This window comes from Sphaerodactylus townsendi, linkage group LG06, assembly GCF_021028975.2.
Source record: "Sphaerodactylus townsendi isolate TG3544 linkage group LG06, MPM_Stown_v2.3, whole genome shotgun sequence".
Lineage (NCBI taxonomy): Eukaryota > Metazoa > Chordata > Lepidosauria > Squamata > Sphaerodactylidae > Sphaerodactylus > Sphaerodactylus townsendi.
In genome coordinates, this window is record NC_059430.1 from 110,354,748 (window position 1) to 110,464,549 (window position 109,802).

The following is a 109,802-nucleotide window of genomic DNA, read 5'->3' on the forward strand; positions in this document are numbered from 1 at the left end:
ACGTATAGGAAGGCTTTAAAGCTGCAGGGGATGTGGAATGGTATAGCCCAATCTCATCAGATTTTAGAAGCTAAACTGGGAGAGCACTTGGAAATGAGACCTTCAAAGAAGACTCTGCAGAGGAATGCAAGGGCAAACCACCTTTGCTTAATCACTTGCCTTGAAAACCCACTAGGGGTCACTATCAGTTATGACTTGACAGCTAAGCTTCAGACACTGGACTTCTCCCCAGTGCACTGCAGCAACTTTCTCCTCTCCACTCCCAGCTCATATTGAACATCTATCCTGATGAAGCATTCTGTGCAACTCAAAAACTTGCTCAACACTTTGAGACAATTCCTACAAAAAGCTCCCTGTATCTAGCAAGATAGTTTCAGGTGAATAGTAGCATCGGTCTGCAGTGGAAGAGCAAGATTTGAACCCAGGCGCAACTTAAAAACCAATGTGATTTTTAAGTGTAAGCTTTTGAGAGTCAAAGCTCTGTCCATCAGATACGGGGGTTGGAATGGAAATTCCTGAGCTCTTGGAAATGTCTGGAGATTTGGAGGGCAGTGTCTGTGGAGGGCCAGGTTTAGGAAGAGAAGAAAACTCAGCATGGGGTCTGCCCTCTGAAGCTGCCATTATCTCCAGAGCAACTGATCTCTGTAGTCTGAAAATCAGTTGTAATTCCAGGAGAACTCCAGACCCCATCTGGAGGTTTGAGAACACTAGTTTTGGGGCTGAGACATTTGCCCCACTGCCAGAAACAAGATTCTGATTCAGGGTGACTCTGAGTCTGATCCAGTATTGCTTTTGTAAAACTTGTTCTGAGCCAGCATGGTGTCGTGGTTAAGACTGGCGGACTGTAATCTGTTGTGGGGAGAGGAAGTTTGTAAGCAGCTTTGAGACTGTTTACAGTAGAGAAACACGGGATATAAAAACCTTCTAACCAGTATGAAGTAGTAAAGAGCAGGGGAGAATTGGGTTTGATTCCCCGCTCCTCCACATGAATGATGGACTCTTATCTGGTGAACCAGTTTGTTTCCCTCCTCCTCCAGATAAAGCCTGCAGATAAAGCCTGGGTGACTTTGGGCCAGTCACAGTTCTCTCAGAATTCTCTCAGTCCCACTTACCTCACAAGGTGTCTGTTGTGGGGAGAGGAAGGGAAGGAGTTTGTAAGCCCCTTTGAGTCTCCATACAGGAAAGGGGGGTATAAATCCAAATCCTCCTCTTCTTCTATGGGAGGTTGTTTCAGAGCCCTTCCACAGAGAAAGATGAGTGAATTTTATCGAAAGGCCGGATATTTACATGCTGATTTCTAGCATGCATGTTTATCAAAATACAAATTGGGGAAGAGGGAGGGTGCAAGGAAAACTTCCCTGGAACCTTGCTTGAGGCGATCATGTTTCTGCAGCATGAAAAGAAATTAAAATGAGAGCAAATTCCCAAGTCTTTGCTGTTCCCCGTGCCAGTTACATAATGCTCTCATCTAAATTTTATAAGGGAAATATAAAATCGCCTGCACATTTTTTTGAAAAAGTGACTCAGTATAATGTTGACCTTTGGTACATTTTGATCCAGAGCCAGGATCCCTCACTTATTGGAAGTATAAATTACCCCTTATCCAACCGGGGTTCGCTGGATATTTATAGCCCGTTATTATTTAAAAAGGACTCTTAACAAAAACAACAAAACGCTCTCTGATATGAAAAGCAAAATAGCTGACTACTTGGGGCCAATTGGCAAGCCCATCTTTCACACCCACCTTTTACTGCTGCAATTTGCTGAACTGCTGTGATGTCATGGAACATTGACAAATATTCTGAAAGCGATAGTGAATTGACTCATCCTCGGAATAGAAATGTGTTAGTCTTTTAAAAGTGTCTCAAGATTCCTGCTTTTTTTTTTTTAACCCATTAGGGTGTGAGGGTTTGGGGCACTTTTGAACATGCAGGATAATCCACTTTCAATGCATTTTAACAATTATTTGAAAGTTGACTTTGCTATTTCGCACAGTAAAATGCAGCTGCAAAGTGCATTGAAAGTGGATTGAACATGCATTATACTGCATGTGTGAAAGTGCCCTTGGAAGATGTCAGGTTGAATCCCCAATTCAGGCTGCACAGACTGCTGTGTGTTAAATATGAAACTGGGCACTAAGAAATAATTTTGTTTGACCCACCCCAGATTGTCTTTTGCATCTGAAGTGATGTAGGAGCGCCACGCAAGAACCCATGAAAACACTGCAGCTGTTGATCCAGGAGAGTGTTTTTTACATAAGCAATAGGGTTGCAGTTTATTGCACCCTTGGCTGTTATGTATGATCTGGTTTTTACTAAATCGATTTGTTACCCAGTTGCTCCATTGTTTATGGTATACCTTATACTGTTCGTTCTAATTCTGAGTCTCGGAGAGAAAGGACAGCATATCCTTAGACATAATGACCTAAGGATGAAATGCGTGGGGACGACTCACTGCCGCAAGCCCCTTTGAACTGCGTTCCATCAGGGCTCGGTGTTTGTCCCCCGCTGGCCTTCCTCCTCAAAGAAGAAGCAGGGCCCGGTGGAGCAGTAGCATCAAAGCACCCTCCCACCTGGGCTGGCAGTGGTCCCCCCCAGTCCGCACCCCTCAAAGAACAAGCAGAGCCCTCCAGGAAACAGGGAGGGGGCAGAGAGGTCCCAATCCTCCATGCGGGGCTCAACTAGTTGAGGTCAGAATGGAGGATCGTTACCCCTTCCGTGCTTCTCTCAGCCCCCCTTCCAGCTTCCCAAGCTGCACAGGAACTGGGAAGCACAAAAGGGGCAACGTCCCAGGAGATTCCCCCCATCCAATTTTCTAGAGTCCATTGCTTTTCCCTCACAATGGGCTTTACTGCTAGTAAATATATAAAAACAGTCATGAGAATGTTTTGCTTGTCTTCCATCTAGGATCACCTGCCCTGCCTCTTCTGTCCCTGCATAAGAGGTTTTTGACCTCGGCTGCCCTTGCCCCAGTTGGCAAAACGGCAGAGACAATTATCTCGATGATCATGCAATCCATCATTAGCCCAGCCACAGCGCCGAAAGATTAGATAGGACGGGGCCTATCAGAACAAAGAACATGACAAAGAGCTTCGCAGGTCAGTCATCACTATGCAGTCAGTCATCGCAAACTAAACGAGGCACAGATTTAAAAATGTTTGCACAAGCTCATAAGCGATAGCCTCATGAGAGCTATCAAGGATGTGATGTCTAGACAGCTGAAAAAAAACCTCTTCCATTTTGGATGGAAGCCAAGCTTCTTGGAGATCTACCAGATAAATGTCTATGGATGCTGATAGCTTTTTGTTCAGGAGATACGTGCGTTATCTCCAAGTGTCCCTATGTACCAGGGATTCCCCTTGCATTGTAGAACTCATCCTGGGTCAGTCACACAATTGTGTCTTGTCCTGAGTTTTGTCTTTAAGGACTGGCTTGTGAAAATTTTGCTAGAATTACCATCCTTCACTCCAAAATCTACAGGAGTTAGAGATTGGGGAAGAGGTTGATGCCTCTTGTGTTTGGTACCTCCATACTTAAGATTAAGGGGAAGGTACACACACAATAATGATAAGAGAACATTTGTACCCACCAGGCTGAAGACTAAAAAGTCACAAGGTATTTTATAACATCACGGCAATGTTTAAGAATTATTTCAAAACAATTTTGTACAATACAGGCACACAGGAGAGAGGCATAAGAAAAAAACAATCTTGCAGAGCGTGATTATAGTTAGAGCATTGAGAAAAAATCCCTGTTTTTTGCTTAACAGCCCCGAAGTTTTCACGAGGCCAGTAATTATCTAGATTCTGGCTAGCTGTTGCTGTTATTGTGTTAAAATTTGCTGTGTGCCTGTATTGTACAAAATTGCTTTGAAATAATTCTTAAACATTGCCATGATGTTATAAAACACCTTGTGACTTTTTAGTCCTCAGCCTGGTGGGTACAAATTTTCTCTTATCATTATCCTTGTGTTTGGTATGCATATGTGGGAATATCACAGCCAGAGTGGTGTAGTGGTTAAGAGCAGGTGGATTCTAATCTGAAGGACCCCCACTCCTCCGCTTATCTGGTGGACCAGATGTGTTTCCGCAGTCCTAAATTCTTGCTGGGTGACCTTGGGCTAGTCACAGTTCTTGGGAACTCTCTCAGCCCCACCTACCTCACAAGGTTTCTATTGTGGGGAGAGGAAGGGAAAGGAGTTTGTAAGCCACCTTGAGTCTCCTCACAGGAGAGAAAGGTGGGGTATAAATCTAAACTCTTCTATGTAAGAGAGCCTCCCTGCCTTTTCTCATGCTTGGAGGGGCAGAATTTGAAAGGCTGGCCACAGATTATGAGAGCCTGATTCGGCATTACCATTGCTTAGAACTAAAGATGAAATGGGTTCCTGGGCTTTTGTTTTTTAAACAGGACCAAGACTTACTGTTGCAGAGGAAGTAAATCCTGCAATCGGCACTCAGAGCAGAACTTTTAGCAGCATGTAACGGGGCAGGGGGAGACCACACAAGAACAGGGATGTTATTAGAATGTCCCTGATAACATCTGTGAAATGTTGGAGAGTATATTTGTGGTGTGCACTCTGATTTGTAATAGCCTCCTTGATTCTAGGCCTTTGCAGACCAGTAATTTCCCATTAGGTAAGAGAAGCCTGCGGTTTTAAGGAAACAGTCTGCTTGAAATCTGGAACGGAGAAGACTTGACTAGAGTTATCAGGACATTTAACAAATGGAAAACACTTAAATGAAGGAAAAGAATAGAACCAGGAAAGAGAGAGGGCTACACAGGGCCAGAATCAGAAATCTAGTACTTTGAAGACCATTCTAGATTTTTTTTCAGATGTTACGATGGCATGTACTTGGGGCCTGCCAGATTTTCAATTGTATTTTAATAGCGCTGTCTTCCTGAATGGTGGCAGGTTGCTCATGTGAGCCTTTGAAACAAACTTCCAGGGTTGGTCATGTTTTGTTTCAGTTCCCGAGGCATGTTGGGAAGTCACAGTCAGTATATATTGCATAGTAGTGCTTACCTGTGACAATGGTTATCCAGTGGCCATGTGTGCTGCTGTCCCACATGGGAACTGAGCATGCACAATCCGCACATGGCACTGTACAGAGACTGCAGTGATTAACATATTTTCCTTAGCAAGAAGTTTGGCTAGGTAGGTAATACTGGAGCAACAAGCTATAGCAGAACACAGGCAACTTCTAGATAGGAGGAGAAGACCCAGAGGAATTTACAGATTCATCTCAAAACAAGCACATCAACACATTTTATTTATATTTTCCGAGTGAAGCATGGGTGACAAATAGCAAACATTTCTAGGTCTTTAAAAAAAAAGGTAGGAAAATAGCAAAATCATCTCAAATGCTGTAAACCGAAGTCCCACAAAGACTTTCTCTGCTTTGCACAAGCCTCGAGTTCATGAAGTAATAAGGACATTTCAAAAATAAACCTGCTCATCACACGATGGACAGAATGTCAGAAAAATGTAAAGCTTTCTCCGGCACAAATCCCTTTTCAGGGCATGGAAGCGGCGAGCAGGAAATCTCACAGCCAAACTAGCTTATCCCTGGGTCAAATATTTTTTTGCTTTGCTTATAAAGAGTATCACTGTCAATGAAATGCTTCTATTAGATTGCAAGGATGATAGCTTCTGATGGCATGATTTTTTTTAAACCCCTAAGATCTTCCACTGAAAGGAAAAGAGTACAGAGGAGGGAAGGGTCTCTCTCAACTGAACAAGGTTAGGAATGCAAAGCAATGCACTTAACAGCAGAATTATTCAGAATGAAGATCACCTCTTTGCTTTGTCGGTTTGTGACAAACGGTCCTTAGACAGCATCACTTATGAAGTGACAGGTCCTCTCGCGTGCATGCATATGGCTTAATAAAAACGGCTGTTCTTTTCGACAGATATTCAGTCTGATGGACACAAATCTCTTGGAATCCAAAACTATCAGCTTTTGTTTTAAAGTGATAAAACACATATGTTGGAGATTTTTTTTTTTAAAAAAAGCATTTTTTCCTTAGTGCCAAGTCATTTTAGCACTCGAGAGGACGTCCATCACGGTCAAAATGGCAGGAAACAAAATGGTGACTAATATGCTTAGATTTGGGGTGGGGTATGATGGCAGTCATCCTAAAACAGTTCATCTCCATCTCTGAAATGTGGCTATAATCTAATGGGGAGTAAGCTTCTCTTTAAGGCCTGGTTCATGCTTACAGGAGGAAGAGGCAGCAGAGTCAAGAAGTGGCAGAACGAACTGCACCAGACTGCAAAGGTGGGTGGGATTCTAGCGAGGAATGTTTCTTTGCCCAAAACCCTCCATGCCAATAGAAAAAAGCACCACAGGGAAAGAAAATACGACTCCAGGGTGATTTTCTGTCTGCAGCAAGTTAATACAGGGGAACATTCCAACATACAGCCCTCCATCTCTGCTTCAGCATTTTACCACTTCATTCTGCTCTCTGTGCAAACCAGGATGAAGTGTCTTGATGTGGGTTTTTAGTTACCCTTCTGAACGGTGCTAAAATGTGGTGAAAGGAAAGGTTTCAAGCCTCGGTGTTGTAGCAAAGGTGTAAATTAATTCAGTTCTGTCTGAATTAGAGAAGGAATAAGAACTACGTTAGTGACCTGTGAAATTCATATCACATATGCACATATATATCAAAAAGAAGTCCTTATGGCATGTCCATTAGTTGGGACTAGAGACTTATTTGGAAAAAAGATGGGAATTAAGAGAACCATATGCACACACTGATATTTAAGTGCTGATTTTAAAATAAATTGAAAAAGCCTCAATGGCACAGGGCGGGGCTGTGGAGAAACCTGCCACGTGGAAGCGCCATATCTGCCATGTGCTCTGCTGCATCAGTTCCCATGGGGAAAACACACAGGGCTGTCCCCATCTAGAACCCACCTTGTCTCCTCGGCTACTTGCCTGAGTTTCCAGATGTGGCAGTTGTTCTTTGAGTTGATGAAGTTTTATACCAAGATTCCGGCTGCTGTTTTCATCAATCTTCAGTTTTTAAAAAACCTTCCCCTTTTAAAGACAGGGTTTTTTAATTTAAGCTTATGGTCATCGCTAGATGAGACACGGGATTGGAGCTCTTTCCTATGATGAAAGGCTAAAGACTGGGACTTTTCAGTTTGGAAAAAAGACAACGGAGGACGGACATGATAGAGATCTATAAAATCATGTGTGGGGCAGAGAGAGTAGATAGAAGGAATGTTTTTCCCTCTCCAAAAACACTAGAATTTGTGAGCGCCCGCTGAAGTTGATGGACAAGTGATTAAAATGTGGAATTCACTGCCAAAGCATGTAGCGATGGGCAGCACCAACATGCAAAGCTTTAAAAAAGGACTAGGTAAATCCATGCAGGATAAGCCCATCAGTGGCTACTAGTTAGGATGACTAACAGGAACCTCCGTGATCAGAGGCAGTAAACATTTAAATGCAATTTGAGGAAGCGACAGCAGAGGGAGCCCTTGGCTTTTGTTGCCCCTCCAGAATGACTAGTTGGCCACTGTACGTGATGGAACGCTGGACAAGATGGACCTCTGGTCTGATCCAGCAAGACTGTTCTGTGAAGCATGATGAGATCTTTCCGACATCTCTTCAGGCTGTGTGAGACTCCAGTTTGGAAACTGACTCCACTGTCACAGCCCCTGGAAGTAAAAAGGAGGGGCAAAAGATGGATGCCCAGCATTTTGCCTTTAAATGGCTGTAGAGAGTGGTGGTGCCAGTGATGATTAGCAAAACTGTATGGGGATGGAAAGGTTAAAAGCTCCTCTCACCTCCCTATATGGCTGCAATTCACACCAGAGACGTGTCAGGCCATGGCCTCCATGAAAGGAAGACAAATTGTGGCAGTGGACTTGGCCTACAGTTGCCTTTTGGTAGGTGAGCCTGTCCTACATAAGTAAGCCATGTAGGGCCCATGTGGTAAACAAAGAAGGATAACTTCCCCATTATCTATGTGTGAATGTGCATGCTGTCATGTCACAGCCAACTAATGGCGACTCCATGGTATTCAAGGCAAGAAACATTTGTAGGTGGTCGGTTATTGCTTGCCTCCTGTGGGCTGAGAGAGTTCTGAGAGAACCGTGACTGAACCAAGGTTGCCCATCAAGCTTCATGTGGAGGAATCTCTGGTTCTCCAATTAGAGTCTGCCACTCTTGACCAAGCTGGCTCTTTCCCCTTTATCTACAGCTTCAAATATCTGTGCCCAGCTTGATATGCAGCTGAGCCAAGGATTCCGAGCTGCCGCCTTCTTGCATCACAGCGACTTTACACAGGACTGCTTCAGCATGGCAAACACGGGAGAATATTCATTTTTCCTAGTCATACCATATGTGCACTTGTGTATAACTCGGCTGTGGAAGCTGTCCTGGGAATGTACGAAACTCAAACAAACCTCCGTTCACAATAGCTCTTTGGAAGCCACCTGCTTTGTACAGAGGAATCCTGCTAGTGTATGAACATGCTACTAGTGGTTGCCCTTTGCAAATATGCAGAGTTTTTTGTTAAACCAACTTTAATTCCAAGGGAATGTGACAACCATGTCCCCTTGTCTACCAGAAGCACATGAAGAGAAAAGTATGCTGAATATGCCCTTGGGCAATTATCCTCTCTTACCTCATGAGAAATGGATGTTTAAAAATACGTATCTGACCCACATAACTAGATGCTGTCTACATAAGCATCCCATTGTCAGTGGCCGCTGTCTATTACTGAGATTCTCTCGGCTGGCCTCAAATCAGGAATGGCACTTCTGTGTGGAAGACTTAAACTCCTTAACTTCTTACACAAAAATAGAAGGCTACAAGATGCATCGGTTCTGCAGACCTAGTTAATACTATTCAGATTCAGCAGCCTGGATTGCACACCGATTTAAGAGTTTTGTGTCATCTTGACTTATGGGGACTTTTATAGCGATTGGGGGCGGGAAGGCAAGGGATGTGAAAGGGATCTAGCCACAAGCCACCCTTCACCAGTGAACGTCACACAATTGCCTATAAGATTTAGACATTAAAACAGGCAATTATTTAAAAGATGCTGCCACCACTCACCGAAACAAAAAGAAATTGTGTGCTGTGCGTTAACCCACACTTCTCCTGCCAGCGATGGAGGAAACAGAGGATGGAGCAGCTGCTAGAAAAATCCTTTCACTCTCTCAATTTTATCTATTAGATTCTTATCCCTAACATCTGTCCTTCTGGGAGCTTAGGAGAAGTCATGGTCCTCCTCTCCTCCATTTTTATCCTCACAAAAATCCTGAAAAAAGGTAAGATTGAGTGTGCAACTGTCCCACAGTCTCCCAGTAAACTTTGTGGCTAACTCACATCTGCCCAGTCCTAGTCCAGTGCTTTAAAGTAGACTGGCTTTACGCAATCAACCCTTCAAATGAATCAGAGAGTTTAGTTTGATTCGTAGGGCTGGAGAAGATATTACTAGCTCAAGAAACCAGCAGGAATATGTTTGAGAGGTCACCTTGATTTGCATGCAGCTATTACATAGTCGAGTTCAGAAGTTTCTCTGCATCTGAAGCAGCAAATAAATGCCTGCATCTGCTTTCTAAGTAACACTATGGTTTTCTTTGGAGATACACAACTGCTTGCCTCTGGTCTAGGGTAGGCTCCTAAGTACAAGTCAGCACAACAATTACAATCTTTGCCATTAGCTGTTGCAGGAAGACACCTATGTATCAAACTGACTTATTTTTGTTTCCCTTCTCTACAAGCTCTTTGTCAGATGACTGCTTCGATTTCTTTTGGCAGAAGCCTTGTCCTGGACCCCCCTCTCCTATCCAGTCAAAAAATCTTGTTTGTTTCAGCAAACAATAGAACACCACCACCCCCATTCTTGCAAGAAAGACTGCAATCCAGGATTCATGAATAGTAAAACAGGCAAATAAAGACTGAGAAGACTATAGGCCCATTCAGGACCCAAACCTTCCATTCTCTTTCGGCAAAAGGCACGGAGCCTTCTGTGTATCTACCCCACAGAATAATGGAGCTGTGGGGCATCCTTAGTTTAATAGACTTGAGTTAGCCTGCATGCAAGCCTTACTAAAAAGAACAGAAAAGAAGCAGGGCAGCCTAGTTGAACAGACTGCAAGTTTAGCAGAGGAGAGATGCAGACTGCATATAATATTATATGAAGATGCATATAAAACCTGTAAAGCTTTTAAAGCCATTAGATCTTTTCCCAGGTAAGATTTTTTGTCAGCAAAGGAGAGGGGCACAAGAGGGAGGGGGCAGGGAGAGAATGTGTGCTGAATGCATCAACCACAGGGGCATTTTTAAAACACCCCGCCCCCACTTTTCTTAGGGCTCCCCATTAAATTTCATACAGTTAATTCAAAAGAACCCTGAACTCAAATGATGTGCCTGCCTTCTGAGCCCTCTCATGTGACCTTTATTAACTATGCACTTAAACAACGCAACACAATATGATAAACTGCACAATCACCATACATGGAGGTGGACTTCGTGGATCCCCATTCCTCCCCCAGCACACACTGCTGGATGTTTAAAAAATAATTAAATGCTGGTATTTGGATAGCTTAAAAAGAAGGATTTCAAACCAGCCTGGAAAGAACAGAGATGCCTAAATTGCCCAGGATTAGGAACCAAACAACACTGCTTGCGAAGACTATCCCTGTTCCTCGTTCTGCTAAAAAAAATCCTCACTCTCAATGCTCTGTGCAGACAGAAGACATCAAAGACTCTGGAGACAGATTGCACTCCCTTTTTAGGCACTGTCAACGGGAAAGTCAGTTTGCTTGATCGAGATTGGCTCCCCATCAGTAGCAACACTTGGGATTCCTCTTATAACTGGAGGCGTCTTCAAGATCTTCACAAAAGATCAATATAACCATATCCAAAATTCAATTAGAAAAAAAATTAATAATCTCTTCCTAGAAGGGAAGCCACTGCATTCATTCCAAGTGGCAGAAGGGATTCCTCTTCTTCTTCGGGATCCTTTCAGCAGATTCCACCCAAGTCAGTCTGAAACAGAATTAAGGTCACGCTGCCTTTCCCAGGTCCCAGCCTATTCAGATCTGGTTGTGAGGGCCACAGCCTGCAAGAACTTCTGACCTTGTGCCCCAGTCTGTCAAGCTTCTTCTGCCGTCTTGAACATCAGGATGGCATTGTATATTTTCAGTGCGGGCCCCAGCTTGATGCTCAGGATCTTAACAATGTCTGACTGGTTGAGGAGAAGGAAGGCTTCACCGTCAATTTGCTGGAGAGTGAGAAAAAGGAAATGAAGTCATTGGGATGGACGATAAACAGCTTGTGTGACCTTGTGAACAGAAGGGCAGAAGTGCTCAAGGCTGAGAACCGGCACCACCACCAGCTATATCTCCCACCACACCATTTCTCTTCCAATGGTGACCATATGGGACTGCTCTGTGCCAAGTGAGCTCGCTGGTCTATCTAAGCTCAGTACTGTTTACCAACTGCAGGTGGCTCTCCAAGGCTTCAGGCTAATATGGGTCTTTTTTTAACACCTGCTGCCTGAGAACTGCCAAGCCTGGGACTGAACCAGTGACATTTTTGCATGCAACGGTGGTGGCTCTACCATGATACCACGACCCTTGCTTAATACACAGCAGTTGTTTTGTGAGTGGCCTTCTTCTGTAAAAGAATGAATAATAAATGGCTGTGATTAGTGGATCGGAATGTTTTGAAATGAAATACAATCTTGTGCCTTTTACTGTTACTGTTTACTGTTCACTGTTACGATCAGAAGTTTTGATGGAATGGTGGGGTGTGTGTGTGAATAGACTATTGCAAATTACAGTGTTAAAAGATAACTCTAAAGGCACAATCCAGAGTTGTGGGGGGGGAAAGCTTTGGGGAGTAGCGTGGTCTTGTGCTGACACATATGCCCACTCCGCTGGTGTAAAGGGCACCCCCGCTGGTGCAGGGAGAAAATGTGCTGGCTTACAGCTGGGGTGGGGGACAGGCTGGGGCGTTTGCAGGAGTGGAGCCAACTATAGTTGTCTTCCACCTGAGCTTTCGCCCTGCAAGTGCAGCAGCTGGGGTCACAGATTTATACCACCTGAAAGTCCATTTAGCCTGATGGAGAGTTTCAGGTGGCCAGAGAGGTTTTTTGTTTTTCTCTGCCTCTCTGCGTTGCCTGAAAACCTCTGAAGGAGGCAGGGCCACAGCATGGCAGTGGCACTGTCCCCGGCTGCCTGGGCTTTGGATCGGGCTGCCTGGTACTCATGTATGGGGAGAAATTAATATTGTTGTATCTGTACTATTTTCCCCTACTGAAATTTAAAATTTGATATTATTATTTAATCAGGAGTTTTTAGGAATATCTTTGAGGTTTGGATTATTGGTCTTGACCTGCTCCTCCTTTCTGCGATTTCTTATTATGCATAGTTTTAACCTCTCTTCTCCTTTTTTTATGGTTATAGTCATGCCATATTGCAGTGGTGGCAAACCTATGGCACTCCAGATGTTCATGAACTACAATTACCATCAGCCCCTGCCAGCATGGCCAGTTGGCCATTCTGGCAGGGGCTGATGGTAATTGTAGTCCATGAACATCTGGAGTGCCATAGGTTCGCCACCATGGCCATATTGGATGTTTTGAGTGATTTATAGAACTTGAATAAAAACATTTTTTTTAAAAAAAGCTCTGGTTTGAGTTCAGTAAGAAAGGAACAGAACTCCAAGCAGTCCAGGTTTTTAAGTGGGCAGAGAACCCCCGAAAAGAGACACCCGCATGCCCCACCCACCCTTTTCACAGCCTTGGCGCTGAAACAACAAGAAGGGGGAGGTGTTGAGGTGGCTGGGAAAGGGACAGTAGTTTTCCCAGCCAGAGTAAGAAGTGCATGTGTGCTGGCAACTTCTTCCTCCTTTGCAAGAAAGAGGAGAGTAGATGCCACTGACAAATCACTTTAAAGAGTATTAACGAAATGAATTCTGTAGCACGTGGATTTGGAGAGCTCCTTTTAATGGCTTGGAGAGTGGCTGGTCATTCCCAAGTGACATTTTTGCCCGCCCTTGCTTTATGGGGCAGGAATACTGAGAAAGTCACAGGTCTTAATTGAAGGGGACTAATGAGGATGACAGACGATGTGCGAACTTATAAAATATGATGATAAAAATAATCGGTTATTAGAACTCATGTCCAGGGTACTCCAAAATACAGCACAGTCCATTGCTATTGAACTATTTAAGGTCAAGTGCTTAATGCCCTAAAATGACAGCTTGTGCAAATGCATTTAATAGGCATTAAAAAAGTTGAACAAATTAATGAATAGCTAGCATTTCAAAGGTGAACTCTATGTATTAGCTAAGTAGGGCGCCCATTTAAGTAGGTGGTACAACTATGCGTAAAAGGCTTTGACCTCAAAGTCAGAAGCTCTATATTCCTTGAAGGGTCCATGGTGTTCTTTAGTAAGTCACAACCTTCCTATTCCTCATTCTCTGAAACTGCAGACTGTTTCACACATGCAGGAGAAAGAGGCAGCAAAATCCTGAGGTGGTAGAATGGACAGTACCACTTCAGACTGAACAGGCTGGAAAGTGTTCTGCATTAAAAAAACCCAAACTTTCACATAAACAGAAAATGAGCTCAATGGTGAAAAAAGGGCCTCCTCCTAATTCTGGTTTTCTCTTTGCAAGGATCCCCCTCCCCGGCAAAAAAACATAGCAAGGCATTCCAAAACAATCCTCCACTGCAGGTCCAGATGATACAGCTCAATCTACCAAATTAGCCTTTTACTATCCCATTCTAACTGCATGCATGAGCCAGGTCTAAGGAAAGGTCACAGGGGAGAGCCTGCAAAGGGAATGATGCTAGCAAAATGTGTGGGATGATGAAATACTTCATATGCTCCAAAACAAAAAGGGAGCAAGGAAACTGCTGACCAAACACTGCACATGGTCCATGTAATTTATTAGGACCAGTCAAAATAATACAAATCAGTGTGCAAGTTTTCAAGGTTTCCAAAACCCGCACAGTTTTGCAACGTTTTGGTGGGTCTTAATTAAAGGGATCATAAGAACATAAGAACAAGCCAGCTGGATCAGACCAGAGTCCATCTAGTCCAGCTCTCTGCTACTCGCAGTGGCCCACCAGGTGCCTTTGGGAGCTCACATGCAGGATGTGAAAGCAACAGCCTTCTGTGGCTGTTGCTCCCCATCACCTGGTCTGTTAAGGCATTTGCAATCTCAGTACACTGTGGTTTGGTTTTGGATTTTGAACCAGAATTACTGCAAATAACTTCCAGATACTATCGGGTCACTAAGAGATGACAGTGCAGAAACCATTTGGATTCTCACATGCAGCCTTTTGCACCTTTCTAGCCAATGAACTACCAAGCCATTTAGTTGCACAGACCTTGGCTGAATGTGGTCCTAAGATGCCAGCCTCATTTCTGGGCTATGGCTCACCCGTAGCTTTGTTCAATCTACTTGGCTTTTTAAAAACAAAAAACAAAAAACCCTGTACTTTGCACAAATGTATTCTCTTTTCAACTATGGCCATTTAGTAAATAAGCTGAAAATGAAAATTAAAGCACAACCACCCACTCTCTCCTCACTAGCTATCATTACTTACCTAAATACAGTACATTTGGGCAGCTCAATTGCTGCTAATGGACTGTTATAGCAGAGTTCAGCAATTCTGTCACCCAGTGCCTTTTCCCAGCCAGAATCTAGCAAAGAGGATCTTAACATTGGCTTAATTTCAGCCTAGTCTAGCTTGGATGAGAAAAGTATCCACCTCATGCCAAGTGGGGAATCTAGTGCCCAGCAGCCTTTATATGAAATCTTTGAGGGATAAATGCAAGAACCACTGTGAGAAATCACACAAAGGCCTTAAGATACAATGGCAGTGAAATTTACTTAAGAGCCAGTGTGGTGTGGTTAGAGTGTTGGACTAGGGTTGGGGGATCTAGGTTCGAATTTCCACTCTGCCATGGAGGTTTGCTGGGTGAACTTAGGTCAGTCATACACATTCAGCCTAGCAGAATGAAGAAGAGGAGAAGTAATCTTTTAGTGCTGCCTCAAATATCAGAACTGGAGTATAGGAGAGACATTTCCTAAGATAATTTGGTGTTGTTCTTCTTCCTTTCTAACAGAAGCCTAGAAATGTGAAAATTAGATTTTTAGCATCTCATGAAGGAGCCAGTGGGTCAGAAGTGCAACTAATATCTGCCACGCAGAATTAAAGTTATTACTATAGGTTTATAGGAACTGAAGCTGCCAAAGAGAATTAAATTGCAGTTGGCCACTGGTGTTAACTGGCAGTGTAAGAGCAGCCTTTTGCTCTTGTAGGCCGATGATGTGTGTTACCTACCTACAGTAATAATGGCTGTTAGTATGAAGCGTTTGGCCAGCCTGGTTGAGTACATCTACCATTCCATCTGGCCTCCCTTGGGCACGAGGGTGGGGGAGGGGAGAGTAGTCTGATGCCATTGAATTTTTTTATGGTTCTGGTTCTATTGTGAATACGGTTTTTATTATGGTTTAAAATATGTTTTAAAATTGTTGTTCACCGCCCTGAGCCCTTAGGGGGAGGGCGGTATACAAAACTAACAACAACAACAACAACAACAACAACAACAACAACAACAACAACAACAACAACAACAACAACAACAACAACAACAACAACAACAACAGTGGAAACACCAGGGTAGCATCCTGATTCGCACTAAGAAATGCTGCAAGGCGCAAGAAATGGTCTCCCCCAAGAGACTGCTGCATTAGCAAGATTTAAAAAGTTGTGAAGTGGTCTTATGCGTAACAGTGGTTTTAGCTGTTGATAAAACACTAGAAGGAACCAGGAAAAGATGGGCAAGCAAGATGAAACCACAAATCCCAAGACAAATGGGGGTTCACTCTCTAAAAGTTCACTGGGATCAGAGGGGAGCTCCAGCCATCTTAGATCATGCTTTGTCTGAAAAAGAAACTGCTGACCAGATGGCCTTGGCTACCAATTGAAGGCATGGCGATTTGGTTACCTTACGTAGGCTTTAAAGCTTTTAATTATTCTAATGGTAAGTAAATTGATCCAGTTGAATCAAACAGTGGCTCATATGGTTCTGTTTTGGCACCCGATATATTGATAAATGTAGCTAAAGTAATAAATGTCACTGATTTGGCTGAATAAGCTGTGGATGCTTTGATTTGTTTTTTTTTGTTTTTTTTACAGAAAAGAGTGGAAGTGTACAAAAATATTTGAGAGATGTCCAAATGGTGGATTCTGGCATGTTACACATGGGTACAGGAAGGAACTGCCCTGGGAGAGGTAAGTGAACTACTGATAGCAGTGAAGACGAATTCCAGTATCAGGAAGGTGAGCAGAGAAAGTCTTCTGTAAGGGAAAGTGATTTTTCCAATGAAAGTGAGACATTGTAAGTGAATAATATCTCAGCCTTATAGGATTGCGGGTGAGGTTAAAAAGGAAAGTAAATGATGTAAGGTGCACTGGGTTCCCACGGGGGAGAAAGGTGGAGTGTATAATGGAGTAAATAAATAATACAACTGAAGGTGGGAGGGAGAAGAGATAACAGAAAGACTGGTTGCTGAGCAGGAAGGAGAGAAAGAGAAGGAAAAGAAGGAAAGCGAAGATATGACAGTGGTTGGCAACAGGAGAGAAAGAGGAAATAGTATGGGGAAGGGAATACGGGGGATAAAGTGACCACTCAAGTCTTTGTAGCTTCTCTACTTGTCCTATATAACTCCTTCTCTATCCCAAGTTCTACAAAAGCGAATTGTATTACACAGAAGAACAAAAACAACAAGCATTCATAATCTGTATAATAAATGCTGCATTTTTGCTTTTCTGGGAAGAGAATTTGCTTTATCTGGTGCATAGATTTTACATACAGTTCTAGAGGACATCCTGTCTGCCTTTCAGAAATCACGGTATGCTTTGATGTACTATTTAAATTATACAGACACGACTTGCTTACCTCTTGTCGGAATAATGTAGCCTGGTCCTTGCAACCTGGTAAACGCTGGACAAAGCAAGCCACCTAAACAAGTGTTACAAACAAAAGGCAGAGAGATTAAACAACCAAGAACCTGTCAACAAAAGTACTCTTTAAAAGTTAAACCTTTTCTCCTGCTACACGAATAAATTTTTATTCATTTGAACAAAACATGGTAACCATTAAATTATTATTAGTTCTTGAATCCAAATCATTATTTTTTTCCTTTTTGCTGTTAAGTCACAGCTGACATATGGTAACCTGTAGGGCAGTGGTGGCGAACCTATGGCACGTGTGCCAGAGGTGGCACTCAGAGCTCTCCCCCCAATCTAGGCTGGCCTGGGCCGCTGGGCTCGATTATTAGCATTAAACCTAAGACTAAGTTTTGGGGAAGCAGTATAGGTAACTCTGTTAAGCGCTGTTAAAAGCGCTGATTTTCATGCGAAGAACTAAAGCGCGATCCTTTACCTGGGAGTAAGCTCAGTTGCTGGCAATGGGGCTTGCTTCTGAGTAAACCCTCCTAGGGTCGTGATTCACCAGTTGGAAGAATTCCATGGTTGCTTCAAAGAAAAGCCACCGACTACCACCAAGCTTACTCCTGAGTAACACACGCCTCAGAGCCAACCGTTTTTTCTAAACTAAAACCTCAGTATTCAGGTTAAATTGCTGTGTTGGTACTTTGCGATAAATAAGTGGGTTTTGGGTTGCAATTTGGGCACTCGGTCACAAAAAGGTTCGCCATCACTGCTGTAGGGTTTCATGACCTGGGTTTTCCCTGGTGGTCTCCCATCCAAATACTAGCCAGGGTCAACCCTGTCTAGCTTATGAGGTCAGGATCAAATCATGATATACACTTCTGAACATGAAGGCAAAGCAATACATGAAGGCAAAACAATAATTGGCAACTAACAAATTGTAATAAAGTTATATCGCTTCTCGGCCTTTTGGCTAAGATCACGTGTACCGTGTAATTAAGTTATCACAATTTGTTCATCAGGTTCTCTGAATTCCCAGGTTTCATTTTAAAAAGCAAATCTCTAGTCCTTCTGGTTGCAGACATACAACCTTCCTCTTATATCTCCACAATGAAATGGGCTGCAGGCTGCACCGTAAAAATAAATGTTGGGAATTTAAAGAACCTGACAGAGAGGTTCTTATAACATTATATTGTCTGTCAATTGTGGACTGAAAAGACAAAAGCCCCCTACAGGGAGAGTGAGTCAGAATAACTCTAGGGAAACACATCACTTGGAAGCCCCACTGCTGCTGTCTGGTATTGGCAGCTGCAGCAACAACAGATAAACTACACCATCCCCAGTATGAAAACTATCAGGAAGAAGTTAATGTTCTGCTATCTAAGGTCATAATAAGAAACAGGTTGGGGAAAAGCACAAATTCCTCTGCAACTCTTCGCTTTAATGTCTCCAGAAAGAGAAGGTACGATCTGATCAAGCAACTCAGTAATCTGGTACTCCCTAAAGGGAACAATTCTGGTTTACAAACATTCTCTTGACTTTGTATAGATGTGACATTCTTGTTGTCAGTATCAAAGCACAAATCATTACAAGCGACACTGCCAGAAACAATTTCCTCCTTTTAAAACTCTTGGTTATCTAACGTCTTGCTCCAAGCTTTGTAAGAAATACATTCTGCCCATTCTCAATGCAGCCAATTTAAATTCCTCTCTCAGCGTTTCTTGGACAACAGCTACCAGATTTATTTTCTTTATCCTTTACATTACTGTTATACAAGAGTCAAAATCTCCCAAGAAGTGGTTCTCATCCTGAGTCCTGCAATTCACATCAATCCATTCTTATTAATAATATGGGGACTGATTAAAGATATCAAAAATGGCCCAAATTCTCCTTGTACGATTGACCCTGGTAACACGGGGACATGGAGATATGGAATGGGGAAGAAACGGAAAAGTTCCTGTGTGGCTAAGAGCAGTGGCAAGACAGATTAAAACACACAGAGCTAAAAGTAACTTTTGAAAAGCTTATCATAAATTCCTAATTTAAATACCGAACGTTCCATTAAAAATCTAGGTCTAGACTGGAGGGCGAGTAACAATAATTCGGGCATTTAAAATATATATATCCCACATCAGTGCAGATGCTGTCGGTAACATGGGGGAGGGGCGGGGAGGGGGAATCTCTAAATCCATCCAGAAAAGTGCTGAAATACTATTCATTAGTCATCACAATGAGTTTTCCTAATGGCACAAATCAAAGTAGGATTTGGGAAGCTTTGACATTTTGCAGCAATCCTTGATAAGAGCTTTGGACAGGCTTCCCACCCTTGTGTTAATATTTCCCAGAGGATTAGCGATTGGGAGTTAAGACTGTCATACGTTAATACATTTTGTGATACAAACTCAGCGCCTTTTCAAGTCACATTTGGGAAGCATGCTAAGAAGCTTCTGAGAAATGAAAAGAAAAATCAGAACTCAAATGTCAATTCTCACTAGGGGGAAAAGATTATTGGGAGCCAGCCTCAGCTAGAGGTCTTGAGTGGCTAACAGATCATTTTACGTTCTTCCCAGCAAATGGTGATGTTGCTAAAGCAAGCTGTGAAAATTAAAGACAGCCTCCTTGATTTTGCTGGAGTACCACTCAAATATTGTTAGAGCTCCTCTTTTCTAAACTCCAGCTCTAGGCATTTATGAGCACTTCATTGCGCCAACTCAAGTTCCACAAGCAACTGAGTTCCGCCCATGTTACATCCTCCTCTAAAGCAGATGGTGAAACTTTATATTTTCCAATTCTGCTTCTTCCTCGGGACATTTGCAAGTGGCCACAAGGTGAGAGTTTCTACAGAGGCACCCATTTTACTGACTGTACTGCAAAGAACACTTTCCTGGGAGTCAGCCCTAACTGATAAAATGGGATTTACTGCTGAATGTACTCAATTAGGCTTGCTTCCGCAGACAATGCCATTATGGTCTTAGTAATGAATTTCCTTGGCTCTCCATGTTGCATGATCTCTTCTCTGCTCATAAAGCACTTCAGGAGAATCTGTGCATCAGGTTAGGATATGGATAATTCATCACACCTTTTACTTAGTTCAGCCATTTGTTTTATTTTGTATTTCATTTGAGGGACTCGTGTTATCTCATTTTAATTACAGCTATTTTATTGTTGGGAGAGAAAATAGCAAGGAGTAGCCTGGTCTCATCAGATCTCAGAAGCTAAGTGAGGATCAGTATTAGGAAAGGCCAAGGAACGATCTGCAGAGGAAGGCACTGATAAAACCACCTCTGCTTCTCGCTAGCCTTGAAAACCCTTTGCTGAGGTTACCACCAGTCATTTGCAACTTGACAGCACATATGGACTATTTTATTGTTATCTGAACTTTGATTTTTGATATCAATTGATTAACTGAGGCCGTTTCCGCACGGGCGTTTAATGGCGGCCTGGGGACGGCAAAAATGCCGTCCCCAGGCCGCCATTCGCACAGGGTGCAGCTGCGCCGCCCGAAGCTGGCGTTTCCACAGTGCGCTTGGAAGCGCACTTGTTGTGGAAACGCCAGCTGGAAGCCGCTGCCATGCGAACGACTGGCTGACTCAGGCTTCCCCACTCCCACTCCTGCAATTACCTTGTCCCCAGCCCTCCGGTAGCGTCGCGAGGCCTGAGCCTGCCAGTGACGCTGGAGCAGTTCGCGCGCCAGGGCAGTGATGTCTCCAGGCCTCGGCCCGATGTCACCGGAGGGCTGAGCTGTACCGAGATTGGCGAGGCGTGGCCTTAGCTCTTTTCTGGGACCGCTCATGTGAACGGGTCCCCAGCGATGCGTCGAGGTCAGCGAAGCAGCTGCCCGACCCAGTCGCTTCCGCCTCCATGCGAAAACGACCTTAGTGTTAGCAGCCTTGAAAGATATGGGAATGGAAAGGGGAGTGAAAAATATATTTTTAGAAAAGCTGTATTGTATTCAGTTTCTTCCCCATCATCTAAATATCCTAGATAATTTAGGTAGTCAGGGCAGCAGCACAGGAAAACTAGGATGAATTCCTTGCTCTGCCATGCTGCAGAAAACTGAATGAATGCAGCTCATCTGACCTTCCACCATCTGAATAAAAGGGAAATGAGCTGAACTCTAACAGACAAAGGACTATGACAAATTCTTGTACCGAACTCAATGGGACTCTCATCTGAGTAAACACATGTAGCTCAGACTGTATGCCTGAGACTTCCTCAGAAATTATATAATGCAGATTTTTCCAAGTAAAAGGTGCTACTAGCCTTTGGGAAAAGTAGATGTGCCATGTACTTAAAGGAACCACTTTTGGACCTAGTATAATTGGTTAGAAAGTTCTATGCAAGAAGGGTTTTCCTAAGATGCTCAAGAACAGTTCATGGGAGAGAGAAAAGAATGCATGCTCATGGATTTGTAGAGCAATCCTAAACAGAGTTAAATCTTTTTAAGCCCACTTTCTTCAACAGACCAAGAAGATGTTTACAGCTGCAGTGTTAGTTTATTTTGGCCTGCAAAATAATGAAGTCCTAAAAAATAAAAAAAAAATTAATTGGATGAAAGAAGTATTGTGGTTAGGGAGATCACCATGAGCAACCTTCAGTCCTGTTATTCAAAGAACGTGTCGCCAATTCTACACTGCCAAATTCTTGCCACATGCTCAAGAAAGAACAAATTTTGCAAATCTGTATTTCCGTATCAACATACGCAACTGTGGTGCCATATTTCTTTCACATAGTAACATGCTACCTCTCCAGAGACATTGGCCCATTATGCATGGAACTCTTCCCTGGGGGTCATCACCGCACAGTGGGCTTATAGTGGGATCTCCTCACATTTCTCTGTTTACACACAAGGAGGCAGGCCACTGCCTGCAGTGCAGCTGAATGCTGAACTCTCCAGGTCTCTGCTTTTGCTGGTTCTCTTAACTCCACTCATCAACTCACACTTAAAGGGACAGATCTCATCACACCCAATAGTCTTAGGATTGCTGGCTTTGTTAATGCCCTTTAAATCACAGTTATATCGACAGTGTTGTTCTTAGAGTTACAGCGATATTGTGGCCCCTTTCCAAAAATAAACCCCTCTCCCCATGAAAGAGGCAAAGTAACTTCCTGGACCACATGCTGCTGAAGAAGGGGACCATGTCCTGGAGCTGATATTCTCTCCCCCTCCCCTTCCCTCCACACATGCACAGACACATACTTTCTGCCTCTGCTGCTGCCACAGGAAGACAGAGAGACTTGTCATTTTAATATTCTGGTGGCTGTGATTTAGAGGGAGTTTATAGGGAAAGGGACTCTTTCTTGCTGAGGTTCATCGTCTACACATGCTGTCACCGCCACTATTTGTTCCTTGGAAAGGTGGCAACAAGATTATATGGTTTGGTAGTATTGAGCCCAGCTAGTCACACAACAAATACTCTAAGGATCATTCCGCACATGCAGAATAATGCACTTTCAAACTGCTTGTAGTGCTCTTTGAAGCTGTGCGGAATAGCAAAATCCACTTGCAAACAGTTGTGAAAGTGGTTTGAAAACATATTATTTTGCGTGTGCGGAAGGGGCCTAAGAGTCACCACATTTGCTATCCAGATAACAACAGCTTGGGAGAGAATGTGAAGATTCCTGAGTCCGAATTGCTCAGTGATCTCCTTACTTTAGTGTAATGTTTTATAGTGCCATCCTAACCAGAGTTGCACTCTTCTAAGCCCACTGACTTCAATGGACTAAGAAAGCGGAACTCTATTTAGGATGATATTATTAATGTCTTATATTCTATTGGTAACTGGGGGGGTTCAAGTCTTTATAGGTTGACTAATATAAACTAAACTATGGTTTTTAAAAACATAAGCAACAATGTTATTGACAGGTGCTTGGAGGCAGTAACGGGCTGGATGAGGGCCGATAAATTGAGGCTGAATCCACGCAAGATGAAGGCGCTCTGTATCAGTAACCCCTAACCTTATATTGCCCTGGAAGGGACAGGAGTGAAATCTAGGGTGCTCCCAAGACACTTGAAGCTCAGGTGGAGGCAGTGGCCAGGAGTACCTACTTCCAGCTCTGGCACGTTTGCCAGCTATGGCCGCTTCTGGACAGAGACAATCTGGCTACAGTAATCCACATGCTGGCAACTTCCAGATTGGACTACAGTAATGTGCTTTATGTGGGGCTACCCTTGAAGATGGTCCAGAAGCTGCAGCTAGTGCAGAACATGGCAGCAAGACCACTAACGGGTACTGCTGGCCGGGCACACATAATGCCGGACTTAGAAGACCTGCACTGGCTGCCAATTTGCAACCGAGCCCAATTCAAGGTGTTATCTTTGATTTATAAAGCCCTAAACAGCTTGGGTCTCAAATATCTAAAGGAATGCTTTCTCCCATATTGACATGTCCATGCCATAAGGTGAAGCAGATGAAGACCTTCTGGTGGTACCACCACCTTCCATGGTAAAATAAGTGCAGACCTGAAATAGGACTTTGTCAGTGATGTTCCTGAGATTGTGGAACAATCTCTTGAGGCACACTTAGTATATGCACTTAGTAAATTGGTAAAGACACATTTATTTTCCCTGGCCTTTGGCTGAAGAGATAATCCCTTCTGGTAATACCATGAATTTTTAAACAGGTTTTAAAAAAATTTAATAGGGTTTATGATTTGTAAACAGTTTGTATTGTACAGGTTGTAATTGGTTTTAGGTTGTATTGGATTGTATGACTTTTAGGAGTCATGTTGTAGCTTGCCCTGACACCTTCAGGTATAAGGCGGAACACACACACACACACACACACACACACACACACACACACACACACACACACACACACACACACACACACACACACACACACACACTATATAAGTTAGTAAGTAAGTAAGTAAGTAAGTAAGTAAGTAAGTAGGTAAGTAAGTAAGTAAGTACGTAAGTTCCTTTATCCCTCCCCTGCACCTTTTCTACGGTAAGATTTGCTAATGACAGAAATACAAAAGTTAAATCCTATCTACAGTTGGACAGGGCAGGAACAGTTGGAAAGATCCCTACTTTCTGGAATACTTGTTTTAAAAACACACACAATCCTTCTGAAATAATCACTAATGCTATTAAAACAAACCCCTCTTGATGTTTCAAAGCAAAGCAGTACACACTAACATTTTAAACGTTCATCATCTGACTACTGAACTTTTCAAAGTTTACAAGCGCAAAAAATAATTTTGATAATACAGAAAATCACGAAGGCAAAAACAAATGAAGTTTTAAAAACTGGGTCAAGTAAAAGTCAGAACCAACGAACTTTTATTCAACCATTATGTACGTTTTGCTGGTCTATCCTGGTCTATGACTGCAATAAAGATTGATTGATTACTCATCCACATGCCGTGGCAATTAAAAGATTCCCACTCTGCTTTTTTTAAAATCTGGCAATGCATTGTTTGCTGCCCTCTCAGACAATTCACAGATATGTGCTGTGTCACTTAACCCCTACTGGAGGGGCAGCGTCTGATGCACACCAAAGCCCCACATGGTCTTCTACAGTTAAAAAAAGAGAAAGGAAATCACAGCCCTGACAGAATGAGTGTGCCTGCCAGCATGTCACATTGTGGGGATGATATGTGACACAGCCATGCAAGCATGCGCAGGATGATCGTAAAGGAAAAGTGAGTCAGCAGTAGCCGAGAGACTGGGGGAGGGAGAGAGAGAGAGATAACAGGCAGCCAGGAAAAGGCTATGGTCAGCAAAGATCCAAAATGGGGTAAAAGCCAATTTTAACAAATGTCAGGGCTGGAAACAGAAGAATCAAAACATGCATGTCTAGTCTGGGTCCTGGGCTAAACTTTCGGCTGGACCACGACAATCAAGAGCCAGCTGATGCTGTAAATCAGAGAGGTTAAATTAAAAATAAATCATTGCCACTGTATTCAAAATACCTTCTAATGAGACAGAAGGGGGAAGGGGAGCAGCAAGTTCCACTTACCTCTTCCACGCTCCATTTGGCCACGTTCTTGGCAGTGAGGCCCGAGACCTCCGGCAGCAGTTTGCAGTGCTGCTCCCAGCAGAGATGGAGGCGGTGGATCGGATTTGTGGAAAGGGACGGCATGAAGACAGACTGGTGGAGGGCCTGCTGCAGAGCAAACGCGGGATCTGAGGGGGAAGGAAGCGAGATGAGTCAGCCCCTTGCTCAGTGGAAATTGGAAAAATGCAGGTACTTTATTCCCCAGCCGGCTGTGCTCAGAGCATCCCTCCCTCCTTCCCCCACCGCAAAAAAAGGAAAGGGGGGGGGGGGAGAGAAATCCCTGTGCTGTTAGCCGCTCTTAGGGAAGAGAGGTCCTGATGCTAACATGGGAGGGGTTGCCAGCATTCTCTTGCCAGGGTGGAGCAGATTGGGTAACCGCATCTTCGTTTGGGAATTAATGGCACCATTCCAGCTTACAGGCTGTTCCCAGTCTGCTAAGAGTACTCTATACGCCAGATAATGACAGTCACCAGCCACGTCCTGGGGGGAAAGACTTCAAGGTCAGGGATGCTGGCTGTTCCTTCCAGACATGAATATCATTCTCCATTTGTCAAACAACTGAGGCATTGGGGGGGGACCTTCCTTTCCTTCCTGTCTCGTGTACCCCCTCCCCTACGTACCACGTATGAGATCATTTGATTATTGCTGTGTCACGGTGCAGTAGGGATCTCCTGCCGATTGCATGATGCAGTGAGCAGCGGAGCCGCTGATGAACGTGTCGGTTAACGACACTGACTAATTATGTTTGCTGTTCCCCCTCCTCCACCTGGACACGGCTCACAGAATAGAAGGCCATCCAAACAACTGGGTCCTCCCTTCCCAGGTTAGATCATGGGCAAGGTTAATGGTGACACCTAGTGGTTACAAGGGACAATTAGAACTTATTGCTTACACGAGAACACTGAATGGTCAGGAAAAGCGCTGAATCTAGTACTGTTTCCACTTCCTTGAAAAGGTTTAAAGCAGGGGTCTTCAATCAATAGCTGTGGAGCCAAATATGGCTCAGTACAGAACCAAATATTGTTCCTTTAAAGACGAAAATTAAATCTTTAAGGGAAGGTTAAGGTGGAATCAGAGGAGTAGAAGGGATGTCCTGCTGGCAGCCAGAAGAGCCCAGTTTAGCTTGGGCTCATCAGAGCTTGGGACCAAAGCAGAGAAGGCTACAATCAGTGCTTGGATGGAAGACAGGAGTTGGCATGCAGAGGAAGGCAATGGCAAAACACCTCTGCTTGCTTCTTGCCTGGAATCCCCTGTGGTCACCATAGTTTTTTACAACTCAGTGGTACATTCTTCTTCTAGGTGGAATACCAGAATAACTAATATATGAAAGGAATAGCAAGCAGAGACTTTTATGGGGCTTCTTAGTGATGCTTTACGGAAAAGGAGATGATAGAGGTGAACAGCTGTCAGAAATCCAAGTGCAAACTGTGCACAGATTTATCCCAGTGTACTACAACTGCGCAGGGTGCTTCTGTATATATATTACTTCTTGAGAAACCACGTGAATGCCACCTTCTGGTAAAAGACTCACAACAATCAGTGTTTGGAATGCAGAAACTTTAAGTACACTGATTATCAGTAATATTAAGTTTATATATTTTCAATTATGCAAATGGGGTCTTTTCTATCAGCTCTTTGTTGATTGCTTACTCTGAATGCTGACATAGTTTGGCTCTTCAATTGCAAAAGGTTTCTGACCCCTGCTTTAAAGAATACTAAAGAGTTCATCCAACAGCCATTGAAAAAAAACTAAGGAATGACCTCCTTCTAAGATTTGCTGAACCACTGCAGAAATGTTTCAGATAGGACCCACCAGCGAAGCAACAACACAAGATGTTGGCTCAATAACAGCCCAGTTCCTGGAGGTGACCGGGGATATCACTGCTGCTGCGCTGCACCTCCACCTCCAGAGGTCTTCCAGGCATAGCAGATATGCAGGATAAACCAGAGAATCCCTGGCCGCCTAAAAGTCTCCATTGGGGAAAATGGATGGAAGTCCATCTTCCCTGCAGCCAGCATTCCTGGGGCCCAAGTGGTTGGCTCTGCCTCTGGGAACATTCTCAGTTGCATTGGCCTCCATGCTAGTGTGATGCAACTCTGGAAGCAGGGGCTAGAACAGGGGTAGGGAACCTGCGGCTCTCCAGATGTTCAGGAACTACAATTCCCATCAGCCCCTACCAGCATGGCCAATTGGCCATGCTGACAGAGGCTGATGGGAATTGAAGTTCCTGAACATCTGGAGAGCCGCAGGTTCCCTACCCCTGGGCTAGAAGCTGGTCGGGCACCATGGAGCTCAGCGGCATCTGCCTGCCTCCCTATTTACCCTCCGAGCTTACGTAAGTGCCCTTTATGCTGGCTAGGAGGGTAAATGAATCAGCACAGGGTCCAGGGTCCATTCAGGTGTCCCCCCTCCCCCCCCATCTGGACTGAGCTGCCTGGAACATTAATCTGGCCTTGATGGATTAATCAATTTGGGGAAATAATTTTAAAAAATGGATTTGAAATTAAATTCTTCTTGAAGGCCCAAGGACAATGCAACTGGGAGCTGCTGTATCAGAGAGCTGGTATGTCTACTAAGAAAGCTTCATTCAAATCCAGATTGTCTTCAGAAACGCCTTTATTTTATTTTTATTTATTTTCAAATTTTCATCCTGCCCTACCCCAACAAGGCTCAGGGCAGGTCACAACAGATTAATACAACTGAAGTGAAGTTCACAGTTGAACATACCATGTTTAATACTAGATGCTGTGGGCTTGTGCCACTAGCATAAGCAAAAGTGTAAAATCACAGCTGGGGGGTCTATGTACTTGAGGAGCTTTTTGGGTATGTAAGAAATATCACTGTGTTAACTAAGGAAAATAAAATAATTCCCTAAAAAAACTGAAGAGGACTGAGCATGGGGGCATATAATGGTCAGAGTCAGTAGAATAAGGTGTTGGGGGAACTGGCATGGCCAAGTTCTTGGAAGACTCCTGGAGAGAGTGATTTGGGGAAAAGACTTCCCCAACAATTTCTAACTAGAGGGTTTTATGGTGAAGAAAGTCCTCTCTGGCTATACTGATCAATGGTGAATAGAGAGAGATACTTATGAACTGCCAAACAGCAACAGGATTTCTGCAGAAGCGTTTAAAATCACTTCAACAAAGTAAGAAAGAAATAAGCAGTGAGAAATTCAAATGTAAAGCAAGCACACAAAGTAACTGGTTTTACTCGATTGTTGAAAACCCCTTTTCAATAAAACTCAACAGAAATTACCAGAGTGCTACAAAATACGAAGTGCCAGATTCAAAGTCAATAGCACCTTAACGGCCAACAAGTTTTCCAGGGTATAAGCTTTTGAGAGTTAAAGTGCCCTTCATTAGATACATGGGCCCTTTCCAAACGGGCCAAATACGGTGCCCTGGGGACGGCAAAAACGGCGTCCCCAGGGAGCCGTTCGCACAGGGAGCCGTTCACACAGGGAGCCGTTCGCTGTGGAGCCGTCCCCAGGGAGCCGTTCGTTGTGTTTCAGCAGCGCCGACCTGGCTACCCTCCACCTCCCCCAGAGCGGTGTCAGGCCGCCTCCAAAAACCTCCCTCCTGGAGGGGTTTTTGGAAAACAGCATGTTCCCGCTGGTGCGGTGCGAACGGCACCGCAGGGAACACGCTGTTTTCCCCGCCCCCCCCCCCACTCACCTCGTCATCCTGTGTCACTCTACTGGACTGCTGAGACCCTCCCTCGCTGTCCTCCGACCCCTGGAGGTCGGAGGGCAGCGTGGGCAGGTCTTAGGAGTCCAGCAGAGCGACGCAGGACGACGAGGTGAGTGGGGGGGGGGGACGGGGAAGAGGCGGCTCCATGCGGAGCCGCCTCTCCCGCGCCGGCCTCTGCGGGGGCCGGTCGCACGCTCCTGTGCGAACGGCCCCCACCCCTCCACTGGCAGAATTCCTGCGGGTGCAGGGGCGCCCTTTCCACAGTGCGGAAAGGACCTGAGAGAGCTTTCACTTGGAAAAGCTTAAACCATGAAAATCTTGTTAGTCTTTGAGGATCTACTAGACTCAAGTCTTGCACTTCTACTGTGGACCAGCACAGCTATCCACCTGAAAAAAAAATCTGAAAGATCTGCAACAGTTGAAAAAGGGCAGTCACAAATTAACTAACCTCTTCCATCAGTTTCTTGCTTCATTAGTTGAAACTTTATATAACCATGTGAGCAACCAATTCTGAAAAATATAAAAGTTGACATTAAGACAGTAAATCATGCATGAGAGACCCAACTGCTTTTCCCCAAAAGAGGTTATCAATAACTATATATTTGAAAGAGTCCTGGACATTTATGATCCTGGAAAAATGATCTGTAGTCCACGGAAGCTTGCGCCACAATAAACCAGTAAACTCTTTAAAATCGTAATGCTGCACATTTCCCCTTTGAACTCCGCAATGAAAAAGGCAAGCAATTTATTGTTTGCTATAGATCATTGTAAGGTTGTTGCTATAGATCATTTTATTGTTGCTACAGATCATTGTAAGGTTATAGTGAGTTAGCAATTCCATATTTTTCTGTTTAAACGCTCTCTACTGGAGGTAGCAGGGGGGAGGGTGCTGATGCAAAGAAAATGTAGGGGAAATGCAGGGAAAACTGCCATGTAGATCCTGTGCTGCATTTGCAGCAGCATTGGGAACTAATACACAGAATCTTTGTTTTTTAAGCAGCCTTAGTTAGAAGCAGCCCCCTGGTTATTTTGTCTTCCTATTTGTAAATCAAAATATATTTTCAGCTTTTCTTTTCTCACTTTGTAACTGGCTTCACAAGTGAGGAATCTTATCACCATCAGCTTCCACAAGCTGAAAATTGTAGCTGACCTTTTGGATTTGATTTTGGAGAGAGTTGATGATTCGGCTTCTGTCCAGTCCATTTCTTGGCTGGTCTCGGACTGTTCTGACAGACTGTGGACACTGCTTCTCCCTGATCTCTCCCCATCTTGCATGGAAGACTTTCTAGGAAGAAAAGAAATTCCGTAAAAGCCAATTCCCAATGTTCTGTCTAGCTATGCAGTTAGGACAGGGCCATATGAACTGGAAATGACTTGGTACTCAGTGGCTCCCTCTGAATTCTGGGGGACAAAGGAAACGGGTTATTATTTGGGACACACTACATATTGATATCACCTGTTGTGGGAAAGAAGTTTAAGACTCCACCTTGATAGTGTTTCCCTGAGTACATTCCTCCACTTGCTCCCAAAGTTAACAGCTGTCACTCATTCTTATAATGAAAAGTGAATGATGTGCTTGAAAACCAGTCTACAATGCATGCAAAATCTGTTGCCTGCTGTAACACAGAAAAACGTCAGTAGGAACCCAATGAAGGGAGCAGCATCTCTTGTCATGTGCTTGATGGCTTTCCCATGCTGTAGGGAAAGATGTTTCCAGTAGGTGAACCCAACAATCCTCTAAGTAGCTTTCCTCCAACCGAAGAGTCACTTAAGCTGCAGGAAGTCTCCACAGGATGAAGGAAGACTTTGCTCAGTGGAGTGAGAGGATGGGGCAGAAGCCACCCTTGTTTTCACCACCATGTTCTTTGGCTACAAAAGAAAAGGCTGCTGGAGAAAGGTCTCCGCTCCAATCTGCCTAAGAATCTGGGCATCGCTTTTTTCTTGTCTTGCGTCTCCATGAGAACCTTGTCCAGGGCGGTGCCAAAGAGAATATCACTTTGAAAGGGGTAGGCTGCTACATCGGTCCTGGAGCATGAATCTATTTGCCAGGCAGTCAGCCAAAGATTTCTTCTCATCACTGTGGAGCAAGCTATTGTTCTTGTTAGAGAATCTAGAGTAGCATCTGCTACAAAGGAAGTAGCTTTGAGAATGCAGTCAGCATCCTCAATAAGCAACTTATTAGATGCAGAAAGAAGTTGTAATAGTTTACATGCTCATATTATTGCTGCTGTAGAAATTACTGAAGTGATGGCAGATGCTCTAATAGCTATGGCCATGGAATCATGTGCCCTCTTAAGGGTAACCTCAGATCTTTTATCTAGGGTATCCCTAAGGAACCTTTCATTGTCTTCTGACACTAGACTTCCACAATTGCAGGTTGGCTACTGGAGAGCCTACCAGAGGGGTCTGAAGCAGCTAATTTGCGAAGTCAGGCAGAGCATACAATTTCTCCATGAAGGGTGGAAAATGCTTACTGGACATAGGCTTGGCCCATTCCTTCTTTAGCTGGTTCTCAAAATGAATGGGTAAAGGGAAGCATTTTTCAGCCATTTTCTGTATAGGAAAAATTTCTTGTTGCTTGCAAGTCTGCCCCTTATGTGGGGTTGAGAAGTCAATGGGGTCCTCTCTAGGAACTGATTTCTGGAAATCTAGTGCTATTGTGGATTTAATGAGGAGGTTCAGGAGATCCTCCTGTTTTGAAAAACCTAAGGGTTTGCTCTGGCTGCTCCACTGGGGAAGTCTCTTCATCAGAGATAAACTCCCCTTCCACTCTCTCTTCCTCTTCACTGATCAAATCAGAGTCATAACCTGAAATGAGGTCTTCCCCCGTACACTTATCTCCCCAGCGCTCATGAGAGACTTTGGTGTGGGCAGTTTCCCTGCTGGGCTCCCTCTGGGGGATCAGAGAAGGAGGCAAAGGGCAGGGAGAGGAACATGCGGTGAATAATGAGGAATCCCCGCTGGGGCATAAAGCTGCCATTCCCTTCCTTAAAGTCTTCCTTACAAAATCTCTGAGGTTCTTGGAGTAACTCTACTTCAACCATTTATTCATGAGTCAGACCTTCTCCAGCTCTTCTTCAATCTCTGTATGATATAAGATGGGGCTTATTGCTGATCTGGAGGTGGACAGCTCTTCCTGGGCCAATTTCAAAATGATGCCTGTTGTTTTTTGTCCATGGCGAAATGGCGCTTGTGTCTACTCCCAGGTAGGGAGATGATTGGCACTTGTCCCTTGCTGCTTCAAGGCTGTGCCTTCCCAGTCTGTCGGTCAACTGGCAAGCCAGTTTTCTCCTTGGAGGGATTGCAGTGTTTAACAATGCTAGCTCTGAAGGGGACAAGAATCCATCCCTCATGCCTCTTTTTGCCATAGCAAGGCAGCCAAAGGTGGGCAAAAACAATTCCTTCCCTAACTGGTGCCAAAAGGCTCCACTGGGGAAGATAGGAGAGGGGAGATAAGAAGAAACGAGCAGGGATATTGACAGAAAAAGGAAACACACCAATAAATAGAAAAGGTTGAACAGAATAACAGAAAAGATAGCAAAGTTTACAGCCTAGCTCGATTGGTGCTCTCTCAATCTGAGGCAGGAAAAGAACTGAGAAGGGTGACTCCCACCAGGAAACAGGAAGTTAAAGAAAAATTATTCCTGCCTCCCTATTGAAAGGGTTGGGAATCACCCACCAGGATGATGCCCTCCTGCTCAGTGGAGAAGCGCCTCACACAAGCAGAAAATTTAGCCTGCATCCAAGCCCTTGGGTTCAGAATTCACGTGTTGTCTTATTTTGCCAAACAGAATTCTGTATGTGAGACCAAAAACAGACTATGAATTTTAGCCAGTAAATTTTGGTCACCTGGAAGGAAGAGGAAAAAAACCTGGAATACAAATTTTGGGGAAGCAGGAAAGCAAAAATGCGTTTACTTTAATACTGCAAGAGTATCTCAAAGCTGTGCACAAACTTTGAACAGCTGGTGCTGTTTTAGAACAGAAACAGAAGCAAGCAAGGGGGAACAGCACACTCCTCCCATGGCAAAACGAGCAAGCGCGAAGCTGAACAGACATGCCCCAGATAATGCCAGCCAGCCCATAACAGTTAATCTACACTTCACCTGGACGGTGGAGAATCCTCCCTTAGGTCGGAAAACGGCACAGAAGGCTCAGGCTTCTTGGGCTTCAGAATACTGATATTTGGCGAAGGTTTCTCCCCGCCTAGGCGATCTTGTATGGAACTCTCTCTGTTCCGATTGATTTCTGAGTAAGGGCAGCTAACCAACCTGCATCAAAAGAAGAAAAGAGTTACTAAGAAATGTTTCTTAGAAAATCGAACAGGTCCACCCTTGGTTACAGCAAGTAAAAATGATATAGCAAACATAACCCAAGGGACACATGTAGGCTGAAGACTCTTCAGAAGCAAGGCAAAGGTTTTGCAGCTCCAGGCTACCCAGAAATACTGTAAATAGACTGAGGTTCAGTCAGAGAGGAAAGGAGGTCAGTTGTCAGAATGACCCTGCTCTTTAGTAATGCTTCAGAGCTGAATGAGGAGAGATAAACACAAGTAAAATCAGACCCAAAATTCAATGAACAGGACAACTGAAAAACTAGTCAGAGGCAGAGAGTTGCAAAAAAAGTTTTTTTTTTAAAGTCAGTGAAGAAGCACAGCCTGGAGGGTCAAGAACACAGTGACCTAACAGAAGGCCCTGGCAAAAGCAGTTAAAGGTAAAGGCAGGCATGTGAACTGGAACATGCTCTGAATGGCATGTGAAATGGGTGCTAACCTTCCTTTGGGCTAGCACACACACTTTTGTTACCATACTGATGGTCAAAGGCATACTTTCTATTAAAATAATGAATTTTTACCACGAGGTAAGAGTCTCTGCACTGTGCATACACACAGCCACTAATTCCCAGCAACCAGAAAGATAGCAAAGAATTGCCACATGCTTACTTACGAGATTTCTACATGCTGGGGTTGGGCCTTGCTATTGAAAGTTCTTCAACAGCTTTTAAGACTCCTCTGAATTCATAAGCAACTAGACATCAGAGCATTTTAAAGACCTAGCTACATCCCATAGCTCCAAAGATGTCGAAGGAGAAGAAATGTTTGTGTTGCCATCTTGCTGTTGCCATCTTGCTGTTAGTATTGATTGGGGAAACAAAAACAAAGGGCTGTTGCCTGAGAATTACTTGCTCATTCCCCAATAAACACGGACAAACAGGCAAATAGCTCAGCCAGCAGTGACACATAACTATTCATATTGAATAATGAAGTACTTCCTCTTTTTCGATTAGCCCAGAGTTCTTCCTAGAAGGGTAGGAAAAGGTAAGGGGGCAACTTAAGCCTCTCTGGCCTTCCTGGCCGATTGAGGCAGTAGTAGGTGGGATGCCTTTGACATCCTCAATAGTCAGAGCTGGATGAGTTGCAGCCAGATTCTACTACAACTTTTCTGTGGTGTCAGGATTAAGCTTGTGAGTGAAAGCCATACACAAAACACAAGAGGGAGCTACAAGCACAGAATTTTAGAGCAAAGGCGCTCTATCATATTCACCGTTTCACAGAAGTGACATTATTCGAACAGCAGGTGCTGGGCAACTGATACACACCACCCACAGCAATTAGCTGAGAATTACTACATTAACCTTCAGTGCACATACGTGTAATGTGTTCCATATCTGGGTCCCCTGACATGACCCAGCCCCTGACAGCCAGGAGTAGGGCATCCCTGTCCTACTGCTTCCGATGAATCCGCAGTCCCTAGAAAAACAAAACTTTTTTCAGGAAGAGATTTCATTTGACGGCCTTATTTTTAATTAACCAGGCATGGGGGCGGGGGGGGGGGAGGGAGGGAGGGAAGGAAGGAGGGAGGGAGGGACAGTATCATGCATTATTTCCTTTCTCACCTAGTGGGATCTGCAAGGGGTGTCCTGTTTTTGCACACCAGCCCATAGGGTGAATGTCTGGATTGTCAGCATCAACCCAGAAATCAAAGACAGGGTCCCAGCCGTCAAAGTGTATCTAAAATAAAAGTCAAAATACCCGGGACAGAAAAGGAAGGGTTAAATTAAATTAAGTTTAAAAGAATTAAATGCCAGATTATTTTTAAAGGTTACTGAGTTGAACAGCTGAGTTACAGACGTGATTCAAGTCAAGCTGGGTGACAAATGCAGATTTGTTTACATTCCACCCTAACAGTGGAATGACCCCTGAGGACAAGCATCTTGCCAACTGTCATCAAAGGTACTTACAGAAAACGATGAAGACCCCTTGCCAGGTTCTGCTCATAAAACTTTTCAGAAAAATCCACAAAAACTATCATTTTGGACCAAGTGTTTCCCACATGAGTTCTGCCTCAGGGATAATTCATTTAACAACCTTGCGATGGAAAACTCTACACCAAAAATGCCCCCACAGCGTTGGCCTGTCGAGCACCTGACATAACTGTTTAACAATCAGGCTAAGCCTCAATCAGCATCAGAATCAAAGTTCTTCCCCACCTGATATTGTTCTAGTCAAATCAACTGTTTCTAGGTAAGTAATGCTACAGTTCTGGAGCACACTGAACATATCTAAATTTTGGCAAAAGAGTACAGAATTGCAGCTGTAGGGCAGCATGGTGAACTTATGGGGTTTCCCCGACAAAGGTTTTAGGGTATTTATACCCACTTTTTGGAACCAGTTTTAGAGGGCAGTCGTGTTTGTGGTAGTTCAGCTCAATTTGAGTCCAGTTGCGCCTAAGAAACCAACAAGATTTTTCAGGTAGAAGCTTTCAAGAGTCAAAGCTCCCTTTGACAGATAAAAATTAGAATGCAGATCTTGGAGTCCTTTTATCCAATCAGAAGGTAAAAGGGGAGTTGCAAACAGAGAACCAAATGTTGAGACCCAAAATTGCACTAAGAAACTAGTGCAACTCTCCCTTTCGTTACATGAGTTGACGACTAAAGACCCCATCCAAAGGGAAGGGGGGCTGAATCCGCCCTTGGAAGCAGCTTGTGGTTTCGCTGGCATATTTGCCCTTCCTGGGGCACTTGTCCCAGCAGAGGGGGGAAACAGTTGGTGCAGGGTCACCTTGGTCCTCCCTGGTGCTGAGATGAGGCGCCAGGATCCCTGATACTGGCGCAGCAGGTGCAGTCTGGGGACATGGCTGAGGGAGAAGCTGACTTTAGTCAGCAACCTCCAAGCCATTCATCCTGTTGCACCAGCAATTGGGTCAGCTGACTTACACCATCAAAATGTGGCATAAATCTATTCTACGCAACAGGGGCTTCCTGTCGGCGGTGTGGCCCACCACCCCTGAGTTTGGATGGGGTTGTTAGTTACGCACCAACATTATTCCAAAAGCATTAAGGGTCTAGAAGAATTCTTCTGGTTGGTCCCACAATATCCTCTATTATCTTTCTTTTGTCACTACTCCCTGGAGGAGACACAAAACTACTTAACTGCATTATATACAAGGAGCTATTACTTTGCTGTTAATTCCCTGGCAAAGGAATACAGCTGCCCCACTGTTCTAAGGGTCTTAGAACCCCTGCACATTCCTTGAGATGACTACTATTTTTTTGAAGTTGTGATTGGGATAGAGAGTGACATAATTAAATCACATGGTCCCACGACAACATATGGAGCGCTTAACAGGACATGCCAGGTCACACTACTAATCCGCAGTCATTAAATATATACAAGCTTAATTGCTTGTTTAATTATATGGTACAACTGTAGGAAACCCAAGGTGCCGTGGTAACTGTACGGAGCAAGTTTTCTGATCTGAAATAATCCAGGGGTTGTTTCACAGGTTAAGGCAGATGTAGCAAGAAAAGAAGCCTTTCACAATAAGCAGCAGGTTACAGTAAGGTTTGAGCTCCAAACAACTGAAGCCATAATTACCCTGTAAAACAAATGTGCTGATTTCAATAAAAAAAATAAATCTAGAGACTGTTCTAAAGGAATAACACCTTTATGGAAGTAAGTCCCATTTAATAAAGCCAGATTTACTTTTAGCAGAACTGCTTAGGCTTGCTCCCTGTATCACCTAAATTTGTGAAGATTTTGACTCTACTTTATCCTGTTCCAATCTCCTTAATGCCAATAGTACTTCTTATTAAGACAGCTAAAAGTTTCACCAATGCAGGCAGAAAATAAATGCAATCAGGAAATGCCCTGTTTTGCTGGTCAACAAAATAAACTCAACTGACTCTGATTTGATTACATTTAAAACACTGTGAAAGAGACAGCCCATGTGCATCCAAAGTACCATCAGAATGGAATGCTTCCAAAGCCTTAAACAAACAAATCCATTTAATGCGGTAACATTTAAAAAAGAAGTAAGATTGGAAGTCTTCTGATCTCAGCTTTATTGCTGATGTTAATTGCCCTTGTAATATTACCAGCCATATTTCTTCATTTAATAAAACCAGCTTGACCTGAACCAATATACCTGGGCTTTAATACTGTACTGACTATTAGAGTAAACTGTAGCAAATATTTCATAGGCCTGGTCTAACAAATTGGTCTGTAAGTTTCAACCAATGTGTGGTCTTGCCTTTCTTATTGGATAAAAAATATTTTCACTTTGATCGCTGTTGTTTGGGGTAACTTTTTGGACAATACAATCACTAAGCTGTTACTCCAGAGCTGCTGCTAATGCTTGGTCAGAACTTTGATGAACTCATACCAAATTACTAAAACCTGGGTCTTTAGTCTTCAGGGAAGTTTGCTTCTTCCTGAAGAGGAGTTGGTACATTTGACTATCTTCATACAATAACTCTGGATATTTCAAAGTTAACAATGACTCTGACCAGGGTGCTCTTTGATAGGGATGCTTAGAGGGGGAAAAAATGTTTTGCCTTTTTGTACATGTGTCAGCTGACTACAAAGTGCACAGTGAACTATTCACACACCCCATCTATTTTCATTTTGTAGAAAAAAACTGAGGTTTGGAATATAAAAAAGGCAAAAACAAACACCACTTGAATAAAGAATGCCTGCAGAGATTGTGTGTAGGTAGGAACCATGTCATGGTAACAGTGAGACTATACTACTGTACACAGTCTGCTAATGTCTTCCCTCAAAATCAACTCAGAGATTCCAGGTGCTGCAGAATGCTGCAGCTCTATTACTAGGGGGAGTCAGATGGAGCATGTATATTATTGCCACTCTGCGGTCATTCTATTGGCTGGCCATGAGTCAGTGGGCTCAATTCAAAGCACTGGCAGTCACATACAAAACCTTTGTGGACTTGGACCCTCATCACTGCAAGACCGTCTTTCCACCTGTGACCTGTTGTGACAACTTGAGTCATCTGAGAAGGTGCCAACTGTAAATGAGCAAGATCAACAGCTGCCCAAACATCTGCCTTCTTAGTTGTGGCCCCCACCTTGTGAAATGAGCTGCCCAAGAAAGATCAGGACTCTCCCCATTCTCCCGACTTTCCTCAAACTATGCAAAACAGAATTGTTCAGGAGGGCATTTTTATAAAGGAAATAGGGCCACCTCATAACAGACGTCCAAGAAAATGTGTTGTTTTCTACTGAATGATACCATATTCTGCTTCACCTAACATGACATATTTAAAAATCTAATTACTGCTAATTATTGTGAACCCAGAACCACCTGCCAACCACAAGCCCCACCAGGCAAAAGCCTTGCCCACTTACTAGAGGGCAGGTGCCACTCTGGGAATGGTGCTCAGAAGAGCCATATCCAGCTCCTAAGGCACCGACTATCACAGATGTAAAGTTAAGCTTACATACAAGGAAGCCGTGACAAGCATTTCATGCACATTTATTTATGTCATACAACAAAACATTCTGATGCAAAATTATAAACTCTGGGTGGGATCCAGTCAGCATTTTTGCTCAATCTTTGCCAATCTTCTCTCTCCTTATTACTGCTTCCACCGAAGGTCGATGTCTCATGAACCCAAACATACTTTTTTGCTGGGCAAAGGGGACCTCTTCCTCCCTTTTTCACCAGTGAACAAACTGGTTAGATCCAGTCTGGTTAGATCCAACTCCTTATATTGAAAGTTGCTGAGCGACACTACAATAAAATTACTGCTGAAAATACTAGGTGCCGTGGTGTCCTGACACCTGGGATTTCTCCAGACCTCTCATAAGACACGGCACAAATTCAAAAGACATCTGATTTAAATGCAGAAACCATCATATCATCTATGGTTCCCTGAACTATTATGAAAACAGCAGTCAATATTCCTTGTAACACTCTCATCAGTATATATCATGCAACGAGAGAATTTAAATACCAAAAATTATCTTTGCTCCAATCTTCTCACCAACTTCAACTTCACATCCCCCATGATCTGAAAGAACAATAAGGCCTAGGCCTACACAATGAATTCTATTAGAGCAGCTGGTGAAACATATGATGTAACCCACAGCAGAAATGTTGCCTGTTTGAAGAGTAGTATAGTCTGTTATTGTGGGATTTAAGAATCTCCGGTTGTCCTCTTTTTTCCAGTATTTTAAACATTTTCCAGTATTTTTGTAAAATTCTAAGAATAATATTTACAATTACATTCTGTTAACATTCTTACCAGTGGATCAACCAAATGTATTTAATTCACTGCCAAAATAAATTTAGTCAAAAAATAATTATATACACTATAGGTGTATTTCATGCATCTGATAAAGCAGGTGACTGCTTTCTAAGATTCATGCCAGAATAAATCCGTTTACCTGCTAAAATGCCACAGAACAGTCTGGAATTTGAATTAAATACCATTTTATGTATCCAACCTTACACTCTTAGAAGATGGAAACGAATGACATGATTCTGTTAGTTTTCTTGCACCCTGAAATAGGCACCCTCAGAGACAAAACATTGATCTATATGTGCAATTGCTGAGCTTATGTATTCTAAATACCATTTTGCTAAACAAGAATTGAAACATACTACCAAAGAACACTGTGGAAAACTCCGTTAGCCTACCTATTCTGTAAACTAAGATTTTCCAATCTCAGCAGCTGACAAATCTCCATTTTATGCAATACTTTGGCTGTGTTTATGTGCTGATTAGAGGATGGTGAGCAGAACCAGTTAACCTGATGGTGAAGTTCCCATTGCAACGCACCCTCAGGGTATGAGAGCTCAAACATGTCAAATTTATGCTAAATTCATTCAGAGAAACCGCTCAAGGGGAAGAAAAATCAATTTAACAAATGTCAATCTGCAATAAGCTATATCACAATGGCATCCAGCAATACTAAGCAGGAGGATGGCAATTCATAAGGGCAGGGGAAATGACACAAATACCAAGCCACCAATTATCATTGTATGTGCCAGCTTCCTGGATAGCTTAAACATATCTGAGGTTATTTTTGTCCCTCCAGTGGTGATGGTGATGCCCTGTGGTTTGCTGGAATCAAATGCCTACCTTGATACGATAGTCATCCTTATCAGTTATAGTTGCCACTCTAATTAGTATGGGATTTCTCTTGTCTACAGCCTCTAGTTTCATGTTAGTCTGGAAACCATGAGGTGGGCGCTGTAAAAAAAAAGTGCAATACAAATCAGAGACAAACATCATGGAAGGGAGTTTACAGCAGTGATCCCAATGGGGTGCTCATGGGTGCCATGGTGCCCACTGTTGTTGCTTTTTGACAAATCATTTCTCCCCAAAGCAAAGAACCAAGTTTGGCTTTCTTGCATTTCACTGACAGATGCTTCAGAAAACCAAGGGAGGCTTCATCTTTGGGTCTCCAGGTGCATCCATGTAGAGAGAGCTGACCCCCTCACAGAAAGCTATTTGGTTTGGAACGTGGCAATGTTTTGTGATTCACGGCCGCCATTTTGTGATTAGTCTTGCCTCTGTGGCAGTCATTTTGTGGTGGCACCCACTAACCTTGCTCAAAATTCCAAAGGTGAGCATAGGTTCAACAGGGACCCCATGACTTAAGAGTGTGATCCATATAACTCTAAATGCATATTCAAAAGGTTCATCTCCTTTTATTCAGAAGAAAAAGCGTTTGGATTTATGCTCCATCTTTCTCTTCTGTAAGAAGTCTCAAAGTGGCTTACAAGCTCCTTTCCCTTCCCCTCTCCACAACAGACACCTTGTGAGATAGGTGGGGCTGAGACAGTTCAAAAGAACTGTGATAAGCCCAAAGTCACTCAGCAAGCTTCAAGTGTAAGAGTGGGGAAACAAACCAAACAGTTCGTTGCTCACGTGGAGGTGAGGAATCAAGCCTGGTTCTCCAGATTAGAGTGCACCATTCTTAACCACTACACTATGCTGGGTTTGTCAAGACTAATTAATCAACATACCTATCACCCCATCATTCTGCAAACCCAACCCTACCTCTTCATCATTCTTTAAACAACCGAATTTTGAATAGAAGGGTTAACGTTATTATTCCATTCCAGACTCATCAATGGGTCTCAGTCATACTGGATCTATAGCAGACCAAGATCTCAGCATCATGCATATCCTGCAGTAATCTTTCTGTTCTTAACATGCTGCCTAGTTCAACACCATTTACCAGTTGCAGGTTTGAACTGAAGCCTTAAGAAAATTCTTTATCTAAATTGCAATCTCTTTATACCCTCCACCCATTTATTTATTTGGCTGCTAGTTCGTTGATAATTCTGCACTATAATAGTTAGCATACATTACTCACATGGTTGCGACCATAAAGTGCAGGCCAAAGGAAAAAAAATCACAGCCTTTTGCATTGTGGTATACTAACACAAAACCAAATGGGATTTTGACTGACCAGTTTAAATGCTCTTGCTGGGGCTGCTTGTGAACCAGTTTCCTCCAAATATTTCTCCCATGAGAAGCTTTTGAAATCTTTGTACTCTGGAAAGAAATGTGAGGCATATTCTCAAAATTCTAGAACAGCTACAAGCCTCAGTACATGGCAATTAACTAAAAACCACAATACTATTTAATGCATATACTTCAGCGTGTGTGGTGGCTTAAATCAGAAATGAAGCCACTTGCTCATTTTATTGATTCCACACAAAGTTAGTGAAAGTTTCCTGTGTGCAGGTCACATGTGTAAGTGCAGATATGGAGAAGCAACAACTCTTTCTTTGTTGCACATCAGTCTCTTGGACTCTGAAACGAGCTGGTAATCAGTGACAGAACTGAAACAATCAGATTCACTACTGCCAAGACTTCCCATGGCTATCTATCCACAAGAACTCAATGCAAACAAGAAGACCGTGGTTTAATAAAATCTGTTGCCCTCCCAGAAAATCAACTTAATTTCATGAAAACTACAACCAAACAACTTTTTTGAAAAGTGTTTTTTCAAAAGAATCTTAAAAAGAAAACCCAAAAAATCTAAGTACATGGATTTTTAGTTATGAACAAGAGCAACATAGAGGGAACAAATCATTCAGTTATTTCACAAATAGTAAAGGACTGGCCTTTGTTATTCCAAAACAGTAATAAGCACAAGGGGGTTGTAGCTGGACTCCCCACAATTACAAAATGCACAGATCATGGACATAATGGCACAAACTGAGTTTAGGACTTTATCAAATTAAATACCTGCTCTCACTCTCTGGGAGCTATCCAAGGTCCTGATGTGTTTCAGTCTAGCGCCGTGGTGGTGAACCTATGGCACTCCAGATGTTCATGGATTACAATTCCCATCAGCCCCTGCCAGCATGGGCAATTGGCCATGCTGGCAGGGGCTGATGGGAATTGCAGTTCATGAACATCTGGAGTGCCATAGGTTCACCACCACTGGTTCTAGCATTACAGGATCCTTGCTCCTTGTGTTGTAATTAGTTACCTATTGAATAATTTCCCCAGTATCGGGTCCAGCACCCTACAAGCTCACAGACTGGCTATAAGAGGCCCCCAAACACATTCCATTTATTAGCAAAACATGATGTTTAATTTTTATTATTCCAATGCACCAAAAATAGACATGGGTCTATGTTTTCCTGTTTCCCAATTTTTTCACCATCCTCTGTAGTTGTACTTCGTGCTAGATTAAGTTTCAGTAGGTTTTTACTGTTCTATAGCTGAAATATCACACTTAATTGACTCATATTCCATTATCTTTTACACCAAATAAGTGCTTCAGCCCTCAGAGTTGCATCTCATAAATACTTCTGCTGGAGTTTGATATTCATGGAACAAGTCACAGGACCCAGTCCTTGGTCAACAGGAGCAACATGTACAAGCTATCAGCATCTGAAATTTCTTCACAATTGGGAACATAGGCCCCACTTCAATTAAAGGGCAGAGCAGCAGTCAGCACAATATGCCCTGAGACAAATTTTAAAAGGAGCCTAACAATAAAGGAAATTGGTCAATAAGGGAAAACCCTCCTCACGGAAGCATCCTCAGATAACGAACACTTATAGCTCTGTGGCACATTTAAATTGTAAATCCAGTTCTGATATGTGCCAAGTTTCATGGTTAGAAACACCCCCTCCCCAAACAATCCAGAACCTCATAATATGTAGAATCACACGAGAGAACACACTTCGCAAATATTTTCAGCAGGAGATGGCAGGCTTGCAACATACCAGCTGGTGTTGTTAATGGAGTTCCAGTTTCTTGGCAGTAACCAATAGGTCGAATATATGGGCTACTAGCATCACACCTGCACAAAAAACCAGAAAACTGGCTCCAGTCACTGAGACTAAGAACGAAAACAAATATGCAAATCCTGTCTGATGTTTCTTTGCTGGACCAATATATGATACACAGCATGCTGCCTGGTTGGAATTCATAAAGCTATCTCTTTGAAAATAAAACCCACAGTTTTGGACATATTTATTCATTAAAGTAAATCACTGAGAAATGTTGTCCATGGGTTTGGGAATCAGAGGTAGCTGTATACTCCCTTACTTTTTGCCACAGGCACATTTTTATATCTCTTTCTTCTCCACTGAGGAACCAGAAGGAATACCTGAAACTTATCCAGCCTAGTATTCATCCAAGTCAGGGATTTGCACACTGAGAATCCCAGCAAAATAATTCATAACAATACATTTTTATACTTGTCAAATCAGTGGCTAGAAGGCTGAAACTTTATGTAGAACTTCCCTTCAACTTTAAGGTAGCAGTCAATTCCAGCTACTGCTCTTCAGATTTTGCTGTTTCAATAACAATTCAAGCCCCATCTCCCCTGAAGGAGGAAGGTATTTTTTTAATGATCGTGGACACTTCCCTATCTTTTCTTGGATGCAAGAAGCAGAATGTAATTTTTGTCCCCTCCACTAGATGGTGGATTCCTCCTTCAGTTCAGAGATTTCATCGGTTGTCCAGATAAATACTATATGCTATACAAGGGGGTAGGAAACCCTTGGACTTAAAAAGGGGAATTCTATATATTGAACTGGTTAAGCAGGACTATAGAAACAAAATCTCTGCATCAAACACACAGATAATGAATAAACAACGATAAAAAGAGGGATGGATTTGAGATGAAAAGCAAATAGTCCTGAATATTATGTGGGCAGATAAACACATAATAGCACACACACCTTCTTGAATTTGGAGTGGAGTAAGGAACACCCTTTCCGGACCTGGATGGCCCAGGCTAGCCTGGTCTCATCAGATCTTGGTCAGCCCTGGCTAGTACTTGAATGAGAGACCACCAAGGAATACCAAAGTTGTTACGCAGAGAAAGACAATGGCAAACCACTTCTGTTAGTCTCTAACCAATGGACCATACTCCCAGATTTCTCCAGACATCCATTATTAGAGCTCTCTAATGTGAAGGCAGAGCCCTCCAACAAATTTGGGATCTGATTCATATTACATTATGGGACATCCTGAAATTTCTCAGGGAGTTGGTTTTTTTTGCCAGTCATGATTCTAGCCCTCAAGATTGCGGAAGATTTGAAAACCAGAGTGACAGCCTGGCTCAGAACACCTTTCCTGATTCCAAAGCATACCTATTTCAACAAAAAGATCCAGGGGCAATTCTGAATTAATCCACCACTATTTCCTTCTGTATCTTCTTTGCAGAGTAAAGCTCCGCAAGGCCCCTAGAGGTGTTCAACTTGGAGGTGCGCTGGGCAAGGCTCCTCCTGCAGCCTGGCAGTTGGCGTGGCAGAAGGGGCCCAGGCCAAGCGTTTCTCCATTCCAGAGCCTCTGAGAACATGCAGGAGGTGCTGCCTTTATCCCATGCCTGTGCCGAGCCAGAGGCAGCCCAGTGGGTCACCTGCACCAATGGCTCCATCTCCGTCTCAGCAGCATGCTGCTGCCCCAGACTACTGGCCACTGGTGGCCTCCCACTCTGCTCTTGTTGCCGTAGCACTGTCTGGTGGGGGCAGGCTGAGGAAGGCTGGCCCTTTGCTGGAGAGAGCAGGGCCGGGCCCCGCTCATGTCCCTCTGGTGATCTAGACACTACTTAGGCAGCTGGGGAAGGAGCCTGCTCTGTCTCAGGGCTGAACAGACTCAACTGGGGGCAGCGGGGCAGCCAGCCCCAATCTCTGCTGACCAGGGAAAAGGGTCGGGGTGGGGTGGGTTCATCCATTCAGCTTGCCCGCATAGGTTTTCCCTCTGCCCAGCCAGCCTGGCAACATTCCTCCCAAGTCCCTCCCACCCCAGGGAATATTTGTTACAGCAGAAGCATGCTGCTTCCACCGAACTATACCAGCCACACTTTTATCTTTTTGTTGTAAAGGGTACATCCTGTGCCTTTCAGGACAGAATTTATTTCCTCCCAAGCATCATTCTGGTTGAGTGCATACTGGAAATAATTTCTTACCAATAATCATAGCTTTCATCCCAGTTGTCGAAGTGAATAAGCAGCCGATTATCCAACATGTCTGCAATGGTTGCTACGCACATCAAGGAAGGATTCTTTTTGTCTACTGCTTCTAACTTCATTCCCACTCGAAAACCAGAAGGTGTGACTGGCTGGAGAACAGAATAAATGGGGGAAACATTTGTCATTAGCCAGACAGTTGAGATTATGCTTTCAAATATGGCCTTCTACGTTAGGCAACCAAAAAATCTAGTTTTGCAAGTTATGTGATGATAAAGCCTCAAATTCTGCTGGTGTGTGTGTGTGTGTAAAGTTGCAGCTGCCTTATGGCAAAGTGATGACAACCCTGATGTTCCTGGTAGAATCCAATCCAAAAACTAACTGGGGGCAATCCTGGTTAGCTTCTGAGATCTAGCAAGATCAAGCTAGCCTGAGATATTTAGGTCAAGGCCCAAAATTCGATACATGCTGGTAAACTGGATCAACTGTAACATTTCAACAAAACCACAGATATTGCCAGTTTTCACTGTAGAAGCCGAATATAATAAAATCTCTATTATGGGAAAAGTAAACATTTTGGCATATTACTAGAAGAATCAGCTACAATATAGAATGAACAATCATGAACTGGAAGTGACTGCAGACTTTTCCGCATTTTTTGAAACTTTTCCACATGCAGACACAGTCACATAGAAGCATCACCTAACCTGGGATGACTAGAGTGGCTGCCCCTGGCAATGACCCGCGTGAGTCCAGCAGCAGAAAAAATGGGCTGCCCTGTGTGAATCAGAACCAGGAAGCAGCTTCTGTATTCATGGGCATTCTGAGTCAGAAGTTACTTTCTCCACAGGACTGCTCTGCATGGAAGAGTTACAAGCCCATCTTCTAATTAACTGAAATCAACAGGAATTGACAACCATTACCCGAGTACAGATTGGATAAGATGCTACACCAACGTACAAGCCAGGCAACTTGACAGAGTGGAACGAGAAGTGTACTAAAGCCATTTAAAACACAATTCTGAAGATACAGATAGAGAAGGCAAAAGACAAGCAATAACGCTTTGAAGTAATATGAGTTTTACCCCGTTTTCATGCCGGGGAATGAGCTGAGCTAGGTGTTCTGCTTATACACAGCTAGCTCCAAAGAAATGTGTTTTTTTAACACAAAAGACATGCCAGGGGAGCAGGTATTCACTGCCTTGTGGACCTTGATGCTTATTTTCTTGTTAACGTGGCTTCTGTGTATGCACTTAGGAAATAAACTCTGCATTCTAAGCATAGTGTGAGCAACTAAACAGATTTCCTTCTAGAATTCTTCATGCCTGGTCTCTTCTCCTCCCCACCCCGTTTTATAGTTCAGCTTGTGTTCTAAGTATCAGAAAAGGTAACAATGCTATCCTGGATGAAGCTTTCAAAAAGGGGTTTGAACAACAGCAACTTGAAAGACATCAAAAGCAAGTATTGCTACTTACTGTGCTGAGTGCCTTGAAAAGAGTTTTGGGGGCAGCCTGGGCTTTGCAGCTCTTCAAATATGAAGCCCAATTAAATTCCCCTTCCTTGTAACCTAGAGATGGATTGGTAGATAAAAGCATTGTTTGATACAGGGAGCTGCTGTACTCAGACTGGTTTTTGAGAAATATAAATTATGTGGGAAGAATTTGAACTTTGCATGATCGAAGCCCTCATGGAAGAGGCAGGGGTTAAAGTCTTCTATTCACAGATCTTGCTTTCTCTATTTTTAAAAACACCTTATTGCAGCTCTTAGTCATTAATTTGAAATGTCAGAAGTCTCTGCTAAATAGAATAATGGCAAGAGAGAGCAATGAATATGTTACGAAAAGAATGTATTATTTTAGTGTTTCCTACACAACAACCCTATGCAGAGTTACATCAGTCTAAGCCGTTCGTCTGAAATGGGCTCAGACTGGAGTAATCTACATAGGTCTGCACTGCTAGCATGAGCTTTACATCTTTAGATCTTGCTTCACATATCCTAGGACTCCCTAAACCTGTTTGGAAAATGACAGTATAAACTTGTGCATATTAAAAAATTAACACAGATTATGTTTATCAACCATTGCATCTTTTTTGTGATTATACCCAAGAAAACCACTATATAGCAGTATGTTTAGCTGCTTGACATGTTTAAGGACAGAAGAAGACACATGTTACATTTCTAACATGCTACCTCTTTCCACTTATGTGGAATGACCCAGGGGTTCTGACTTTTGTTATTTCTTCTCACTTTAAACAGTTCAAGATGGGTAGACTTAATAGGAAATGCTCTTTTGTTAAGGAGGGTTGCTTGTATCCAGGGAAGATGATAATCAGGCATAGTAAAAACAACAAAGAATGGCCCATGTACCTTTAGGAGGAAGCAGTTTGTGGCCTGTTTTTTCACACCAGCCCACAGGGTGGATATCAGGAGAATCAGCATTAACCCAGAAGTCATAGCACTCAGAATAGCCATCGAAATGCAGTCGCATTCTGTACCCTTGCACCTGTAAATGTGAGGCAACACAAGTTTATCTCCTTTTTGAGCAATTTGCCTTGAAAATCAATCAGATTTTACATGTCTGCTCATCCTAGACCAAGTCTTTTTCATCCAAAAATGAACCCTGAGCAATGGAGATTATATCAAAGAATGAATCTATCCATTCTGCAAATCCAGAATGATGTGACCTAGCAATCAATCTCCCAGTGGGTCAGGCACTGCTTGCCGTGTCAAGATTCACAATGAAAGGGTTGTTACCCCACTATGAATTCTGTTTTACACAGCCCGTTGCAGGATTAGCCACCAAAATTAGCTCCAGAAAAAGCATAGCAGAGAAGCATAGGGCGAGGAAAAAAGAAACAAATTAAAGATTGCCTAGATTGTCTGGCTTACCTGTCAATTACCTTTCACACTGCCAATAACATTTTTCAAGCCTTGACATCTTTTGACATCTTTAATCACAATGGGAGCACAAATGATTAAAAAAAGCCCCTTTCAGCCAGAAACCACATTTAATTAAAAAAGAAATTAGCTACTGTATTAGAACATGGTTTTAACCTATTGGCTTAATGACAACCTATTTATTACTTGTCAATTCTCTCTCTCTCCCATTCCTGAAAACATGTCGTGTGGGCTCTACTATAACAGACAGACATTTACCTCAGCAACAGAAAGGACACAAAATAAAGATGGATGGTCAGGATCCAGACCCTCTAACTTCATTCCAACTTTAAATCCATTTTTGTTCTGTGGAAAGGACTGTGACTGCAGAGGAAAGAAGGGGAATGTTATTTTACACTGTGAAACAAAAAAACAAACCAGAGGCCCTTGTTTGACAATTACGGAAACTGAAGGAGCTCATCATCAGGGAAAATGGGTGATATTTTCATATTCTCCAGAATTGGCCTCCTGAATATTGCTCAGATTGGCTGCCCCTTTTGCCCTAACCTGTAACAGTTACTTTTGAATAAGACCACACACAATATGCTCAAGGACCCAATCAAATTTCAGCAACCATTTATTAATTAACAAAAATTAAAGTGGCATTCCCCAGTTCTGCCTGAAATGCAACATTAGTGCTGAGAGAATTTTATAGTTACACACCCAAAAGGGAAGGAACTGCGGGCAAAGTTAAAAACAAGAATTAAAATGCCTCGAAGCTGATTTGCGCATGGTCATCTGTACATGTATAATTAAGCCCTGCTTTGTCCATATGGGCTTCTTTCTCCAGCAGGAAAAAAGGCAGCAAGAGCCTCCTCCTCTTCTCATGGCACTTTATCTCCTCTATACTAGCCTTGTACTCTTTGCAAGGAAAGAACCTCTGCTGCCTCTCTTCGGCCCACCTGTAGCAGCAACTATTCTGTTCCACATCCACTTGCTCTGCAGCAGTCATTCTTTCCTGAGCAGACAAGCAGGCAAATTCGCATCCTCCCAACTACTCAGGGAAGAACAGCAGCTGCCTCATGAATAAGGAACAAAGCCAGGGCAGTAAAGGAACTGGCTGTGCTCTTCCAGAGACCAGTATAGGCAAAGGCAGTCCTTCATATGCAGACATAAGGGACCAGGATTGAAGAGTGTCAGATACTTTCCAATGGCATATTAACAATCAAGATGGTGCCAGAAAGGGGAGGATGCACACTTTAAGCATATTTGTTTATGTGGCCAGACCCACTGTGTATACAAAGGCTTAGCAATAGTATGTTTACATCTAAGCTGATTTTCGCAAATAGGGCTCTTATCATTCTAGAGGCAGGGGAGCTACATCTGTTACCTGAATTAGTCCAGTCTGTTCCTTTTTAGTTTTGGGAATTAGCAGGGAACAGACTTTGCAATGCAAGAGGCTGGGCCAGGGGTGGTATACACCAATTTATGGAGTCCAGATCTGCTAGAAATCCACACAAAAGCTAGAATCCAGGAGGCTTACAATTTTGTTAGGGATTAAAAAGAATAAAAAAACACAGGCAAGCTACAAACACAGACACAGAGTTTTAAGATGCCTAGTATATAGAAAGAGGTGAAAGATAGAGGGGAATGGAGAAGGGTGTAGAGGGGTTGGTGATATTTACCATTCCTAAAATGAAGAGGTCCAAGGAAAATGAGAGACAGTGGCCAGCCCTGCTTGTGGGCACAAGGAGGACATCCAAGTACAAAGAGCAAAGGATGTTTGGGGGTCTACTTATAGGAAAAGTTAACCCTCCAGCTATGATAAGAGAGGCTACTTTCCAGAAGCAACTTTCCAGGCAGGAACAATGCTATGGAAAAAGGTTTGATCAGGTTAAAACCTGGGAGTGCCCAATTCCTGCTTAGGTTTGGGCTGTACTGATGATACTGGAAGCAGGGACAAATTTCAAGTCAGAATGAGTCTGGAAGGCTAAACAAAAAAACTTTGGAAGGTTGATGGTTCTTTGATAGTTGGACAGCTTGTTTAAGATAAAATTAACACTTGGGAAGCGGGGATCAGGATGAGCTAGCTGGAATCAGGGCGTGAGGGGTTTGCATGTTCTTTGTGAGGCTGAGGACAGGGGTGCCTCCTCAAGGCTGTTGTCATCCAGATCAGAGTTGCTGAGAATTCAGGGAAGGCGCTGTCTACCGCTATGCCTACTTGATTGGGAGGGGGAAAGCACATGTCTGGCAAAACCCCTCTTAGTATCAAAGTGTATGATTTAAGAATGGCATCCATCTTAATCTGGACTGTTTTACAATAACAAGACACAACTGATAGGGCACTTTAAAAAATGGCTCCCCTCTCTTGCCGTTTGATCCTGCATTCCTAGACAATCTGAGAAACTCAGATTCTCACAGAAGGAGCCTGAGCTGTGGCACCTCCCCACGTCAGCATTACCTTAGTATCCCAAGGGTTGCCAGCACGTGGGGAAGTCATGGCATGGACTCCGGCCTCACAGTTTGGGACTTTGTTTAGTATGGGAAGGAACAGCCCTGTTACAGCTTCCACGCAGCAAGATCAACAATAACTCCTGAATTAAGATTTACTTGAATAACAAGCAACACATTAGATGTACGTATTAAATTAGATGTTCTTATTCATCTCTTCAAGGACATTTGTTTTCATGTAATTAATCTTTAAATAAAGAATTACAAAAGGCAACAAGATTTAACTAATTCAATCTTGTGTCTCTAAGTTAAGATAATTTTTATTATAGCCTTCCTCAGGTAAATTCAGATAATCTGTTAAATGATTTATGTGGCTAAACTACTTTTTAAAAAACGTTATTTATAATCTGCCTTTCTCACTTGGACTCAAGGTGCATTTTCAAAGTGTGAGTCAATACAATCAACAGATAAGGCATTCAATAAACAATGCAATAGGATTAGGGCTGTAGAACCAGCCAGAAATCTAAAAATACAACTGAAGCAAAACTGAAGCAAAAATTTGAGTATTAACACGACACATTTAATGATGCAAAAATTATGAAGTAAGATCCTACTTATAGCAAGCTATACAAAGTAGTATAGACCAAAGTTTATCCAAGTAATTTTACTAATCATTTTGTACAGTGCAAATCTTATTGCCTGGGTAGAAAGTTTTGCACAGTTCGTGGAACGCCAGGAGAATGGGAGCCTTCCTGACCTTTCCACAAGATGGGGACCTTTCCACAAGATGACTGAAAGGGTGCACACATACAGGCAGCTGTTGATTTTGTCCTTCTGCAGAGTGGCACCTGCAAAAGTCCCTGTTCAAATGAGCCAAGCTCTCATAGTGGAGTGCAGAGGGAGAGGTGGTCTAACATATATGATGCTCCAAGGTCATGAAAGACTTTGCCTTTGTGAGCATCAGTACCTTAAAGTGAACCTGGTAACTGATAGTAGCAAGTGAAGTGACTGCATGCATGCTCTGTCTAGCTCCCAATTTATATTTCAGTTGTGGCATTCTGAACCAACAGGAGTCTCCAAATCGATTTTGAAGGGAAATCAATGTACAATGTATTACAGTACAAGACTACTAGAAGTGGGCTTCACTGATCCCAGGATCTTGTTGTCACCCATCATAGAAGATGGGTCAAAATGGTCACCAAACTTCATGGTAAACTGGGAAGTTGGTTTTTGCCCTAACGATAGGAGTGGTCATTGAGGGTCTACCTTATGAGTAACAATGTGATGAAAGCCTGGTTGTCAGAAGCTATCACATAAAACTGTGAATATCACATGGATTACAGGGAAACAGACCTCTTACTGTGACAGGCCCTTCTCCTCTGAGCAAAGGAGGACATCTTATTGTGGGTGTTTCCCACCGGCTTGCTGGAGAGGCAGGAAGTAAACTTCAGCTTCCTGTTTCCCGTGGGAGACCCCTCCTACTTCCTCATTTTTGGATATTTCCGATGAGCAGTGCAGATAAGATCATACCCCCTCAGAACCCCAACAGGAACCAGGTAAGAAGGAAAGTGAGGGGCTGAAGGGAGAGGAACGAATCCCCTATCAGGCTGCAACATGACTAACTGACTAACAGGAAACTGAACAAACAAGGCAACTGTCTCCAAACCCAACAAGATGTCCCCTCAAGGAACTAACAACTGAATTTCTTTTTCCTTTTGCAGGGGTGGGGTTGTTTGTCGGGCAGACAAGATGTCCTCTTTCGCTCAGAGGAGAAGGACCCTTCACGGTAAATGTCCAATGGTCATTTTCCCCTGAGCAGGAGGACATCTTCTTATTATGGGACCTTGTAAAGCAGTGTCCCTTAAACGGGTGGGTCAGGTCGTGAAACCAGCAAGTGCTGCAAGACTCTATAGCTGAAGGCTACATCTGCTGCACTGTACCTGTCCACCTTGTAATGCCTGGTGAAGGTAGATATCAAGGACCATGTGGCCGCTCTACAAATCTCCAACACCGAAACGTCGCCAGCGAATTCTGCACTGGTTGCTGCCACCCCAAATGAGTGTGCTATGTTGACCCCGGGCGGAGCCAGCCCTGAAGCCTTATAAGCCTCCGCTATGCATTCCCTCAGACACCGCCCAATGGCATGGCTGGAGATCCCTTTCCCCTTGTTGAGAGGGGTCAGTGAGATGAACATGTGAGTCTTATTGTCTCAGTACATAAAATGTAAGCCTTAAGGACTCTCCTTACATCTAGGGTGTGCCAAAATCACAGAGGAAGTCATTCGCTCCTCAAAAAAACCCTGATGATAGTATCTAAGAAATTAAATATTTCTGCACCTGATCAACAGGCTGCTGCCTACAAAAGGTCTTGTCAAAATAAATCAGTTTGTCTCCAAGGTGCCAAAGTGCAATTCTTTTTGCTATCTCAATTCTACAGCTTCCCAATCAGACTGCATTCTCTGCACCACGGCCAGGAAGCTCATCCTGTGGCACTGCAATTTATTTATTTATTTTATTTATTTATGGGATTTTTATACCGCCCAACCCCCGAAGGGCTCTGGACACCGGCTTGCTCACTTGACCCGTGTCCTATTTTATCATGAACTTGGTCCCACCTGATGCCAGCAGATGCTAGAGGCAGGTGTATCTAAGCTCTATGCCCACCAATGGGCTCAAGTCCCACATATCTGAACCATTAAAATGTATTTTTTTCTCTTGTACGATTCTTAAGACCTAGAGTTTTAACGATTTTTAATGCAACAAATAGGCTTATTGTTCATTTTTCAGGCTAGGGGGGTGGGGGTGGGAAATGATGTCAAGTCAAATCCATCCGTTAGAGTTTCAAGGCAAAAGTTACGAACAGAAATGATTTGCCATTGCCTGACTCTGCACAGCAACCCTGGACATCCTTGGAGGCCTCCTATTCAAGGACTAATGAGGACTGACTGAATAGTTTCAGAGATCTGACAGTCCTGAGCTATCTAGGCCAGGGCACTAGAGCTATGAGCATTGTATGAATAATATCTGTCAGAAATTTACAACCAAAAATGCTTTGCCCAAGCAGACAGTGCCAAGTATCTGAAGATAATCACAGGGATACTGGTCTACTGGGTCCATATACTGTGGCATCCGCAGTATTATACAGCTTTGGGTGCTGAGCTTTATACCAGCACCAAAACACAGAAAGTCACACTAGTCTGCACCGTCCTTCCAATTCTTCTAATTTGCAGGATCTTTGGGAGGGTCAGGGTATTACAACTATACTCATGCTGCGCCTTTAATTTAAAAAAATGATAATGCTAGGATGGCACCAGCAAATTAAATCTTCTTTGATGCTGAGCTTGAATTATAGTGTACAAAAAAGTATCTTAAGATACTGCCAACCTCTTTGAATAGTTTAAGTGGCACAGCCATCATCCGTTCTTCTTCTAAGTAGGAAATCCAGTTCCACACATACTTCTTTCCAGGAATAACTAAATAATGAAAGGCAGAATAAAAATATTCAGGTTTACTGGTGGCATTTCAGAAGAAGACAAAACAGACACATGGCTTGAGACAGGGGATCTGTAGGACTGTCTTCTCCCATATGTTCCTGCCCAGGAATTAAGATTGTGGGGAGATGCCTTCCTCACTGTCCCACCAATTAAAACATATTTGTTTGGTGGAAACACGAGAGAGCCTTTTCTGTGGCAGCCCCACAATTATGGGACAACATGCCCATGGTATGCCTGTTTCCCTCATTGACAATATCCAAAAGGCGGTTGAAGACACTTCTATTTAGAACTGCATTTTGATTGCTTTAGCTGTTAGTATTAGCAGTTCTAATTGAAGTTTTTAATCTGTAGCTTTTATGGGCTTTGTAACTGTTGTTTTGATTGTGTTTTTTGCAATTTTTATTTATATTGCAAACTGCCTTGAGTTCTGCAAAGGAGAAAGGCAGTGAACAAATACACAAACAAATTTTAAATAACAATCCACTTGTGTTTGATGGGCTATCTTTCCCTTTTATAATAGGGGAACAGCAAGTTCACCAAGAGGTCAACATCTCTAATGCTACTCAATACTCATAAGGGAACTAGTGAAATAATCAAAATCAAAACCATCTGCTGTTTTTTAAAGGTTGTATATATTTTTACACAGTATTTTTACACAATAGTTGTCATGCTCCTAAGTAGTTGAAATTGCAAACTGCTGCAATAGATCCTGAATGCCCAACTCAAAACAATATGCCCCATTAGTCCTTGAGAATATCCTGAAAACTGGGCTAGAAGGGCAAACTGAAGCATTTGATAGCAACCAGAAGGTAGATAGCAACCAGAAGATTGTCAAGGATAAATGGTCTAAGAATCTATAAATCAATGCAAAGAATAAATATTTGAGGAGGCAGTGATCTAACTTAAGATGATTCCCACCAAGATCTCATAAAACATTTCCACTCTTATGATCTATAAAAGCATCTTCCCTTTGCTTAATTTAATATTTATCATTCATATTTAGTTTGATGCTCACAGGAGCTTGATGAAGCCAGAGGAAAGGCCTGGACAAGTTTCAGACAACTTGGTTATTCCGTTGGCATACTATTATTCATAACTATTAATGTTTCAAACCTGGATATATTAGAATAAACTATATTATATATTAGGACTAGCAGTCAAACCCATTGCAGGGGAAAAGGCAATGGGCTCTACCCAAAGGGGGGTGGGCAAGCATTTCCACCTGCAGTGGCCTTGACCAGCAGCCCACCTCCCCCCACCACTGGGTGGCTTCCTACCTATCTGTCAATGATGCTCTGGTTGCATGAGTCTGATAAGTGGGGAGGTGGGAAATGGGGTTGTTTGGGGGAAGGGTGAAAAGGAGAGGGTTGGGGTTGGGGGGAGGGGGAGGGTGGAATGTGGAATGTGGACGCTTGGGCCTGGCGGGCAGGGCAGCAGTGGAATGGGGGGGGGGCTTCTGCCAATCCCTGGTCATTGAGGGTAGGAATCTACGGGCGGGTAAAGGGGGGGCTTCTATCGAGTCCCACAGAGCATCGGCAGTTTTCCGGCAGTGCTCCTAGACGCTGGCTTAGTAATTGGGGTGGGAGGGAGTTGGAATTGGCTGACAGGGAATTGGAGGGTCAGGAAGGAACTAGGGCCACTAAATTAAAAACTACTATATAGCAAAAATACAAATGCATTTATTCAAATTAAAATCATAACTTCACAATAGAAGGCCCATAACAGTCTGCCTTATGTGTATCAAATCACAATAAATTTAACACGCAAAGTCCTATGTCACCCTTTATGACCCAAAACCAAATGCATTTTGGCCCTATGGCCTTCTTTAGTGGTCAAAAGTGATAGTACAAGATGTTACTACCCAACAAAGAGTACAAACGAAACATTAAAAAACCAGAGGTAAGTAATTAGAAAGTTATGCATCACTGGCACCCAGGTCTACAATGTAAAACCAATGTCTACTCAAAAGGTATAAAACAGAGTGCCAGTCATGCCAAATTCTGTTATGGCAGCATCCTTTAATACCTCAGTCAAAAAGAATTTCTGTAAGTCAGAAGTAACAGGTGTAAGTCTTATATCTATGGGCCTTCTGCTATGAAGTTATGATTTCCCATGCGTCATGTGCTGACCAGTGCTGCACCCACCCTGTTTCCCCCCTCTCAGTCAGGTGGCTTCCTTCCTATCTGTCGATAGGATTTCAGTAAGTGGGGAAAGTTGGTTGGAGGGGAAGAATGGGAAAGGGGAGGCTTGGAGTGGGAGGAGGGTAGAATGTGGATGCTTGGGTCTTATAAGAAGGGTAGTGGGGGAATGGGGACTTCTGCCAGGCCCTGGGGATTGTGGGGGTGGGTGTCAGCAGGCAGGTGAAGCGGGGGTCTTCTGCTGGAACCATGGAGCATTGGAAGCTTATCAGTGGTGCTTTGCAGAGGCCGGCTTGGATGTTGGGTGGGGGTTGGAGTCGGCTAGTGAGGAATTGAGAGGGCTGGGCCGACCAGGCTGCCTCCTTTTAATATTGCGCAGGCAACCTCATGCAGGCACCTCCTTTCCATGGCAGCCAATTAGCCGCTCTCCCCTGGGCGGGCTTGTGGCAGGCTCATCCTTTCCACAGCATCCAGATGGCTAGCCTCTTGCTCTCACTCAGCAGCCTTGCGGCAGGCAGCCTCCCACTGTCTTTTGAGCATGACACTGAAGCCTGAACCAATAGGTATAACGGACAGTCCTAGGCGCCCATTGGTTGAGGGTTTGTCGTCGTGACACTTTGCATGTTCACAAATTATATAGGTAAAGATACATATTATCTACCATCCCAACCATCTTCCATTGCAAAACTATCGACTCTATAGCAGCTGTTTAACATTAGGTAGTAATAAAGCCTGAGGCAATTAGGCTTACCTTGCTTGATTGGTTTAGCGTTTTTACGGTTTTTCAAATTCAGTTTATTCTTTTCCTAGACACAAAGATATGTTTAAAAACTATAAGGAAAAATATACAGACATTTCTGTTGCCCTATTTGTAGGTTTCTATATATAGTACCCTGGAGGCAAAAGAATTTAAAGATAAAGGTAAAGGATTACTGACCCATGGGGTGATGCCACATCATAACATTCACTGGCAGACTATGTTTACAGGATGGTTTGGCATTGCCTTCCCCAGTCATCTACACTTTATCTCCAACAAGCTGGGTACTCATTTTCTCAACCTTGGAAAGGCAGAAGGCGGAGTCAACCTTTAGCCAGCTACTTGAACTCTCGCTGGGATCAAACTAAAGTTGTGAGCAGAGCTATGATTGCAGTACTGCAGATAATCATTCTGTATTATGGGGTCTTAACAAATACCACTCCACTTTAAACAGTCTGCTATTTTATAAAGCATTATTGTTATAGTAATAGATAAGCAACAATCCAGGATATCCCAAGGGCTTTAACATCATCTGTTGAAGCCCTCCGCCAGGTACCCCATCTTTAAAACTGGATAGCTAATAGAGACAGGGCCTTCTTGGTTGAGGTCCCACGAAAACTCTCTACTCAGGCACATATGTCAGCCATCAGCTTAACGGACAATCTGGTGCCTATTGAAGAAGAAGAAGAAGAAGAAGAAGAAGAAGAAGAAGAAGAAGAGGAGGAGGAGGAGGAGGAGGAGGAGGAGGAGGAGGAGGAGGAGGAGGAGGAGGAGGAGGATTAGAATGCACCTGCTCTTAACCACTACACCACTGCTGCGTAGGCAGCTTATGACTCCATGCAGGCAACTTATGACCCCATGCAGGTTCTAAGTTTATGTTGGCAATATTGATTCAATTTTTAAAAAAATATTTTGATGATATATTATCTTGTTTGATACTCTTCTGTCATTCTTGTGACTTCCGGAAGTTATTGTAATACTCCATGAGGCTGCCCTTGAAAATAATGCAGAGACTCCAATTAATCAACTGCCCACCTCTCCCTGTATCAAACATCCATTAACTGAAGTCCTTGCACAGCTGCTCCTACTGTCCCTTCTGATTGCAACGAAGATCTCCTCATCTAGACTGCAGTCATTCTTTGGGATACCCAACCTTTGGAATAGCTTCTCAGAGGAAGTCCACAGGGCACCTTCATTTGGTGCATTTTGCAAGAGAAGCAAGGCAGTGCTCTTCAGGGGAGCTTTTGACAATGGATGATTACTGCTAGTTGAAATTTATTAGTATCTGGAATGGGGACTTAAGATGCTGGTTTCCTGATAGGGGTGGCCATTTATAGATTATTTTTATTGCCAACACTGTATTTTTACCCTTTGTACTTTACCATGACCCACTTTGAACAAATGAAATAAAAAATAGCAAGAAGGCAAGTAAAAAAATATTTTACATAAATGTGCAAAATATGTAAACATATCTCAAACATATCTTAAACCACCGTTTAACTATACATGTGCCCATACTTGCCCATATAAACTACTGATTTAAAACTATCAGCTTGAAAACATTCTTTGAATGCAAAATCTCACTGTCTGCCTACCATATATATTCGCGTATCAGTCGAGTTTTTCAGCCCTTTTTCAGGCTGAAAAATGCCCCCCTCGACTTACACGCGAGTCAGTGATTCCCCCCGTTTGGGGGGTCGCCACGGGGAGGCTGGCGGGGGGCACCAAGCAGGGAACACCCTCTGCCCCAGGGAAAAGGCTGCCTTCTCCCTGGGGCAGAGGGGGAATGGCAGCAGCGCCCTGCTCTGTGCCGCTCTCACGCCGCAGGAGCCAGCGGCACAGAGCAGGGAACCTTCTCTGTCCCAGGGAAAAGGCGGCTGCCTTCTCCCTGGGGCAGAGGGGGGATGGCGGCGGTGCCCTGCTCTGTGCCGCTGGCTGCTGCATTTCCCACCCTCAACTTATCCACGAGTCAATAAGTTTTCCCAGTTTTTTTGTGGTAAAACTAGGTGCCTCAACTTATACTCGGGTTGACTTATACAGAGTATATACGGTAATTAAAAAAATTGCCAGCTGTCACACGGTTATGCTTGAACACCCAAATGTAGCCTCTTGCCTACAGAATCCTATAAGCAAAATGTATTCCATTACCTCATCATCATCTGCATTATCTTCCTCGTCTTCAGAATCCAAAAGCAACTTCCTCTTCCTTCGGAGACGCTTGGAGGGTCTCTCAATTTCATACACTTGGCTGCTACTTGTCCGATTTCCATAGTCAGCTGGGGAGACCTTAGAAACTCTACCAACAAACATAATTTAAAATAAATGGAAAATATCCATGCTTGGTTATGGAGGAGAAAGCAGTCTAGCCTGAAGGCTTTCAAAAAGGGCATGCATTTAGAAAAATATATTGGGTAAGCAGAATAACATGAGGAACATCCTTATTTCATCCCCAGATTTGGTTCAGTACAAATAATGGTGTTTCAAATGCCCCTCTGAGGGAACTTGATGGCACTGTAATTTAGACAACTATTACTCACTGGCTCCCTAATTAGCAATTAATAGCCTTTAAGGGCATGAAAATTATGTACAATGTCTTCCTGTGCAGTGCAGGTCAATTGCACAGCAATGCCAACTGCCTTGAGGCTGTGCCTAAAACTTCCCTTCAATTAGGGGCATAAAGTTTCATACTGGAAAGAGACGGGGAGACCTGCATTGTAAAGGTTAAAGAACACTTGCATTTTCATTCAGTATAAGCCGCTGAAAAAGGGATTTTTCCCCATTTCTGTTAAGACAACTCCATTACGTTTTTGGTAATGTAATTTGCCCTTCTCATGCTTCAGTCTTACAACACCTTAGCCCAATTTTTCCTTGTCACTGGGCATTTGATAGTTTCTTCCCAGATGTGTTTCACAGGGAAACTGAAAACATATTAATCCTTAGGGTACTGGATGTCAAAGGTAAGATCATGTGATGCAAATGGGAATATGCATTCCCTGGCTGTTTCCGCACGGGCGGAAAACAGAGTGCCAGGGACGCTAAAAACAGTGTCCCTGGGGAGGGGTTTGCACAGCCGCCGCCACTGCATTGCAGCAACAGCGGCCTCGCAACCCCCGAGCGTCGCGAAGCCACTGTTTTCAAACCTCGCTCCCTGAGCAAGGTGTTTTGGAAACAGCGGCTTCCAACTGCTGCCGTGCGAATGGCAGCGGCTGGAAGGCGCCATTTCCCACCCCTTTCCTGAACGCCTACCTTGTCGCAGAGGCCAGGGGACACGCCCCCCTGGCCTGCGACTCCAGAGCCGTCGCTCCAGGCTGCGGGGGCGTATCCCCTGGCTTCTGCAACAAGCTGGAAGCCAGGAGACAAGGTAGGCGTTCGGCGGCCATGGGCGCGGCCTGTGCAAAGTTACTGCGCTTTGCCGCCCTGCCAGTTACCTCCCAAGGACCGTCAATGCATGCGAGCGGTCCCAGGGCGATCGCGTCGGCATTGTTTATGCCGCAACGCGATCCCTACCCGTTGCTTGATGCCCGGAAAGGGCCCCTGTGTGAGTGAAAAGCCTCAGTTTCTGCCTTGAGTTTCTTTGGTTTGTTATCCTTCCTCCCCAAGTAAATGTGGTGATGTTCCTTCTGAAAATGTGGAGAGAGCGTGCAGAATAAATTCCGAAAGTCACACTGAACTAGGCTCCTGGCCCCAACCTCTAGCTTAGTGCTGCTGATGGGGAAAATTACCTCACCTCTGTCAAAAATGAGAGCCTAGCTCCTACTCTAAATCCTCTTATTGCTTTATTTGAGTACTGAGATGCTGTTACCCAGCAGTGTCTTGGAAATTTTCTTTTCAAAGGCAGCGAAAATGGGCATCTATCTGCAAAAGCCATGCTATTAGATCACTTATATAGATACTGCTCATACCCCCATTTCAGTTTTCCAATAACCTTTCCAAAAATATGGATGAACTGGAGACAACTTTTCAGTAATAATCTCCCAGAGAAAAATTTGCAGTCTGTGTCTGAATTCTCTTCAGTTTTAAAGGTGGCTCAATCAGTATAGTTTGGGCTGCACCACCTACACTGACACTTAGAAAAATGTCCCATGTCAAAAATATCCACAGGTGCCCCTGGCACCACATTTGTAAGATGCTAATATGGTATTTGAAGTGTAACAAAATATGCTCCAAACAAAAACAAAAAAGCAAAAGAAAGAACACAGTTGTCACCTGTCTTTATGCTCCTGAGGGCAAGACCGAGAATTCTCAAAGCCATCCATTTGCCCAGGACGCTTGAGACTTTCACAGGTCTGAAGCTTTAAACTGGGAATGTTTTCCAGGGGTGCTAACAAAAAGATAAGATCAGCAATAATTAATTCAAAGTGAAAGTATGTGGTAGCATCTTTTTTATATTAGGAATACTCACAACACCTTCACTATTTCCCATTACCAGAACCTCATGAACTTCCCTCAAGGGGGTTAATCACCATGTAATTCACACATGAGACACAAACATTTGAAGACTCTGTGATAGTTTTTTTTTCTTTATCTGCAAAGGCATTAAAATGTCCAGTTAGCAATACTTTCTCCACAATGTCCCATAACTTTGCTGGCTTTAAAAAATACCATCTCTGAGATTTTATAAAAAGGATAATGGCTGTAGAGGTCTACGCTATAAAAGTGACAAATATTACTAGATGGTGAGGGAGGGTCACTGCAGAAAAAAACCAAGTGTGTTGTGGAAGGAGCTGGGGACTCACACTACATCAGAGATTAGGCTCTAGAGTGAGCTGAAGCCGGTGATGTGGGGAAATGATGTCAGAAGTCGACTCCTGTTGACACTGTGAGTTGCCTCCAGTCTCCAAGGAATTTTCAGAGGGGTTGTCAGACTAGTGCAGCATGTCCCTCTCTGAGGATTTTGAACACACCTTCTTTTTAAACCTTTTTTCTCAGAGGATGCCACCCTTGGCTCTTCATTGGAGGAGGCTGAGGGAGGTGGGACTGAAGTGAGGAAAGGGGACTGGGTTCTCTTACTCGTATCATCCAATGAGGCCAGGAAGCCCAGCGGTTCCTCCCAAAGAGCAGCCTTAAGCCATGCTGCTCTCTCCTGACATTTTTTGGGAATAAGATTAGAACAACAAGAAGCAGAGTTTGGATTTATATCCCCTCCCTTTCTCTCCTATAGGAGACTCAAAGGGGCTGACAATCTCCTTTCCCTCCCCCCCCCCAACAACAAACACCCTATGGGGTGGGGCTGAGACAGCTCCGAAAATCTGTCTAGCCTAAGGTCACCCAGCTGGCTTGTGTTGGAGTGCACAGGCTAATCTGAATTCCCCAGATTAGCCTCCACAGCTCAAGCGGCAGAGAGGGGGAATCAAACTTGGTTCCTTCAGATTAGAATGCACCAGCTCTTAACCACCATACTACAAGCCTTACAGGTGGCCAGTCTCTGGCCTTCCCCCAGGTACATGAAATAGTTCTCATGGCCATCATTTCTTGCCATCTACGTGCCACATTTGGCACAATACAGGGGCGTAATGAGGCAAACTGTAGCCCTGGGCAAAACCTGAGTTGGATGCCCCCCCCCCCCCATGGTCAGCTACTTCACCACGACCAAATTTTTTTTTGCACCAGGACATTGAGTAGCAGTGCAGGGGTGCATTTTTTTAGACATATCAGCATCTAAAATTTCAGCATATCTATCAGGGAGACCCAGTCTCCCAGATGATATCCTGAAGAATTTGAGTAACCCAAGTGACACGTCCATCATTAAAAATGCACCCCCATGCAAGGAACTGATTCCAAGAAATTTGCCCAAGAATCTTTTCTCTGCATTGAGTTTTCTGCATTGCTGTCAATGGGGGGTATGCAGAGGGAGAGGCGGACACATTTCTGAAGAGTACAGTCTCAAAATCCTTTACAGGAGTCTCATCAGGGAGACTTCCCTAGTGATAATTCCCGCCATGGGTTAGGTTACCAGTTTGATTCAGGAGGTGCCAAAGAGTTATGGGACCCTCAAAACTGTAGCCCCATCTCCCTATTAGCTCCCATTGGAAGACAAATGGGGGATAGGGGCACCCCCTTTGGGAGTCCCATAACTTTGGACTCCTCTGAAATCCAAACTCTCACTCAAACTTGGGGGGGTAGCATAAGGACCAGTCCCTACTGATGATAAGCTGAGAATTTTTTGAATTGCTGCTAGCCTAAAAACTGCGCCCCCTGCAGGCCAAAAATGGAAAACCACTAAAATACCCAAAAACGAACCCAGCATTTTGATGCCCCCCACAAGGTGATGCCCTGGGCAGCTGCCCACCTTGCCCAATGGGCATTACGCCAGTGGCACAATATTTAAATAATGTAGTGCTTTCCATCACTAAGAAAAAAATGAAGAAAAGCTCAGACGTTCTCCCTTAGCAAAGACAGAAAGATCTGAGGGAAGAGAAAGAGTGTTTCTTCCCCTTGTCACATGACCGTTCAGGCAGGAAAGGAGACTGTTAGTGGTTGGGGGGGGGTGCAGGAGGAGCAGAGCAGGAGGCCTCACATGCACAGCCCCCATGTTGGACTACACATGAAGACCACGACAATGAACTAATTTATGCTGGCATAAAAGATGTGTTCCAAGAACATCATTCAATGTAAACATCTCCTAAGATTGTATTCAAGAATAAAAAGCATGATTTTAACATATGATGAAAACCAAACTCAAGTACTTACTAGCTGTGTTATATAAATTTAACTTCTTTCAAATACTATAATGCCTGACAACACTTTAAAAATTCAGATTTTCTATCATAATAAAATAAATTTGAGCGAAGAACTGGGATTATAAAACTGTTCTTATTTTTGCACAACTTAAGCTCATCTTGCAGAAACAGCAAGTTCTGTACCCTCTACCAGTTAAAATCTAATGAGGAATCAGAGTGGGGAAGGGAATCCTCTCCTATCCCATCACTTCCCTCTACCTGATCCTCAGCTGGTCTCAACAATCCATCTCTTCTGGAGCATATTAGTCCTCGTCAGGATGTTTTATAAGAGAGTTCAATCTTTTTGTTAATTTATAGAGTCATTTTTCTGCATAGCTGAAGAATCCATGGAGAATATAGAAAGTTCTCCTTGTCACTGGGTGGTCTCTTGCTAACCACACAGGGGCCAGACAGTTTACTAACAGATATACATTTGGCCACGATAAAGATATTCAAACACTAGGGCACAGCCAGGATCATTTAGAACACCCAAAAGGCAGGAATTTCAAACAAATATTATATGGCATGTAAAAATCCCAGATCAAATAATCTGGTATTATGAACTGATGGAAGTATGACTGAACTAAAACGTTATTTCACCAGATCTATTTGCAATACAGTAAGATGGATGCACAATTTATATGAACACATACAATGAAATATACAGGATATGACACGATCATTAGTAAAAACTTGATTAAATTTCCTTCTGATATCATCTTCAGATTGTATAAAGAACAAGGACCACATCCATGCAAACACAGAGCAGAATGAAGTCATGTCCCCAAAGTGGTCTTATAAATATGAAGGTACTGAATAGTAGTTAAAATATGCAATTGTCAACACAGGTCATTTCCTCTGATTAAAGTCAAAATATGAGCATCCAGCCTCCTTAAAACAGTGCTCCTACCTTCACCTGCAAGGTTGAACTGCTCTGGGATAAAGATATGACAAAGACAGAGATTATCTCTCTGTCATAAAAAGCAGCGGAGTATCTCAGAAACAGATGAAGAGCATACATGCTCAAAGTCACATGGATGTTTTTTAAAACTATTGTGCATTCATTCCAGATTTGCTTAGCTGCACGCTTATCAATGTCGAATAAAAAGCACAATAATCATTATCATAAGAAATTCTGATAATTAAAATTAGACTCTCAGCTCCATCTACTGAAAAACTGAAGATTGCTAGTAAGAGGTCCTACTCAAAGCATTCCATGGTATCAGGAGAAATCATGCCTAAGCAATGGTATTCAGAAACAGTCTATCTTGCCCATGATGTCTCTTCTTGATGAAATCCAGCACAAGATGATGGGCCAAAGAAATCAACAGTTTTCAAAAAGGGTACTCCAGTGATCTCCTTTTTTTACCAGCTAAATAAGGTACTCCAGAGATCCTCTTGCCAGATGGAATGGTGACTTAATGATTAAACCATAATGTTTAGAATATTAGGGATTTTTCAAGTGACTCTCCTGATACCACCCAAGTTTGGTTCAGGGGGTCCAAAGTTATGGACCCCCAAAGGGGGTGCCCCCCATCCCCCATTGTTTCCAATGGGAGATAATAGTAGATGGGGCTACATTTTGAGGGTCCATAACTTTGGACCCCTTGAACCAAACTTCACCAAACCTGGGTGGTATCATCAGGATAATCTCCTGCTGATACCAGCAAGACTTGGTGATGTTTGGTTTAGGGGGTCCAAAGTTATGGATCTCCAAAGGGGGTGCCCCCCATCCCCCATTGTTTCCAATGGGAGATAATAGTAGATGGGGCTACATTTTGAGGGTCCATGACTTTGGATCCCCTGAACCAGACTTCACCAAACCTGGGTGGTATCATCAGGAGGGTCTCCTAAAAATACTTTGAAATGTTGGTATTGCTAACAAAAACATTCCACCACTGACCAAAAATCCAGTTTTGAAGGATTTTAACTCTTGTGTTTTAGCAAGGTTGCTGGTTGAGCTAAGGTTTTTGTACTTTTAAAGTTATTGTTGAGACCATATCGTTTTTGTTGACCCTCTTTTCCACTTACAGAGCTAATTTACTGTTTTTCTTTGAAATAAATATTCAAAAACATTTAACCTTCTGATGCCTCAATCAATGTAATTTTATTGGTATCTATTTTCATTTTTGAAATTTACCAGTAGCTGCTGCATTTCCCACCCTCAACTTATACACGAGTCGATAAGTTTTCCCAGGTTTTTTGTGGGAAAATTAGGTGCCTCGACTTATATGTGGGTCAACTTATACACGAGTATATACGGTATATATATTTATACATACACATGCATGCACACATGAGCCTCATGCTCTTTTTCCATACTATACCCTTTCCTTTAACTTCAGCCTCACCGTCAGGTTTGCAAGCAGCTATGGTTCTGGAAGCAGAAGAGGTAGATGCATGAAAGACAGTTGAACTGGTATCTACTGCTGAGGCAGAGAGACTTCTTGCAGCTTTTGCTTCAGCTTCAGTAATGATCTCTAGCGTTCCAAATTCACTTAATCGAAACTGCAAGGGGGAGAAATAAAATAAAATGAAATAAGCATGCATCCAATAGCTGTAAACATGATTTTAAAAAAGCAATGTGAAAAAATTAACAATAAAACAGGCAGATTAACACTGAAAGGAACAACAGATTAAAAAACAGCATTAAACACACTGATGGCAGAAATTTCTGGGACCTTGCCAAGGGTCCACGGCCAGAGATTAAAAGGTTTCCCGATCTACTTTAGAATTTGTGCAGAAAACAACCACTGGGATAACTCGAATCAGAATTTTACAAGTATGAAGAACGAGTAAATGCGCATTCAGGGTTCTTTACAACTTTAATAGTAGCAAGATTAGAGTAGAATGGTCAAGATCAAAATCCTGATAAAGGAAACCGCAACTGCCAACATCACTGCCTTGAAAAGGACCATCCAATAGTTTAAATTGACATGGCTTTTGTTTTGCAACATTCCTACAGCACCATCCTTCAAAAGAATGCATGCAGTGGTGGTGTAGTAAGAAAGCATCCACTATCCAGATCAGAAAATGAAGCACTTGTTTGGAATGCTCTGAAAAATTCAGTGTGCCTTTCAATCCAATCGTATTGGGCACGAATACTATGGAAGAGACGGCATGTGGGGCTGCACCGATGCGTCTGCCCTCTCCACTGGTTCAAGGGGCACCTCCACCGGTGGAGAGGGCACAGGCTCAGGCAACCCATCAGCTCCATGGTGGCAAAATCTAGAAGTCTGGGTTACTGTGGAGCTGTGCTGATATTCAATTACCGGTACCGGGGTGGGGGTATTCCCAGGAGTGGAGCTTGCCTTTGTTGGATTCCACCTTGGGTTTGCAGGCAGTCATGCCATGGCCTAGCTTTCCGGCAGCAGGTGGTTTTGGGAGGGTTTTCCTGCCTCCCCACACCACCAGAAAACCTCTGGAGGCTATGGGGAGGAGCCACAGCAGCACCATGCCCAGCTACCTTGGGCTGAGGATTGGGTTGCCCAACTGAGAACAGCAAGCTAACCACAGATTTTTCTGTTGCAGGTTACTTTTTATGCTTCCTGCTAGCCCCCTTAACCACTATTTGATAAAATTCAATCTATTTGTTCCACCTCCTTTGAACTATCCAGTCAAACTGAAGAATGCTAAGACCACTGATTTAGATGTGGGAGATGCAGCCCATTCGTATGCATATTTATTCAAAAGCACTGTTGTCAGCAGAACTTACTCCAGTGTAAGTGTACACAGGATTGCAGCCCTCTTCCGCTGTAATCAACAAACCTTGAAAGTGCTTCACTATGACTGGATCATGCCCACAGTACGTCCATAGCAGGAGCAAATAGGTACTGAGAGATTCAACAGCTAAGGATAGCAGACCAAGATTTTAAAAGGCAAACAAATGTTTGACATTTCAGAGAATGAAGGCTACTTGAAAAGTGAGTGAACATTTGGGCTGCACTTAAGCAATCTTAAGCACTTTGATAAAACACAAAATATTTTTATAATCAAGTGATCTGAAAGGCAACTGCACAACAACAAGGTATCATTTTAATTTCAGTAAGAGGAAAAATGCAGCCCAGCTAGCCTGTTCATCAATAATTATACACTGTCTCAAGTACATTTTGTTTAATTAATGGAAAAACAGCAGAACAATGGAATATGTGTATGTCAAATGATAGTTAAAAAGACATAGGAAGATTTTTCATAGAAAGGTTACAACATGAATTTCAGTGCAGTTATGTTACAACATTAAACACAGAAGTTTATTAAATATTGTACTGGCCAGGATTTCATGTTGACAACTACTGGTATGTTTCCTTATAAACTGACCACTTAAAGATTGGGCAAGAATCACCAGAACTGGCTCTGATGACTGAGCAGGGACTTTTAGGATCACCAGTTGTAAATTGCTATAAAAAGAGGTGCTATAATTTTCTTCATGTTTTAAAGAGACTCACCCCAGGAAGTACAACTAGCATCATCTAATTCAGATCAGTGAATGGGAGGAAAAGATTAGGAGTGAGGAAAATGTATTTTGCTTGTGGGAGACACTATTAATTCTCAGGATAAGGAGTCATATCTCAAACAAAAGTATTTCATATTATACAACCATCTGAGGGTTTTTGTGTTTAAAGATTAACAAATTTTAATGCAAGTATTATTCTTTAGATAATATTAACAAGTGGGGCTAAGGTTAGTATGCTACTAAATGCCCAGTTGCTAAGAGACAATAGCTGAAGACAGTCACCCTCAAGCTTCCCAGAAGTACCTGGATGGTCACTGTAAGAAACTGAGGGCGTGGGCAATCATAAGCAGGTCTACTCAGAAACAAGTCCCATGTTATTCAATAGGCTTTTCCCCTAGGAAAGTATATTTGGAGTGTGACATGGATGCTGGACTAGATGGGCCCTCTGCCTGAGCATAGCTGTTCTTACAAAAAAGAATATATTTCAACAAAGCATCTTTGATATGAAATATGACAAGTAGAACAAAATTTGAGTCCAGTAACACCATAAAAGACCAACAGATATTTCTAAGATATAAGCTTTTGGGAGCCCAAGCTTACTTTGTTCACTCAGATGAAATGAGCTTAGTTTCATGAAAGCTTATGCCCTGGAAAAACTTGGTAAGGATTTTAAGTTGTACTGAACGAATTTCATTCTACTACTACAGACGAACATAACTACACACATGAAACTACCTCCACAGATGACATTATAGATCATTGCAATGTCCATCTTCATTCACCCTTTTCTGGACAGTCCAACCAGCTCCTGATTATTCTACTCATCCTAGTAGGATGAGTAGTAGTGCTACTGGTAGTGGTGCAAAGTGCCATTAAGTCACAGCCAATTTATGGCAACCCCATACAGTTTTCAAGGCGAGAGACATTCAGAAGTGGTTTGTCATTGCCTGCCTCTGAGTGGGCTGAGATAGTTCTGAGTGGCCCAAAGTCACCCAGCAGACTTCATGTGGATGAGTGGGGAATCATATCTGGTTCTCCACTATCCACCGTTCTGAACCACTCCATCACATCTTTTATTGCCATTGTACAATCATCTGCTGTTATTGGTGGACACTAGCTCCTAATCCTGGCTGCAAGGTATCCAGTTGCTTGTACAGAACCTTAAGGAAGCATGTGGTTAGGACCCTGAAGCCAGAATAGTTATGTTTCTAGTTATTGTATTCTAAAATAACATCCATAGCTTTTGCTCTGCAGTCCAACAGAGCTGGCACACAAGCGAACTGATCCATCAAATGTTGTCAACTAAGGCTAAAGAGCAATACTTCACAAAGCCAAATAAGCCACTGAATAAACCAAGGAGAAGAACTGATCAGTGAACCATCCACACTGATGGAACCTAAGAGCAGCCAGTGTGGAGCAACCCAATTATTCATTTAGTCCAGCATCCCATTTCACACAGTAGTCAATCAAATGCCCTGGAAGGTCCACAAGCAGGGCATGGAGGCCAAAGCCTTCTCTTGCTGTTAACTGCAGTCCCAGGACTGGTAATTCAGAAGGTCTTTTGCCTCTGAACATGAAATAATCCACTTAGTTGTTGCTGGTAAAAGTCACTGATGCACCTAAATCCCCCTTTAAAGCCATCAGAACTAGCAGCCATAACTCCATTGTGCCCAAGGAAGTTCACAATAATACTGCTGGCTCTCTGCTATTCAATTCCAGTGGGTGCCTACAGGTTTTAGAAATATGGGGGAAAGAGAAAGTAAAAAAAAGTCATCTCAATTACTTTTTCTACCCCATGCATAATTTTATACAGAAACCTTAACAAACCATTATTGCCAATTATAGTAAGTTATTTCAATTTTTAAAGACTTCTTTTTCATCGGCCAAAATTCATTTTTCCATCTTCATGTAATTTTCATAATTTCCCTCCCAGTGCTTACTCTTAACACTCTGGTTCTTCAGATGTTCATGGACTACAATTCCCATCAGCCGGTGCTGGCATGGCGATGAACATCTGAAATGCCAGAGTTGGACACCTCTGCTCTAAAAACTGCATCCAGTACTGGAGGTACTGTGACTCTTGGGAAAAACAAAGGTAGGGAGGGTCTTACGTAGTACAAGAGGATGCCAAAAAGTTCCCTTCCGCTAGCTGAACATTCTGGATCTAACCCATTGTTTCACAATAGCAATTAGTTAAAAAGATTACTGCAACTAACATGCATCAAACCTGTTGAAGATTGAAGTATCCCTTTTGTGGTTGTAATAAAATATTTAACCAATATTTGACCAAATCTTTTTTTAATAGTCAAATAATCATTTCTAAACCTTAAGAGCAAACTGAGAACAAATGCCTTCCTCTGTCTCAAGAATTACTTCAACTTGGATTTCTCTCCTAAGTAAATGCATAAACCCAGTCTTCTGATGCAGAGAAAGTTAAGTCACGCTTCTTAGCTGACATCTCGTCTCCAGAAACCTGATTTACGATTTGAAGTCGGAAAAAAACAAATATCTGAATCCATACGCATCCTGAAAAGTCAGCAAAAATTAATTTTTATGACATCTGGCAACTCCAGTATTGGTTTGCTTTTATTATCATGGCTGCAATTAACATCGCAGGGTCAATACATTTCACAGCATGCCTTTTATCTGCTCTGACAAAATAACATTTGGTAAAACGTGCTACTAAGTTAGGGGCTTATTGTTTACTCTATCCCTCTTTGTTCTTACTTGTATGTTGCTACCCGGCAAAGTGGCAACGCCGTCTTTCCAGTCTAAGGCACCCATTACATCGAAGTCTGCAGTCTGGGCGATGGCTGGTTTTTTCTCCGAGAGATTCTGTTCCATCTTTCGGCTTAGTCTTTGATTTTTTTTTTACAAAAAAAAATTTAAAAGCAAAACTAGGTTTGAAAAACAAAACAAAAAAGGTACAAAATCAACGTGCTAGTTGCTGACATTCATCATTTAAGAATGACTGTTTTTGATTCTAAGAGCAAAAAAGCTTGCAAAGATTTTTTTTTTAAGTGTCAACCTTCCCAGGGGCACATCCTCATGCTGAAGTTATCAGTGTTAAACAGGATGCTGTGTGATGTACCTTTCGCTGGCTGCCTGCTTGTTTGGAAGGCTGGTATCTACAGAATTAACTGTCACCTTACTATGGAAGAAGAGATCGGCAGGTTTACAATTTCAGAAAGGAACCATACCTGGTTACTTATACTTTACAAATAAGGAGCCTTTGCATCTTTGTAAAAGGATAAGGCATGGAAAAAACATCAGTCTAAAACCTTGGAGGGTCACTCCCAGCAATGGTAGACAGTGCTGGCCTACATGGACTTGTTGGTCTGACAGTGAAATACTTATGTGTATACCAGTGATTCCTAAACTGTGTGCTATGAGAAACCAATGAATGAAATGATTAAAAGCTCCAGGGCAGCATTTCCATCCATGATAACTCATTGATCTGATCTTGCTTCCTTCCAGTCTCTTCTAGCAGTAGCAGGTTTGCTATATCTCTACATCAAGAACAACTGCATTGTTCCAACTTCTAATCAGAAAGGGTGTCTTTATTGTTCTAGATTTGGGAAACTCTGAACAATACTCTATGGTTTGGATCCAGCCAGCTTTTCCACTGATGAAAAAGGGAGTAAAAGTTCCCTTTGACAACCCAAAAAGATGATGCTGACAATTACTGGGACCTGCATTTACCAAAGCTATGTTGGATTGGGGGGGGGGGGGACTACAGTACGAAGAAGGAGATTGAGTGAAAAAGCTAGCTGCATCTCACCCTATATCCCAGGTAAACACACTCTCATATGTTCAAATTCCAACTTCAGACTCTGGGGACACATTTCTTTGGACTCCAAAGCAGCTTCTTCCTACACAGCCCCTATTCTGTTAAAAGACCAGTAGCTATTTCATGCTGTAAGCTAAAAGGAAGAGCTTTAAAGATGTGACATTAGTTTCTATCACTGACTGTAAACCAGAGGTTAAGTCATATTTTTTCAATAATGCTTAGCCTCCAGCAATTTTGGACACTTTATACACAGAGATACAGAATAGTGCTTAGTGTTGGACTAGGAGTCAGGAATCCTAGATTTAATTCTCTATTCAGCCATGAAAGCTCCCTGGATGACTTTTGGTCAGTCACTCTCTCTTTGCCTAACGTATTGCACAGGGTTATCTGTAATGAGGGCTAAACAGAAGAGGGGAACACCAAGTGTGCCACCTAAAAACTCCTGGGAGGAAAAGCAATATAAAATCTAATAGACAAATCCCACATGCCAGAATGCCACGAAGCCTAGAAATTTCATTGTGGAACCTGGCATTAAAAAATAAATAAATTCCACCAGTCCTTGGTAGAAGTACAAAACTAATTTATTGTTAGCAGCAGACTACATTGTGCTGCATGACATAAAAAGAAATATAGAAGATTAATTCATTTCAATTTCAAAAAGCAATACACCACTGCTTTTGTAAAACACAATGAGCAGACAACCACTTTGGTCACCACAAAATCATTTGTAAGAGTATGCATTAGGAGCTTTACTTTCATCACATAAGATGTGATTATCAGCTTGTTATCATAGTAATTAACAGTACAATACTCAGCAGTGTTACACCATTAGCTTGCTAAATTGGTTCTATATTCAGTTAAATTGAGCTTTTTAAAGCGATAATGAAATTATAAGAAACTGAAGAAATGAAGTCAGATTAGGGTTAGAAACTAGATTTTTGTTGTGTTGATGACCCACAGTCATCCCTAGGTTTATTTACATATCACAAAATTGTTGTCACGGTATTTAATAAAGTGACATGAAATTATGACAAGAGAGGTTGGGGTTAGGTTTCACGGTAGTAATAATCAGAAAATGTTGTCAGTAAAATGTAAAACACTGGCAACCCCATCCAGATTGGGCAGGCAGGGACGGCACCATTCTGGCGGCATCCCATCTTCTTTGACGGGCTTCCCTGCAGTGTGCATAGCCTGAAAAAACAAAGCAGCTAGCAAAAATCCCCCACAGGGGATAACAGACATACACCACAATAAACATGGCATGTCTCTGAGGCTGGGTCCATGGGTGCAGTGGCTACATTGGCAGTAGAAGCTGAGAAAAGGTTGGTTCCACCCTCTGGTCCACCCCCCAAAATGTTCCCAACCATGCCGGCATAGCTTTCTGTGTCTGTGGACCTAGGGAGGGACACTAGATCCAGCGGGGGCAAAGGGGAGCCGCACAGCGCCCACCTGCCTGGATAAGTTATCCCTCCATCGTCGCATCTGCCCCTTGTATCAACAGGGTGGGTACCCACACCTGTGTATGACTGTGGCAGCTCCAGAGGCAGCCCCCCCCCCCCCGATTGGACTGTGAAGGGTGAAATATGAGTATGGTTCCTAAATTTTGGGGCTGGCTCCTAGTTTCAAAGAAAATGTATCAAGGCCTCAGATAGATATAATAATTACTAAGGGGAATCTTCAGATTACTGTAATAACTTTACAAGTGTTTTCATGAAAATAACTAATAAGTAATATATCTCCTACATTATAGCAAATAAAACTGATGATTAAAAAATGTTCATCCCTCTAGCAGCACTACCTCTTTATAACTATACTAGAATAATTTGAGCAAGGAACCATTGATGTCCAATTCAGTTCAACCCCTAGCTAGAGAAACAGGCTTCCTGGGGGAAATCATACCGCCACCTCACTTGTAAAGCTCTTAGTTTTTACTGTTCATAGACAGAATTTTAGGTCACAGGACAAAAAAAAAAATCACCTCTGAGGAGCAACCAGTCCTTTTGTCTGAAGAATCATACATTTCTCATTCAAAATGTTCAGGGAACTCGGTTTGTACTGGGTTAACCTCCCCTTTGTGCACCAGACATAGGCAAACAGTCCTACCAACTATCTTTTAATAAGACTATGGCTTCTAGCAATTGTGATGTCTTAACTTTAGGGAAGGTCAATCCACCTTGAGAATGGTACAGTGTCTTTAGATTTCAGTTTTAAAAAGCAACATTCCACTGCTTCTGTAATACATGATCGGCAGACAGCCATGTGACATATACTCTGGCCACTGAGACATCATCAATTAGAATATGCACTGGGAGCTCTGCTTTCATCATGAGAACGTCAACTTGTAATCATAGCAATTAACAACAGTTAAACCTTCTAACTAGACCATAGATTTCAATGAACTTAAAAGCAAGAAATCTCCTTAGGACTCCAATATAAGTTATAAAGCATATTCACAAACACACAAAGTTAAACACATAGTAGTTTTCACATCTTTGGCCAAAGTCACATGACAACAAACTATCTCTATTTCACTTTCAAAACCATTTTCAGTAGCTAGTTGAAAACACTCAAAAACCAGGATTGGCCATGTGAGACTTTGAAGTTTGTAAAATAAATTGTTCTCACATATACTTCTTCAGAGCATTTTTGCTTGCTTGTTTATAGTTTGCATTTATGCCAAGTAATAACACAAAACTGCATAGCCGCTCCATGGAAGGATATCTTTTATCTTAGATTAATTGACCAATCCATCTGCTATTTTAACAAGTACATGCAAATGGAAATGCTAACAGATTGCAAAAAATGCGAACAATACAACTAATTTAGCCTTTAATTGTTAACTGTTTTAAGTTGATGAAATACTACAAAAATTCTGTTATTGGATTATTTCCCCCTAATTATTCCAAGTTTATTTTTCTCCAAACTACAGGCCTATTCATCAGACAGCAGTCGTATTGGCCACTCCCTGCTGAATCAGAGTTGACAAAAGGGAAAATGTGCTGCCCCTTTAAATAGAGGCTTACTGTGAGTTAATTGGTAGTTGACCATGACATGGAGGTAAGTACTAGCATCTGGTGGAAAATAATGTTCCAGTTAAGCCTTTGTTAAATGAATGGAACCTTCGATACTTACTTGTAGGGTTCCTTCTGCTCTGAGGTAAGGAGGGCATCTTGATCTTAGGTGATTCCCACTGACTGTTCAGGACTAAACTGCCACTTCCTATCTCCCTGGCAGTATTCTCCTCAGTTCAGTTTAAGCCAGGGGTCAGCAACCCGCAGCTCCGGAGCCATATGCAGCTCTTTCGTCCTTGTACTGCGGCTCCGCGTGGCTTGGGACCTGAGCAACCTGAAGACCACGCTTTGCCATAATAAGCAAGCCACAACTACCCCAGGCCATCTGCAGAGCAAGTCGAGCAAGAGCCAGAGCCACTTCAGCGAATGCGTGAGCGGGGCAGCAGCTGCAACAAGCCCCGGGCTGGAGTCCTCAGCGCTCTCACCCAGAAAGAAAAGGTAGGTGAGACCCAGCCGAGGTGGCAAAGCACAGCTGCAGCTTTCCCCGGCGCAAGGCTGCTCGCTTGCCTGCTGCTGCAGTTGCTGCTGGAGCTCTTTTTCCGCGCAACTTGGCTTGGGTAGGTTGCCGAAGTTAGGAGCATTTCCCGTCGACTCTGGAGAGTGCACCAGGCTCTTTCTGGAGTTCTTTAATCCTGTCTCCCCACCTCTGAGGGGAGGGATCCCGTCTCCCCACCTCTAATGATTAAGCGTCTCGAGCTTGGGAGCCTGGCGCGGATAGACAAAGTAGCCTAGCCGGCCACGGGCTGCCTTCATCAGGGAGCGTTTCCCAATCCCGGCAAGGCTCGCCCTGTATGAGCTCGTCGCCAGTCAGCCACTTAAAGCACATTGAACTCCATTAGGCGAAGAAGGCATTGCGAGCTGGGGGAGCGCCTGGTTTCGCTTGGCACGGTTGACTTCATTAGTTGGAGGCTCTATGAGGTCCTGATCCTTCTGGCAAGATGTCGATGGAGGGGTTGGTTGAAAATGGGTCCAAATGGCTCTTTGGGTGCCAACCCCTGGTTTAAGCATTCTCTGAACTAAGGAGGACAGGAAGCAATTTAACAAGTACAGAACATTAACAAGAGCTCTGTCATAGAATGAGGAGTGTTAGCAACAATGTATAAGAAAGCAAACAAATTAGCCTTCCTCCGTCAGTGCTTTTTTATGCAAACATTTTTAACTCCGAGTGTCCTCTTGACACACTTAATTGTCTACTCAGACAGTCGGATGTCCTTTCTTTTCTTTTCATTCAAGATGCCCTCCTTAGAGCAGGATGAACCCTCACAGTGAGTATCCAAGGTTCTGTTCTCGTTCTGAAAAGGAGAGCATCTTGAACTTGGGACTTTCAATAGGGGAAAGTATGGAAACTAGTTTTCCTCCACCACATGACGTAGCACTCTGTGTCCAAAGGCGGCATTGGCTGATGAGAATGAGTTGATTTTATAATGCCTGATGGTTGAAATGGAAGACCATGTGGCTGCCTTATATATCTCTTCTATGAAGGCCTGATGGTCAAAGGTTGCATTGGTAGCTGCGCTTTGAATTGAGAGGGCTGTGATGCCAGCAGGAATAGGAATGTTATTGGCCTTGTAGGCATGAAAGATGCATAGTCTTATATTATAGCTGACTGCTGAATTGGATATCTTCCTTCCCTTGTTCAGAGGTGTCAAGGAATGAATAGAAAGTCTGTTTTCCTGACAGCCTCTGCCTGTTAAATATACATCCTGGGTACTATAGGCAGGTTCAACATGTGCCAGGCCTTTTCTTTGGTATGTTTTGGTCAAGGATAAAAGGAGGATAAGCAAATCTCTTGCTTTTGGTGGAACAGAGAATTAACTTTAGTAATAAAGGTCTGGCCCAGTCAAAGCACCACCTTGTCATTATGGAAAACACTTGAGCCCTTTTCTGGTTGATGGGGCTCCCAGTTCTTATACCCTTCTTGCTGAAGTCACTGCTGTTAGAAACAAGGTTTTTATGTGCATCCACATAAATGAAACTTCTCTTCGTGAAAAAAATGGAGCTGCGGAAAATGGAGCTGCGGTGAAAGCACTAAATGTAGCCTTCACATAGGGGATCTGTGAATAATGACTGGAGTTCTAATCTGTGCCACCCCTTTGAGGAACAATGCAATACTAGTTAGTGGAATGACAGCTAATTGAGATATTATGGTAGCTATGATCACCATCTTTTGGCGTAGGGTAGATACCCTGAGATGCTGATAGACCCTGACTTGGAGAAAGGAAAATAATTGACCCTGACCTGGGTTTACTCAATAGACATGCTTGCGATGGCAGCACCTTGCAAAGGCTTTCAATGTAGAATGTATATGCATTGAGTGGATATCTTCCTGGAAACCATGATGGTTTCTGCAACTTCTGGAGCATAGCCTAACAACTGGCTCCTTTCAAGATCAACAAGGTCAGATGGAGCCGCACTGATCTGGTTGCCACACTGGACTTTGTCGTGGCATGTCTTGAGTCACTGGAGTGTGCCAGAAATCTTGTATGGATAATGTCACCTAACACTTGCTCCTGGCATATCTTCCTCAGAGGGAAGGGCTTGCTCCAGCTTACTGGTTTTGGGTCCACCAGATCAAGCTTCGACTCACTGGGGTAAGGTCAATTTCTTGTCCCTTTTCTGTAAGATCTCCACCTGATAAGGATGAAGGAACCACTGGAGTGGTCTAGAATGCAGATGAATCCATAGATCTGATCCTGTACATGAAATCATGAGTGCCAGTAGATGGACCAGTGACATCAGGACTTGGACTTGGCTGTGCTCCAGGCCATACTTGAAATCTTATTGACCTTGTCCTCTGTTATTCTGAGTGTCTATTATGACCCCTGGATGCTGTGGGCTCTGAGTAGGAATGAGATTGCTTTTTTCCCCTCTGTTCAAGAGATAGTCATGAGCTTCCAAGGTCTGTACTGTTTTGCTTGTGTCCTTGATGGCCTGTTCCATGGACAACAAACAGATTGATCCATCCAAGTATGGATGAATCTGGATTCCTTGTCTCCAAGCCAGTTCCACTAAAACCTTGAAAAAACTAGGTGAACTGAGGGCAGTCCAAAGGGAAGTACACTGTATTGGTAGTATAGTAAGAGAATCTGAGGAACCTTTGATCTCAGGAAAATGGGGAGAAGCAGGTATATATTTCCATGAGATTGATTGAAGTCATGAAAGGCTTGGAATTCAGGGTCTCGGTGATCCACTGCAGAGTTTCCATGTGGAAGTGTTTCTGTATCTCACATCTGTTAATGTGTTTAATATGAGTTTGGCCCATCAGTCCCCATTTTTCTTGAGTACAGTGAAGAAGGTGGATTAAGTTCCTGAGAAATGCTCACTTGAACAGGCTCTATTGCTCTTATTTTCAGAAGATGTTCAGTGATGGCTAAGGTCTTTGTGTGCTTCTCCCATCTGAAGAAATTGGGGAAGGGAAAAATGGTCTGGGGAAAGCCCGGTACATTCTATGGCGCAATGGATGCATGGGTTGCTGCACACAACTGTCTAGCTGCAACTGTAGCCACTGAGTCGGGAATTGCTGTAATCCCCTCACCCACCCACCCAATAAGGACCTGGTGTCACTATGTTCCTTGTTTGGAGAGTCTATCTGATCTGTCAGATCAGAAAGATTGGAACTGAGATGGTTTGTTGATGTACGAGTCTGCAAAAGGATCCTCTGTTACTTGACCACTGTGTCCTCTTTTGATCAGGTCTGGAGCATGGTAATGTGTGTTGACAGTGAAAGGAGTTGATGAGAATGTTCTGTCATCTCTCTGTAAATTTCTAGGCACAGCTTTCTTTTGTCTCTAGTCTGGACTGGCATCTTACCTAGCTTGTCTCCAAACAGCCTGGCAGGCCAAAACTATCGACTCAGAGGAAAGGTAGGCTTGCCAAGCTTCTGGCCACAGAGAACATCTTATGATAGTTGCAACAGCCATTGATTGAGATGTGAAGGTCATGACATCAAGAGATGAATCAGCCAGGAAGGTGACAGCCTTCAGTATGAGATCAGCATCCTCAGTTGCCATTCTATTATCACTGAGAATTAGTTGGATCAGTTTTCAAGCACAAACTATACAGCCCTTGGAAATTAGGGCTACCACAACCGCTGCTCTACTTGCTAACACCAAGGCCTCCTGGGATTTCCAAGAAGCAATCAGCTTTTTTATCTGGGGAGTCCTTAACGGATCCCATTCCATCCGCCTATAACAGATCAGTAGACTGTAGAGCTGCAGTGGGGACATCCACAAAGGAGAGCTGCAGCATTTACAAGGCATGCGGGGCTAAAGAGTAAAGTTTCTTAGTAACATTTGGAAACTGTTAGCTAATAGTTTGGCCCATTAAGCCTTAACCAGACTTTCAAAATACTCAGGGAAGGGTAACATGAGAAAAGATTATTCTGCTTTAAGCCTGGATTTGCTCATTTGCTTCCTCTCCTTGACTGGGCTCCTCAAAAATATCCAGCACCATGATAGCTTTAGACAATGAGGACTGATGTTCATCCCTATTAAATAATCTAGTAGGTTGCTCTTCTACTGTGTGCTTATCATATGATGAGAACACCCCTTCCTCTTTTTCATTGTCTGATAATAGAAGAGGGAGATACACTGCTTGGGGAATATCTAGAGCAAAGTCTAAGTATGAAGACTTTCTGGCTGCTTTAGGGGGGCATTGCTGGGAGGCCTCCCTGTAGGGAGCAGTATGACCCTCCTCAGACCATATAAGTAAACAGGAAACATATAGGTGGGATCGGGGGTGTGATAAGAACCCCTGGGTAAAAAAAAAGAGAGGAATACATCTGGATCTGTTGCAAATCCCTCAAGGCCTTCCTGACTGCCTACATGATCTCATCAGAGCAAGATGGCCGCCCTTCCATAGGAATGACAGAGGGGAAGAGAAGGTTGTATGCTACCCCTTACCAACTCCATCTCAGACATCTGGGTCGGATGGTTGTCAACTGGGGGCCAAGGTCTACCATTGCAGCCACAGGGTCAAAACAGTAGTTATTGGAGTCATTTTCTCCTTCAAGAGCCTTTTCATGTCGTTTCTAAGTGACATGATTTGCTGCTTTTATTTTGGTGGGACATCCTCCATTGGCCTCTTTTCCTGTTCTCCACTATATCTTAGGCTTCTGGAGTTCATGATGTCATCTTGGGTCTGAGAGGTCAGTAGATCTGGGTCTGCACCCTTTTCTGAAATAAATGTTTCTCCACAGGCTCAAACTCTGGCCTGAGGGACAAGGATGGGAGAGCCTAAAGATGAGGTGCGCAAAATGAGCAAAAGGAAGGCAAAATATTGCAGCTTTCTCTTTAGCAATGGTTAGTGGAAGAATTCTTAGATTAGTCAGACAAAAAGGATAACTGCTGTGGAGCTCTAATCCTCTGCTGTTCTCCCTGTGTGATGAAGGAAGTAGACAGAGCTCCATAGAGCTCAGGAGATTCCCGCTTGGAGGTGTAGGAAGTAATTTAGTCCTGCCTCTTCAGACACCTGGTGGGGATCACCCAAGATCAAGACGCCCTTCTCCTCACAGTGAGAACAGATTGCTTTTTTCCTAGTCAGTTGGCAACCATACACTGAGTTTAGGGAAATTATTCAAAAACACTGAGTTAAAAGTTTTATGTGTTGTATTTAAAGGCAGCCCACACAGAGGAAACTACAGTATCTAACAACAAGCTTACAGTTGCATGGATCTGCATAGCAAGGTCAACTGTGTCTCTAGTTTCTAGAAGACAGACAGACAGACAGACAGACTTTTTTTAACAAAGAAGGCATGATTGAATGAAGGGACTCTTAGCAACTATGTCAATCTCCTTCTCCAACAGCAAGGCTGGGACCAAAAGAGCCCCCAAATTCTTGACATGATTTACAAGAGAGAGACCGTCCCCATCCAGAACACCAAGAGCATCAGGCTTGTCAATCTGCATCACTTCTGTTGTGTGGACTCAATTTGAGCTAACTCTCCCTCAGCAATTCCAAACAAAGCATCCAGGTTTGGCTAATAAAATATAGACTAGGTACCATCAGCACCTAGATAACATCCAAATCTAAAACTAAGAATTATCTAATTCAGAGATCTAATACAGGGATTACAAACCATATGTGAGAGGACAGAACTATGCAGTTCCACAAATCCCAAGCTGTTGGTTTGGCATTGCCAATGGCAACTCTGTGAGTTTAATCAGACAAAAATGACAATAAGGCAGACGGTAGGGGGGAAGTGCTCTTTTAAAAATCATGTTTAGGATCTGTTTTCAATGGTATTTCTTAAATATTTTCAGTGCTCTCCTCATAGGACATACAAATGTTAGTTTCAACAAAGGCAATACTTGAAAATGGTTCTGGAAAAATCATTAGCAGATAAACTGCACAATTAGCTGTTGCATGGGCCATACAGCACTACATAAAATTTTAAGTTCTTCTGCGGCTCTTATAAATGTATTAAACCCATTGTAAATATAATAAATGTTTTAACGATAATAATAATTGTCTTATCAGGACAATCCACAAGAAAACCAAGACAATCAATAAAACAAAGGGAAACGTTGCAGTGAAAAGAGACACCAAAATCATGCAGAGATTCAGCTTGAAAAATTAGGAAAATATTAAGTTATATAAAATAGTTGTTTTCTTCTTTCTTAAAATAAATTCATTTTTATGTTCATAACCAAAAACACTTGTTGTATACCTGTATTGGAATGATGTAGAAAAATGGGGTTAGGGCAGGTTCTATACAGGGCCTCACATAAATTAAAACGGAGACATTAAGTTCAAGCCCATTAGCTATTTAAACTGAAATGAAGTAAGCTGTTGGGCAGTTTCTTCAGGGCAAGTAATTACGTAACAGAAGTACTGGCTGGAAGGTCCTCTTTCTACTTATGAGTAACAAGGTACTTTTAAGGCCCTGCAGCTATGAGCCTGGAATTCCCAGCTGATCTCCCAGATCATCACTGAGGATGATAATGCATATAGGAACTGCAGGATGAATTCCTCTAGCTTCTCAAGACAAGCCATCTTCGATGTCAAATAAAGCTGTACTGCAAATTGCAGGCCCCACATGAAATCAAAACCATGAGAAGCAGGATTGCAATGAGGAGAGGCCACATGTGAGATTGCTCCTTTTCAGACTACCAGAATAAGTGATAGGATTTTCCTACCTAACCCAGTACTGATAGAGTCCATTCATCTGTTCCCTCTCACAAAATAGGCCTGCAAAAGTCAAATGAAACTTTTATGTGACATTAAATGGGCACTCTTTCATGCAGAGATGAAAAGATCTTTTGTGAAATAAATTGCAAAACTAATTTTATTGAGTTCTTAAGTGAGTATTACAATAAAGAATCCACAGTAAAAATTAACAACTAGATCTTAATGTCAAGCTCTCCACCACTTTTCCCTGTCACGGACCCCAAAATATTCAGGAATATGAATGGCCTGTGTCCCCTAAACAGGGAAAAGTTCTTTGAAAAATAGTAATAACAACAATAATAAAAAAGAACAACTATGCCAATACATTACAACTTCCTAGGCCTCTGGATGAGGCTCAAATTGTAATGAAAGGCTGTACCAATTTAAAAACTGGCAGCTGTGAAATCAACCTACAATAATAACTTATTTACAGTTTTTCAATAATTACAAAAAAATTCCTAGGAAAAGTACTTCACACAATGCATAACTCTAGCAAAAGCTTTGTTATCTGGCATTATTCAGAATGCCCTGTTAACCGTATCCACAAGGGAAGCTCCTCTCCCTCACCCTTGAGTGTATGTATGCCCTGCTTCAATCAGCCAGCTTGTTGCCCTGAATCGCTACTGGGCTTCTGGCAGCACCTGGTGACGTCATCATCAGGTGTCTCCCTCCCCTTCAGCTTGCCTCATGCTGCAGGAGCCAGCTCTGCCACAGGGTTCCTAGGGGGGATGGCCCACCCTTCTGCCTGTTGTGCAGGGGGAAGGGTCCCTCCTGGTGCTGGGGCTTTCACCAATGGATTCCTCTGGGTAGGGGAAAGAGCAATAAGCTTGAGTAATCATCGCACATGGTTAACTGGCAACCTCCAGTGCTGGACAACAAGGCTTTTCCAGTACTTCATCGTGTTACTGATGAAGTGATCCCTTCTAGCTTAGATGGTATTAAAAGGGGATCAGATACATTCATGGCAGATAGATTCATCAATTGCTATTAGCCAAGATGGCTGAATGGGACCTAGCTGAAAGGGAGGTGCTGTGGTTCAGTGGTACAGTATCTGCTTTGCATGCAGTAGGTCCCATTTTCAGTCCCTGATATTGCCAGTAAAAAGGATAACACAGTAAGCTATGTGAAAGACCTTTCCTGAGACCCTAGTCACTGCTAGTCTGAACAGACAATACTGACATTGACAGACCAGAGGTGTGACTCTTGGTTTCAAGTAACCTACACATTTGGAAGGAAGTACAACTATGAATGCCAGTTTTGGGGGAGAACAAGGAGCACACTTTGTCATCTATGCCCACAGTGTGGGCCTTCCAGGGCATCTGGTTGCCTGTTGTTGGAAACATGATGCTGGATTAGGTGACCACTGGTCTTATTCAGCAAAGCCCGTCTTATGTTAACTGTAGGGTCAAAATGAACCTGCTGGACCCAGATCTTACATAGCATCCACTCATGCCACTAAGTTGAAACTATGGCTGATGATGATTTTTAAATCGTGGCAATGCATCTCACAGTGTGTTTCAAATCTTTTTAAAAGCTTACTGAATTTTATTTGTTTTTTTCCCTTCACAGAGTCATCATGAGAAATTTGTTGCTAAATGAGCATTCTTTGGCTTGTTTAGGTTTTTGACTAATGACCTTAGATATGTTACACTGTAATATTTTATTCTATTGTACTCAGGATGATGAAGCTTGGTCACAAATGGATCATATGCCAGCTCAATAGAAAAGGAAGAGAGAGAGCAGGAATAGCTGCATGAGGGAGAAATATCCAGACACTAAGATATAACATGCAGGAGAAATAAATGTGTGCCCAAGATAGGGGATGGATGGTGAAGTGGATGACATCCTTCAAAAGTATGCATAACAAGGTACAGGAGAGAGGAGAAAAGAAAGTCAGATTCCTCGTATTCTGATTAAAAAGGCAGGGGGATGGGGCAGGGACAGTTGCACATGTTGGAATTTACCACTGATTCAGTGCTTTTATAATTGCTAGAGTGAAGAAATTCACTGATTAGTTCTTCAAATAGCAATCAAAACGACCATATACCTATGGAGATGAGATAACTGCTCTCTCTCTCTCTTAATTTCTACATTTTGTAGTCAGCCTATGCTCCCAGGGGCTGGGCAGAATAGCCCAATCAGTACTTCCTCTCTGCTATGCCCATTTCCCAAATCAGCAAGTCTAACTTTGGAGTTCAGACATAACAATCCTTACTAGTTATCTTTTAATTAAAGTATTCAAGCCAAACTAAAGTATTCAAGTAAACTAAAAAGCAATGCCTGAAGAGAAAACAAATTTATTTCCAGGAATTCTGCTTGATGTCTTGGTTAAGTGGTGTAGTGGTTAAGAACAGCAGACTTTAATCTGTAGAACCGGGTTTGATCCCTATTTCTCCATATGAGCTGTGGATTCTAATCTTGAAAACAAGGCAATTGTAAATTGCCCTGAGACTCCTTAAAGGTTGAGAAAAAGCTGGGTATAACAACTCTTCCTCTATTAGGATCACTTCAGGTGAACTCAAACATAGGAGTCACTACGCCTCTGTTAAATTTACTAAGTGTTATTAAGACCTCATGTCAGTAAAAACATTCACCCAACAAGGTTAAGGAGGAAGCATTACAGTGTGAAATGTGAAAATACACTATTTCAGAAGTTGTTAGCAGTTTTACAGTCGCCTTGTAATTTGATAGTGCCAACCATCTGTTCATGGTATACCACATGATGCAGAAACTGCACAGATATGCCCCAATTTAGAATTGTGCTTTAAGTGCCAAAGCAGAACCAACTGTTTTGTTAGACTGGACTCGCAATCCTAAAAACACTTTCCTGGGTGTAAACTCCATTCAATCAAATGAGATTTACTTCTGAATGTACTTGTTTTAGAATTGATCCCTGGCTGTATCTTTATAGAGGTGACAATAAACAGCAGGAAAAAAGTGCTAAAATGTTAACGTTACCAAGTGCTGCTTATACATCAAAATCCAAACAAATATAGTTGCCACACTTAGCAATAATTAGTCCATCTAATTGTCAGTATAATTTCCGGATATTCTTTCCAAGTGGCAAAGCAGATGATCTGTGTTCACATGGTCACCCAGACAAGGACCACTGTACCACAACACAAATGATACGGGAAGTACTTTACTATCACAGAAAGGTTAGAAAACGGTCCATTGGTTCACTTACCGTGAAGGGGCCTTCTCTTGGATGGCAGAAAGGCGTCTTGTTGGGTGCTTTCCACCGCACCTCAGGGAGGCAAAAAAAAAAAAGAATTTCATCACTTCCTGTCGAGGCTTGGAACCCGCCCTTCCCAGTATTCGACTGACCGAGCAGATAGAGCGAAACTTAGAAACAAACAACTCACGATAGGAGAGAAAACATGCACAATAGAAATTCTCACTATCATAATGGGAACAAAGAGGCCTAAACAAATAGCCTGTAACCTATAACAAGGAGTTATCTTCAACATATATATATAAATCCCAGTAGGATTCGACTGGAATTGTCAGGAATGGAACACATAGTATAACAAACGACGCATAGGGAGGGTCAAGATGCCTTTCTGTCATCCAAGAGAAGGCCCCTTCATGGTAAGTGAACCAATGGACCGTTCTCTTGGAGGCGAAAGGCATCTTGTTGGGACCTCCCAAAGCAGTGTCCCTAAGTAGGGTGGGCTGTCGTTACGCTTCTATGATGTGTTCCAAGACCCTCTAGCCAAAAACAGTGTCGGCAGCCCCCCAAGACTGTAACCTGTAATGTTTAACAAAGGTCGAGGGGTTTGACCAGATCGCTGCCCTACAGATCTGTTCTACAGAAGAATTGTGTCTAAAGGCAGCATTGGTAGAAGCTGATCTAGTGGAGTGGCCTGTAATGTGCTCTGGCACCGGTAGGTTCAAGGCCCGATACGCCTCCACAATACAGGACCTGAGATTGGAACTGATGGAGGCTGTGGACACAGGGAGACCAATCTTGGGATTGGAAGTGTTGATGAACAGAGTCTGGGATTTCCTAATTGATTCCGTTCGAATAATGAACGCTTTAATTGCCCTCCTAACATCTAGGGCAGTGGTGGCGAACCTTTGGCACTCCAGATGTTATGGACTACAATTCCCATCAGCCCCTGCCAGTATGGCCAATTGGCCAGGCTGGCAGGGGCTGATGGGAATTGTAGTCCATAACATCTGGAGTGCCAAAGGTTCGCCACCACAGATCTAGGGTATGCTAGGAACGTTCTCTAGGGTGAAAAGGACGGGGACAAAAGGAGGGCAATACGATGTCCTGCTGCAAGTGAAAAGCAGATGCAGCTTTGGGCTTGAACGTAGGATCCATCCAAAGGACCACTCTGCCATCGTGGAAAATACACAGATTAGGGTCAATGGAAAGGGACCTGAGTTCCGATACCCTCCTCGCTGAGGTGATAGCTGTCAGGAACAAGGTTTTCATCCTGAGCCATTGGAGGTTGATGGTTTGTATCGGTTCAAAAAGGGACTTAGTGAAAGCCGAGAGAACCATGTGTAACCTCCAGGATGGAAAACGGTGGCAAACAGGAGGTTGAGATTGTTGAACCCCTTTTAGAAACTGGAGGACATCCGGATGCTGCATTGCCGGAAAACCCTGGAAGTGTTGCCATACAGTGGACAGGGCAGTGACCTGTCTCCTCAGCGTGTTACTATGGAGTCCAGATTCGAACCCTTCTTGAAGGAATTCTAAGACCAAGGATAGAGGAGGGTCTTCTGGATCAATGTCTTTGCTCCTGGCCCAGTTGACACATTTTTTCCATGAGTAGTTATAAATTCTGAGAGTGGATGGGCGTCTCGAGGCCATCAGAGTGGTGGTCACCTTCCTGCAGTAACCCTTTGTGATCAGTTTTCTCCACTCAACAGCTAGACGGTCAGCTTGAGCCAGTCTGGGTTTGGATGTAGTAGAGGACCTTGATGGAAGAAATCCAGAGAAACTGGAATCTGATACATGGGACCTATGGACAACTCCTGAATTGTTGAGAACCAGGGTCTCCGTGGCCACAAGGGTGCCACTAGAATCACTCGAGCCTTCTCCGACATGATTTTTCAAAGTAGTTTGGGAATGATTGGAATGGGCAGGAAGGCATACAGAAGAGTTGGAGGCCAAGGACTGGATAGGGCATCCACTGCTAGGGCCTTGTGATGGTAGAACCGGGACATGAATTGGGGAACCTGAGCATTTTATGCCGTAGCGAACAGTTCGACTGTAGGTCGGCTGAATCAAAAGAGATGTCCCGAAACACCCTCCTGTTCAGGGTCCACTCCGCCGGAGAGATGGTTTGTCGGCTCAGCCAGTCTGCATTCAGGTTCAGAGAGCCCTTGATGTGTTCTGCCTTGATACTCTGCACATTGAGCTCTGCCCAGGCCAATATTAGAGACGCCTCCTTGGACAGGCGGGAGGATCGTGACCCTCCCTGATTGTTGATATATGATTTGGTTGCGGTGTTGTCTGTCCGAATCAGGATATGTTGTCCCACTATAAGATGTTGGAATGCTCGAAGTGCTAGTAGAATGGCTTTTACCTCTAGTACGTTGATTGGCAGTTTGGTTAGATGTTGATCCCACTTGCCTTGAGGAATAATGTTGGGCTAAGTTGGCTCCCCAGCCCTGTAGGCTGGCGTCCGTGAAGATCTGCAGCTGATTGGAGTACAGATACTGTTTGCCCTGGGTCAAATTCTGTCTGCAGAGCCACCAGCGGAGCTGCTGTTTGGTGGTGCGGGGAACAAAAATGGATTTGTCCTGTTTGAGGATGATATTCTGTTGAAAAGGCCGAAGGAGACTTTGCAAGGGTCGAGCATGGAAGCATCCCCACTGAACCAGATCCATGGCTGCAATCAACATTCCAAGAAGTCTGACAAGGAAGAGCAGTGATGTTGCTTTGGGAAGCATGATAGAACCGGTCAACTTCTGGATCTTGGAGATCTTCTCCTCTGGGAGAAAGAGAGCATTGCTCTGGAGTCTATTATAGCCCCTAGATGCAGGATCCGTTGTGTCGGGATGAGAATGCTTTTCTCCCTGTTGATGAGAAAACCGTGATGCTGAAGAGTTTGGACTACCAGCTCTAGATCCTGAATCGCCTTCTCCTTGGTCCTGGAACGGATTAACAGGTCGTCTAGATACGGGTGTATATGTATACCCCGTTGACGGAGCAGAGTGACTGGCGCCAGGAGAATTTTTGAAAAGACGCGGGGGGCTGAGGTGAGTCCGAAAGGAAGAGTCCTGAACCAATAATATTGCCTTCTATGGCAAATCTCAAGAATTTCCTGTGTGAGGGTCTGATGGGGATGTGGAGGTAGGCTTCGGCCAGGTCCAGGGAAGTCATGTAGTCTCCTGGTCTGAGGGCCTCCGAAATGGTCCAGAGGGATTCCATTTTGAACCTGCGAAGCTTGAGGAATTTGTTTACCGTTCTGAGATTGAGGATTGCTCTCCAGTCCCCACTCTTTTTGGGGACGGTGAAAAAGTGAGAATAGTGACCGGAGAAGGTCTCTTCCTTGGGGACCACTTCTATTGCCCTGATTGTTAAGAGATGATCGACCGCACATAGCATTCTTGATGCTTTGTCCTTTTGATTGCTGAGAGGAGAAGGAAGAAATTTGGTTGGGGGAAGAGAAAGAAATTCTATTGCGTAGCCTTGCAATATGGTCTCCTTCATCCATGATCGTGATTCCATGCCTGCTGAAAAAGAAGGAGATGGCCTCCCACCGGGGAGGAGTCAGGACTTGGGAATTCCGTCTGTTCTGTTGTTCTTGTCGAACCTTGATCTGAAATTCCCTCTGCCACGAAAGGAACTGGAACCTCTATTCGACCAAGAGTTATTTTTTGAGTACCTGGGAGTCCAGGAGGTAGACCTGCCATCCCTGGAGGTTCTGGGAAGAACCCTGTGGGAGCGAAAGGAAGTAGAAGACCTGGGCCAAGACTTGTTGCTGTCCAAAAAAGGAACTTGGGAAGGGCCTTCTTCTTGTCCTTGGTATCAATAAGAATGTGTTGTAAGTCTTCACCAAACAAGGATTCGAAGGAGGAGGAGTAGCTGGAAAAGAGGATCTTGGAATGCATGACCGCTTGGCAAGGTCTGACCCATGCATTGTGACAGGCCACCAGTGATGAGGAAATGGCGTGGGCGGAGAGAATCACGACATCTACTGTGGCGTCAGCAATGAAGGCTGCCCCCATTTTGATACAGTCTAAGACCTCTCTGACTGCGACTTGTTCAGGTGGCAGAAGTTCTAGGGCACGGTTAGCCCATACTAAGAGAGCTCTTGCAACGGTCAATGCTGGAGCCAGTGCCTTGATGGAGTTAGAGATGGATTCGTGAGTTCTTTTCAGCATAGAATCTGACCGTTTGTCTAGGGGAGCTCTAATGTTCCCCTTTCCTTCCTTAACAAGTAGGCCCGCTGACTGGGTGGCCACTATTGGAGCGTCTGCCACCGGAACCTGGAGGATAGAATCCACATACTCCAGGACCAGATTTCGTTTCTTGACAGAGGCCAAGGCGTGCTTGTTAGCTGCCGGTGCTTCCCATTCCTTCTTGATCTTCTTAATAAAATATTCCGGAATGGGAAAAACCAGGTGGGGGTCTTCATCCTGAGGAAAGTAATGTGTGCTTCCTTTGGGACAACCCTTGATGGGTGGAAGAGAAGAAGTAGCCCCTGGAACCTGGGCATCAGCTGCGTCGTGCAGGTCCAGTGCAGAGATAGTTTTGGCTATGAGGAAGGCTAATTCCACATCTTTAAAGCACTTGTGAGAGTTGTCGGGGATAGGGGGAATCTCTTCCGAGTCCGAAAAACGCTCTCTAGAGGCTTCATCCTCTTCTACACTGTCCCCTTCATCCCCAGGAAAATGGTGAGGATCTGTATTTGGGTTCCTAGAATAACTATATGCAGGGGATGGGAATCTAGGACAAGGTCTAGCATACTCATGGGGAGGGGGGCGTCCCGCTTGGAGGATCTGGGACCAGCCGTAGCCTGTCTATGGGAAGAATCTTCTGGACCCGGCGATGGGGAGCTATGGTAACCCCTAGACCTTTATGCAGGTGGTTGATTTGCCCCTGAAGCAGAACGGGTGGACGAGGTATGCTCCCCAGCCCTGTGGAATTGCTGTAATTTTTCCTCAATAGCCTTGTAAAGGAAACTGGAAAAGTCAGATGGAGTGACAGACTGCCAGTTAAAAGGGGACTCACCATCAACCATAACTTCCCCCTCCTCCATAACGCAGATTTCCTCCCCCTCGCGAGAGTGATCTTGCCTGCTGGTGCCCGGGAATGGATCCGTAGGGGAAGAATTGTTGGATCCTTGTTGCGTTCCTCTGCCGTCTGTTGGAGGCTGAACGGAGCGTTCCGGCAAGGAAGAGGGGGACATTTCACCAATTCGTTCCAGCCTGTGCGAAGGGGAGGAGCGGGAGGTGGCCGGTGGTGCACTCGTTGGGCGTTCGGATCGTGGCTACTCAGCCCGCTTCGGCTGCGCTGTAGAGGAAGTGGCGGGGGCGTGGCGCTCCTTGGTCGGCTGGCTAGTTTGCCCACGATCTTCGTTGGCGCAGCTGGAAGCCGGTCCGCCCCTTTTGGTGGATGAGCCAGACAGCCCTTCAGGTCTGGAGGAAACTGAGCACTTCCGAGAGGACCTGATGGCCTCTGCCGCCGATCTATGAAAATACCCCCTAGGGGGCGAAAAACGCTGGGCAGCCATTTTGCTGTGGATGCCTCAGGTTTTTTTTTTTTTGGCGGGAAGGCTAGGGAGTGAAAGGGGCGGGGAATGGCTCTCCAAATCCCCGTGTAACAAAACCACCCGGGTCCCTCACTCACTTACCCCTGAAGTAAACAAGACACAAGACAAAGGATCACAGACAGGAGGACGGATAGGATGAAGAAAAGACAGTTAAGCGGGATTCTGGTGCAGAGACCAAGAATTTTGTGCACTCCCTGGCGAGGCAGGAAAGAATACTGGCAAGGGCGGGTTCCAAGCCTCGACAGGAAGTGACGAAATTTTCCTGCCTCCCTGAGACGAGGTGGAAAGCACCCAACAAGGTGCCTTTCGCCTCCAAGAGAATTGTTCTTCAGTAACGTTCCTGCTTGCATAATCCTGTCTCCTAACATCCCTTGTTGGAAGTGAGATCACACATGAAGGCTTTCTCTTCTTCCTTTATTGGAAACTCTTGGCCAGGTTGGCTGGTGGAGAGCAAGTTTTCTGAGGTTAGAACTATGCAATGTTGCCAAATCACCTTTCCAGTAGAATTCATCAGTGAAAAAGACAGGGTTACCAACAACCTGGAGACCAAAATCTCCTGTTGATCCAATAAAAGATTAACATGTGCAAATGGGCTGGTGATGTTTCATGGTAAGTAAGTAACACTTTCTGGTAAATAACATCTCATTAAGCATTGCCCAGATCTGGATAGCACAGGCTTACCTGATTTCATCAGGATTCAACCCTGTTTCCAACTTGGATGGGAGCCCAAGGAAGTCCAGGGTTGATTCACAGAAGCAGGCAAAGGCAAACCACTTCTATTTGACATTTAAAAATCCCACTAAGCTGTTCAAAGTCAGCTGTGACTTAACAGCACTTTCCACCACCAAGCTTATATTAAGCGAACAGGACATTTTGTCTGCAGTCTGTTGACAACCCTAGATAAAGAGATGATGATGGACATCAGTTTAACAAGGAGAGGTAGCTCTTGATGATCAGGTTGCTGCAGATAAAAGAAATATGCGGAACATGTTTGGAGAATGCTATCACCTCTACTTCACAGTGCGTTTCCAAATCAAAAGTATCCCTCTGCTAGGATGATCTTTAATTATTTATTAACACATTTATACACTGTCTTTCCTACCATTCACAGTAGCTCCTAGTGGATCTGGGCAAATAGTCAGTATGGTTTAGTGTTAAGAGTTGTGGGTTCTAACCTGAGAACCAGGTTTCTTTCCTCGCTTCTTTACACGAAACCTGCTGGGTGACCTTGGGCTAGTCACACTTCTCTCAGAACTCTCTCAGTCCCCACCTACTCACAAGATGTCTGTTGTGAGGAGAGAAAGGAAAGGTGATTGTAAATTGCTTTGAGACTTTTTAAAGATAGAGAAAAGAGGGGTATAAAAACAAACTCTTCTTCAAGTTTGCATACGTGGGATGTAAAGATAATGCAGTTTTTAATATCATAAGAAACAATACACTTTCCCCACATTGCTTTCCTACGCACACTTAACTATGAATAAACCTCATTAAATACAATAGGAGTTATTTCTCAGCAAACCTACCCAGGATTGTTCTGTCTCTCTCTTGAAAAGTTAGTCTTCTTTACTGTAGCCAGAATAAGGCCAAAGTCAAGACCTCTCCACTTTTTACAAAGTAATCGTAAGAGTTTCCATATGTTGAAGCTACAGAAGCCTGACCTTCCTTTAAAAATAATAGGATGGTATGATGAAACACCTGTTCTTGAAACGCCTGCTGCCTGAAAGATAAAGAAGTTTTTCAATTTTTCTTTTAAGTTCAGGAACTGTATCAGGTTCACAGCATGAATTATACTCAATTGAAATCAATAGGACTTTTAAAAAAACCTGTTTTGTGTCCTTCACATTCTTGCTCTTTGCACCTTTCTCTTTCTGAGAGACACTGGTTGAAAATATCACCACCACCATCCCTCCCTCCCCCCTTCCCCAAAAGGAACAGCCATCTCAGCCTTGCTCTCCAGGAGCTAGCTGGCCTCAAGCAGCAAATAAATATTTAGGAACTTTATATGTTCACACTGCCTGCAAACAACATGCTTTTTTATATAATGTCACAGCAAGGCATCTAAAGGCAAACTGCCTGTTTGAACTTGCTTTCTGAAATTAATAACCATTTTTTTAAAAAAATCTGCATTTTCTACAGTATCCAAATCACCTTTTCCTTGATCTACTGCAATCTTCTCTTAGCAAAACTGTAAGGGACTGTGCTGAGAAGTCCACAAGGCAGGAAGGGCAGAGATGGAAAGTAACAGCTCCAACCCCCACCCCTTTACCTATAGGCTTGGAAGGCTGAAACTTAGGGCCTCAGAATCTAGGGGGCCTCCAGCCAAGGTGTATAATATCTTGGACACTGTCACAAGCCTTCTTACACATGCAGTCATAATGCTCTATGCTATCGTCTCTTAACAACCATTCAGTAAATTTCCTTGCACTCCATTTCAGAATAATACTGTCTTAAGCTGATAATTCAACACTAGCATTGATTGGACCCCATTTTGTGAGAACGCCCCTTCATGTTTTCCTTTTTGTGTAAAACACTCTTCCATCGTCCTCTAGATGTGAGGGTGGGGGGGACTGGGAAGGGCCTCACAAGTGGAATAGCCTAGGGCCTCTCCATCTAAATCTGGCACAGTCCCCCTCATAAGACAGTTAATGTCTAAAACACTTGTTTGCTCTACTTTCAAAAGCCCTACTGCCTGAGTACCTACACTCCGTGCCTACACTCTGAGTACCTACACTCTACACCAGGGGTGGGCAATTATTTTTTCCATGGGGCCGCATAAGAAACAGAAAATATTGTGGAGGGCCGTGCCGAAAGGCAGGGGGGCCAGTCAGGGTCATCCGGCAGGCCGGATGTGGCCCGTGGGCCGTATAATGCCCAGGTCTGCTCTACACTCACTGGTGTAGAGTGACTTTTGGCATATAACTCTAAGCGGGTTTCTCAAGCATTCATTTTCACTTTTTCAAGAATTCATATCCCATATTTCCTTGTGCTCAAAGCTGCTCATACTATAAGAAGACAGACACTGTTACATGTAACTGGAGTTGCAGGCAAAGAGTCAGCTCCCACATAACTGTGTGCTACTAGCTACTAGCCTAGAAGCAATGGTCATAACAGAGGTGATTGTGAGAATTAGCCTTCGGTGTAAGAAAATGAGTGGCAACTGGGAAGAAAGAGTAATAGATGGAATCACCATTAAGAATGCTTCATTAGTGTTTCACCCTTATTACATTCAGTTCATTTTAAACAAATGCAGCATGAAGTTTCAGTGCGGAAAATAGGCAGTGGATGGTGATGGCTGGCTAAATTAAAAGCAGTTCCCCGACATGGCTTAATTAGCACATCAGCTATTACAAAGTTTATTCCTGAAAATTCTATTTAATCACAACAGATAACATTTACATAATAAACTTGTGTTTATTAAAGGAGACTTGACAAAGACTGAAGTTAGGGAGCATAATGCTAGACTAGAAGATTTACAGCCCAGTCCAAAGGGCTTTTGGGTGGATGCCAATGGGTGGTTGCCAACACAATTCTGAGGGCCAGCCCCTCTTCCAGGTTAGGCACTGCCAAGATCCATGCCACTGGCCTGCCTCCCAGTTTGCCAAATCCACAGGTGCATTTGCGAGCGCACACTGGCTCCATAAACCCATTCCTTCCCCCCTTTGGATTGGACTGTCCAATTGCCATCAAAGATGAGTTCCTCTTTGACTTAGGTACATATCCTTGATATGCTTCAGGAACATTTCTTACCTTGCAAAAAAAAACTGTGCACCTTTCCATCATATAGGGCTCTGACTGCCATTATTCATATCTTAAATCATATTTATATCTTAATTAGTTCAACCACCTCAATATCCAGATGTGGCTTTTTACCATCTGTGTCAGGCACGACAACTGGCCCCATACCTCTCCATACATCTAGCCACAGTGATCCACACAATAGTCACCTCCAGACTGGATTACTGTAACTTGCTCTACACTGGCCTGCCTTTGGCTGTGATCCGGAAACTAAAAACTCATTCAGCATGCGGCAGCCAGGCTCCTTACTGGAGTATCCAGCTGGGACCACATTACACCAGTCCTGTACCATCTTTACTGGCTGCCAATCGAGCTCCGGATCATTTTCAAAGTTTTGGTTTTAACCTTTAAGGCCATGAGCAGTCTTGGACCTGCATATCTGAAGGACCATGTCTTCCTGTATTGCCCCTTCAGGGCCCTCCGTTCCTCGGAAGAGTACCTGCTGGAGGTCCCCAGCCACAAAAACATCCAATTGGTCTCCACAAGGGCCAGGGCTTTCACAGTCTTGGCTCGTTTGGTGTAATGGGCTGCCTTAGGAGGTTAGGGCCTGCGGAATCTACAAGGATTTTGCAGGCAGGGCCAGTAAAACAGCCTTTTTAAATTGAGTCTTTCTACCTGGTTAGTTGGAGAGGTCATATGTATGCCAACTATTGGCTGTCCAGGGGTACGGAGGGAAGGAGGGTGGGTTTTGTTGCCATCTGATTTTTATCTAAGTTATTGGAACTGTTTTTATTGAATTGATTTTAAATTGGTGATATTTTATCTTGTTGCTGTACGCAGCCCTGAGCCCTTCGGGGGAGGGCGGGTTACAAGAGTGATTGATTAAATAAATAAATACATACATACATAAATACATACATACATACATACATACATGCTGTACAGAGTAGCCTGTGAAAAGTATTCACCTTTTCAACTTGTGCAGATGATCATCTGACAAATCTGCCATTTGGAGAAAACCATTCCCTGAGATGGACAAATTGCTAAGACACTGCATCCACTATTCAGTATCTACACTGGCTCCTCTCCTCCCCTATCCCCACAAGAACAAATAAATGCAGAGATTTTACACTATAAAAGCTACATTTTGGGCCTAACGTGATCCACAGGCTGCCTTATCTTATAAATTCCCAGCAATTTTCAAGATCAGTGAAGGTCATCCTCTTAAGGATACGATCCATGTGTCATTTTCAAACTACTAAAGTTTACACAGACTCACTCTCAGGCCCACCCTGCACAGAAAATATCTAGTGGGCTGCAGTCAGGATAAAGTAATCTCTTTTTCTATTTTCGCGTTCATGTGCATCCGTGCAGGCAGCAATTGGAGCCCGTGGAAACAATGCAGGTTGCTGTTGCATCATTGCATGGAGGTGCGTCTATTTTTAAAAATGTACTTCCCACCGATGTGTAACTACGCAGACATGGACAAATGAACCCCCACAGCCATGCCGACGTCTCACGATACCACGATATGACAATCTGCATTTGCGTGGCTACGCAGATGTAAGCTGCAAAATGGGGGGGGCGGGGAAGGAAAATGGAGGCAAATAAAGAGTCCCCTGCCTGGCTGTTTCTCTAAATAACTACCTTACCGTAAATTAAAATGTCTATATTGAATCCACTTTAAAAGCACAACATAAAGCATATATAGTATATATTAAAAGTTATTTAAAGTTTTGTGAAGAAGATTTTGGGATGAATATATAATTTGTAATGTACAAATTATCCTGAAGACACATTTTGCTGAATGAGGACATTATGATCAGTACACTCAAAACTGATCACTGTAAATGCAAAACTGATCATGTTTAAATCTGGGAGAAGGACATTCAACATGGACAGCCACTTGATTTTTAGTGAAAACTGCAAAAGGTTGGATTTATAAATATACCCTTACAAAAGCATTAATAGTTCAGCAAACCCAAAAGATTATACTTAAGAGTCAACTCAGTCACTGATGAAAGGAAACCAATCCATTCTAGATGTTCCATTAAACATCAAGAAAGTAATGACAGACCTAAGAAAAGGAGCCAGAACAGTTCGTGACATTTGCTCAGCAGTTAGGAATAGGAACACAGCAGACAGCTGGTGGTTGGATGGAAGGAGAGCAGAGTTCACAAAATGCATCTAAACATTTCTCAAAAGTGCAAAAGTAAAGAATAAAGTTCATTTTGGTAAGGCACTTCAGATTCAGAATGGGTCAATGTGGAACTATTCTTACAAATGGAATGTCTGTTCTTCCCAACAAAAAAGGGTAAAGAACACAAACCTACACAGCTAGGAATTCATAAGCTTACAGAAACCAATGGAGTTTTCTATGTTTAGCTCTGACAAAGTTGAATTGCAGCATAACATTCCAATACCATTTACTGTCTCTGTACTCACTGCTCTGAATTCATCTGTCATAACTACTCCAAGTCCACTTAAGTTCATTCTTATGCTTGTGCTATGCACTGAGTTCAAAGGCTTTTATACTATATCTTGCACTGAGATGCCAAATTCTTTGTTCCACCCCCTAGACCTGCAAATACTTTATTTTAGAAAAAGGCAATATTTCAGAGTGCACTAATCAGAAGTCAACCCTGAATCCTACAAAAGAAAGAACCGTTTGATCATATATTGCTACAGAAAGGAACAATGTAAGAGTAAAGAAACTACACCTTTCTAAATTCTGGACGTCGAAGGGTGTAACTCTGCTTAAAATGGCACTATAAGCAGTGCCACTCAATATAGATGTTACCTGAAACTTTTTACCCCTCAATAACACCTTGAAACACATTGAGATGGATCTTGTTTTGTTGCCCTAACAGTGAGCATAACTTAACTCTACCAAAAATGGTGGTATACAATGAAATATACAATTATTTAGGTATCTAAAAAGCTTATTTGAAAAAAAGGGGGGAAGAAAATCAAAATTCTATAGTGTGGGTTTGAAAAAGGTTTTTCTAATTATTAAAAGCTTTAACTACAGTTCTCTAGTCAGAGGAAGGCTTACATCCTAAGAAAGCCAATGCAATTTAATGAGTTTGGGGGTGGGGGTGCAAATATATATTTAATTCAATAATAACAATATTAAGAGTCTGATCTGCAAACTCCTCATAACAGCAGGTTCAAGTGCCTTACTCCCTGCAGTACTGGCACAGTTGGAAGGCAGAGGGAACTGCTGGCTTGGTTCCCAAGGCTCAGCTTGGTTTCTACTGTTCTGCAACTGTAATTGCTGCAAAGTACTGGAAACAGTAGGATCAGGTGTCTTATGATACAATCCTAAACATATTTACACCCTTCTAAGTCCACTGAAGTCAACTGCAAAGGAGTCCACATAGTCCTGACTCTAGCCTTGTCATTCATAGCCAATGCAGACTGAGCTGCCTTACTTAAACTTACTAACTGCCAGTCTGACTCCCAGTTGCCAGCCTGGACACTTCTCCAATTTCATCTCTCTAAGAAATAATTAAAATGGTTGGATATTATAGTCTCCTTAATAATGCAGTATAATTAAAGAGGATGGTAGCAACAAGTTAAAGTTCTTACCTAGAGTGCAAGATGTTTATTGTTCACTGACTGTAATGTGCTCTCCAGCACTTTCCCATTCATCCCATTAAAATTAATATTGCCATTTGCTGTGGCAATAAAAGATAAAATCATAAAGCAAGAGAGAGTGGTGCTAATCAGAGCAAATGGGAAGCAATCTGAAGTTTGACAGGAATATACACTGCAAATCTATACAGTCCAAATACAGAGATCAGTTTCACCACCTTGATTTATGGAGAGTTATATTTTTGAAACAAACTCTTTCAATGGGAAACATTTACAGATAGTAGTACTATTCAATTCATTCGAATAAGAACTGAATCACATATGTTAGTCACTTGCTGCTTTCTATCACAAAATCAAGGCTATTCATTTATTCATATCCATGGAGAAACTGACTCTCTTATACTGCTGATGACTATTAAAGTTGATTAATATTCCCTTTTGTGCATACTTGTAATTAAGATTGCAAATAGGTGTAATTCATGTCCCTCTAGTAAAGTCATAATGTATGGAAATGGGTAGCTCAGTTTTTCAATACCATGTACAAAGTTTGCATATGCTATGCGACATCAGATATGAGGATAGCATATATGACAGTCCACAAGCTATTAACAATCTCAGTATAACAGGTGCTAAGCCCATGCTTCCCACTATCAAGAGACTAAACATGCCCAATGCTGCATTTAGTTACCGGACGATTTAGTTGCTGGACGATCATATGTCAGGAGTGCTTTGATTGTGTGTTCCTGATGGCCCTTGTGGTCTCTTCCAACTCTATGATTCTATTATTCAGATTTATTCAAAAGTGAGACCTACATTATTCCATGAACCTTACTGAAAGGGAAGTAACCTTAGGATAGCAGTCTGAAGCTGCCAACTTGAATGCTTCTCTGGTTGATCATTCAATTTTTTTACAGAGAAAATAATCACCAAGAAACCAAATGCTGATAACACACTGCCAAGAGTTGACAATCCCACATGCAAAGTAATGGCCTACTGACCCAGGGTATCCACACGGAGAGAAAATGTAAAGAAACTGAATGGTGGTAATACTATCCCTCTAGAATAGCTCTTTTTTCCCTTGCTATTTCCCTTTGTCTTCTGTCTTCACTCCTTGACACTCTGACTCCAAGGCACAGTTTTGAAGTAAGAACAAATAAATCATAGTTGGCCACTATATGAGCAAGAATTGATAATCCTCAGGCACCTAAATATCCCCCAACCCTAGGGACAGAAGCTGGCAATCCCAGGAGCTTTGGGCTGAACCATCAGAAGACTGCTTGCCTGAAACAGGCAAAGTGCATGCCTGCCTGTACCCCAGAAAGCTAACAAATGATTTCCATTTATATTGTTTGCTATTATGTTATGACACAACTAGCAAACAATATTTTGCTTTCCCTCTGCAAACCAGAATTCCTAGGAATAATGAACTACTATTTGGAATCCTCCTTGACCTGGATAGTTCCAGGCTAGAATGATCGCATCAGATCTCAGAAACTAAACAAGGTCAGCCCTGACTAGAATTTGGATGGGTGACCTCCAAGGTTGGTAGCCAGAGACAGGCAATGTCAAACTACCTCCAAATACCTCTTGCCCTGAAAACCCTGTGGGGTGGCCATAAGTCAGCTATGACTTGACAGTGTGTGTGCACACACAAACACATTTGGAATCTTGATTTGCAGAAACATGGCAACCACAGTTCAACAGAGTTTGTAGCAATGTCAAACTACGATTTGCAGCAAAGGAAAAAATAATTCACTAGATCCCGTGCATTGTAGGAGGGAGTGCATGAATCCCAAAACCCCCACACCCTCTTCTCATCTGAACTAAGCCTTACTGAATTATTTCATGAGTCTAGCTCACTTCCATGTACATGCACCTGCAAACAGAGACTGATTCCATAGCAAGGCAATGAAACATCATTAACTTGTGATTTAAGCTATAATCTTATAACAACTTGCTTCAAAAGAGTGAGCAGCCACAATCCAAATGCTCATCTGCGTGTCCAGGTCCCACTGACATTAAGATTCGGAATGGCTGAATTGCCAAAACAGTCAAATCGGACCCAGTTCGGCTTGTATTCAGGCCAAATTCAAGCTGCCTGAATGCAAGTCAAATCTGAATCCATCTGAGTGCCTGAATCTGAATCATGACGGGCATTCAAATGGATTTTGGGGGTTAGTTTAAAGGGAGCCCAAAGGCTCCCTTTAAATCCACCCCACCCCAATCCACCCCGAAGGGGGTGGATTTTAAGATAGCCTCTGGGCTCTCTTTAAACAACGTGGAAAGTGTTGTTCTTTCAGCGTGGATTGGGGTGGAGGATTTAAAGGGAGCTTATTAGCTCCCATTGAAAACAATGGGAGATGGGGGCACCCCTTTGGGAGTCCATAATTTTGGACCCCCTGAACAAAACTTCACGAAACCTGGGTGGTGTCATCAGGAGGGTCTCCTGAAAATACCCTGAAATGTAGGTGCTGCTAGTTTAAAAATGTGCCCCATACAGGCTGAAAATGAAAAAACCCACTTTAAATGCTAACAAACCCCAATTTTTCGGACTACCTGAATTGATTTGGGTATACCGAATTAGGGATTTGGCTGATTCAGCTATAACAATGATTGTACCGCCAAATCAAGCTGAATCAGAATTTTTCCAAATTTCTTTGGTATTGCTCAAGTTTAATTAAGACTTTGATGTTGCAGCATCTAATTCCACGCTGGGTATGGTCAATGATTTCAACACATAACTTTATATAGGTTCCAAAACAAGTCCCAAACCCCCTCTAATTTTCAGTGAAAGTCTATAGCTCCATAATTGTTAATAATTATATTTTCTAACAATAAAATAGCTTTGCCACCCTAATTATTGCTTCATAATAATTCATTTTAAATGCTAATTTAGGAAATATATAAATACTATTGTGGTTTTAATTTAGCTATATATTTACTTCCACGGGGAATAAAAGATTTCAGAGAGGAGGTGGGAGTCTTCTACTAAAAGACTTGAGCTGACAAAGTCAGCCATGCAAATTCCTCTGAGAAGTGGCTAAATAAAGCAAGTTATAACAGTAATAGTGTGTATGTTCTAGTGGTTCAAAGTGCTTCAAATATAATTAATAATCTTGACAACAGTTCTGTAAGACAAGTGAGTGTTGTTATATTCATGCTACTGCTGAGGGGCAGAGAAAATGGTTTACCTAAGATCACCCAGAAATTTCATGGCTGAGATAAGATTTTAACTAAGTACTTTCAGGTTCACATGGTTAGCTGATCTGCCAGCCTAGCTCAGTTATTTATGAATATGCCCAATGCCCATAAGAAGTAAAATAAGCTAACACAATATAATAAATAACTATAATCAAAATAGAGCAATTGAGCAAAAAGGAAGGGGGGATAACATTCCTAAGTTATTATTTTCAAGCCCTATCTTTCTCTATATATAATATTTGGTTCCTGCACTGACTGGAGCCTCTTCCTAATCACAACCTAGAACACCTACTGTATGCAGGCTGTTCCCACTTCTTTTTGGGACAGAGGGAAAAGAAAGTGCGGTGTAGTGGTCAGACCGAGATTAGGATCAGGATAACAATGTAAGTCACTTTGAGTTCCCATTGGGGAGAAACACAGGATATAAATGAAGTTAAAAAAAGACTGCATGCATTATATTCTGCACTGCTTCACCCTGAATTCAGGGGTGGGCAGTAGCGTTGGCTTTAATTTTTCCTGCCTGCTGCTACCGACCAGACATGATATGTGCATCCCAAACTTCCTCAGGGTAGATTTATACATTATGTTTTTTAAAGTGTATACCCACAGAAACCTGGGGTGCAAGTGTAGGACAGAGGTGAAGAAAAAATACACTGATCAGAGAGTGTGCATGAGATGAAGTGAATACAATGGTGCATGCTCTAGGGTTGCCTGCAGAAAAAAATTACCTGTTAACAAAGGCTTAATAGGATGCTACTTACAAGGTGACATTATTTACTTGTACACCATGGAAACCTTCAGCTATCTATTTCCAGACATTGAGTTATGGATCCCCGACCCTTTTGAGCCAGTGAGCACCACTGGAATTCTCACACGGCATGGTGGGCAAAGCCACAAAATGGCTGTCACAGAAGGTGGAACAAGTCACAAAATGACTGCCACAGCTAACCTTGTCACACAATGAAAATCCTTGTGTAGTGGTACCAGCTGTTGCCAAAGCAATGTTTTTTTAAAAAAATCTGCCCAGTCAATAGTCTCCAGTGACCAATCAGAAGCCTTGGTGGGCAAAAACTGCACCCGTTTTCTAAAAAATAACTTTGCAGGCACCAGGAAAGGTGTTGGCAATTGCCATGGTGCCCATAGACACACTGTTGGGGATACTCCATTTAGTCTGTGTTAAAAGGACAGGATATTTTTCTCCAGGCCTGTTGGCAATCCTATAGAGAGAGAGTTTCAGGTTGGGAGCTGTGATAGTCTACCATAGAAGAGCAAGGTTCAAGTCCAGTAGCACCTTCAAAATTTCCAGGGTACAAGCTTGCAAGAAACAGAGCTGTGACGAAGGGTGCTTTGGCTGTTGACGGCTTATCTTTTTGCTCTTTAAAGTGCTACTGGATCTTGAATCCTACAGATCATGCACCACGAAGAGCTAGAAAAAAATAGCATGCACCATGGTGCGTGGGAAGAGTATGACCAAGAAAAAGAGAAAGTGTGCTGTGGAGTACAAGAACAATACTGTGTATACACACTATGGGAGAGCAGGGGGGAAAGTGTACAGTGAGATGCAGAGACTGCAAAGATGCTATGAAGTGTAATAAGTATGTGCACTATGAGATGCCTTAGAGGGAGGAGAGAGAAAGAGGCACACTAAGAGACAGTGCATGCACATGCCACAGTAACATAAAGTGCATTAAGTGCTGAGAGAAAATGCACTATGTTATGTAGGGACATCAGGAAAGGCTGTGCGCTCTGTGCAGGACAGCAACCTTACCAGGTGCAGAGCCAACATGATCTATGGGGACAAAGGGAGGGCAAGAAGGGGTGCATTATGACACAGAGCAAAAATATCTGCTGTGGAGTGCTGGGGGAGAGCACATCACGGAGCGAGAAGAATAAAAAAGAAGAGAGATTAATATAGACTGAAACCCGTTTTTTTTTAAAAAAAGAATCAGAGAAGAAAACCCAAGTTTGGAAATGTGCCTGCCCCCCCCCCCGCCCCCGCTCTTTTCCCCAGTTGAACTGCGGCCCCTTTGCATGGAAAATGAGCGATTTTAGTCCCCCCTCCCTTCTTGCCCCCCTCAATCCCCGAACAACAATATATTAATTTAAACAAACAAACAAACAAAATCAGGCCTTCCTTGACAGCCAGCCCGTTTCCTGCGAGGGAGGAAAAGGCGCTCCTCCGCACAGCGTCTCCCTTCCCTGTAACATCCCACAACCGTCCAGAGAAGAAGACAAAAGTTTTGAAGAACTTGGCCGGGCGGCAAAGAGGTGGGGGACAAACAACAAAGCCGCCGCCTCCCTTTCATTTCTCCCCACTTTCCAAACCTAAAGTATGGGGACGGCCAAAGGGGTCGCCATCCTCCGCCGCCCCCAACTTCGTCACTGCGATTTTTCCGTGAGGGAGACTGAGGGAAGGAAACGCCGAGTAGAGAAAGAGATGCAACCCCACGACACTGCTTATGTGCCCCCCCCTTCACCACACGCACCCCTCCCGTCACAAAATGGCGGGAGACGGTTGGGGAGTTTATTCCCCCCTCCCCCCTACTCATTTTAAGATGGTGAAAGTACAAAGGAAGCAGAAGTGAGGTTTACAAGCGCTCCCACTTTCCAGAGCTTTTTTCCCGCCCCGGCACTCACCCTCGCCTACGGCCGTCTCTTGCTTTTAATTCTCCTCACCAACAAGAAAAAATAATAATTCTTTTTTTAAAAAAAATTCCTCAGTTGACTGGAACGGCCAGCGCGCATGCGCGGAATCACCGGGGCGCGAGCCGTTCCGGCCTCGGCCCGTCAACGAAGCATCAGGGGCGGGGCGCCATGCTGAGACGAAGGGAATGCGCGAGCGGATTGGCGGAGGTTGGGAAGAGTTGGGGTGGGGTTTACATGCTGGGAAGGGGCGGGTTCTTGTATTGTTGCTTGACAGTAGCACAGTGATGGTAGTCTCTGTGGTTATGAAGCTGTGGTGGCTGCAATCCTAAGGATCCTGTCCTTACTGTTGAGGAAATCTGTGTAGGATTGCTCTCGCCACAGCTGGCGTGGCGGGGGGGGGGGAAGTGTCCAGGAGCCCCTGTCTGTTCATCTATCATCAGGCCCATCATTCTTCACATTCTAGTACCCCCACCTGCTACCCCCCCCCACCTATGCCTCTGTGTGCATCCTTCTCACTCCCACAATCCTCCTACACCCACGTGCAGTTGCCTGCCCCACTTGCCAATCCTTTCACAAACAAGCATCTGCTGGGGCCTGGAGATTTCCCTGAATTGCAATTAATCTCAAAGTGACCAAGAAGAAACTGCTGTTTTGGGGAATAGACTGCATGGCATTACATTCCACTGAGATCCTGCCCTTCCCCAAATCCCATCACCCTCAGGCTCTAAATCTCAAGGAATTTCTAAACCTAGAGGTTGGCAACCCTATGCTGGCAGTGCTGCCATTGTGCATCAGCCACATGCCCTTCTCCAGTGATCTGTGATATCTGAGGCCATGGCAGGGATGCCATTTGGTGAGCTCCAGGCTCTTTACTTCAGTAGCATAAATGGGGGCAGGAAGCAAAATTACATGATGTCACATTGTCAATTCTGCTTGTATCTGGGAGTATTGTTACGTAAATATGTGTTAAATGCAGTCAAGACACTTCTGACATATGGTGACCCTATGAATTAATGACACAACAGTCTAGGAACTCCTCAGATCTCTATGGCTTTACCACAGAGATCAAGGAGTTCCTAGACTGTTGCGTCATCTCTTCCAGGTATGCAGCTCAAAGTGACATTGCAACATCATATAACATCACCTCCTAAATCCCAGCCCTGAAATACTACTACTGGCAGCTGTACAGCAAGGTTATCAAAGAGATGGGAAAGGGCATGCAGACAGGTAGCAGGGGAGACGTATGGGTGGGGATGGTCAGCAGCAGTAGGCCCCACCCGAGCCCTTGGCTCTGGCAGCAGCCCCACCTTAGAATACGCTGATGCCAAATCAGGCTCCCACCAACACTGTTAGCGTGAGCAGCTGGGATTGCCATTTGTGTTATTTTCTAAAGATTAAATTTTTTATAAAGACAAACTGACAGGAAAAAAAAAGAAAAAACCCATATCAAAACAACAATTAAAATCATATCAAAAGATAAAGAAAAAAGGAATGTACATATAGTATAATAGTCATTCATAATAAATGAAGTAACAGTAAACAGCATTAAGCAGCGATTATCATAATAAATCATAAATCACAAGATACCCCATTAAGTATTTGATAAACTCCATAAAGATGTTAAACAATATTATACAGTGAATCATAATAAAATAAAACAGATGAAAAGGCTTGCAGTGTTGATTATTACACATTTCTAAAAAATACTTCCCGAGTACTGAAATTTAAATTCACTTATCATCATTATCTATCCAAAGTATATTTAATTGCCTTCCTCCCCCGTTTTGCACCTTTTCAGCACAGCATATCAAGAGGATTATTAGTAATTCATAAAGATCATTTCAACAACCTCCTTTTCTACTCCCCATTTTTTTAGGAATAATACAAGTAATATGCTTTCCATTAGTCTTGAAATTCTTTAATTGGTCTTGTATTCACATAGTTTGTTAGTTTTCCCATTACTCCATATTCAACTAGTTTGCTTTCCTAGTCCTCTTGGCATGGACCCTAATTTACTTTCCATTTTTATTGCAAGGGTAACTCTGGCCACTGTTATCATGTATCTAAACAATTCTTCCAAGATTTTTGGAATACTTTGGCAAAATGTTTAAGAGCATGCACTTGGCTTCCATAGAAAATTTAATTTTTAAAATGTTCTGGATTTTTGGCATTTATTTCTTTCACATTTTTTGTCTTTTTGCATGTCTACCACATGTGATTAAAAAATGCCTTCTGCTTCTATACATTTCCAACATTTTTTTAAATGTTTGGTTGGCTATACATTTTTATATCTTTCATTCATAAGGCTAACCATTGGTGGATATTTCTTCCGCAAAATTTGGCACTGATCTAACCATACATGTTTTAACTTCTGTTTCTGTCAAATTGAAGTAATCTATCTATATATATAAAAATCTAACAGTGTGTTTGTCCCTGATGGTCTCCCTCAGAAGCTGCTGGACGGATCGCCCCCAAATTTTCACAGGACGTCCCTCCCTGTTGCTGGCAGGTACTTGGACCTTCAAACTGCCAAAAGTCCATACCTGAGCCAGGTAAAACGTCTTTTCCTGGCGCACCAGGCCATGAAGCTGCCTCTGTTTAACTGTCACCCTTAGAATGTTCATGCAGCCTGTCTGTCTGTGGCCTGAGGGCTTAGAATGTTCGTGCAGATGGGCAGAGATGAGCAGTGGAAACAGTAAATAGGCAATACTGGTAGGTAATACGAGTGGAAGTGAAACACATACACACTTTGCCGTGTGAGACGTCAGATGGGGTCCCCCCCTCACAGGCAGGTAACTTTCACTCTCTGTGCCTCACCCACTGCTACCACACAACACACATCCAGCTCTTCCTCACACACCTCACTCTGCCCTCCCTCACATCCAACCACCACTTACCCACTTCCTCACCCATATTCGCCACAGCTCTCTTTTACTAAAAGTGAGCTGGAGTTTGCCTTTTTCTTCTACCGTGTTTCTCCGAATATAAGACAGTGTCTTATATTAAATTTTGCTCTCAAAGATGCGCTATGTCTTATTTTCAGGGGATGACTTTTTCTGTGTTCTGTTCGTCGGGCATACTTCCAAACAAAAACTTTGCTATGTCTTACTTTCGGGGGATGCCTTATATTTTGCACTTCAGCAAAACCTCTACTATGTCTTATTTTTTGGGGATGTCTTATATTCGGGGAAACAGGGTAAGAAAATCTGCGGGGTGGGGGCGAACCTACACTACCTGCTCCGCTTCTTTTGCACATGGCCCTTTACGAACCCGGGGAGCTGGCCTCGATCTGAGCGCCTCACCACCCTGCCTCTGCTGCCTGACTGGGATAGCCTGCTTGCCCCAGTTCTGCCTTACCCAAGCCAGGACTGTGTGTGTCAACCAGCCTCATGGACAGCGGGACTCGCACTCTGGACAGTTCCGTTGTGGAATGGGAAGGGTTACCTTATACTAAAAAAACAAGACAGCACTATATAACGATGTGGATTGAAAAGGGAAAGAGGGATTCCATTTGATCACCCCAAAAGGCTATGCTGGGGATCATTGGACCTGCATGGACATCTGTGTGGGTTGCGGACTGTGATGAGAAGGACAATTGCCACAGCAACGCGTGGCTGGGCCCACTAGTCTATATATATATATATAAACAGCTAACAGTGTTTTTGTTGATGATAGTATAGCTCAGTAATTGCTGGGCCAATTCCTCTGAAAATTCCCAGCCACTATAGTCAGCCAGGTGAGAGTGTTTTTAGATGTTCACATACCTGAAATTTCACACCTGGTCCAGGTAAAACGCCTTTTTCCTGGTGCTCCATGGTGAAGGACATGCAGCTGCCTGTGTGTAACTGTCACCCTTAGAATGTTCGTGCTGCTTAGAATGTTTGCTCAGATGGCCAGATATGAGCAGTGGAAACAGTACATAGGCAGTAACTCGAGTGGAAGTGAAACACATACACACACACACACACACACACGAGGGAGAGGGGAGGGAGGGAGAGGGAGGGGTGGCATGCAAGGGAAGAGAGGGAGGGAGAGGAAAGGGACAGAGAGGGAGGCATGCAAGGGAAGAGAAGTGAGAGAGGGGAGAGAGTGAGGGGTGGCATGCAAGGGAGGGGAGGCAGGGGGCCCAGCATCTTGATATGACCCACCCACCCTAGCGGAGGGAAAGGGAAGGGAGGGAGGGGGAGGGGTGGCATGCAAGGGAAGAGAAGGGAGGGAGGGAGGGAAGAGAGGGAGGGGCGACATGCAAGGGACAGGAGGGTGGGGCCAGGCACCCTAGATTCCCTGAATACTGCGGTTACAGTTAAGAAAACCAGGCACGCATTACTCAGGAGTAAGCTCGGTACAGCAACCGTGACATACTTTGAATGGCAGCGTTGCGCCCCTCAGAGGTTTCCTCAGAAGCGAGACCCAAACTTACTCTCAGGTAAAGGATCATGACCAGCAAGCCTAGATGTGTGGGAGGAATGCCTTTCCATTCCCCCCCCCCATGGAATGCGGGCACACACATCACTGACACCGCACAGTATCAGGCTGCGTGTTTGCATGAGCACGTACTGCTGGCCTCTGCAATTGATTTGCTGCTACTGTTCCTTTCCCATTTCGCCACGATAAGCCATGGCAACGCGTGGCCGGGCCCTGCTAGTAGCTTATAAACTAGTTCTAATAAATTATCTTTTTGCTGCATTATCACCTTTTCAAATTCAGTCAACTCCCTTATTACTCCTATTGCTGTGTGAATGTGCTTTTTAATCTTGAGACTAGTTGAAAATATAGTAACCATTGAACTGTTTTGCCTTTTATTCATCTTTTACAAAGACTTGATTTCTCTTTAAGAATTTTTCATCTTTCCATATGTTATAAAATCATTATTTTACTCTCACATTCTTATCCTAGTATGCTTCTATGGGAAACATTAATAGGGATATTGGATGATCAATTCTTTTTCAGGTAGATTCCCAAATGCTCAATAATCCATTTCTGATTCCATGGCTTCTATTTTGTATTGTATTTTGTACTGATTTTTTAAATCCCATAGATAGTTGTCTTCCAAATCTTCCATTTCTGATTTAATTAGTCTGGGTTTTTAATCCAATCTGCAATCCAAACCAGACCAACTGCTTGTTAGTATAGTTTAAAATTGGGTACAACTAATCCTCCTTTCTTTTTCTAATCTTCAGTCAGTCACAAGCCTTTATTGGCATAAAATAAACATACAAAATCAGCATACAAAATTTGCCCATTATTGCTCACAATTATAGACACTGGTACTAAAATACTAAATACTAAAATATATACATGGTCCTTCTGTAACTATAGGACATTCCTTCAGCTAAGTTAACTCACTTAAACGTCATCGGATACTGACAGAACTTTTTCTAATCTTGTAAGACATTAACACCACAATAGGGGCAGGGAGTCCAATCCCTCTGGAGGCAATGTGATCTTGTGCAGGTGGATTTGCCCTCCCTGGGGCATTTGCCCCAGCTGAGGGGCAAATATGCCAGTGACCAGCCCCTGCCACAGAACCCAGCTCTCCATTGGCACTCCCACACTACCCTGAGCTGCACCAATGTGGCAGGGGCATTCCTGGGGTGGAGCCATCCTTAGTTGACTTCCACCACCCGTTTAGTCCT

The 109,802-nt window shown here is 43.3% G+C and overlaps 1 protein-coding gene across 4 annotated transcripts; it reads right to left on the reverse strand.

Moving 5' to 3' along the window:
• Window positions 1-5,242: 5,242 nt before the first annotated feature.
• Window positions 5,243-104,298, reverse strand: LOC125434503 (lethal(3)malignant brain tumor-like protein 3). Of its 4 annotated transcripts, none has more exons than XM_048499959.1 (22): window positions 104,158-104,288; window positions 70,949-71,078; window positions 66,120-66,276; window positions 61,256-61,370; window positions 59,198-59,345; window positions 57,044-57,098; window positions 54,045-54,133; window positions 48,490-48,594; window positions 47,701-47,836; window positions 46,808-46,899; window positions 45,334-45,485; window positions 43,139-43,215; window positions 41,362-41,447; window positions 40,023-40,133; window positions 34,534-34,648; window positions 34,288-34,387; window positions 32,745-32,909; window positions 29,790-29,924; window positions 29,088-29,149; window positions 24,911-25,077; window positions 16,948-17,010; window positions 5,243-11,246 (listed from the first exon to the last, which is right to left on the reverse strand). In XM_048499959.1, exons 2-22 carry the CDS (start codon window positions 71,063-71,065, stop codon window positions 11,118-11,120), a joined length of 2,376 nt encoding a protein of 791 aa, XP_048355916.1. In that variant the 5' UTR covers window positions 71,066-71,078; window positions 104,158-104,288; the 3' UTR covers window positions 5,243-11,117. The 4 variants fall into 4 exon arrangements, with proteins under 4 accessions (XP_048355916.1, XP_048355917.1, XP_048355918.1 ...); XM_048499960.1 differs by lacking the exon at window positions 104,158-104,288 and adding an exon at window positions 103,846-103,946; XM_048499961.1 differs by lacking the exon at window positions 70,949-71,078 and having other exon boundaries at window positions 104,158-104,298.
• Between the last annotated feature and the right edge of the window lie 5,504 nt (window positions 104,299-109,802).

Excerpts from the sequence above, each read along its gene's own strand:
- LOC125434503 (XM_048499959.1), bottom strand. The coding sequence starts at position 71,065 with ATGGAACAGAATCTCTCGGAGAAAAAACCAGCCATCGCCCAGACTGCA. Across the intron at positions 43,216-45,333 it reads GATGAAAGCTATGATTATTG|GTGTGATGCTAGTAGCCCAT; the intron begins GTAAGAAATTAT and ends TTTTTTGTGCAG. Across the intron at positions 11,247-16,947 it reads CTACATTATTCCGACAAGAG|CAAATTGACGGTGAAGCCTT; the intron begins GTAAGCAAGTCG and ends CTCACTCTCCAG.